Raw genomic sequence first — 144,179 nt, forward strand, 5'->3', positions numbered from 1 at the left:
ATCAATTGGGCCCAGCCTCCTTTAATGAGACATGTCCTCACAGCCCAGCCCTGTGCAGCTTGACTAGCCTACCAGAACAGGCAGGTACCCCACTCCTTCGTGTCTGTCACATCACGTTTTCTTAAAAGCTTTATTTTAGTTACTGCTTTCATTTACTGCTTCTGTTGCTGTAACTTTCATGCTATGACCTGCTAAACCTATTATGTAACTGCATACTTTGGCGCTGTTTTTGACATGCATCTATTATTACATATGTTAAAGGGACATTCTGCCATGAGGCAAACAGATGCACTACTGCTTGTGGTTTCTTTAAACAACACCTGCAGTCTCAGTAAGCTACACTAGCCAGAGTTTGCAGAGTTTGGAAAGCAAACGTGCATGGATCCTAGTAATGCATGCATATCTTGGCTATACATAGAGCACTAAATAATGATGCATCTGTTTGTTAAACAGCTTGAAAACACAAGAGACAAAATATATGTCACAGTTTAAAAGTACAAAACAGAAACATTTATACATACAATAAGTTGAAGTTGAGCTTTCATTAGTGACAAAATGTTCACAATATTCACATGATAAAAACAGATTCAGCAGATATTTTCTTCAATTTCTTCAATAGATTTTCATTAGTTAAAATGCATCTGACTTAATTTCCCACATGCATTAGTATAAAAATTCCTATTTTGAAAATCTGTCACACACATTTTACACTATGTTTATGTTATTTTTAAGCACTGAAATCTGATCATTTTACACATCCTGAGGGATTCTGGGGCGTACGTCAGTGCACTCGCACTCCTCTTTGTGATGTGAGGTCTCCTCGGACTGAGCCTGACCTTTGGTCTGGCACGTGGGGCAGCAAGCGGTGTGGCCGTCCTGTCTGCAGCTTGGACAGGACAGAACCAGCTGGCAGCAGTACTGGGTGGAGCAGAGCTTGTACTGGTCCCACGGATGGCCGCAGTACCTGCAATCTAAACAGAGTCTGTTATCTTATTTAAAAAAATACATGTATATTAAGAGAATATTAGATCTTATGGATGCTTTCTGGTACTTCTAACATGCAGAGAATGGGCTCTGTTTACACACTAACCTGAGATGATGTCACTGTTTGAGGAGATGGCGTAGCGTTCATCAAACACAAAAAGCTTTCCACGATAGAACCCCTCGGGGAAACGCTCCAGGTACTTATGAATTCCACCTTTCAGCTGGTAAACCTCCTTACACACATCCTGGTACCAGATTTAAGAGATAAATATGAACAAGAACTTAAAATATTTGATGCAAACATTTCAGAAATATGCATTTCTCAATACCTAAACTACTAGTAAAAGGCTCCCCCTTGTGGAGAATCAGCAACCTGCAACAAGTGAGCGAGTGAACCCAGCTCCACTAAAAGCTTTCCAGACTGATGACTGAACAGCTTACTTTGGAGCGGAGGTAGGCGGAGCCACGCTCACAGCGGATCCCTCCTGTGCAGTACATCAGAACCTTCTTGTCTCTGAACAGCTCAAGGTTCTGGTCCACGTAGTCTGGGAAGTAGCTGAACTTACGGATATTTGGCGCCAGGCACTGAGTGAACTGCCCCTGAAGGCAAAAAAAAACAGCAATTATTAACTGTTACAGCCTTTGCACATTACTCTCTAATAGCACAACCTCAATACCGCTGCTTCTGGCTAAAATACTGAGGCTTATGAAATTGATCCCAGTCATGCTTTTCTGTTTGGATACAGACTCATTATTTCCAGCTACAAATATCAGTGTTCTGCCCATCCTTACTATTTGCTCATGGTAGCTTGTGTAGATGGTGCACAAAAAACTTAAATTACAACATAAATCTCTGGGCATGTCACAAGTATGCCAAGATCATACATTACCCTGAAACCACCAAAATGATCGGATTACAGTTGAATGAAGTCAACAATCTCCTAAAGAAAACAAATTTACTACTCACAATTTTACTCTCATAATAGTTGCGGCAGTCCAGGAGGACGGTGTCATTGCATGAATCTCCTTTAGTCAGAAGAGCCTCCACTTCTTTATGAAACTCGTCGGGCTCCAGATGAACTCCTGAGAGGCAAAACAGACACATACCTGACATTATATACAAGCACAGCATAGAGTTTGTCATCAGCTGGTACAAGAGCACAGCTATGGCTGCAGAGCAGCAATCAAAGCAGACATTTTGCACCTTATTATGATAATAAAGGCAATGATATTAGTAAATCAGCTACAGGTGTCACTTACATTATTAATAATTTCTGTAGGCTTACAGTGTCAGTACAAATAGTACCTGCCAGCTGGTAAGATATAAGATCTGGGTCCACTCCCATTGGGACAATCTCCTTGTAGACCCCAACCTTCAACTCTGTAAAACACTCTGTGCCACCGTCACTGGTCTGAACAAACCCACAAAAACAGCACCATTAATATTCAAAGATTAACAAAAATAAATTAATAACTGCTTAAAGTCTGATTATGGACAAACCACACCCTGATGGAGCCTATAACAGAGTCCTACGATCCTATGAAGCAATATTAAGAGAGGGAGGAGACACTAGTATATAAAATTTCCCTTTATCTGATTCTGACCTTAAAATCCTCCTCATCCATCTCGAACAGCGGATGTGAACGCATTGCTTCTATGTAAATGTCAGTGGCCAAGTTTGTGCCACCAACTGTTCCGTTGATGCCTTCAGTCGCCACCCTCACCTGAAGAAAAAGATCAACACATATTTTAATGGCACGGTTTCACTGAAATTAAGAGAAAAGCCTTTTTTCTTTGCTCTTTCATAGAAGTGTTCCTCAACCCAAGACTGGATGGGACAATTCATTCACCTTGCCCGTTAAGTGGAGCTTCTCACACAGAGCTTTCTGCCAAGCACAGATGACATGTGGCTCCTCGACGCAACAGTAGTGATAGTAAAGCAGAACCCTGCCTGGACCGCTGATGGAGAACGAGAGAACAAAGAACAAAAATAAAACATCAAATTCAAAAATTAAAACGGGACACATTAATAATCTACATATATAGATTAGAAATATAGAATATAGTGAAATAACTGTATTGAGATTGTCTTTACTTTTTAAGTTGCTCCTCAGAGATGTGGCTAATATCGGGAATCCACACAGAGACGTCCACCGTTTCTCCACTGTGCTCATTCACCTGCGTTGCTTCGGGCTCTTCTTCCAGTTGGCTAAACAAATGCTCATACTCGTCCTGTGCGAGCTGCTGTATTTCAGCATTGTGCACTCTGGCCACGTGTTTGTGAATGGCGGCGTGCTCGATGAACGTCTGGCCGCAGCAGCACCACAAAGGGCTTCCTTCCTCGTGACTACCGTCCTTCTTGGATGCCACAAAGGCAGCAAATGACTGAGGGGATAACATAAAAAACAATTAAAGAGTTAAATCTTTAACATGGTCAAATAGATGTTTAAGATTATAAGACAGTGGCTGTGTGATCGTATGCCACAGTTTGGTGCATATGTTGCCCAATATGCGATAATATTGAAATTTGTCCAGAGTAGTTTAGAAACTGTATCCGTTTCTAAAATAAATGACTCAAAAGTTGGTAAATAATGACCCTTCCTTCTTAACAATATATTACTATTGTATTATTATTATATTATCCAACTTAGAGTGGTTGGGTGAGATGGAGCCTATCCCAGCTGACATTGGAAGGTAGGTGGGGCACACCCCATCTGTCAGTCCATCACAGACTGTAAAACAGGACATGGGAGCATATCAAAGTACAAGGAGGAAACCTATGGGGGGGGGGGGGGGCTTCCTTGGCCTCTAAGTTATACAACAACAACAATAATGATGATAATAATAGGAAAATATAGTTTTTTAAGTAGAAGAACTACTTTTTTCTGCTACACTCCCAGCACACAGCTGAGAAACCACTGATTAAAAATACAAAATTACAGAATGCAAAACAGATCATAACGGGTTTTTTTTTTTAATATTGTTGTTCATAAATATGTAAACTGTCACCAATTGTCTTTTGCAATTTGAAGTTTTTTTTTCATGAGTGTGCTCAAATGTGTATGTATTTTCAGATTTTAAATAGAAAATACAGATTACAGATCAGATTCATTTAGATGCTTAGAGAGGCCAGTGACAATTTAAGGCTTTTATCTTTCTTAGATTTTGAGATATTAATGTTCAAACATTGCCTCAGACTTCAATGTGCGAAAAACAAAATTAAATATCTTGAAATTTCACAATAATCGTTATATATGTCCAACAATTGAACCATAAAACAGGGATTCCAGTCAGTGTGTCCTGATGCTCACCTTTCTCCTGCAGAAGCTGTAGTATCTCCTTTGTGGGGCAGAAAGTTGCTTCTCCTGTTTGAATCCATTACAAATTGAAGAGTCAACCTCCCAGTTTATAAACTCTGAGCAGGGTGTATCATCCGCCGCCATTGTGTTTTTAAAAGAGCTTTTAAAACAGTTGGCGACTAACCCGTCTCACCAGAATTAAAGATAAATTCTAACATATTATTTTAAGGAAACAAACAAACACATCCTCCAAACGTGCACCGGAAAACTCAGCACAAGACTCCGGACACCAAAGACGGGTGCACTTTCCGGGTTAGCCGGATGTGCTTCACTTGAATCAGACCGCTTTTATTTTTCTCTGAGCGGCTGGCTGCTGAATGATCCATAGATAAACTCGTTTAACGGACTCATTGTTTTGTTTCTCGTTCAACACATATTTTGGCTTTGTTACATTCACATCGAAGCGGGGTGAAACATGTCCAGGAGGCGGCACAGCGATGAGAACGACGGTGAGTCGGTGCACGTTAACGGCGTGTTATTCACACCGTTAGGCTAACCAGCGGTGGCTAGCTGGCGTTAGCGAGCTTTTCATGCGTCCCCTACGCACTGTTGGGAGGGTTATTTTACTAGTTTAATGTTTGGGTTTTATCGGCGAGATCCAGAAAGTTCAAAACCAGTGATGACCGCAGTATTCAGTTACATTGTGGCGCACTGAAAGCGAGAAAAGTGCTCAAACAGTCGCATGCAGCCGCAAAATGAACCGGTGCAGCTAGCTGCAGGATTAGCTGGCGTTAATCAGCGTAGTCAGCGACTATGGGGGCGGTAACCAAACACTTCAAAACATGCACGAGATTTAGTGTTAACATCTGATTGAAAGTTTAACTATGGATCTGGATTTATGGGCGGGGAAAATCACCTGAAAATCACCTAAAAATATCAAATATTTTCCCGCAGAGTGCAAGATCCTGAAATTAAATGTGACCTGGTCTGTTTAAAGATTAAATCAGATCTCTTCTCTTAATCTGGGACTATGGTAACTTTGCATATGTACATGGGCAAATCAAGTTTCTTAATATAGCACTTTTCAAATACTACAGTCATTCAAGATGCTTTACAAGATTAAGATTAAAACAGAAAAGAAGGGAAATGCAGAAATAGTAGTAATATTCATAGCAACCACAATAATAGCAATGATGGTAATAAAAAGCAGAGATGTCAAAAGTTATTTTGTGTCTTGGTTCACACACAGCCACACATACAGTTTGAATTATAAAACAGTTTTTGTTAATTCACAGAAAATACCCTGTCTTTTTTTTTTTTTTTTGTCACGTCTCTCTTTTAAAAATTATACATTTGTACAGTAAACGTAAACATATCTGTCATTTAATTGTTCGCCTGTTGCTTAATTACTTTGGCATAGGATCAGTAGCCATGGAGTTCTTTATCTGTATAAAAACCTATAAAAGTTATGAAAATACAATCAAGAAGCCAGAATTAATGCCCTCCTTCACACTTTTGAAAGCTGCCCATGGAGGCCAGACTGGAGTATTTCCTGGGCCGATTGTGGCCCCTGGCCCTTATGTTTGACACCCCTGGTTAACAGCATAGCAGCTAAGTGCTTTATTAGCCTGTTTTGTTTAAGATTCAAGCAGCATTAGGTGACCAGATCTTGCAAACCTTAGGGTTTGTATCTATAAAACAACTCGGACATATATTTAGGGCTGAAGCCCTTTAATGAGTTGTGTAGTGTGATGTGTAGTTTCTTTTCCAGGAAGGTGCACATCAGGTTAAGTCATCAGATTTTGAAGGAGTTTGCTAGTATGAAGTACCTACGCCGTGCACTTAAGACAAGTATAGAACTGCTGTTAGGTGTGGCAGTCTGCATGCGACACCAGGAAAGTAACTTATTAATCCCAGAAAGAGAACGCTGTTGATACAGTGCTGTTTGGTTTGATAAGACATAACGAACAACCACTCGAGACTACATCCTTACTTTTAATATATTAACAGTGTTAATAAACCTTTATATAAATAACAGAAAATAGAGAAAAAATAATGTAAAAATAATTTGGTCCCCTTTAAATGTTCAATTCAATTGCTGGATTCATGTTTTGTTAATGCTCTTATTCTTTAAATGACAGTGTAAGTGTGCTTTTCTGAACTTCACATAGCTTTATTTTATCAGACCATTGTTCAATTCATAGTCCTGTGCTGTCTGAAAACCACTGAACGTGAAATGACGGTGTAACTGATGAACACAGCGGAGAATTTATCATCCTTACTTTGAAAAGACTCATTGAGATTAGAGTGCACTAGCTAAGAGAAACTGACAGATAATTCCTACAGGAGCTGGTTGAGCCTCTTCTGGCTCTGATTATTGTGTTACTCTTTCACCTTTCCAGGAGGTCAAGCCCATAAGAGGAGGAGAACATCGGAGCCGATTGAGATCGAAGACCGTCTGGAGTCACTGATATGTCGTGTTGGGGAAAAGGTAAGGAGACTCTACAGGAAGGACACATTTTTATTTTCAGGATGAGTAGCTTCATTTTCCACTCTAGAGAGATGAGCCACACAAGTTCAGTGCAAAACTTTGCTTCTAAAGTAAATGCCAGAATGTTCTTTTTAAGTCTTCTTTGCTTTGTGTTAAATTGCTTTCTAGTGACAAATTGCTCTTGTGCGAAAATATTTCCTTACAGAGCACATCATCCCTCGAGAGCAACCTGGAGGGCCTCGCTGGCGTCTTAGAGGCAGACCTCCCAAACTACAAAAGCAAAATTCTGCGCATTTTATGTGCTGTGTACGTTCACACCTCTCACCCTTTGATTTCTAATAAATTTTGCAAGTGTGTTTTGTGTGGCGGCAGTCATTATATGTTGTCATTTGTTGACAGTGCCCGCCTCCTGCCCGAGAAGCTGACCGTTTATACGACCTTAGTCGGCCTCCTTAACGCCAGGAACTACAACTTTGGGGGCGAGTTCGTTGAGGCCATGATCAGGCAGTTGAAGGAGACGTTAAAAAACAACTTGTACAGTGAAGCTGTTTACTTGGTATGCTGGCTTTTATAATAATCCTACAGATTGCTTTTAAACTAATTAACATGGCCACTTTGTATTTATTTTACATAATGACATCTCTTTCTTTAGGTGCGTTTTCTGTCTGATTTGGTCAACTGCCACGTGATTGCTGCTCCCTCTATGGTGGCCATGTTTGAAAACTTTGTCAGTGTTACTCAGGAGGAAGATGTGCCACAGGTAGGCAGATGGTTTATGGTGTGAAACAAGCTGCATTGTACCCAAAAGCAATTTAAATAATTTGTAATGTTCACATTTGAGCCAGACCTTACATTAAAATAGTAATTATTTGATTTATCTGTTTCTTTCTTTCTTTTAATTTTGGTGAGTCTTTATCATTATGGAGCACATTTTGATCTTTTTTCACTAGCCCATGGCTGTGTCACAGTCCACACTGTGGTGGATTATGATCCAGTCCTTTAATTGGTCTCTTTTTTGTCAGGTTCGGTCGGACTGGTTTGTGTACGTCGTTCTGTCCTGTCTGCCCTGGGTCGGGAAGGAGCTCTATGAAAAGAAGGACGTGGAGATGGACCGGCTCCTCAGCCAGATTGAAGGCTACCTCAAGTACGTTCCCCGGTTTGGTTAGATTTTAATTAAGCAATCATCGTTTGCTGCCGTTGTTTCGTTTTTATTCTTGGCTACATCCACATTTTTCAGGAGGAGAGTAAAGACCCATGTCCCCATGCTGCAGGTGTGGACTGCAGATAAACCCCATCCACAAGAGGAGGTGAGTCTTGCAGTCGGTTAAACAACAGCAAATATGTGCAATGGTCAAAACAGTAAAAGTGTCTCCTTATGGCCTCATGTTTACTAGAGCTTGCTGTTTGGATACAGCAATGTTTGTTTTCGTCTGAGTAAACGGATCGTATCTTCCTTCCTCCAGTACCTGGACTGCCTTTGGGCTCAGATTCAGAAGCTGAAGAAAGACCGCTGGCAGGAGCGTCACATTCTTCGTCCCTACATCGCCTTTGACAGCGTGCTCTGCGAGGCCCTGCAACACAACCTGCCCCCCTTCACCCCACCGGGCCACATGCCCGACGCCCAGTACCCCATGCCCCGGGTCATCTTCCGCGTGTTTGACTACACCGACGCCCCAGAGGTTCATTACAAATAAAACTCTGTCTGTCAAACTCTTCTTCTGCAACTTTTTACATATTCATCTCTTTCTGTTCAGGGACCTGTTATGCCCGGCAGTCATTCTGTGGAGAGATTTGTTATAGAGGAAAACCTGCACTGCATTATCAAAACTCACTGGAAAGAGAGGAAAACATGGTGAGCAATGAGGGCTTTTTGTTTTTTGTTTACACCTGAATGTGTGAATAAATAGTGACTCGTATTAATTTTTTACTAAAATGCTTAAACTAATTTTTTGTTGTTCTATTCCTAACGCTCAGCGCTGCCCAGCTCCTCAGCTACCCAGGGAAAAATAAGATCCCACTCAACTATCATATCGTCGAGGTATATTTTCTTTCTTGTTTCTGGCATCAAAAAGTAGAAACAGTGCAGAGCTGTTTTAGTCTAATCTGCTGGCTTAATGGCTTTTTTTTTTCTCTTGTAGGTGATCTTTGGGGAACTTTTCCAGCTGCCCTCGCCGCCTCACATCGATGTCATGTACACCACACTGCTGATCGAGCTCTGCAAACTGCAGCCCGGATCGTTGCCCCAAGTCGTATCCTTGATTATTTTATCTTAAAAAATAACCTTTAGCTGCTCCTTTGAAAAATTTGAACACTTGTTTGAATTAAATACACCAAACTGTTGCAAAAGGCAACCGTGGCCATCTTTAATTTAGATTAGTTTTAGAGATTAACAGGGCCTAAGTATTTTAGCAGTCGGTCTTATGTAATCATTGTTCAAACCCCAGGATTCAATACTGAGACGCTGAGAGTTTGGTGAAATAGTTTATCGTGGGTAACCTTGGCTGTGGGGCTAAAAGGTTAGCATTTGAGTCAAATGTGTGACTGGATTCTCCTCTCTGTTGTTCCTGTGACATTTTCTTCATAATAATTTAATACAGGCAGCAAAAATATGCACCAGATAATGCAAAAACACATATTTGCCATGTCGCGATCAAATTGAATAATTCTTCTAGGGCATCCATTCTCATCTGCTTATCCTTGTCAGGGTCACAGGGGGGCTGGAGCCTATCCCAGCTACCATACAGCGAGAGGTGGGGTACGCCTCGGGACAGGTTGCCAGCCTGATTAAGGGCTGGCAACAGAGAGACAGACAACCATTCACACACACACATTCACTCCTATGGGCAGTTCAGTTAACTTGAACTCACTAACTGTAACACAACAAGGAGCTTAATGAGTAGAAGTGTCTGTGAAAGGACACAAATGGAGATCAGATTTGACTTGTCTTAATGAGCACATATGTGGAAAACACACTCTAGTTGGGAAATTGTTAAAGGTTTAACAATTAGAAGTTGTTATTGGAGCCTTAACACCTGCCCGTTAGTTGGCCCAAGCCACAGAGATGCTTTACATGAGACTGGACACCATGAACACCACCTGCATAGACCGGTAATGTTTCTGTGTCTTAACTTTAACAGTACAAAGAGGTTTCCTGACTCTCATTTAACTCTAATGTGATCACACTGCTAATTTTTGCAGACTAATCAACTGGTTTTCTCATCATTTGAGCAACTTCCAGTTCCGATGGAGCTGGGATGACTGGTGAGTGACTGACTGGGAGCATTTAAAGTGGCTGTATTTATGTTTTGCCTTTTTAATATTATAATCTAAATCATGCTCTGTCTTAAAGGTCTGACTGCTTGACCGTGGATCTAGAGAAACCCAAGCCCAAGTTTGTCAAAGAGGTTCTGGAGAAGTGCATGAGGTATTGGGGCACTATTTATGCTTTCTTTGTTTTCCAGTCCTGTAGAGGAGATCAGGACACAAGTCAGGTGTAGTAATATAGTTAGAGAGGGTTTATCTTCTTTATCTTGAGTGTTTGTGACGGTGTATCAGGGCCACTATAGGGAAGAAGTAAGGCTGGGAAGAGAGTACAATAACAAGAAAACATTTAAAAAGCCCTTTGGATTAGAAAATTGTAGCGGAAAGAACGTCTGTGTTTTTGCTCATTTCTCTGCTGTTCTCTGTTGTGCTGCTTTAATTGCAGACTTTCATACCACCAGAGGATAGTGGACATCGTGCCTCCAACCTTTTCGGCCCTCATTCCTGCTGACCCCATCTTTACATATAAATATCCAGACGAGAGCGCCTGTAAGACTGCCAGACATTTTGTTTTCTTGTTACTTAAAAACAAAAAGGAGCAGACTGATAACTAAATACTGGACTCTGCTGCTTCATAGCCTCGTTACCGGGTTACCCCATGTCCATCACCGTCAGTAACGCCATCAAGAACAGAGCATCTAACGAAGAGATCCTCACCGTCCTCAAAGAGGTCCCCAACCCCAATCAGGAAGATGATGATGGTTTGTTTCTTGTTTCGTTTTACTTGCTCCTGCATGAAAAGTTCATTTGTGCAGTGCTGTCTTTCTCCTACACTTCTCCCTTCTTTGATTACATTTCTTTCTCGGTCCCTCCAGACGAGGGCGAGAGCTTCAATCCGCTGAAGATCGACGTGTTCCTGCAGACTCTGCTCAACCTAGCAGCCAAATCCTTCAGCCACTCGTTCAGTGCGCTCGGCAAGTAAGGAACATCTGTTGCCACCAAAATGTTGTATTGTATTCATCTATGATACAGAGAGATGTATCAGATGCTTTTCTGCTGTTATACAAAGTGCCAGAAACTATTATTTTTTAAGAGCTGAAATAAAAGGAAAATTATTTAATTTAGTTGCTTTTTATGCTCTGAATGCACATGCAGTGACTGGAGAGCTGCTGGCCTCACCTGCGTCTGATTGCTTTCAGGTTTCACGAGATCCTGAAGACTCTGGCCAACAGTGACGAGGGAAAGCTGCACCTCCTCAAAGTGTTGTATGAAGTGTGGAGGAACCACCCGCAGGTACAACAAACAGACCCACGAGCATGTAAATGAAGCCAGTTTTTTTTTTTTTGTTTTTTTTTTTTTGTGGTTCATGTAAACTCTGCTGATTGGCAGATGATCGCCGTGTTGGTGGACAAATTGATTCGGACGCAGGTTGTGGACTGTGCTGCAGTCGCCAACTGGCTCTTCTCTCAGGACATGGCCCACGAGTTCACCAGGTGGGACACGCAGATGTTTAGGTTTTAGCTCTCATGACGCAAGCGCAGCGTCTTCTCTGTAAACTGAAAGACTTTGTGCCTCATCTAGACTTTTCATCTGGGAGATCCTGCACTCGACCATCCGAAAGATGAACAAACACGTGCAGAAGATCCAGAAGGAGCTGGAGGAGGCCAAAGACAAACTGGAGAAACAGCAGCACAAGAGGGTAACCCTCCCCCCAATATGCAATCATCATTATTTTAACGTTAAACTTAAAATAATGAACAAATTGTGTAAAATGAATTCAAATTTTTGTTCACTACTAGCGCGACAGCGGGGACGACGAGGATATGGACAAGAACAGTGAAGATGAGGAGGGTCAGCTGGAGGAGCAGATCGAGAGACTCCAGGAGAAGGTGGAGTCTGCTCAGAGCGAGCAGAAAAACCTCTTCCTTGTCATCTTCCAGGTACGGAAGACTACAGTTTATCTTCTTAACTACTTAACCGGTTTCAAGGTTGCAGCGCTGCTGGTGCCAGCTCTCCAACTTCTGCAACTTCTGCAGGTGGAAGTAAACAAGGGATTTAATCTTTTGTAGTGCCCTCTAGTGGCCCTGTGTCAAGTGGCTTGTGTCTGTGTTAAATCTGAGCAGATCCCCACATCACTGCAGCTGATTGCTCCTTAGAAGGTAAACATTGTGTGCTAACAGCACTGTAGAAAGGGTTAGATCTATATCATCACAAGTGAAGACACATGAAACAACTGCTGGGTTTGAATCTGACCCGCCTCCTCCGGCTCAGTCAAATGTCAGTGAAGGAAGAATGAGGGGACGGATTAAATTCTGGGATTAGACCAAAAAAAAAAAAATCTCCGAACAGAATTGATTTTCTACCAGGGTTGTGTTCAAGAAAGTGGAATCAGTAAAAACTGAGGTTTTCAGTTCCCCAACAACGGAAGTTAAACTCTGGTTTAGTTTCTGGTTTTGGCCTCCTCTCGTCACCAAAGCAGCTGACTGCCACTTTATTTCATTTCCTCATTAGAGAGACAAGGTCAAAGCTCATATCGGACCACAGTAACAGACGATGTTTTAAAAGATAAATGCGATCACTTAGAGTGAACACACTCAGAGCTGACTGATCAGTTTTTCTGGAACTGAATACTCCAAGGTTGTTAAACTTCCTGGATTCGTGTAGGCTAAAATGGTTGCCAGCGTCATGACAGTCACCACTGCCGACTCTTCTTTCTCGAGCTGAAGAGATTAAAATGCAAAGATAAAAGCTTGCTCCATAAAAGCATTTTTAAATGAGGCTTTTCCCCATCCTTAGCGTTTCATCATGCTGTTGACGGAGCACCTGGTTCGCTGTGAAACGGGCAGCGTTGACATCAGCACGCCCTGGTACAAAAACGGCATCGAGCGGCTGCAGCAAATCTTCCTCATGGTAAAAGCACAAAACACTCTCACACACATCATTAGATTTCTTTTATTAATGCCCACTTAGTCTGATTTTAGTTTTCTTTGGGTGAGTAAAAATTTTGACTTTCTTTACTCCTCCGGAAAAGGACACGCAATTACTTTCTTTGTAGTTTTAAGACTTTTGAGACAAACACAAATTTCACACACATTATTAGGTTCAATGGGACTTATGGCATCCATAAAGCTACTTGGAAAATCAGAGAAATATAAATGACGAAGTTGTCTGCCACATTTTCATTAAAAAAAAAAAATTTATGTAATTTCAAGCATGCATAGCACACTGCATGCAGGCCAGTAGTGCTTACATGCAAAGTGAGCCACTCTGACTCTAAAAATCTAAAATATCTGAGAGCAGAGAGGCTGGAATCTCATTTATAAAGGCTACTTTGTCTTCTATTATCCAATTTATTTTTCTTATTTAATTAACAACATAGGGGTTCCTTATATTATAAACCAGGGGTGGGCAACTCCAGGCCTCGAGGGCCGGTGTCCTGCAGGTTTTAGATCTCACCCTGGGTCTACACACCTGAATCAAATGATTAGTTCATTACCAGGCCTCTAGAGATCTTCAAGACATGCTGAGGAGGTAATTTAGCCATTTAAATCAGCTGTGTTGGATCAAGGACGCATCTAAAACCTGCAGGACACCGGCCCTTGAGGCCTGGAGTTGCCCACCCCTGCTATAAACTAAAGGCCCTTCATTTTGAGGGACCTAGCAGCACTTGGCAAGTGGGGGAAGGAACAACTCTTTTAACAGGAAGAGATGTCCAGCAGAACCTCAGGCTCAGGTGCAGGCTTTAAGATGCTAGGAGTAGCACTGTAAACATGAGGCAAATACTGCTGTGCTGGACATGAGCCAATATAAACATGCCAGCTTTATGTGATTCACTCAGTTCCAGTTGGCTTTTGGTTCAACAGGAGAACGGGCTGGAACCCTTTACTACCAAAAGAGACATTTTGGGGGGGAAGAAAAATCTTTCCACACACTGCTAAGTTCTGTACCTTTAATGTATCTGAATATGGAAACCAAGGCTAGCTTTACCCTAAACTCACTCTGTGAACTCTATTGTGACGTCTCCCCCTCGTTCTGCAGCACCACGCGACCATCCAGCAGTACATGGGAACCCTGGAGAACCTGCTGTTCACCGCCGAGCTCGACCACCACATCCTGGCCGTGTACCAGCAGTTCTGCGCCCTGCAGCTTTGAGACACACGATCCCGATGAAATGTGTACTTGTGTTCACCCGATGTGATGAAGCGACACATTAGAAAAACCAGCTCTTGCATCAAGAATCTCCTCTTCAGTTTTATTTTTATTTTCCTGTCTGGTGCCATTCATTTCACTCATGTGCAGCCACATCAGAGGATGTCTGAGAAAATCTTTAATTTGTGGTAGCGCTCCTTTTTTTCCTTTTGGATGTATTTCTTTGTTTTCTCTTTTGTTTATTTTTACCTCCTGGCCGTATTGTTATGAATGGATCTTTTTAAAAACTGTATGAAGACGGAGCTACAGAAATAATCTTCATAGGAAGGGAGGTTCCAGGTCGGTTCTGACTGATTCTGAATCTAGAGAGTGCTCTACTTTTTTATATTTGTTTTATGTGGAATTGGGAAGTAATTAAAGCTCTACAGAGTCTTTATCCATCCACTCGTTTGTGTTATTGAGTCTTCATGAAAATACAGAATGGGGGGGTGGAGCATCCAGTTTGAGGTTATCTGAACATACCAATGTAAATAAAAATTGAAATATTGTTATAAATGCCTAAAAAGGACAAGTAAACATTTACACAACATCTAGTGCTTAAGTGCATAAGTACAGCCTTACTGCTTTCATAGAACTAAGAGGTACTGCTAATCTAATCCACTTCATTTATCATCAGCAAGCTTGAGCACCTCTATAAATGCAGAAGCTTTGTCAGTTTGCCGCTCTGGAGCAATTGGGTGTGTATTCAGACATTTCCACAATCCTCACAGGAGCAGAAATTCACCCCAGAGATTGGAGCAAGCAGACCGAGTCAGTAACTCCAGAAAGCTCATGACTCCTCAGACTCTACAGGCCTCTGTTAGCATGTTATTTGATAACAGTAAAATTAGACAAAGACTGATCAAGTATTGCGTGTTAGGAAGAGTTTGAGGACACAGCCTCTTGTCTCTAAAAAGAACATGGCAGTGCAGTTTAGTTTTGCAAAGCTGAATCTGAATAAACAATAAGAAGCTGTTGTAAGACTTTAAGAGAACTGCATGAATTAATGCCATAAAACTTGATGAATCAAATGAATTTTATTGTAGAGATGGGATTCTGCAAGGTACTCAAACATAGTGTGAACTGCACAGTCCTGTCAACCTTTGCACAAAATGAGGCAAAGCATCAGTATCCTGTCCTGTTGCCTCTTAGCTCAAAGAAAGCATCAAATTTGAACTCAGTAACATGAACAAACTCAAGCAGGAAAGATTAACAAATTTAATGGTAAAAAATAAGATTTACATGATTTAGAAAAGTGTTCTTATTTACTGTGTACATGTTTTTTGTCATAAAGTGCCCCACAGCTGAAACACTGTTTTCTTTTATTGCACAAAGCCCACATGTCTCACCTGTGAGGTTTCAACATTATTCAAGGGTTTTAAAACATCTGCAGTCCTTAAGAAGGCCACACATTTACAAAAAGAAAGCATTAAAGTGGTTAAAACACTTTTTAGGAGTTTTTTCTTATTTTATTTTTTACAGCGGTAGAAAGATGTTATGTTTATTTTTAACAACATTCAGGTAGTCATGTTTGAAAAACAGTTTTCAGAAACCTGCAGAAAACCCGTTTAACACGTAAAGGTAAGACATGATATCTGGAGAATATTTGTGATTTTTACAGTGATTTTTCAAAAATGTATGCAAGTTTCCTTCCTACGATCTATAAAGTCAAGTCTCTCACTGTACTAGGATGGCATCAGGAGTTATTTCAAGCAGCACGAGTGCTGACTGACGGCACAAAGTCAGTCCCTGAGAGGCAAAATGAATCTGCACACGAACGAGTGTGCTGAGTCATGTGACTCACAGTTTATGACCTTTACATGTTTGCTGTTCAAAGGAAGACTGTAAGACTAAAGTGGAGTGCACTGAAGGACAGTGGATACATGAATGCTGACACATGTGGTCTACATGTGAAATTTAACTTAATCCATAAAAGCAGGTTTTGTAACAAAGCACCGAACTCCCATTACCATTTACTCTACTGTACCTGGTCAGGTGTGGGTGGGTGTTTTGTACCCGTGTACACAACGAACTTCATTTTGAGGTAACATTTCTTCACCTTTATATTAAATCTGAGTGAGTAAAAGTGCAGTGTCCTGTATTAAAATGGTTTCCTTCTTTTTCTTCTCATAATAATAATAACAATAATAATAACAATAATATTATTATTATTATTATTATTATTATTATTATTATTATTATTATTATTATTATTATTATTATGAGAAGAAAAAGAAGATGGAAATTATTTTAATGTATTGACACAGATTATTTACATGCCAAAGTGGCTGGAAAATAATAATTTAAACTTTTTTTTGAGGATTGGAAATTTGGATTATTTACTTGTTACATCCAACAATGTACCAAAAGTTTGTGACTTAATCAAACTACACACAAACATCTTTATTTAAAAAACAAAACAAAAAAAGATCATCTGTTCGAGTACCTTTCTGCTCTCACTCATAGTGGCATGTTTCCTCTGTATTATCAGCAGCTTTACGCCTCCACGGAGGGTGCTCATTCCTGTATAGATGCTGGCTCTCTCTGGTCCCGTAAGTCGCTTGTTCTTCGGCCTCCAGTCGCCTGTAGCGGGTGTTGAAGAAGACGAGGAAGCAGCAGGTGAACAGAGTGCACAGCCCTGCCATCACCATCATGGGCACTGAGGGTAGGAGACGACAGGAAGGTCGAGTTTTAGTCCAAACGCTCTCCTCAAAGACATTACGCGTCTATTACAAAACATTTCCACTTTCATGGAGGCTTCTTGTGTACAAGCGAATGTCCTCATATGTGGATCTCATTTTTCTCAGAAACCAAAATCAGGTACAAAACAAAAAAACAAAAAAACCCAAAAAAACCCCAAAAACAAAAAAACAAAATCAGGTAATTCTTTGTTTGTACATTCATCAGGTCGCAATCAGCCCAAATAGCAAAGAGAAATTAGAAATGCATGCCATGAAAGAGTTTGGGACCGACTCTATCCAGCACGGACCTCAGATTAAACTAATGCACATCAATAAACTTTAAACCGACCAGCAGCAGACAGAGGTTTGATGTAACATCATGCGACCTACCCTTCCAGCTCAAGGCTGCTTCCCCGCAGGTGGACAGGGGAGAGTCTGCGAGCCGTGTGGTCAGAGCTTGAAGGAGGACGATGTAGACAACCGACTGAACCTGTCTGGAAGAAGAAAACGGTCACATCAGTCTCAGTAATGCAACTTCACATTTTTCTATTTACTATCTAATCTCTGAGGCACATGGTCGACTACAGGCACACCTGATATAACATGATCTGTCAACATCAGCACAAACTTTTTAAATGGGTCATGAAAAGCTGAAAGCCTTTGAGTGCATCTCCAGGTGACGTCAGGCTACATTTTACTGAAACACCCACAACAGTGACCCAAAACATTTTGCAGGTGACAGCACAAATATGAAAGCCATTTGTTATGATGTCAGCTAAGCAGCTGATTTTTTACAGTAAGCAATCTCCTGCAAAATTAAAGCCAAAAAAAAAAAAAAACTAGACAAAGATTTTCTAAGATGACTCTGTGCATCGTTTGAAGATTTAGTGAAAATTTAGTTCCCCCCCCATTCTTTAATAAGACTTTAAGACACAATTAGATGATAAATACATTCCTCATATTGTCTCTGAAGTGGTTTTACGATCTTCAGGATAATTTACAGCAGAATTTTGCAAGAACTCCAGTATTTTTAAAAAATGAGATAAAACCATAAGTATGTGTTGCTCAGACATTAGTACCCCGATACAAAGACGAGTCCAGCTGACGTGGCCTCTCCAACGGGATACGAACACTCCACCGACAGCTCCATGGCAACCGGGTAGATGGAAAAACCGAAAAAGCCGAAGAAAGAGCAGACGGCGGCCACGGCGACTTTCTGCTGCGGCATCAGAGACACCTGAGAGGCCGGGACCAGAAAGAAAGGGGGTCTTTTAGGCTTTGATACAATATAATATATGTTTTTTCCACATATTAAAGTACATCAACAGAGTCACCTGAGTCTTTTTGTTTTAACACTCAGGTGAAGGTTTACTATAATACTGGATGGCCACTCTTGGTCACTCTCGAGCGTTCTTAATATTCTGCCACCCTCGTGTATTTAAACAGGGGTTGTTTAACTGCGTTTACAATCAATAAACTACAGACTTGTTTATTTTGGGGCTCGCTGGCACCCACAGCTTTTTAATTTCTTTCTATTAAGTCAGACACATTAGAAGTGAGAGTCAGTGGGAGACTAATTAAAACCTGTGAGGGGAAAAAGCTTTTTAAAACTTTTCATCACCTCTCACTGACGACACGCAGCCTTCTTGATGACCACTGACCGTTAATGCTTCAGAATAAATACCCAAATAAAGTCCTGAGATTCTCGAAGCTTGTTTTCAAGTGTTTATAGGAGAGCTTTGATTAAATTCAGTCATTGATTCATACCAGTCGCTCGTCTTCTAGTGCCTAAATTTTAATGCATATCCAACTCTGTACATTTAGATGTATTTACATACAGGCTGTATTTATTATTATTTTTAAATATTTATATTTAATTTATAAGCTACACATTTCGTTGTTCCCTTCCTCACACCTGCAAATGTGTGAGAGTATATGCCAGAGTCATTTTACTGATGAACCAAAGTGGCTCCTCAGTGGATTTTTCTAATGTTAGTTCAGTTTCCTGTGATGAAAACATGCCTTTCCATAAAATTTAAAATGTGAGCTCCAAGGAGGGCAAAAAAACAAAAACAAACCACTATATTCATAACATAATATTTTCCTGACTTTCAAGTTTATTTTTTCCAATTTATGTAACACACATTAGTTGGTGTGAGACTTTCACCTTCACATCACTGTTTTTTGTCTTTTATATCAGTTAATGATCATTTTAAAAGTTCATTATTTTGTCCATAATACTGGAGAAGAAGGGTTTTGAGCATTTAAGAAAGTATATGGAGTAAATTATTTGTGTTTATTTGAGTTACTGTCTGCTGCATATAAATCCCGCGTCTGAAGACAGTTTTCTTTATGTAGTGGATGTCCTCTCAATAACCTGATATAGAATTTTAATTTATGCTGTATTTTACTGAAACACTGCATTAACATAACAGAGCTGTCAGCATAACCTGATAAAAAGACCAAACAAGCCTTCTCTTCAAAGTGTTTGCACATCAAACACTGACTCTTTCCATTTCCTTTAAGCGCCCTCAACTTCTGTCTGACATACACTTCACGCAAATATAAACGTCTGCCTGGAAAAAACTGTACGTTAGTCTGCGAGAGGCGTTTACCAGTTTTAATATAGACAAAAAATTAACTTCAAGAATCTGCCGCACATTTCTGACAGCATGGTTTGTGTGTCAGCACACAAAAAATACTTTAGATTAAGAAATAATCATTACAATCTGTCGTGAAATGAATACAATCCTGCTGAAAAGAGTTCAGCATTAATGTTCATATTAAATATCAAAATCAGAGGAGAAAAAGAAAATATCCATAATTTCCTAGATTTCCATTGCAGCAGTCTCTAAAACTCGGAACAACAGCAGAAGACTGGCGACTGACTCACCTTTGGAGCCAGCTTCAGTGGCGAATGGCCGTTTTGAGATCTATCAATCAGTCCAATGGTTTTTATGCCATAGATTATTCCTGCTCACTATGCGCCCGTCTTTATGGTCACAGTTTACACTCCATATCATAACGAAAGGCTTAATAGTTTCATAAACTTGACAGTCGCTTGATTTGATCCAGGACCAAGACTTTTTTAGGATAAACAGTACCTAGTATTACGTCATTCTCACATTAGCCGATCTGTAGCATCCAAAGTCTAGTTTATATGCTGTGCCTGGGAACAGTTGTGTGAACTGGAAGAGGACTCTTAATCAATGACAGCTGTATCCATGAAAATCACTGTAAGTAATTAACAAATCTATACAGCATGTGAGAGGACAGCATGTCACCGCTTCACAAATAAAGCCACAAAATGCTTAAAAACCAAGAACATTGTGCTCTGCAAGAGTGCTTTGTGCATGAAAGAGAAAATGAAGGAGGCTGAGGTGGAGCTGGAATGCTGAGATGGACTGAAGCATACTTAAGCCAAGATCATCAGAGGTAGTATTAGCAGTGGTCAATGGGAAAGCAGACAGGAGGGATGATCATGAAACACTGGCTAGTGTGAATACACTTGATAATTTATCAAAACACGTTTTTATATATATATATATATATATATATATATATATATATATATATATATATATATATATATATATATATATATATATATATATATATATATATATATATATATATATATATATATATATATATATATATATATATATATATATCTCTATCTCTCTCTCTCTCTCTATCTCCACGTTATATAAAAATTCAAATGAAGACATCACATCACAGCTTTAAATCTGCAGTTTATCAAACACCACTGAGCAGTCCTTGCCTTTAAATCTAACCTCTCGTCTTCCTCTCCTGTCCTCCTACATCTTTTTCCATCTCTAAGTTACCTCACTCTCGTTTCTCTCCGTGTGAAGTGCAGATACCTGAAAATTCTATTTAAGTAAAGTAACTAAGTATTTGTACTTCGTTACTTTCTACCTTTGCCCCTCAGTGAACGTAACAATCAAAAGTCTTAATGCAGAGCCTTCTTCTTGGCCTGACGAACAGTCAGGGACCAGCTACGTTTCTTTGTGTAATAAATGAATGTTCTCACCACTGAGAAGGCGATGCACGCCACAGCACAGAAGCTCATGTTGATCTTTGTGGCTTCCATGAACTTCTTGGTTTTGTCGACATAGAGACCCAGAATACCGGCGCCGATGATGCCAAACACAATGAAGAGGGCGCCGCACAACCCAGCAAAGTCCTGCAGTGGTCAGATTTGATAGGTTCAGTAGGTAAATAACTGTTGTAAGTCATGTTTTCTACAGCAAATAGCATCTATGCAAGACTGGGAAAAGCTTTCTTTCACTTCGTTCAATAAGATGTTAGATTACTGTGCAAAGAAATTACACATTCATCAACCTTTTTCTTAATTTATTCAGTTTGAGAGCTGTAACATCACCACCATCTAGTCTCAAATATACCGTCTGGGTTGCTTTTTTTTTTCCATTTATCCTTCGATGACATTGATTTGGAGTCTTTCTCCTGGCATATACTTACGTTGGTGTATCCTTTTACACACAGGATCTGATCCAGCAGCGTGGAGAAGCAGGTGAAAACGGCGATCCCTGAGCCGAAGCAAAGCAGCAGAACGAGGTAGGCTCTGTTCGTCAGTAACTACAGAAGAAACAGACCGGACGATTTGTAAGAGAAGCCTCAGGGGAAAACAAGCGCACTGCGGCAACATCAACAAGGGAAACATGTGCAAAGAAAATGAAATGAAGCGGTGAAACAACAGCGTGCTGGCTGCTGTTTACTCTGTCTGCGACTCCACGCTCACCTGGCACAGGTAATGCAAACACATTTGTGCAGAGCCTGCAGACATAGCGCACAAACTGTGTTGTTGGGAAATAAGATGCTAAAATCAGCACTGTGCAACTCGCATTAATAACAAAAGCTGCGTACTGTATAGAGAGATAATCACAGCAGGTGCAGGGAAAGTATGAGCGGCACGTTTGGGGGGGAAATGTCACGGATGCAGAGAGAACATCCTCACTTCAGAGACACTCATCGCCGCCTCTGTTAGAGACGTCACTGCTGCCGATGGAAATGTCAGTCGCTGCAGGAAGAAACGGCATCAGTGCAGCCAGACGAGCGCTCGCAAATGTCACTGTCAGCGAAATCACTGCTGCTGCTGGAAATGTCAGTGGGGTTTGAAATTGATCGTTATTTTCATTATCATTTATTATTTATGTCAATGTCAGATGCCGCAAGTGTTGGTCATTAACTTTTGTCTTCCCTCCTGCAGTTTGTATTTTGTTGAGTTTGTTGTTCGTGGTCTCTCCATGCTCCTCTTAGATGCAGATGCCAACCCCCTCCCCAAGCCTGGTTTCTGCTGAAGGTCTCTTCCTGTTAAAATGGGGCTCTTCCTCTCCGCTATCGCTAAGCTCCTAGGTGTTTGCTCATGTGGAATAGTCTGATTGTTGGCTACTGTTATTAGTGCTACATAAATTAAGAAAATAAACTAAATTATGAGTTTTTCTATGAATTTATTTTGTGTTATCACCTCCAACCAGTCACGGCAGATGGCCCCACCCCTCCCTGAGCCTGGTTCTGCTGCAGGTTTCTTCCTGTTAAAAGGGAGTTTGTCCTTCCCACTGTTGCCAAGAGCTCACCCAAAGGAGGGTGTTTGATTGTTTGGGTTTTCTTGCTGTTATTGAAGGTTCTTTACTTTATGACATACTACTCCTTGAGGTGAGTGCTGTTGTGTTTGGTGTTATATAAATCAAATTAAATAGAAATTTTTAAAAAAGGTATCAAAAAAGCAAAATTTGCTTTATCCGAGTTTATCATTACATTTGCTGAAGTGTACCAGTAATGACAGAGGTAGATACCTCAGGTTTTGTTGTCACGTCATTTAGGAGCTTGTTTGATTGGTTTCGACATTTTAGATTAAAGAATAATATAACTCCAGTTTGCCGTCACTCTGTACAAAAATGACAATTAAGGGGAGTAATTACACTGCAGGAGCATGCAGGTGGATGCTGGAGTGGTGGTGGGGTTAAACCATCAGACGGAGATGCAGAACAGGCTAATGATCACTTATAATCGCTGTCTATTCTAAACATGTGTATGGAAAGAATATTATATAGTTATGTAATTAAATATTTTAGACATTTGAGTTTTTAAAATTCATAATCGCTTACAGCAAAAAAAGAAAAGAAAATCTCACATGAAGAGTGCTAAGCTACATTTTCACCAGAAATAAATCAGCCGAGCAGCTGAAGTTATAACATTTACCTGGATTGTGTTTTTTTAATATCTTTAATTCAACTCTTAACCTTTTCACGTTGTTTTTATCTGCTTAAATACTGACTAACTGTAACAGTAAGATAATTACAGGCAGGACTAGCTTAACAGTTGTAGGATATGTCTAAAAACATCTTAAACACCCCTCCATGGTTAGGCTCACAGGAAGCAGAGGTCTTTAGTTTGTTATTCATGATACTAGGCCAGTTTTGACCACACTAATAACAGATCCAAAGTGTGAAACAACAGTAAAGTTGAGGGCCAGAACTGAACAGAACTGTGAACTGAAATTCACTCTAAAGCCAAATGAATCTTCAGTTTCAGAGATTAGAATAACTGAAATATCAGTTAACCAGGAAATCAGTAAATATGGCTCGATGACACACCTCAGGCTCTGTTTGCACTCAAATGTTTAGAAGTGTTTTTCTGCTTTGTGTTTTCTTACCAGCTTGATCCCTTGTACAAACGGCTCTGAGTTGGAGGTCTCTGCGCTGGCTGAGGGCGGCGTCGGGGGGGCACTGCTGCGTATCCCCACTGTTGCTAGGACACAGATGATGCATGTCGGTATTGCATAGGCTAGAAGCTGGAAGAGGAGAGAAACACACATAACGTAAAGAATAATGGGTGATTGCACCTTATCTGACACAATTTATCATCATTAGAAGGTGAGGAGATCAGAGGCAGAGTGCAGGGTGAGAAGGTGCAGTCACACAGTTCTCTGTAGCAATCACCTAAATCCAAAACAAGAGCTTTTTAAAGGTTTTAATAATTTCGCCCATACCAGACAGTTACCAGTCAAGAAGGGTTAGCGAAAGAAAAGGAAAAACAAATATTGTGATGATAAATGGGTGACTGCAGCTTAAATCAAACACCATTTATCATCGTTAGCAGCCGAGGTGACCAGAGCCATATTTCAGTTTTATGTACACTGACAAGCCACAACATTAAAAGCAGTGACAGGTGAAATGAATAACATTAATCATTTTCTATTAATACAATTTTATGCTTGGGACACAAACTGTATATAAATGATGGACATTTCGCATTTTTGATGACTCGAGCTGAGCGTTTTAGCCGTTGCCATCCAAGTTTTGATCTGAGAAACTGAAGAGTGGTTTACGCTTCTATGGTAACGATTCATGAATCACAACAATAAAGCTACCCCGTTTAATGCCTGCTTTGACTTAAATTTACAGAAGGAGCAGCCGTGTGTAACTACAAACTATAATAACCTATAAAATAACCTGGCTAGACTAGAGGACATGCCCCCTGCTGGCTATAGTGCATAATCCACGCTCTGGTTGCCTAATGTAACTGCCACCTGCTTTTTTTTATATATATATATATATATATATATATATATATATATATATATATATATATATATATATATATATATATATATATATATATATATATATATATATATATATATATATATATATATATATATCTCAGTAGTCACTTCAATTTGCTCGCCTCAAAGCTGAGAAAAATGTAAATCAGGACCCGCCCACTCGCCGGCAGTTATGTTAATCATCGTCATTTGAAGTTGCCATCATTGACTTTCTGTTGTCTGAGTGGATGTTAGGAGCTTCCATCATCTTTAATATACAGTGTAGATCTGGGTAAAAAAATAAATAAATAAATAAAAAAAAATAGCACTCCCCGAGGACAGGAGTCTCTCTGTGTAATGCACATAACACAGCATTGTCTTGTCCTGTAGGATCTGGGCCTGATGCACAAACATTATGGCAGGCGAAACAGTGTGCTGTTGGTTTGAATGTTGTGGCTAATCAGTGTATTGGAGCACTTGTCCTGTAATATTCTGGGGATCTGTCACAACCACCAATGTCCTTCACACTCACAAATCTTTTTATGAACCAGCCAAACCCGGTTGTCCGATTACTGGTGTTCTCATTTATTATAAGCATCACAGACTACTCTGCTTTCTGAACACCAAAGGTTTCTTTGTTAAACTCACCAGCTTTGGGATCTGTGCAGATGTTTCAGCCATCACAGGAGAGATGATGTTAGCGAGAAGGATTCCCAGGGGATTAGCTGAGGACAAAAAAAAGAGAAGTGGAGTTTTACTGCTGTCCTATATCACTTTCTGTTCCCCGTTTCATTCACAACACAACATCTGAGCAACATATCTGACCTTTAATCACCCTTTAACATCAGCTTCCCATTTTAATGTCTTTAACAGGCATACATATCAATAGACCTTGTTAGCAGTCATTTTAATAATGTAACAGCTGCGTCCACACAGGAGTTTGCTGACATGCTAAAATGAAAGCGCTTTGTAAGCAAACCTTCAGGGAGCATAAGCATAACGCAAAAAATAAGAATGACCATGATGATCAAACCAGCCTTTATTTAACTACAGTAGTTTTACCCATTAAAACTCCAAAAGGATTAAGAAACATGACAAGTTTTGGTTAAAGCCACAGCTCTCAAGTCTCCCTGTCCTTAATTGTGCATTTTCTATTTATCGCATGTTAAATTTTAAAAATAAATAAATAAATAAAAATAAAAAATGGTGGTGGTGGTGGCTAGAATGTTACGTAGCCTTGTTCTCAAGTTCATGCATTCACAAGAGTTATGTTGAGTTATCGCAGTTACAAACTTGGGTGTCCTGCCCGCATCACAACATTACCCCATCGGCCGTTTACAGGTGAGGGGTAAAAGCCCACCATCAGCAGCCCTCACATTTCTAAAACTGCCCAGTTAGCAGGTGGCCAACAAAGAAAAAATTTGCTCTGTTGTTCCTGCTGTCAAGAAATTCCATGAAAGCTGGAAAAAATATTCCCTCAGGAATAAATCATGTGAAAAGTAAAAGTGTTAATGATGAAAAATTATCACCCAACAAGTTTGAACAGGTCCTAGAACTTTCTATGAGGAAATCTAGACTTTTTTCTGTCTATATGCTGTGCTGTAACATAAAGCAATCCATTTAAATGCTGTATGAAGGTTTCATTTATATGTATTTACCACTAGAGCAAATGCATTTATCTCATTGCAGAAAACACACGAGGGTTGAGGTTGTTTAGTTTTGCTTTGTGAACATTAGAGCCCAGACTGAGATGTCCACAGCCCGGTTCTGGCCCTCGGGCCATAGTTTGCCCAAATGTTACACAAGAACACTAGAACCACCACAATCAGGAGCCACAACTCAGTGCCCACAGACTCCAGTGTTAAAGATCTGACCTTCATAGATAACTTCCAGCTTCATAACAGCTGTAGCCAGGGTTTGGTTCAAAAAGGCTCAAAGTTTGGTGTTTGGCTGCTTTGATTGATGTTTTTTTGGTAGTTATTTTAAGCATCCAAGAAGATTAGATTAGATTGTTACTCAGCATTTTTAACAGGTATTTATCAGTTTGATGCAGTCATTCAATTTATGCCGATCCATCATCAAAACTGGTCATTTTTATTCCAGAAAACCAACATGGAGAGAAACATAAAAATAAAGTGGTTTCTAATTAAACCTCCATCTTTGTACAGACTATTATCCTTTATATTTCTATACCTTATATCTCTGTCTGTTTCCTTTTCACTGGCTTTATTTACACTCTAGAATTTCAAACTAACTTTGGAAAAAAGTCTACATTTATTTATCAAATTCAAAAATATTTGAATTTTTTTTTTTTTTTGTGAATTTGCCTGAAAGTATAAACTTAAAAATGCTTCAAAAGCCAAATTCTGTGAACTCCTTAATTAAAACTGCCATAACAGATTTTTTTTTTTGGCATAAAAATAAAATAAAAAGAGTATTGCTCCTTTGTTGTTTGACATGCACATGACTAACACACAGCAGAACATCTGCACAGGTTTGTAGATGCTGTACTGAAGGTGTGAAAGGTAAAATCGCTCACCCATCGAGGCGATCATGTTAGCTGTGGCCCGCTGATGGTCGGGGAACCACAGGGCTGCCAGCTTGGTGGGAGCGAAAACGATGAGGGGCTGAGCCAAGGCGCCGAGGGTCTGTCCCAACATCACTATCGGGTACTGGATTTTAAAACTCTCACCCGGAAGCGTGCCGAGGAACCGCAGCACGGCTCCGAGCATGTTCAGCCAGGCACCCAGGATCAGCTGTGACAGTCAGAGGACAGAAGGGTGAAAGTTTACGAGAAAATCCCTTCATATCTGGGAGTGAAATAACTGTCAGACAGTTTCAGAAGGTCTTCTCAAAGATCAGTCCAAGACAGTGGGAGGTCTTCATCTTTAAAAAGGTGCAATTAATCTCAGATTCACGAAGTAAAACTAGCTTGCATGGTGTGGTCAGAAGCAGGTGGGACAGGATGTCATGTGGGTGAAGTGACAAATATAAATGGTAGGGGTTTGCATGCCTTCTGGGCTAAAAACAGCAGTCCACAACATTTTCAATTACTCATAGTTTTATTAATCATGCCACTATAACTAACCGGTGTCAGAGTCATTGCACTCACTGGTGCTCAGTCGCAGGTCACCTACTCTGTATTATGTGTCACTAGATTCAGAGAAAAAGAATAAATTCCTTCATGAACACCTCATCTCCAAAGTTTCCTGCAGTTTCTGCATAATCTCGTTATCAGACATGCTAACAAACATTACCGCTGCCAATGGCCTGCGTGCTTATTGGAGGTAGCGATCCATTTTTCCTGACTCAGAGGTCATCCGCCTCCTCTCCCTCTCCTATGGCTGGTTGAACTGGTTATTGGGAAGCTGAATCCGGTCTGACTGCTGCGTTTATCAGTTCACTTCATCTTCTGTTTACTTTAAACAAATCAAATTTGCAGGACAATTTCCTGTACAGCATTTTTCCTGGGAGATGACTCCAGGATGAAAGGAGCATATAATGGCCATATCTCAGGCTTCATTCATTTTTAACTTGTACCCATTTCCATCAAGCCTATGTTTATATGCACGCATACAGCACTAGCTCTAAACCATTAAAATCCTCCCCTGGAAGGTTTCTTCTCTCTTCTAAAATCATTCACTACTCACTTAAAACTTTGTGTTCTAGAGTTTAGAATAAACCTCACACTGTGCTCTGAGGTTTACCATCTCATACTAAAACATATAATATTAACAAAAAAAACCAAGCAGTTGGTACCGTTATCCTCAGTCCAAGAGTATCCAGCATCCAAGTGGTTGCAAAGCTGAGCGGTATGGCCACCACCATGTAGACCAGTGATAGCCAGTTGATCTCGTCCAGAGTAACTTTCAGGTACTGGGCAGACTGGTTCGCCACTGGTGCAAAGGTAAGCCATATCTGAGGAGACACCAAGATTTTTTTTTTTTTTTTTTTAAGTATGGAAAGCTACACACACACACACACACACACACACACACACACACACACACACACACACATATACATATGTAAAGTGAGAGTGCGGGAGGTCCAATGCATTCAGATTTTGTACAAAATATTAAAAGGACAAAAAAAATGCACAATAATGGCTTACGTTTATACAAAGTGTACAAACTAAATGTGGCAGGGCAACATTTCAGGGAAATCAAATAATAATTTTATTTTTTTATATGAGGACAGCAATACAAAATCACTTAAATAAAAGAAGTGTTTAAAAATACATATATACTTAAAGAAATTAAGGAGTAAATATAACTGATAATACATTAGACCTGATAGATCTGGCTGTATTCCTGATATAAATATGATCAGTGCATTTCTATATATTGATATATGATAAGTATGGCATATGAGACCAGGCTGCGTGTTTAGATCCACCGTAGAAAAACCACAGCAGACGGGGCAAAGCCTGAACAACCTTTTGTAAATCTGCATTGTGTAAAGGTTTGCAGTGACTCTAGCCAGCAATTTAAAATGTCAGCTCTGTCAAAAAAGGTAAAACCGAAGGTTTACTTCAGCAGCGTGCCAACATGGATATTTCAGAAGCTGCTTTCCATTCAGTGCTGTCAGCTTAGTTTTGTGCAGGTGGAGAATAATTACACTAAAGTGCTTTATCACAGTGCCAGTCAGGTACAAATCATTTAGGTGGATATTTAACAACCACTCTGTTAGACATCATCGATTACATGACATATACAAAGCATCCCTATTTCAGTACATCATCTTAGTGGTCACTCCTCCTAAAGCAGGTGCACTTTAGTGATCAGATTCCTGGAGCCTGTTTTAGTCTTGTGATCTGGACACAACTTTAGAAAAAGAAAGGAAGTGACAAGACATGCTCATCTCACATGAGAAGGAGATGATTTCTGTTGCTTATGTTCCTAGTGTCATGTGTCTGCCCTCACATGACACCACTTAGCATGCATGAGACAGGAAATAATAGGACACTTTCATCATACTCTACAAGCTGGACAAAGCTACAATGCTGTGCTGAGCTGGTGAAAAGACATGTTCAACAAAAAGACTTCAGCCTTTAGAAAATTCTCTCATATTTCACCTTGATTGTGGATGAATAAGAGTGAGTTTATCAATAGAGGCCTACAACATTTATTCAAGAACAATGTTGAAGCACTTACATTTGTGGTGAGAAGGTTATATATGCACCCATCATGGGCATGCATGTCATGTTCATTTTGGGCTGTCAGTGATTTCTCTGAACTGTTCTTTTTCCAGGATGAAATGATTCTACAGCATATTTGATGGCTTTAAAAAATTATGAACTTGGTGCACAAGTTTGAATTTATTTTGGATTTTCTCTAATCTACACAGGCTCACATATACACTTATACTCACTCAAATCTTTTAATAAGTGGTGCTGAAGGTTTTACAATTTCGTTTAACTTGAACTTAACAATTGACTTCAACTGGTAGTTTCTATTTTCTCTACTTTTTTGACAACACTTATGGGATTGACCAACACTCAGAACAATGGGAAAGTCCAAGGAACTGAGTGAAGACCTGAGGTTTGTAACTTCTAGTTGAATGCAAAGTAGGTAAATTATATTAGTCTTTGCAGTTTTGCTGTCGATCAAAAGCAGAGACATGAGTGGGAAAATCCTCATGGATGAAAAATACTTCCAAAAAAAAAAAAAAAAAAAAAAAAAAAAAAAAAAAAAAGAGCTGCGGTTGTGTAAGCCGGTTATAAGCTACGACTAAAACCACATGCTGTGCTGACAAAAAGGAAACAACAGCTGCTCTCCTGCTAGATAGTAAACCAATGTAATAAATGTAATAAATAAACTCATTGTAAATGTAGGAGCTTTATGTATTCACATAATAATGACATCTTTGATTATTTAAAATTGCTGCTGCGATTGCATTTCTCTGCTAATAAACTCCTCCAGACTTTTTTTTAAAGTAGGGCTTTACTGTGAAAAGTCTTGAATGTGAATTTATCTGCAGAAGAAGAAGAAGCTGAAACTTTAATGTGCACACGTACTAAGCAGTAGGAGCTACCCACACTCCCGCTGAGATTTTGCCAGACTTGTGCGTCAGACTACACTGTGTTACATGACAAGAATTGTACCTGATAAACATCACCATGTTGTCACTGTAACTGATGATTTTCGTGTAGAGCAACTAAAAAGTGCACTAAAAATAGCTGAAATATCTCGAATCTAACCTGAATTTGTATAAAGAAGTCCTATTTTCATGACAAACATATAAAATACTTAATAATTGTAGCTTCTCAGGACAAACCAGGACATGTTTATACTTCTATTGCTTAAAAGGTTTAAATTATCCGTGTGTGTAACACCTTTTCAGACAGAATCCAATGTCACGCTTATTTAAACATGTTTAAAAAGGAACGTATCCATGATTTTTTTTTTTTACTACACATATAACCTATAATTCACCTGGAAACAGGCAGCACATGTGTATGTGTGTATTTTTGGCCTGATGCACAAACAAACTGAATGAATTTGACCTGTAAACTCTACACCGAGACCACAAAGGCAGTACCAGTCCTGTCCTCTATTGTGTGGACGGTGAACAAATCCTAATTCATGCCGAGCTGGCGGGAGCTGGTCAGCTGATTTGAACACACAATGCTAGTCTTGTCCCCAGCAGGGAGGAATGCTTCTAGAAACGGTTTTCACACATGCCCCTGTTTTGTTATTTCACAGGTCGTATCAGATCAGAGTATCGCTTCCTCTCAATCCCACACGCGTCCATGTTTCAAACTGTGCTAAAATTAGATTTCATGCAGACTCAGACACCTAAAAAGCATCAAGGCGTGCACAATAACTGTAGGCAACATTAGGGGTGGGGGAAAAAAATCGATACTGTGTAGTATCGTGATATTTTGTTTGCTAATAATGTATCGATACAGGGACAGGAGAAATCGATATTTTGTTACAAAAAAGTTTTTGTGCTCTGACTTCAGAGCATGTTGATCCTTTTTCTCAGCAAGAATCCTGACATTCCTTCACTGTCCAAATGTGTTTAACTTTTTTTTGGCAGCAATAAACATGACAGTTTACTTATTTTAATTTAAGACATGTTTTATTTTAATTAAGTTTAAAACTTTTTTTATTTTATGTAAAATTATATTTTGTTTTCATTGACTTTCAAATTCTTCAGTTGCTGAAGGGGCTGCATAGTTTTCATAAATTGCATAGTTCAGAATAGCTATAATTGTACCAGATGGTTGCATTCAGTTAAGTTGGACTAGACTGTAATACAAACCGTTCAGTTTGTCAACAATAAAACTGACTGAAATGAGAGAAAGACTCAGTGCAGACTTTGATATTAGATAAAATGAATATTGATAACGTTTACCTTTATGTACAGAATCTGAATATCGCAAAATATTTTTAAAAAAATTGCAATAATATCGTATCGTGGGATGTATGGTGATTCCTACCTCTAGGCAACATGCGATGCTAACACGCTAAAAATGAAAAATCCTAAATTATCTGCAGAGATTACAGTTAATGCAATCTTGTCACAAGTGAAACTTTAATTTCAATATTTAAAATGTTTTAATTTAAATATGTTAACAAATTTTTTATCTGCAATTTGTAAAAACTGTTAGATGATAAAATAAAATTGCTTAGATTTGTGATTATTCATGACTTGGGATTATGTTTTTCCATGTTTGTAGCACCTTTTAAGGTCTGTTAGAATAAACTAACAAACAGAAATAAACTGCATTAGAAGAACTGGTTTATGACCTTCTGTTTTCTAAGTATTATTATTAATATAATTTGAACTTTAACTTAAGAGGGACTTACTTTGCAGGCCCAGCACGTTGATATTTGATCATTCTAGTAAGCTCTTAAGCAACAAACTCTATTCTTTGTCATGACACCGTGGGCAGAAATGTTCACCTGTTAACTCTGTAAAGACTCCAACAGCAGCTCCGTCAGGCTTACAGATCACTTCTCTTTCAGTACCTGCTTTAGAGAAGCCACAGCTTATGTGCACACTTTATGAATGACTGCAGGAAGACAACAACCGCTAACTGCTTTCACTTTTCTGTCACTGTGGAAACTTCGCTGACACGCTGAGTAAAAACTCACTTCCCACAATAAACCCACTAAGGTAGTCTGAGTCACAGCTGTTGTTATGTCGTGGAATAAAACACCAGACAAGGTTGTAAAATTAATTCTTAATGCAATTACAGATTTTCCATCTTCCCTACTTTAAAAACAAACTGTGATATCGCACCCTGCACCTTGACTCACAGGCTCCTTCTCTAGTTTGTTGCTGTTCTTTTCTTTATTATTTGTCTTATTAGGGACAATAATTAATTAATAAAGTTAAGAAAATGAAATAAATAATGTTAGGGAGTATTAGGATTCCTAGTTTCATTTTATCAGATTTTCTATAGATACCACAACATATCATCAATTCTCATCTCCACTGTCATCATATAGGGAAAACATGATATAATGAAAATAGAAACATGGGAGCAAACATTTTTCTAACACATATAAATGCACTGGTCAGGGTCTGTAACATAAGTTTCAGGTGTACACTCTGCACAGATATGTGGATGCTTAAATTAAAGGAAAAAGGGCGTTATGCAACATTTAATTACTGAAAACATGATTAACATTTTCAAACTCCCCTTTAATTACCATGCAAGACTAAATGAAGCCGTTGAAGTGTTTTGAGCATCTGATTAGTCCTTTATCCATGGTTGCATTGACGTGTGGTTGGGGTGGGGGTACAAAAGGATGTAAGCGCCACCCCATGTGTCCCTTTTAGCTCCGCCTCTGGCACACTGTACTTGTCAGCCCTGTTGCACAGATTTACATCTTGTTTGCTTATCAGCCTTATTTATCAGCCACGGAATGACTCTCTATGGCCTGAGGGCCTTAAACGGGAAGTGGGGACACCTGTTCCTCGGAACAATAGCTCCCATAGGGAAGAGGAGTCCCGTGGAAGCAGGAAGTAGGAGAACGATTGCGGGAGGAGCTCAGCACACCCTGCTTAACACTAACATCACCACCGGGGAGTTATACCAAGTCAAACAAACATATAGGGGGAACACCACATGTCCCGTGTCTACCTGTATTCACAAACACACCTGGTTTCACCTTTCACAGACTCACCGTTGCGTTGGAGCAGTTTAGGAGACACAACACCAGCAGCACAAACCACCTCCTCTTGTAAAGTTTGAAAAGCTGTCCATTCTTCAGGTCAGAGTTTGGTTCTCTGGAAACAGCAGCGTAAACAGTCCGAATGTCGTTGGAGACTTCGCCGCTATTATCCATTATTATTATTATTACTACTAGTATTATGACAAGTTAACCGGTTAAGCCAAACAGCTGCTTAGCTCCCAGAAGTTGAACAAGCACCGAAGTTTCGGTCGCTTTTGGTCAAAAAATCCCAGAAACCTGAGAAATGGTGTATGTCTACTAAAGTAAACAAGATATAAATCCATCCTGCTGTCTCCCGACAGACTGTAAGGACATTTTGTGTCTCACACAGAAGCCGGTAACTCAGTTTGAAGCCTGGAAAAAGTCAGCAATCCTCTGAACATTAATCAGGGAGCTACAAAGATCTTCGACTGAGAGGATGAGCCACTCCGCCCTGAAGAAAAGCGCTGTCAGCATGCAGAACTTAAAAAAGGGTTCTTCAAACTGAATGAGTCTTGCCTTCATAAACGATAAATAAATAATAAATCACTTCTAATAATTTCCGAAACACTGATCTGTGTGTTTTTTTCTCAATACATTTCAAGTCTAGAAAAAATCTAAAAGATTCAATTAAGCAAAACTTTGGACTGCGTTTATCATTTCATAAAGGATAAACACAGATAAATTAAACGTTAATGTGTACTGGTGTAATAGACTAAACCAAGGGTGTCAAAGGCCAAGATCGGCCTGCCAAAGCGGCCAACCCAGCTCACCAGGTGGCTTTGCAAAATTTCCAAATTGCAGAGAAGTCATTAATAACTCTGAAGGAAACTGTTTCCAGGGCCTACTCCGTGGATCGGCTTCCTCCGAGGCGTGGACGTCTATCAGCAGAGAATGTACCTTCACCTATCAGCAGAGAACGTCCCTTAGTCTGTAACACAGTCAAATATATTCTCAAGTAATATTCAAGCATGCCATTCAGCGTGTTAGTACGAGCAGCTCGGGAGCAGCTTGGGAGAACAAGAAAACAGAGACTGCTTTAGATTGTCTTCCCAAAGTGACTCAACTTTATTCACAAGTACAACAGTTTATATAGAGGGTAAAATTCATGAGACAGCAGATTTATCAGTTTAAACCAGTACAGACCAAGATAAGGCAGCGTCTTCCTGCCCTTGGGTGAAGAAGCATCCTTTGTGTAGTGTATCAGTTCAGCTACAATTGTGATTATCTCAGCGACATATTTTCAAGGCACAAAACGAAGAGTTCTTTCATTAGTGAAATCTGAAACAAACCATTTGGCCTTCAACAGGCGTCTAAAAGATTAAGAAACTAATGTAGCTGAGGGAGTGATCTCTGTGGTATTTCAACCTTGTACCAGCCTGTGATTCTCACACATCAATTCTTGGGTCAAAGAGAAAAACACTGAAACAAAGGGGCCTTATTGAATGACAGAGTTTTCCTGCATAATGTCACTATAAAACAATATCCAGTAAATGCTACCATGGTACTAAAATACCTAACAAACTCAATGCAGTGTTACTTTTGCTGTGGGGTGTACAAGCATTCCACATCCATCCATCCACCCACCCTTCTTAAATACTTGTGCAGTTAGGGGTTGCAGGAGGAGCCTGTTCTAGATGACATAGGGCAAAAGGTGGGGTGCACCTTGGGCAGGTAAGCAGTTCATCACAGGGCTAATACAGAGAGACAGATAATTATACACTCTCAAAAACCCAACTAGAGACAGTTAATCTGCATGCATGTTTGGACAGTATAAGGAAACTGTAGAAAACGCGTGCAGCCACAAGGAGAGCATGCAAACTAACTCCGAAAGGCCCCAAATGGCCAGGTGGTTTAAACCAGGAAGTTGTTTTTGCTGTGATGAAACAGTGCTAAACTGCACCCTGCATCGGTGTTAAAATATATGTAAATTTAAGATATTTCCAGATCTAAGGTTGAATCATAAGGAAGTAATGATGTTGTTCGTTACTGTTGAGGGTTTTGAGGGATTTTCTCCATCCTCTGTAATCCATACATTTTAGCATACATGTGCATGCAATGGTTTTGCTGGTCTCACCCATGGACTTGATCAGCTTGGCAGATGTGACCAGTCTACATGAACCACACTAAGTTTGTAGCCGGGGGGGACTATTAAGTGGTGACAGTTAAATTTGTGTCAACAAGATTAAAAAATGAGCATGCACACAACGATTCCACATATTGCACCACAGCATAAACTGGCAAAGGTCACTTCTTCAGGCTTCAAGTGTCGTTCACATTGCACCTGCGAAATGTGTAACACTTGCCATCAAAAAGCAGCGCTGACATGCAGATTATGTTATTTTATTATTTTATTTATGAGTAATCAGAAATATGACTAACATGACAGAAAGGAATGAATGCAGAACTAAAATGTAGTACCCCAATTTGTTATTCAAAGTGACAAAGACTGTCTTTTTTAGCTATTTATTCTAAAAAAAAACTGATGTAAAAATCAAACAACACACAGTGAAAAGACTTCCATTCACTGAAAACATGTTTTTAAATCATAGCACTGAAATTATAATGTATTTAACTCAGTCTTGAGATACAAGTTATTGTCTTTTGTATGTTGATGAAGCGAATTAGACTAATCAAACTAATCAAAAGTGTTGTAAAATGTATGGTTGTCTTGGAGACTTTGCCATTTACGTGTCTAAATGAAGGTGTAAAGCAGTTTTATATGAAGGTAAATTTGTAATTTCGGGGTTTTTTTTGCATGCACAAAATAAATGTGCTGTGCTGTAACAAGTTTGTGTGCCCAGGAATGTCTTTGCGTCAGCGAATCAGTCGACGTGACTCACCATTGCACTACTGCAAACTTTTTTTCTTTTAGCAGGAGCAGAGTGAGAACTCTTCACTCTTTTGTCCTTATTGACGGCACATGACCACAGCTCCGCCCTCTCTTTAACCCTCTGTGACTCAGTGTGGCAGTTCTGCAGCTCTGATTCACAGGAAAGTCGCGTGGAAAGAAAGTGAGAAATCAGATCAGTTCTGCTTTCATTTATTTCACCTGGTGTAAATTGCAGACGTGTTATGTTATCCATTAACCTGAAGACATTTGTAAGTTCAGGGACAGTTTTGATCAGCTGTTATCATGACTAAAATGAAATGCAGTTAAAAATGTTGGTGAACCAATAATATGTGTTTTTTTATAAATAATAAACAGCCATTTATGATCTTGTACAGATCATCGTTGAAGTCTGCTGTTGTAAATCTCAAGCGATTTGACAAACAGATTTTGATCCAGATTTCTGGTAGGTGTTTAAGAGAGCACTGCAGGTGGTCTCACTTATGAATTTAAAAACAAAAGGGCTGTAAAGAAGAAGGATTTTCCACAATTTGGCATCCCCAAAACTTATTCTTATTACTGGCTTATTTCCATGGCTGGATTAGCCTCTTTTTAGAGAAATGTGCAGGGTCCCTTTTGGCTTCCAGCTTCATCATTTCTGTGCAAGAAGAAGACGACCCTACATTAATCAACAGACAGAAAAAAAATTAAAACCACACAATATTTTAAAGAATTGTCTAATAAATTATAATATGATGGAGGTTTATTTGTTTACATAGAGAAATTAAAGCACAATTTTACAACCCCAACAGATTTTCTACTGAGAACTGATTAGACTATTTTATATAGAACCCAAAATAAAGGAAGCTTCAAAAGTAATTTGACCAAGAACAATTGGAAAAGTTGATGGTTTGCTGCCCTGGAACCAGTTTTGGATCCTGGACAACACAGGATAAGGGCCACTGCCTGATCCACATAGCACCTAGCCTTCTGTGGGAAGAGGGCCCCCATAAAGATGGGCTCCTGTGCTTCACTTAAGGCCATGTGAAGTCCTGGTGGAGTTTCCCTTAGGAGAGCCTACCAGAGACAAATTGCTTTTGACAACACAGCTCATGGGAGCTGTCAAGTATCACAAACCCCTCTGATGCAATAAGGTGACAATCTACGCCCCAAAAGGAACCATTTTTCAGTTTGCTGATGATGCCTACATGGTGAGCTGATTTGGGCATATCCTAGCAGGAGGAGGCCCCCAAGCAGAACCAGGATACGCTGGAGAGAATATGTCTTTCAGCTGGTTTAGTTAATGTCCTGGTGTCCTTCCAAAAGAGCTGGAGGCAAACAAAATCTTCAAATTCCACTTAATGATTTATTGGTCAAAAACCTCTTATAACTTATAAACTATGAGTCTTAGAAGCACAATGTGCATCAACAATACATAGAAATACATATAAAAAGATTTAAAATATCACATGACTTCTGACCTCTCCTTAAAGGTCAAGAATTCACCTGATGGTCAAAGTGATAATAATGATAATAATGCTACATGGAGCTATTTATCTTTCTCACTGACCTTGTTTGTGCTGACAACAGAAAATGCTATATGAGGATGATAACGATTATGTTATTTTATTAGAATTTGTTATTTACATTACAGTAACAGGTTATAATTGTTTAAATACATAACATTTTTAATACACGCATAATTTTCCTGAATGAGTGGAAAGTTTTAGAAAATACCCAAAACTGTGACCTAAAGACTTTTGTCACTTGATAGTCATTACAAAATAATTAAATGAAAGCGATGTATGTGCTACAACATAAACGATTTAAAGTATATTAAATGGTAAATGGTAAATGGCCTGCATTTGTATAGTGCTTTTCTAGTCCCTAAGGACCCCAAAGCGCTTCACACTACAGTCAGTCATTCACCCATTCACACACACATTCACACACTGGATTTCAGCACGTCAGATAACAAAAGCTTGGACTTTGCACTTGTTTTTACTGCACTGCTGACTTCTTAAATAAAAATAACATTAAAAAGAATAAATAAAACAAAGTGAACATATACAAAATTCAAAACTAATTCCACTTTTATCTTTTATCACTTTTATTATTTTTTAAGCGAAATGGACTGAAACTCTGCGTTCTGTCAATGTAAAGACATTAAACTATACATTTAATCCCCGTGATTTCTTATGATAAGAAAAAAAGAAGTGTTTCAACAGCAGGTCTCAGTTTTTCTACATGATAAATGTGTCAGTTACAGAAAACGTTCTGGTAGCTCATTGACCAGACTATCTTGTATTTATAAACCATGAAGTTAGGTAATTCAAAGGAAATGTTCCTGTTTTTTAAACCGAAATTTCTAAAGCAGGTAGTGTAAAACATAATAATAAATGCCATAAAACTTATGAAAATACACTTAGAAGTCCAAAATCCATGCACTCCTTTACATTTTCAAAAGCCTTCCACTGACCCGCTTGTAGTCTTTCACGGACCGATTCTGGCCCCTGGTCCTTATGTTTGACACCTATGAAGTGCAACCTGGTGTTGCTATAAATTTTTATTGATTAATATGAAAGAATTCAAATAAATAAAGTATTTACAGCTTATAAACCCATAATAAAGAAAATGGTGCCAACTCGATAATCAATAACAGAATCAGCGGATCGATTTTCCGAAATTTGCCGCCCTCGTTCAACTCGCGCCCCTCTTCCCCCCCTCCCCCGACTCTACCGCCTCCGGCTCGGTCGCTTGGCCGCTCTGCGCATGCGTTCTGCCGCTTCGAGAGAACAGTTTCGGCCTGTTCCGCGACCGCTCGGTCATTTTCGCCTCTTTGTTTTACTGATAGTGGATTTAACTCGGATTCAACCTAACATCCAACGGACCGTGCTGCTCCCAAACAGGTTAGTTCGTCTACCTGCACTTCTCCTCCTCATATGTCCGTGCTCGGCGGGTGTGTGGCCGGTTTACGGTCCCGGTTTGCACCCCCTCCTCTACATTTTTTGCTTGTCTCTTTCCGCTTGGTGCTACGGGGCACGCTATACGTGTTGTGTTATGTGCCTGTGTGTGCGTGTGTGTGTGGTAGTGGTGTATGACCGGGCCCTGCAGTTGTAGACCGGGGATGGGGGTTATTTTTGAGGAGGTAAAGTCTGCCGTAAAGGTGGCTTTAATGCTATCCGGGATGCACACGGTTAGCCGTCCCGGAGAGGAGGCTCTGGCAGCAGCCTGTCTGCCTGTCTCGTCATGTTTAAATGCTGTTGTTCTTCTAAACCAAACACCAGTTTTTGCTTCCCAGTGAACTGGAATGTTCTTGAAGGAAACAGCTCATGGTCCACCATTAGGCTCACCACCTCCAACACCTCCTCCCTCTCCTTCTCCTCCTGCTGTTGTTGCTGTCCAAAGTTCAGAGGAGGATCTGTGTGTGAGGTTCGGATTAAATGGAGACACAAAGTTGATGCCTTTTCTTTTCCCTCTGGGTGGATGTCGCCCCTCACAACCCTGCTCCTCCTGCTCCTGCTGCAGCAAACCCTGGGTGACATTGTGAGGGGGAAGGCGTGCAGCCAACAAGTCTGTGCAGCGCTTTTATTTGTACGTACATATGTGTATGTGTGTGTAGGGGGAGATGCGGATAAGGATCAGCTTTACACAAGCCTTTTAGTATGGTGGAGTCAGTTGGACTGAATCCAGGTTTAGATGCGAGGGTTTCCCTTAACTTTACACCACGAGGAGAATCTGCAGCCTGGGAAGCATGCTGTGGGTGATTGCAGGTTGTGTCTAGGTGAGAAGTGGGTCCAGTTTTCTTAGGAATTAATATGCACGGTCACAGACAAAGTTTTTGTGTCAAAACCTGTCAAATCAAGCCGTTTTTAAGTGTAACCAACCATCTTATTGTCAGAAAATGTGCTCTTAAATTGGATGCTAGCAGTGAGATTTATGTGCACATGCCTGTTGTCAGAATTTGGTTGAAAAATCAAAAAGCCTGATCACGTTTTCTTACATACATATGCCATATTTAGTTACAGTTAAAAGTTTGGTTAGTATTTAAAAAGAATGGTAAATGGCCTGTATTTGTATAGCGCCTTACTAGTCCCTAAGGACCCCAAAGCGCTTTACACATCCAGTCATCCACCCATTCACACACACATTCACACACTGGTGATGGCAAGCTACATTGTAGCCACAGCCACGCTGGGGCGCACTGACAGGCAAATTCATTTTGAGAAATCTGCTCATGGTTCGGATGTTTGAGCAGAAATGCACGTGCACATTCCAGTATTCACAGTTTAGATAAGGGTAAAAAAAAGGTTCAAAAGTCTGTGAAATCATGCCTTCGTTTTGTCTGCATTGGAGCCACCCTACTGTCAAAAAACCCACTCCTCACTTGCTGTTCGCACTAAGAGCTTTATGTGCACAAGCCTGTTGCCGTCTTCATCTGCTGGAGGGGAAACTTTGTCCTTTCTTACTTTAAATCTGAATTGAAAAGCAGGATTTTGCCTCTTTAAGAACAGATGAAGGCTGTCTTGGTCCAATATGCATCCTATGGCTAAGTGTAATGTAGTGTATAAAGTCTAGAATGGGAGAAATTGTTTATATTAAATTCTGAGAAGGTCATTTAACTTCTTTTTAAAACAGAAGTTATGAAAGACTGAATATTTGTTCATTTCTGTAAATGGTGTAAACAATCCTGTACAGCAGTCAGACGGAGAGTTTTGTAGTTTAACGTTTAAGTGTGACGTTGCTGTCTCACAGTGGAATAAGGTCATCACAGAAACCACTGTTACACACAGCGGCACATTTTTAAAATCGCTAAACAAACAAAAGCCAAAAAAACAAATTCAGCCTCCCTCTTGCATCGACGTCTAGACATCTTTTGATCTGCAGGTTACCAAATCAATGCTCATGCTGACTATAAACCACAGGCCGTCAGACTGAGCAGACTTTTGTTGCACGGAAACCAGGGTGCTCATCATGCCAGTGATGAATTCAAGCTGCACCTTACAGCAACAGAAAGTTGACCTCCATAACCTCACTGATGCCATTTGATTCAAAAGGTTGCCTGATGTTGGATGGGTGAATAATTTCGCTGCTTTTCGGAGTCTTGATAGCTTTGATTCGCCTGAGATGTCTCTTCTAACCTGCAGCCAGTGTGCTTGTGTTTAAACAGCTGAGCTGCTTTCTGATGCTTTACATCATCACAGAGGGAAGAGATGCAGCATTTGGCAAGGCCTGGTTCTCCTTGATGGGGCTTTCACTCACTCTTTTTGTTTTTTTCTGCACTTCAGTTTAAAGTGAGTTGCTGCTATTGTCTGTCACAGCTCCAGCTTTTAATTTAGGTTGTAAAACACTTTGATTCACTTTAAATTAACTTCACTGAGCCTCTCAAACTGTGCTTGCATTTACCACATGGTATAGTTGCTTCATAGCACTCCACATATCCTCTTAGTGTCTACTTTCATATCGGGTTTCTGCTGACTTTGCAGGGGAACCCTAAATTACCTGCAGCTTTTCTTTAGCGCCGACCTCTGACCTGGATTCAATGACACCTAACGAGGTTTTCTAACGTTACAGTGAAATTTCTGCATTTTCATCAGTGGTTAATGGATATAAATGGCCAAAAGAACACGAAGCTTGACCTCTTTACCCCGAAACATGCATCTCTGCACTGTTTTAACAATGTTAATGGTCCCACTGGGCAGTCTGATAAAACTGTCCGCCCTGCAGGACAGGCGAGCAGTATACGACCTCTTAAAGCATAGCGCTTCTTGATAATGAGAAAACTCAATAGTAAGTGAAGCTCCGGTAGATATAGCATTTGTCTCTTTCCTTGGACAGGAAATGATCTCGGGCAGCTCTAAATGAGCTGCTGAACGACCGTGGAGAATCCCTCGCCTGCAAATCATGCTGCAGCTCAGCGAGGCTGATCTCACCCGCTTCAGCGCTACTTTCGCTTTTTCCTCCTTCACACGGTTTCTTTGAACATTCAGTAATGGGAAATGGACACAGTATCACCCCTTTGGTTCAGTCCTTGCCCATCTTTACAGGTCATATACCGGCAGCAGTCCTAATAGTGTGTGTGTGTGTGTGCAAGGTTCTACAGATACTGATAAGATGATGTGATACTGTTGGAATTTCAGGAAAAATTAAATTAGAGGTATCAGATGGGTGCAAAGCAGGATTGTGTGATTAGTTGGTGATTTTTGAAGTAGCAGAAGTTGAGGGAGGCTTACATTCTTTACAGGACAGCACCTCCTTTTTAGCTGCAGCTGTGTGCTTCATGGATGCCTCTGTGTCAAGGAAGAGGTGTCATTGAAATTAATGATCGCTGGGAGGGAGGCTGTCTTTTTATAATGCAGCAGTTGTCAGTCTGATGTGGCCTGAAGGCGCGGTCATGTCACCATTTAAACCTGCAAAATAACTTCCTAATTTTTAAGTTGAGAGAACGCTGATATAGTCCATGAAATCCTTATGAATTTGTCACATTCTGCTGTGGTTAAATGCACATTGGAGCCACACTGAAGTCTTCTTGATTGTAGTACCAACTGGCGATTTTGCTCTTTAGGGAAAGGTGCAGAACGAGCTGGTTGACCTGTTGGCTCAGGATGTTTCTGGCAGCTCATTAATGTGGCACTGTCATTTTCCGGTGCAGCTGTCTAACTGGTGTTGTACATTAATGAAACAAGAATCAATTATTTAACTGACTGGTATTTTTGGTGCCTACTAGCAAGGGCAGCCAAATGTAAACTTGAGGTTGTTATTATGGCCTATAATTATTTTTTTAAAGTAGTGCTGCCTCCTTGTAGTAGAGTGGAATTTGGGACGGGTCTAACCTGAGCAGTTTTCACTCATCAGCTTTGGGCTTTTTTCCAGGAATCAGGTTGGGATGCTTTTCCCAGTATCACATGTAGTACGCAGCAGGAAATAATCCACTTCAGCCATGCTCCATGTGGTTTAGGTGAGGGGAGGAGCCTGGATGGAGCATGCAGGCGACTGCTTACTTTTCACCCACTTGCTAGTGGTGAATGTGCCGGTCTATTAGCTGTGCTTTTTGTACACTGACTCATCCCAATATGGACTATGTAGAAGGATGCTGGCAGGTGAGATACCAGCTAATGTCCAACCCGACTGCACCGAACATCTGCGCTTTCACAACCACTCCAGTCATTAATTCCTGGAAAGACTCAGGGCTGCAGCGCATGTGTGCAAATGGCTCCAGAAAATTTAGTTTTCTAGTTTCTGTTTAATATTGAAAAACAGTACATTTAGCTTTAAACCACGATTTCTTTGACCACAAGTCAAAACCAGTGTCTAGACACAAAAAATGAAACCAAATGAGATCGAAACTCAAGATGAAAGTTGAGGGTGTGTTTGTGCTTCAACTGCTTTATATTCTTCAACTAAGGGTTTTATTTTTCTCTTCTTTTATTGCTTTTTAAAAAGTCTTGCATAGGTCGTTTCACACAACAGGAGCTGTTGTTGTTACTTAATCACTAACAGCATCTTTTTCTAGTGTGATCAGATCTTAGAGTGATTACAAGCTGCTTTCACACATGAAGAGGAGGCACACACATCACACACATCAACAATCTCCTGCCAGGAATCTGCTGATATTTGTCAGTACTTATATTAATGCTATGATTTTTTTTTTTTTTTTTACTCCTTATACTGAGGCGATCATTGTTATTCTTTCGCTAATAAACTAAAAAGCTGAGACAAAAATGTAACGCGAAATCAACACGAGGAATTGATGGTGCTGAACAGGCCAATCATAATTGCTGTGGGCTTCTTGGGAGGTGCACATCAGGGTACGATGCACAGTTCCTGCTGAAAATTGGACATGATGAGGAATGAGAATAGTAGTTTTGAATCCACATGTCTTGTCTCCTGGATACTCTACCCAGCAGAAGCCTCAAGTAAACCTAATGAGCTTTATAGTAGTGAGAAAGTCAGCTGTGACCAATAACCTGGCTATGTTCTCCTGACCTTGTCCAGATTTCAAGTCTGAAAGCAGTTTTATTGTAGCAACAGAATGGGATGCAGCGTCTGACATTCCCATGTTATTCTCCATAGATAACGTTAGCTAATGCAAACAGCAGCCAGATTCTTTGAAGAAAATTTAACATTTCCAACAAACCCAGGGTGGAACCAGGTGGAATTATCTATTTTGCAACACAATTTAGAAAGTAGTTTGTTTTCCTGTGTTGTTATTTACATAAGGGCACATAAAAAATCTCAGACTTTCTGGCAGACTTTTTCATTTATTGCATAAACACAGTGGGTTATCTGAAGCAGCCATAAGGCCAGAGGACAGAAGGAGACACTTAAAATCGGTACAGACTTGCAGTGAATGTTTTTGAAGCAGCTCGGTCTGCGCTGGCTCTGCTGATAAGATTCATGGCTGTGCTCAGGCTTTCGCAGATCCTATCTGTTCTATGTCAACATCTCAAATAGCTGGTTGTCAACAGGTGGTGTGAATTTAAATGGTTTGCTTTGCCTTTGTGTTGACATTAAAAACATTCCCTGACATGCTAAGTGCTGCATTCAGGTGGATGAAACGGCAAACAAAAGACGGGGCGCCTGTGTTTCACGTCCTCATTCTCCTTTTTGTCTTTAGTTATCTGCTTAAATGTAGATGACACGACCGCAAGTTTGTTTGTGTTAGAATAATTGGTTAAGTCGTTTGTAGTATTTCAGGATGCATGTAGCATAGTGACAGGGTAATAAACAAGCACAGCGCGGCTTCCAGACTCACTTGTTAGTTCAGCCAGTTTAATGAAGACAGGAAGACGGTGTACGTTAACAGCTCGGATGCACAGAGCTGCTCTGGAAAGGTTTCTCTTTCTGTGCTTTCAGTTGATGTCACCTTCCCTCTGGCAGCCATACTGCAGCTCTCCAGCTGCAGCTGACTGATTTGCAGAATATTTGGTAAATCTGCTGCACTTGTTTTCACTTGTAAATGATATTTTAGCACTCTGAGAGTGCAGACTTTGTATTGAGATCGAGTTCCTTTTGGATACGGGCTTGTGGCTCAAAGTTAGGAGTAACTAGCAAGTGGTTTGCAAGGTTAGGCAGCCAAAAAAATGCTAAACATTATATCCAACCAAGATCAATATTTGAGATGCTTGCTACACACTGAACAGGACTTTATTGTTAAAATATAAAGATGGCGATTAGGGCTGCCACGAATAGTCGACTAGTCACGATTATGTCGACTATTAAAATCGTCGACGACTAATTTAATAGTCGACGCATCGTTTGAAGCTTTGTAAGATCACAAAGGACGCAGGAATGAGTAGTAGGATTTAAGAGTGTAATAACGGACTGAAACAGAAGATGGCAGCACTGCATGTACAAGGATGCCAGCTGCCGTTAAACCCCGAAGAAGAAGAAGCTGTGTCCCAGAATTCATAGCGCAGCCCAGCGCAGTTGTCAACAATGGCGGCAGCTAGTTAGTTTTAATATTACTCTTATTATTCTTTCTGGGTCACAAAATAAACGTTTAACATATTTTCAGGCGAGAATGTAGCTGTGTAAACCTCAAATATCTGCTCAGTTTATCAGGACACCACATATTTTCAAAAGCGCTCCGACGTTTTCGGAGACGTCTGTTACCCACTAGCTCGTTAGCTAGCCGGGGGCAAGGCTAACTAGAGCCGTGAGAACACCGGACTCACGGCAAATCGTTTTCAAACCCACCGCCGTCTTTTGCGACTCAGGTTAAACATATATATATATAAGTCACTTAGATAACTTAAAAATGTTATTGTTTGGCTTTCTTTAGTATTTTATTTGTTCCTGAGTAAATCGGTTTGGCTGAGATTAAAGTTATAGTTTTTACACAGCTAAAACTGTCAAGCAGACAGCTGATTATCAGAAGTGTGAGACGCTGGAGAATATACTCCGGTGTCCTGTTATATTTTAGAAAGCAAGGAGTTTATTAAACTTCACCGAAACAATCTGCAAATTTCATTAAAAATTAATAAACTACCATCTTGTCTTTATTTTTAGTTAGCACAAACACTTCAAGCTGTAAGCTAATGATAGTTATATAAGACCAGATGCTGCTGGTGCAATAAGCTGTACGTCCAATGGATGATGATCTGATTAGTCGACTAATCGCAAAAATAATCGGTGACTAGTCGACTATCAAAATAATCGTTTGTGGCAGCCCTAATGGCGATGCAGCTTTCTGGTTCACAAACCCAACTTTTATCTAAAGGTGCAGCTGTAAATCATTATGGTCATTATCCTCTGGAGTCCAGAGGCTCATTATTTAAACTCCTCGTAGCTGTATGCCATAAAGTTATGATCGGGAAAAATGCAATCAGTGGTTTTGCCAAGTAACCTTGAACACAGATATTTCTTAATATACACCAAAATATTCAGAGCAGCGATATCTGTATAGATAAAATACAGGTTCTCAAAGTATGCCCTGGGGGCCAGTGGTGGGACTTGGTAACGTTTTGTGTGGTCGGCAAGCTTGATGAGACTTTCTAACACTAACGTTACAGATGTTATCAAGCGATGCTAAAATAAAGGTACAAGGATGACAGTTAACTGCAAAAACCACAGCTTCTTTAACAGACACATTGGAAACACTGACTACATGCACTCAAAAGTTTCCCCATCCTCAAAGGTGAAGCTATATAATGTAAATAACCCAAATCGTTATTTCTCTATGGCGTAAACGGTCGACTGGGCTTTCAGTTTCTGCCAGTCTCTCCTTTCACCTTCTGTACCTTCTCTTTTCTTTTGCTGGGTCAAGGTTTTACATTTATTGTGGCTGTTTCACCGTCCAGTTTTTCAGCTACACAGAGCGTTTGATGGTGACCCTCGTCCTGTTGTGGTTATGAGGCTTCACTGGCAGACGGATGTGCAAAGTTACACAGAGGCTTACAGGAAATCAGCTGTAATCATGTCACTGTTGATTTAGTATTTACTACATAAATGCAGTTTTAACATACAGATGCACTCCACTTCTTTGGGCCTAACTCAACCAAAACTGGCAGTTTGTTGGAGATAATTTGGAGCAGTTGGATCTGTGACGGTTTGATTTGCAGCTCGTAACAGCAGTCGGTTTAGTTTAGACCCGAAAAGATCAAATTTTTTTTTTTTTTAGTCAATGATGAGAAAACCTGTATGAAGCTCAATGTCTCATTATTTGGCGTATAAAATGCAAGTTTTTTATTTATGACAGCAAATTAAATATTGATGGTTCTAGGCTTTCTTAAGAAATAATCAAAAGGTAAATTGATAATAAAAATAACCCTTGGTTGTAGCTCTATTTCACTTTATTCCATCTCAGTAGTCTTATTGAACGGTTGCAGTTTCTCAGTATGATGGGGGCCGTTACATTCAATTTCTACTGCTGTAAAACGGCAGATTAAGAAGGCCCCCATCTTCCTTACTACCGGAAGAAATGCATTCGTAATTTGAAGAGCATAAAACTCAGCAAGCAGAGGAAATGGCTTAAAGTGCTCAGGGTTATCGATTCAAGCTGTAAGACGCGTTTATAATTCCTGGTGTAAGAATGGAAGCGGAGACATGGACAAGCAGTGCTGCTGTTAATGTGGCCTTAAGCAAAGTAGGCCACTCCCAGTCACACCACTGGTGCTGTTAAGTTGCAAATTGCAGGTGACTGTGGCTTAACTGGGTGTAACTGAAAATATGAAGCAAAATTATGAAGAAAGAAAATACATGTTCAGCAAACCCTCCCTGGGTAAATAAAGGTTTAAAATGCAGTATATCACTGAGGCATTGTCAGGATAAGTGGTAGGTGGAGGACTCCTGCACTGTGTCGGCTTGTTAGAGCAGTGGCATTTCTGATGGGGGCCTGAAGACGGACGGAGTGAGTTAAGTGAATTTTGACACTTGAGTCCTTTAGAAAAGAGACTGGTGTAAGGTAATTACAACACTTAAGAGCTAATTGTTTTATTTTATCCAAAGACAAATAAGCTGGCTAACTGGGAGAATATATATATTACAGGTTTAATTCTCACAGCATTAAACTTGGAGATATATCATGTCTGTATATCAATTATCTTTTGATGGCCAGTACCAGTTATTAGCAGAGATGGGTGATTACTATTGCAAAAAAAGGGAATTAGATTACCGTTACTTTCCCGTAAGCACGCTGCGTTACTGCGTTACTAAAACCGTGATTCTTTTGTGACAGTGACGTAAGCGAGTGCGACGTTCATGGCAACAGCTGTGTGCAGATCAAGAATGGATAATATATCGAGTGCGGGAGAGAGTATGAGCGTACAGCGTTTAAAGCATGGAAGTACTGACCTCACTTTGAGTTTGATTCTGTAAAAAGTGACAAAAACATTTGCGTCCGCTGTCCACTGCATGGGAAGAAAACGTCTTTTTACAGCGAAAAAAATCCCTTAACTTCCGAGGAAGCACCGAGTGCGCTACCAGGGAATGGGCAATTCACAGACAAACTGGCGGATTCTTCCACTGAGCGCTGCGGCACACCTGCACCAGGGCAAACATCTGCCTGCCCCACTCGTGCTATACAGTTGAAAATAGAGCAACAGGACCGCTAGTCTTTGATTTTATTTATTTTCTGCTGTGTTTTACTTGCATCTATTTGAAAGACTGAGTGTAAACACAAAAAACATTTTATTTTATATGCCGGAATATGCAGAAAATAGGTTTAAATGTTAAACAAATGTCTTCCAGTCAGACAATGTTGCATATAATTTAATTTTTGCTAGATGCATAAAGTTAAAAGATTAAAACTAATAAAACACATTTTAAAGAGACTTTTCTATTTGATTACACTTTATATGATGGATTAGGCAGAAAGTAGAATTGGGCTGAAAGATCTATCGCTTTGTCACCTATTCAGGTTGTAAATCATGTTTTTAAAAAGTAATTAAGTAGCTAATTACTTTTGAAAATAAGTAATCAGTAAAGTAACGGGATTACTTTTTTGGGAAAGTAATCAGTAATTAGTTACTGATTACTTTTTTCAAGTAACTTGACCAACAGTGGTTATTAGTAATGAAGGAGACGCATAACTGATACTTGGAACTGATTTCCAGCAAAAGAATAAAACGTTGAAGTCAAAATTTTGACTAAAACACCAAGTTATGGGAAGAAAGCTCTGCTTCAAATGATGTTACTCAATTCCTAAAATGTATTTTTTTATAATGTGTTCATACTGTCGTAATCTGGATTATTTGTCCATGTAAATGTGCTTTTGGGTGCTTTCTTTACTGTTTTTAGATGCATGCATTGTTGTGGTATTCTGTTTTTCTGTGGTTATCAGTTTTTTCCTCTTTTTTTACATAAACCCTTACTGTGTCAGGGATTGTAGATGAAACTATTGTAGGTTCTTTAACTTGTAATATAAAGCACCTTGAGGCAACTGTTGTTTGTGATTTTGCACTATACACTGTATTTTCCGCATTATAAGGTATCTTTAAAATCCTTTAATTTGATCAAAAATCAACAGTACGCCTTATGTATGAATTCTGGTTGTGCTTACAGACCTCGAACCAAATTTTATGTGGTACATGGCGCTCAAAAATCTGTAATCTGGGTCCAAAACTCCATCTGCTTCAGGTCCCAAAGTCAAACGAACACTGCAGCATCACTAAGAGTTAAAAACTGACTAAATTCTTTCATCTTTAACAAAATGATCAGCGTTGCTGCTTTACCAGGTGTAACAATTAAGTTTAACATCGAGACATCCATGAAAATAGAATTTATTAAATTAAACAGAGTTGGACGTTAGCAGGAAGTTAGCTCGCTAGTTTTTACCTAAACATGAAACCATGTTCTGACTGAGAGATTATTGAAAAAGTTAAAATGTACAGCTCTGTCATTAATCGTTAGTCATTACTATACTGGAACAACATGGGAATAGAGCAGCTGCAAGAGAATTCAGCATTAATGAATCAATGGTACGGAAGTGGAGGAAGCAAGAAGAATGAATGACTTGAGTAAAGTTTGACTTATCTGACTGTTTTGTTTCGCTTAATGCAGCTTATAATCCGGTGCGCCTCATGTATGAAAACAGACCTGTTCATTAACCTGTTCATTAATAATTTTATTGTATTTTTAATTTTGTTAGTTGTTTTGATCTATGTTGTTCAGCACTTTGGTCTGCCTGGTGTGTTTTTAAAGTGCTATACAAATAAATGATGATGATGATGATTAGAGCAGGGCCATATGACCAAAAATATTTAGCACGATATACATTTGAAAATATGCGATAACGGCACTAGACAAAAATACTTTACAACTCCACAACTTTATTAGTGCAAAAACCCCCAAAAATATTGATGTATTTTCACTTTAACAAGCAGTTGTTTTTTTATGTGATTTAAAGTTATATAAAAATTTTACAGTGCAAATGCAAATTCCTTGCTGACAGTTTAACCAAAAGACATTTCCAGTGGAAATTGGCCGACACATCCTCAGCATAACCATGTATAATATCCACAAAACTTAAAACGAGGTTCTACACACGCAGTACGGTAATATTATGTTGAAGCACAGTACGTATCACTCCGCGAGGCTCCTGCCTACAGTAGCCGTAATGCTCCGACAATCCATCAAGCGGTGCAGGTTCGTAGCTTAGCAAAGTTGTACTAAAACATTTGACAGATTTTCGAGCGCTGTGTACCACATAAAATCGTTTTGAGGTCAGTAACCACAACCAGAATTCATACATAAGGCCCACGGTATTATAAGGGGCACTGTCGATTTTCAGAAAAATCAAATGATTGATATTAAGTGTGCTGTATTTTCCAAAAACACGGTAATAACGATGGCCCGCTAGCATGCGCTACCAAAATAGGGCTTTGTTGTGTATCTGACGTACGAAAGCTAAACCAGTTCCACACCACTGAAGTTGCAGCATTTTTACAAACCAATTCTGGTTCATCCGTTTCATTCAAAGATCCGCTTTCGCCCTTCTCATTCTCCGCCGCCGCCATGCTTTTTCCGCCATGTGCGTATGAAAACAAAGGCACTGCGCATGCGCGGTTTACCCATATTCTATCGCGACATTTCATTTCCTTATCGTTGCCCAAAATTATACCGGTATTACTGTGAATGATATGATATGGCCCAGCCCTAATGATGATGACGATGATGTCTGTGTAACAAAGCACATTATTCGGCACTGGAACTATGCTAGCTAATAACTTAAGCGAAAAGGTTGATGATGTTTATTTCAGCCACAGTGATATCGGATGCCTTACTTTTGGGTAATTGAGTATTTGAGTAGTGTGTAAATGTGCCTGTCTGTTCTTGCTGATTGGTTACTCATCAGGAGTAAAAGTTCATCAGCAATCGGGTAGTTCTTCTGGAAGGTCATGGCTCTAGACCACAGAGTAGAGAGGGCAGAAAGAGCTAAATCAGCTGATTTAAATATATTTATTTAAGAGGGAAAAAAGATTGACAGTCCCTGCTGTGAGTAAATTCAGCTGCAGTTTAGTGCTGACCATGCACTTGCTGCTATTAATAAATTACATCTGCTGTCTTTTTGGTGCTACAAAAAGAATCACACTCACTTCTGTGGTGTAATAGCGTTATGATATTATTCAGTCTTAAGTGAAACGTGTGTGGCTTTTGCTCTTTGTTGAAACTGCATCTGAACTCAGTTTTATGCGATGAAAGCTAATCCTTTGATCTTATCTACCAGACGAATGCCTGTTTCGGTCCTAATTGTGCTTTCATACAGATTATTTTGAGCAGGGCAGAGGGCGGTGGGTGCTCAGAGCCAAGGACTCTCACAGAACGAGGGTGCCATGTAAAACTCAAACTTGTGGCAGGCAGTTAATTTAAGTGAGCATGTTTATGTAGCAGTAAATGTTTACCCAGCAACCGGCAGTCTGAAGGCACCCTGCTAATACAGTCTGGGTTAATAGTGTTTTGGTATTTTTGCAGCCATTATCATAAACAAAATCTTTATTTAATGTGATGCCATGTTGATCCTGTACTGTAATCTGCCAACTTCTTCTTCTGCCTCTCAGGAGCAGCTGGTGATAATCAAACTAAGCAACTGGGTTGTTTATCTCTACTTTTTCTAACAGCACAACTGTTCTATGACATTGTTCTGATTAATAACTTTATTTTCTGCTGTGCTACCTCGGAAAGATCCTGATTTTTGTCTCATTAAAAAACCCCTCACTCAGTAGTTGAAATGCTAAGCCTATTTGGTCTTAGTTATAATATGTCACACAAATCACTAAAGATAAATGTAATTGTCCACTCGTGTTAGTATAGACCTCGTAAACATTCCAAAAGTTCAGGCTGAACAGAGTAAAAATAAGCAGCGTAAAGAATGTAAATAATGTTAATAACTTAATAACCTAAATGGGGCAAATTGTGCGTAGTTCCTTGTCTGTATTTGTGTTCAAGATTTACAGTTTGAAAACTCCTTATCAAAGGTCAACATCTCTAATACAGCCGGATTATTTTAGAGTGGAAAATTACACCACACTATACAAAAGCCGTGGAATCGATGCAGACTTGTGAGCATGCAAATGTAATTTCATTGGGGTTAGAAGAGGTAGCAGCTAATTAAGGTTTTAGAGCTTAAAGAAGACCTTTTATGTTATTTATTCATATACAGTCTTACAGTGGATGCTCATTATGTGGCTGTGGTCCAAGCGGTAAAGCAGTTTCGATTCCTGGCTTCTCCAGACTCTGTGGCAAAAAGTATCGTGGGCAAGATGTTGAATGCTGAGTTGCTCCCGGTGGATTCATTAGAGTGTGAATGTTGGCTAGAAAGCACTTTAATGTAGACAAAAAAGTGCTTGTATGTTTTTGTGAATGAGACACGTTAATTAAAATGGTTTGAGTGCTCAAGTAGAGTAGAAAAGTACCACATAAGAACCAGCCCATGTACCTTTTATCTACAAGTAATCCATATGAGCCAAAAGCTCAGACTTTGCCTGCCCTAAATGTTTTGTTTTGGACAGTTTTTCTTCTAGTATTGCCTCTGTACAATGTCAAAAAGAGAGGATGTAACTAATACGGGCATATCAGACACACAGCTGTGATCATGTGGACCTGGTATTTAAACCTTTTGGTTTTAGGGGAAGACAATCAGAAAAAAGTTAAAGACAGTGGATGTATTGAGCCACAGTATAAGATAAGACAAAGCAGCTCTATTTAGACCTAGAATGGAAAATGGGGAGCTTGAAATTAGGTAGTGGGTCCCTGTTAACCCATGTAAGGTCTTTAATATGATAACTGTGATGGATAGGTTGTTGTCAGGGTTTAAGACCTCCGTATTTCATAAAGGGACTTTCGCATATTTCCTAAGCAGCAAAAGGAAGCAGAAGTTAACTGACAAATGGGAAATGTGCAGTCAGAACTGACTGGTGTGTGATATCACTTCTTTCCTTCTCCCAGCTTCTTGTCATGCATTGAAAATGATCATCTCCTGCCTCAAACTTGTCTGTAAGAGGCTCCAGCTATAAGTGCTTCCTCTCTTTGTCTGCATGGCTCGAGTCGGAGCTGCTGCAATTAGCAGAACCTACTCCTTTTCGTACATTAGAGGCAGTCTAAGCCACCCAGCGTTAAGTGTGCAATTTGCATCTTAATGTGGACGTAATTTTCTTGCGTACGATAACCATACGTAACTTATAATTATATATTATTTACAGTTAAAAAGCTGTGAGAATTGGCACTTCCAATTCTGAGGTCATAGCTGTCAGCTAGAAAAGGCTGAATTGCCTGCTCTGGGTTTGGGATGAGTTTTTGGGTCAAGTAGAAAAGTTCAAGCACCGCTTCATTTTTCATGAGTCAAGGAAGATTGACAGGTGGAACAGTGCAGAAGGTGAAAAAGAAAATTGTGGATACAAGCAATGGAAACGAGCTTCCTGTGAAGGGTGTCTGTGCCCAGCCATCCAGGAATGACTCAGAGTAGAGCTGCTGTTCTCCTGCAACAGAATGACCTACTGAGGTGGTTCAGGCATTTGAATAGGATGCCTCTTTTGTGAGTTGATTAGGGCATGTTTAGCCCTTCAGGGGCCCCGGGTCACACTAGAAAGATTATATATCTCAGCTACTTTGGAAACCTCTCTCTCTATCCCAACAAAGAATTTGCAAGGGAGGTTTGAGTGTGCCAGATGCAGAACATGGATGGATATAAGTTATTTTTATTCAGAAAAGTCAAGCGAAGACAGGCAAACAGAATCGTTTTGTACATTTTATCGAAACATAAAATTCAGAGATGTTCATCTTAAATGCAAGAGAGCTGAATCCTTGCAGCTGTATATTTGGTCATATTTTTTTTGCCAACCCCCCACAAACCCCAAAATGTTTAGTTGGCTGCTGGCAGTCCTCAGGATGAGTATCTGAGAGAGAGACGAGCTACTTCACAGCATGTAGCTAAGGTCGCACTGTTATACCAGTGTGTATTTCTCATGCACACTCATTCTCCTCATAACCTTTCTAATTAATCCACTCCTCACAATTGGCTGTCAAGAGGACAATTATGGATTTTTGTCTTAAAGTCATTGATGTTTTCCGGCTTTTTGGAAGATATTGCTGCATATCGGATTTTCATATTTTTGCTACAATTCATCACAAGACAAGTACAATGTTATCTGACATCTGAGTTCATTAAGCCTGTTATGCTCTTGTACTTGAGGAAAATTGAGCTGCACTGAGCGCTTTTTATTGAATACTTTATATGAATAGAAAATATTTATGTACTTTTTTTTTTAAACAGCTGCTCTAGCTGCTGTCCTTTGATTTACCTCATTAGTTGTATTTATGACTTTGTTGATCTTCAGGATTTCTTGGAGTAAAAGTTTCTCACAGCCAGAAACTTAGACCTCTGTCTTCAGTCTCAAACCACAGTGCAGAAGTTCAGCAGAGGTTATCAGTGTTTGCAGCCAAGAATGGTTTCAGCCAAAAGGTGTGGTTGATGCAGAGCTCTGCTGTTATCTAGGGCTTAACAGTGTGGTGAAGTCTAATGAGCAACAGTTTGCTATTGTGAACCACTGGAGAAAGTCTTAATTATCTTACATGTGCACATGAAAAGAAATGCATATTTTTATTGATATAGCCTCGAGGCACGCCTGACTTTTAATGAATTAGATTATTAAGCTAGAAAAAAACAGTCATTTATAGTCATGTTTCTGACCATCTGATGAATGTAACTGCAATGCTTTTGATCTGCTTTGGTCTGTGTCAACAGTGCGCACAAACTATTTGCCAATATTGTAGCTGTGCATGTTAAGGAACCTCAGTCATGTGATATTTCTTTATTCGGTGTGTAAAGTGTGCATTGCATCTAAAATCAGTGGTCTCCAGAGATTTGGTTATATTAAAGGTACAAATAATTGTCAGCTAGTCCCTATCAGTTCTTGCTGCTTTGGTTCTGTGATGTTTATACAGTGGCTTGCAAAAGTATTCGGCCCTCTTGAACTTTCCCACATTTTGTCACATTACAGCCACAAAGAGTGTGGCAGTCAGTTACCCATAGAGTGCTAATGACTAAATAGCATGCACCTGTGTGTAATCTAATGTCAGTACAAATACAGCTGCTCTGTGACGGCCTCAGAGGTTGTCTAAGGGAATATTGGGAGCAACAACACCATGAAGTCCAAAGAACACACCAGACAGGTCAGGGATAAAGTTATTGAGACATTTAAAGCAGGCTTAGGCTACAAAAAGATTTCCCAAGCCTTGAACATCCCACATAGCACTGCTCAAGCGATCATTCAGAAATGGAGGGAGTATGGCACAACTGTAAACCTACCAAGACAAGGCCGTCCACCTAAACTCACAGGCCGAACAAGGAGAGCGCTGATCAGAAATGCAGCCAAGAGGCCCACGGTGACTCTGGACGAGCTGCAGAGATCTACAGCTCAGGTGGGGGTGTCACGGTCCGCTGTGACAGACCGTGTGGAGAGTGCGTGGAGGACTCAGGTGCAGACACGAGTGACACGGGAGTAAACTTTAAACAAAAGCGAGCCTTTTATTGTGGCTGGTAACGCAAGAGAAACAAACAAGAATAAGGGCAGCTCAAAAGCAATAACTAAACAGAAACCTAAACTGGGAATGAACTAAGGTAAGGCTATGAATACAACAGACCGGGCATGGAAACATGGAGGGTGGGAACACAGACGACGCGACGCAGACTACATGAAACACAGAGACTAAATACACATGAGGAATGATCAGGGGAAGTGGCCACACATGGGAACGCAGCTGACACACATGAACTTAACGACAGGACAGGAGGAGTGAAACTGAATACACTGACAGTGAATGCAGGCCTTCAAAGTAAAACAGGAAACATGAGACATGAACCGGGGAGACGTAGTACAGGGGGAGGTGACATAACTGACAGCATGAACTTGACAGTACAAGACACACAGACATAAACACACGAAGGGCAAGGGAGACGTAATGCAAGGGTGGTATATACAGATGGCTGGACTAACTTAATGAACCTAAACAATCAATAAACATCAAAATAGACTAAACACAAAACACTGGGTCGCACGACCCAGGACCATGACAGGGGGAATCTGTCCATAGGACAACTATTAGTCGTGCACTGCACAAAGTTGGCCTTTATGGAAGAGTGGCAAGAAGAAAGCAATTGTTAACAGAAAACCATAAGAAGTCCCATTTACAGTTTGCCATAAGCCATGTGGGGGACACAGCAAACATGTGGAAGAAGGTGCTCTGGTCAGATGAGACCAAAATGGAACTTTTTGGCCAAAATGCAAAACGCTATGTGTGGTGGAAAACTAACACTGCACATCACTCTGAACACACCATCCCCACTGTCAAATAAGGTGGTGGCAGCATCATGCTCTGGGGGTGCTTCTCTTCAGCAGGGACAGGGAAGCTGGTCAGAGTTGATGGGAAGATGGATGGAGCCAAATACAGGGCAATCTTGGAAGAAAACCTCTTGGAGTCTGCAAAAGACTTGAGACTGGGGCAGAGGTTCACCTTCCAGCAGGACAACGACCCTAAACATAAAGCCAGGGCAACAATGGAACGGTTTAAAACAAAACATATCCATGTGTTAGACTGGCCCAGTCAAAGTCCAGATCTAAATCCAATCGAGAATCTGTGGCAAGATCTGAAAACTGCTGTTCACAAACGCTGTCCATCTAATCTGACTGAGCTGGAGCTGTTTTGCAAAGAATGGGCAAGAATTTCAGTCTCTAGATGTGCAAAGCTGGTAGAGACAGACCCTAAAAGACTGGCAGCTGTAATTGCAGCAAAAGGTGGTTCTACAAAGTATTGACTCAGGGGGCTGAATAATTACACACACTCCACTTTGCTGTTATTTATTTGTAAAAAATGTTTGGAATCATGTCTGATTTTCGTTCCACTTCTCATGTGTACACCACTTTGTGTTGGTTTTTCACGTGGAATTCCAATAAGATCTTGCAAAGAAAAATCTTTGCAAGCCACTGTAACACCAGACCAGCAGCTAGCTGCTGAAAGACGATGGCTGCCCCTGACAGGAAGATTCAAACAAGGAAGGAGACAGCCGTGCAAATAAGCAACCCATCCGTTCCACCTCTGGAGTAATGTAGCAACACATCTCGTCGACACATACCACAACAACTCGAATGACGTGGAAGGTTGCAGTGTAGGGATGAATTTCCAGTTACTATGCCAGTTAGGATCTAGATTTCCAGCAGAAGTCTACATCGAGTTTTATGGTGTTTTTATGCTCACCATGCGCAGAGTTGGATATCATATCCTACAGTGTGTACCACTGTGTTTTTGATGCATAAGCAAAATCACACCAACGCACGATCGTGTGCACGACAATTTTCGACAATTTTAATGATATTTCATGATAATCCAGTACAGAAACTCAGAGAGATAAAGAGAGCAACAGTTTGCAAACTTAAGACTTTTTGGGGAAAAAGCATAAATACATGCGAGTGCATGATGATTCTGAGAGAGTGCACTGGCAGATCACTGCTGTGGATCTGAACCTGCTGCTAGGACTGCTAATATTAGTCGCTGTGCGCATTATGTCGGCAAATATGCGTGGCTGCACATTTTGGCGTAATTTAAAATATGATTTTAAAGAATGCGCTTAAAGGTCAGGTGCTAGGTTTGCACAGTGTTTAACGTCGTCCTTATAGACTAAATTCTGTTTCATTTTGACTTTTAGATTACTTGATAATCACATCGCCCCCCCACCTCTTTAAACGCATAGTAAATTATGTGCCAGGAACATCCATAATTAAAGTCAGCATCTTAAATAACCCAACTGAACAGGTAATTCTCTTGACATTAGCTGATGTAAGATGATGTAAACACAAGAACTATATTTTTTTTCTAAGCAAATGGGACAGAGAGAAGCAGGGAGTGGAAAGGATGATTTCTAAAGCCTCACTTGAAGCTTATCTGTTTTGTCTCGGTGCCGCCGGGGTGGGCTGTGTGTCCTCAGCCTCTGGATATTAAGACTGTTTACTCTTTGAAATAGTCTCCTTATGTAGGCCAGTGTCTGTGTCTCTGTCTGCACAGCGGGATCACTGCATGCTCCTCAGTAGCGCGTGTGTTTGATTACTTCAAGAAGCTAGATAATGAACCCATTTGGCAAAGTTAAATCGTTTAAACATTCTTCAGAAGCTCCCTGCAGGGGCATTAGTATACTTTGGTTTGTGCAAACCCTTAGTCATTGGTCTTTCTTCTTCCAATGGAGCTAGAGTCATAAAAAAACCCAACCACCAGTCCAGTTAATGCTGCTACTGTAATCTACTTATTTCTCATTCTAGGATCCCAATTATAACTGTTGCATGCCATTAAAATACTGTGAGTCCACACAAGAAATAGTTGTTTATCTCCACACATGAAACTACTCCATCTAAATCTTTTCCAAAGCATGCCCTGACACAGATTTTTGGGTGGTTTGTCTCTCCCTGATATTGAATTTTGCAGAAACCATGTGAGGTCCTTCGTGTAAGTACAGAGGAGCTCTATGTTTGGCTTACCGATTGTTTCGCTTGCCCTCTCAGCTGAAAGCATCAGGTCCTACGATCAATAGCTGTATCACTCTGACCTTCTCAGACAGTTCCTCAAGCAAAGGAGGTTTTTGTTTTGTTTTGTTTTTTAAGAAAAAAACAAGAAAAGGATGTTTTGCATCATTGCAGAAACCTAACAAGAACAAGAATAGGGGTGTACAAATTCATAGGCTGCATCCTCCTGAAGACCCGGCCTTCGCGGTCTACGTGGGCCAGGTCCTCCAAAGGTCGGGTAGGCTGGAAGTGAGCGGCTGTGAAATTGGACAGTCTAGCCTTCAGTTTTGCATCACCGCTGTCTCAGTGGAGTTTAATAAACTCAGCTGTCTGCTCCTTTCTATCTAAAATATAACAGGACATAAATTCCCGATCATCTCACACTTCTGTTTAATCAGTTCTCTATTTGGCGTTTATTCGGCTGTGTGAAAACTATAACTTTAATCTCAGCCAAACAGATTTACTCACGAACAAGTAAAACACTGAAAAAAGCCAAACAATAACATTAAATTATCTAAGTGACTTATATATCATGTTTAACCTGAGTAGCGAAAGACCACGGGGGTTGGGGTGGGGTGAAAACGATGTGCGGGGAGTTTGCTGCTATCGCCTCGGCTAGCTATTGTCTCGGTTAGCTATCGATTGAAGATCACAATTTTTTATTTTTTTATTTTTAAAAGAACATGGTTTATTCAGTAAGACTAACGACAAACTAGGACAAACTCACCAGTATTTACAGAGGCCACAGAAAACGGAGCTGATTTTCCCACATACTTCAATCCTGTCAGACCTATTTTTGCTTCCCGAGTAGTTACCCCCTGCTGGTCAATAAAGAGCATGCAAATTTAACATACTTTTAAATTGGTTTTGTTTTTCAGACCTGGAAAGTCCATCGTTTATATACAGTTCATTGGTTTCCCAGACAGACACCCCAACTTTGGTTAAAAACTGGTTTCTAAAGTCAAAGATGGCCCAGAAAAAAAGATCAGATTGAAATGTTTATTTTGAAGATGGCTTCATGTAGAACCCCACACAATTTGTAAACCATACGACAAAAGGGCTTTTTTTTTAGCACAAGTTATGAATTTTGTTTCCCAAAAACAATTAATTTAGTAATTAGTCTCGTTTTAATGTTTTCATTAAATTAATCTCGGTAAAAGGTTGCCAGATTTCACAAAATGCTGACTTGTTTTCAGTTGAGCAGAACTGATCTGCATGTGAAAGGCTAACAGAGCTGTTTTAGTTATGGTAGTTAATAATTTCTACAGCTGCAACTAGGAGATCTGGATCAGTAGGGCTGCGTAATAATTTGCAGCTCTTTTAATAATGTGAATTGTTTATGTCATTTATAAAGGAGATTCTTTTGAAGTTACTCCACTATTAGCTTTTCCAGTGTTAAAAAGGAAAGTAGAAATGTGTAATGTTGCAGTAAAACCCATACTAAGTATCTTTCTGTTAGTTTTTTGTTTTTGTTTTTGTTTTTTTTACTCATGAGATAATCGCCAGTTTGATCAATATTCATTAGATATAAGTTAATTCAAGTTGGTGTGTAGGTAGTGTCCAGGAACATTTTAGAAAGCAAGGTGAGAAATATTCTCTCCATGGCAAAGTGAATGATTGTGCCAGACCTGCTTAAAAGAAGTGGGATGCTGTAACCGCGATCAGACATGTGAATATCGGTTTCTTTTCCACGTTGCCTCTGGGAAAGACTTAGTGTACTCAGCCCCCCACATCTCACTCCTCGCTCTTTCCAGTCTGAAGTAAAAAGGAAGGATCTTCTCTGTGCTTAGGAAATTCAGAACAACCGCATCTTTAAAAGCATAAACGTAAAATTTCTAAAACTTTCAGTAACTGTTTTGGATTACTCGAGCTCCAGCTATTTCTGTTCTTAGGATCTGTTCTGTTTTGTGTCTGACCTGTGGGGCAAATTGCATATTAGCTTCAATAACTCCACCGCTGGCCCTCACAACCTCAACTCAGAGCTCAATTATTCAAGTGTTGCTGCTTCCTGGCAGCCCATACAGCCTCCTGGCCTGCTGCAGTCTGCTTCTCTTTGGATCCCGTCTATTGTCTGACTGATTTCCCCAGGCACTGAGTACTGGCTGGAGGATTGAGGGCCATCAAACAGAATTAAGAGGAGACAATAAGTGTGTGTGTGACGGTGGATGTGTGTGCAAGTGTGTGAATACTCAGGCAAGAGTGCTTTTCCATTTTTGTGTAGTTTGTGTGGATTTTAGTCTCTGTGTATGTGTTTGTGTCTATGTGTGTGTATTGAAATGAGGCCCGAGCTTCCACAACAAGCAGAGGCCTCTCCTCCTGGCTCCGTCCACTGATGCAGGCCTTCAGTGTCCGTCGCTCCAGCTGGCGGCCAATTTATACCGAGGCCAAACACTCCAATACCCACAGGCAGGCCAACAGGGGCTCTTTGTGATCCCAGAGTGTGTGTGAGAGAGTGTGTGTGTCTCTCTGTGTACTTATCAGCTACTGAGCCAGTTGTTCGGCTCATGATTGACTGCAAACGTTGTTAATCTTAAGTCTTGGCTGCATTGCTGAGTGTGAATTGCATTATAATAGTGGCTCAAAATCAATGAGTGCGCTGGAAGCTGTAAAGCTGCTGTGGGGAGGAAGAAATGTCTTGTTGCAATTTAAAACAACGACAACAAAAAAAAATCCGTGTGTGTAGATAAGAAAACAATGATTTATCCCAAAGAGGGGATAAAATTACATTTTTTACTAGTGACTTTGTTAAGGAAAGCCATTAAAGTCAAATAGATTCATCAAGTTTGCAGCGATGATTATTAATTACCTTATTGAAGCAACTAGTTTATCCCATCTGTCCAGAGCAACTGGTTTTAAAACTGCATCCACTAATACTCATCAGCTGGGCTGGGTGATTAATCAGATTTTATTTTCAGTTATGATTTTTTGCTTCCAGTAATCTTGAAAACAAAATAATCGGGATGAAATGATTATCCTTTTAACTTTTTATTACTACTCGGATCAAGTGCACCCCTTTCCCTAGAAGACCTCCCTGAAGCTCAAACTAACTTGCTGCTTAGTTCAGTTGAATCCAGGATGACATAAAAAGAGCTTTTGTTGGACAAGAAATATCTGGAGGAAGTAAAATCATGAGATTTTTCGTAGATTTTACTGCATGCCCGCTGCATGATCTCTCTGAGTCTTTTGGGTTTTTCACTTGGGGACTGTTGGTTGTTGGGCTTTCTGTGGCTTTCTGTAACTTGTCCAATAGTTGCCATGCAGACAGCCCCACACTTCACTGGTGCCTAGATCTCTCTTTTTTCTTTCTCTCTTTCTTTCTTTTTCTTTCTCTTTTTTATTTAGATGAGCTTTGTTTTGTTTGTTTTGTTTCTTTACTTGCCTTAGAAAACCTAGCTTATCTTCCCCCCCCCGACCATTTGCTGTAGTGTTTGGGAATTGTCTTTGTCCCACTCAGAAAATTCATCGAAGTATTTAGAGTCATGGTTTGCATTCTGAAAGAAAATTGTTCCCCTTATTACCTGGTTCCACATGAGCAGTTGGTGTGTTGTTTCTGAAACCCTCTGCAGATATTACACTAAGCTTTTGGAAACAGCGATGCAGCAGTAGACTGAGGATCACCCATTGTCATTGTGGTCACAACCAACGCCACTCGAATTTGAAATGCTGTGTCATAACACAGCTTTTCTCTGTGGTCTAGAGGTTGTTCAAAAGTAGCAGGAAAAATATTTCTCAACCTTTGACTCTTTTAATTTGATGGTCAGATCTGATTTGTTACTTTTACTGAGTAAGAATTGAAGATTTGCTGGTAGTAAACACATTTTAATGTCCAAAATAATGCTGTCAAAGGAAAGAAATACCCCTTTCTTTGCTAAAAGTTCTATTTTCACTGCTAATCCCCTCTTCACATTATTTTCATGCAGCCACTGAAATCATCAAGGCCTTAATGGGCCTAGCAACCAGTTGACCGACCTATCTGTCCTGTTGTTCTGGTGTGTTTGGAGTGGTTCGCTTAATTCCTGGCTTTTGGGTAGTTTTTGGCCAGATGTTGGCTGTATCGCTATGCAGGTTTCCACAAAGATGTGGTTTAAGTGCCTTGTTACTTATTTATTAATTTTACTTATTATTTTATTGAATAGTCTCCCAGTAGGTCACACTATGAGTTTTAAAACCATTTCTTATGATCTGTATGTCGACGACATTCTGCTGTACCGTTCTGTAAACCCAAACTGGATAATGGTTAGTTAATGGTTAGATAGTAAATAGCAGTGTGCCTGATTATCATTGATGCTCACATTAAATCTGACCTGCTCTCATTTTTTACAATTTAAAAAAAATAAATAAATAAAAATTGCAATTGCAAAATTGCAGACAGTTGTCTCAAAGAGTGAACTGGCGATGCCCATCATGTCTTCATCTCTTCCCACTTAAGTTATTGTAATGCACTATTTTCTTGTCTGTCTAGAGCATCAAGTAATCGCCTTCAATTTGTCCAAAATGGAAGATTTTTAACTCTCAAACTTTCTCTTATCACCCCCCCCCCCCTTTAAGCGTCTGCAGTGGTTTCTGCTCAGGTTTAGATGTAAGGTTAAAATCTTGGAACTTGCTTTTATTACCTTAGGAATTGACTAGTGGGTGTTTTTGACTGCAAAACCCGTCTCACAAGGGCACAAGTCCACTGCGAGATGTCTCATGGTGCAACCCGAGCGACATGAGTGCTTCTCCACAGGGAGAAGGATGGAGAGCTGAAGCCAAACAAAAGCTAAAGCAGGCAGGTGATCTAGAAACAAAAGCTCCAGGCAACCTTTAAGAGCCTGACTTAATCTACTTGCATCTTTTTGAATAGTGTGAGTGAGTCTGGGTTTTTAGGAAAGAGTTGCACATGATTTATAATGCCTGGCAACAGTAATATCACTAAAGTGAATGAATGCAAACAAGAAAATCGTTCCATATATCTGTGTATATTTTTGAAATCGTTCTAAAAACATGTTTAGTTTGGATCATTTATGATGGTCGTCTTCCTCCTGACTCTGCTCAAATTATTCATTCACCACATGACATAAAGGTGGCACTTGGCAGACTGTAACAAGTAACCTGCTGCAGTGAAATGTCATTTGGTCGGCTCAGTTTGTTTCTCTCAAGGGTCAAGAGGGTCAAAAAAAAAAACCTCTGACCTTCACCGAAAGTTGGCACACTGAAATTTCACCTGCATTGCTATTTCTGCCCCTTTGAGGCAGCTGGCTTTGCTTACAAGTTGTTACACAACAGCTCCAAAGATATGAAATGACTCCCTGAAATGTTTTGAATTGACTGTATTTTGCCTAGAGGAACAAATTTAAATTTAAGGAGCTTTAAAAAATATGTTTTGACATGAATTATAGGCGATGAAACTATATTTTGACAGTAATGTCTCTGTGGTGAGCTAAACATGCTTTTCAGACAGGCTCAAAGTCTTTCACCTCATTTTTCTCCTTTGTCTCATAACGCTCTCCTTGCCTCCCCTTCAGCTTCGCTGTCCCTCAGGGTAGGTTTACCTTGCAGTGTAAAGACCTCTGGGAGTGTGGTCTTTCTTTGAATAAATCTTTGTTTGTGGCGCCTCCTCACAGGAGATGTTCTTACATGTTTGAGATTTATCATCAGAGATCATTTAAAATTGATCTCTGATAAAGACTGGAAGTGAACATACGAAGATGCCTTCATCGCAACAATACCTTTTTATTTAAGCTATAGATGAATATCGCCAGCACAAATTAAAACTGTTGCCTTGACGTCTGTTTTCAAGGGGGAGAAACAGTGCTGTGATCAGCCTGATGTGGTCGTTTCTGTGGCTAATGAAAAACCAGAGCGACTGGTTTCAGGAGAGCGCCGTTGGCGTGAATGTGAGTTTCTTGTGGCAAAAAGTTTCTGTTGGACAGGTTTGAGTGGGAGGCTGTGATGATGTTGATGGTCTCACCGTGAATCACTCCAAAAAGAAAATAAGAGTGGGAACGGAGCCACATAATTTGCTACTTTTACTTTCATCTCACGTTCTTACTCAGTATCAGAGTTTCTTTAAGTAACAGAAGTGATTTCTACATAAAGAAAGATTTAGACTAACTATCATCTGTCATTTTAGTTGTTTCAGTCATTTTTTTGTTTTTTAAAGATGAACTTTCTCAGATGTGCTTGATGTTTCTTTGATTGATGTTTTTTAACTGTTTCTAAAATAAATTAGACAAACAGGCCTTTTCCACGAGTACTTTTAGTTTTAGGGTTTTCCATTAGGTGGTAGCACCTGGTACCGGGTACTTTTTAATACCTACTCAGACGGGGTTCCAAGCAATCTGAGGTGATCTGAAAAAGTGACACCAGCAGATTGCATGCCACCAATTGATGAGTCATAAGGGCGACTCCTTCATGAAAAATCAATACTGTCATATTTGAATTTGGCCAGTTCCACAAAAACCAACATTATGGTCGCCGAGTCTGACAAAAAGCCGTGCACCGAGCAGCAGCTATACCACCTCCATTGTTGTGTTTTGTTTGTGTCCCATACAAATGACGTCATGGGGCGTGCATCACGTGGTACTGAATTCTAATGGATCTATTCTATTCAGTTTTATTTATACAGCGCCAAATCACAAAAACAGTTGCCTCAAGGTTCTTTATATTGTAAGGTAGACCCTACAATAATACATAGAGAGGAAAAACCCAACAATTATATGACCCCTATGAGCAAGCACTTTAGTAATAGCGGGAAGGAAAAATTCCCTTTTGAGAGGAAGAAACCTCAGGCAGAACCAGATTGGGCGATTGGTGTAAGAGATTTCATTTTTAGTATTCTGAGATGCTGTATGAGCCAATACATTTATAAAATAGACAACTTTTTGAGCCCTGATGTGTTAAATTTAAAGTGCCAAAACATTTGAAGTCTTAAACGGTGTACCTAGTCTTGTCTGGTGAAGCACTTTTTGTTGCTGGGCTGAGACATCTGTGCACCGCAGCCTCTTGCAAATTGCATGTGGGGTCGTTTGACTGACAGCAGGAGAAAATAAAAGTGGGTAAGAGCAAAAAGTGCAATATTGGAAGTTATTTTCACATCTCTTTGTGAAAAGGCAGCAGGAACTTTGATGTGGCAAATCACAAGAACAATTACAGACTTCAGGAAATGAAGTTTGTAGATAAAATGCTGCCAAAGGAACAATTTCCCCCTGGTTAGCCTCTGTTGCTGTATTGTTTTACCTAAAAGTGGGATATCGTATGGCTCTTTGTGATTCTAGCAAATATAATGTGCACATAAGCCTTTCAATATGACGGACAGAAAAAGTTATTTACTTTTCTCCTGGCAAAAAGGAAGCTGTTATTATTTGTGTTTATATCTACTGTGAATGTGTTGAAGCAGACTTTCTACACTATGAACAGATTACCGCTCTGAATCACTACTTCATGACTTCAGAATAATGAGGGTGAAGAAAAACTAAGTGAAGTTTGTTCTTTTTCAATACAGGTTAAGGGTTGAATGTCAAGCCCGTCAGGAAAAGCTTTCAGAGCATCATTTAGGGATACACCGCAGATATTTGGCTCATATCCGCCTGTTTATGCCTAAATAAAGCTAAAAGGAGTATAGTGATGAAGGAAGCCAACAGCAAAGAGTTGGCAATTAGGAGGCATTTCACACCTCTGATACCAACAGCTTTTCTTGGTATGTTTGCAGTATATTTATTTATTCATTAAATTTAAACACAAACTGTGGTCATAGTGAGTCTTTCTGTGTTGGTGTTTCTTGCTCTCACTTTAGGGTTGTTGTAAAACAGGGCCTATAGTTTGTTGTGGACTCAGACCAGTTATTCCTGCTATACTTCTTTGAGGACTGCCATGGTTGGTACGCTGTAGCGGTCAGTAAAACCTGGCAGGCATGCACAGAATCCTACTTTCACTACCTGATGACAACATTTTTGTCACTAAGACCTAGGGCTGAACGATTATGGAAAATAATCTAATTGCGATTTTTTTGCCCCAATATTGCGATTGCGATGCGATATGCGATTATTTTTTAAGGTCTTTGTCTTCTGTATTATTAAACAAAGACAAGCAATACATCATATAGTATGGCCAATACTATATTACATTAATTTTAAACTGTTCTTTCCTGGAAGACAGACCTCTGTTATGATGACATGAGGTGATGCATGAATTGATGACTGACATTTTTATTTAACTTCTTCAATCACAACAGTATATATTTGAACATACACAATAGTTTATTTTTAGCTTACAAACATCTGAGCATAAAGTGCTGACAAGGAACCCTGGTGTAAACATTAAAATGAAAGTCAGTACAATGTGCAGATTGCAGAAATATACATAAAAAAAATCAGTGGCTTTACCACACTCAGTTTTTCGACATCTGTGAACTACTAGACAGTCATTCAATTAAAAAATAATATTAAATAAATAAAACTAATAAATAAAAAATACACACATCTTACTGATCTCTGCAGTCAGTAACATTACACATAAAGTGCAAACATAATAGCAATTGTATAAACACACACACAAACACGCCTTTAAAGTTTAAAGGCGTGAAATTGGACGGTCTAGCCTTCTGATTAGCGTCACCGCTGTCTCGGTGGAGTTTAATAAACTCGGCCGTCTGCTTCTTGCTATCTAAAATATAACCAGACACTGGTGTAAATTCTCGACTGTCTCATACTTCTGTTTAATAAGTTTTCTGTTTGACGTTTAGTCAGCTGTGTGAAAACCAAGGAGGAACCCACCCGGGGGATTAATAAAGTTTTATTTTATCTAATCTAATAACTTTAATCTCAGCCAAACCGATTTACTCACGAACAAACAAAACACTGAAAAAAGCCCAACAATAACATTTTTAGGTTGTCTAAGTGACTTATATATTACGTTTAACCCGAGCAGCGAAACTCCGCGGTGATCTGAAAATGATGTGCCGGGAGTTGTGCCGTTCTCGGCCGCATCAGTAACCCTCGAGCTCCCGGCTAGCTGTCGAGCTGGTGGGTAGCAGACGCCTCTGAAAACGTCGAAGCACTTTTGCAAATATGGGATATCTTGATAAACCGAGCAGATATTTGATGTTTACACAACTACTTTCTCGCCTGAAAATATGTTAAAAGTTTATTTTGTGACCCAGAAAGATTAGTATGAGTAATTTTAAAACTTAGTAGCGGCCGCCATTGCTGGAAACTGGAGTTTGGCTGGGCCGCGCTATGAATTCTGGGATATGGTAGTAATTTGGACAGCCTTATAATCGCAGTATAATCGCAGCCTTTGCGGTTAGAAAATTGCACTTGATCATGTCGCGATATTATCGCAAATGCGATATATCGTTCAGCCCTACTAAGACCCCGTGGAGCCCAGCAGATTTGCTCATAACCCTTGTCGGGAAGCATTGCAAGCACAATGCTGTATTGTGCTTGCAGTAATCTTAATGTGGTAATGTCAGCTTGATTTTTTTGATTATTTCACTTCACCAGTCAGATTCACTCCACGTGAGATTTATGTGTGAGGACACATTGGAGTGAAACTGAGATGCAGGAAAGCTGAAATGAAACTATATTGCAAATAATTTAGGAGAATCACATTATACCTGCTGGCTGGGTAGAACCTTTCTATTTCTTTGCATATTCTCCTTGTGCCTGTGTGGGTTCTCTCCAGGTACTCTGGCCTCCTCCCAAGTCCAAGACATTAGCCTAACTGGTGACTTTAAATTGGCTTCAGGGGTGAGCAGTTGTTGCTCTGAGTACTAAATGGACTGGCGACCTGTCCAGGGTGTAACATATGTGTATCGCCCAATGTGACCTACAGCTCACCAAATTACCCCTGGTATCAGATTGTTACTGTGTTGCCAGATGCCTGTAGTGTGGCACTAATTAATAAAGCTGATGCTTCGTTCAAACCGAACACCACTGGTGCACACACTGAAACAATGACGCGGTGAATAAATGCATAATTCAGCGGGCAATGTGAAATGATGGTATCAGATTGTAAGTCACTGTGATTCCCACCTCTGCTGCTGACAGGTGAGACGGGCAGGAAATGAGCTGAGACACAGAGGAGACTGAAATGCATCAGAGACCTTTCATGAATTTGATAATGGTAGTTGCAATTAAAAGCTGTGTGTCTTACCCACTTGTCCTCCAGGATGCTGCTTTTATCTGATAGTCGACAATGGTGGAAGTGTCTCTAATATAATGGTAGAAGCGCCGTGCCTTTTGTGCTGCTTTCTGCAGCTTTTAAATAGCTGGTATCCTTAAATGACCCTGAATGCAGCGGCCTCAAGTTGGCACTGAACTGAGCTGAGCTCAGTTGTGGTTTGTTTTGTGGTACGCTTTATATATACTGTATATTTCATCTCTATTCCATCCCACAGACAGACATAGATGGTCAAATATGATTTCAAAGCAAAGCTCTGACAGCCTGAAGGTATTTTTTCCCCTATGCTGTCCAAATAAAGACGTGATCTCAGAACAGCGTGTTCATAAAGAATACAGATGCGTGTTCTTCCAATACGATGTGGAAGACTGACTTTGCTACAGGTTTGTAATTGTTTTGTTTAGAGGTTGCAAACTAATCTCACATGCACGCTGCAGTGCCAGAAGTTTGTGGACACTTCCTCTTCTGTTTTTAATCAGTTATGTCTTGATGCTTCAGCATACTAGAGCTGCTATGGGCCAATAATTGTTAAGTTTTAAATACCTAATTAGTCACTTAAGGTAAAGCAAGAAATGACAAATTTTAGAAAGTGTCGGCAGTGCGCATTCGGCTACAAAGAAGCAGTTTTTATCGGGCTTGTGTGGAAGAAATGACCAACACTACATCCAACACCTCTGGGAACATGATGGTTCAAAACTGGCAGGAAGCCTGTAATGTTATATAACATTACATTAAAGTGAGAGTCTCTTATGTTGAAATGTAAAGTTCAGGTGTACAAATGTGTATTTCAAAGCAGTTGACATGCCTCAAGGAGAGTTTTATTCCTATGTGTTTATTATTGGACTCAAAATGGGACAAATGAGCCTCATTTATCTGATAACGTTGCATGATGGAGACACTCAGTCAGTCTTTCTGCTGAACAATTTGTTTTAGCTCCCTACTGCATCCCTTTAAATCAGCGTTGGGCAATTAATTTTCCCAGAGGCTGCATGAGAAACTAGGACTAGGGCTCCACCAATAATCTGAACTCAATTCTGCTTAATATATATCTCTTCATAAATTGGTGCCGGCAAGGCCAGGATTATAATTTCCGTATCCACGGAGCAGTAGGGACTGTGGGATGCAAATTTCATCGTCAGATGTTTGCATGCCTGTCTCTATAGGCATGTATAGTATTACAGGAAGGACTACTAGGCCCTCGGGTCTGCAACAGAGTATAGTTGAGTCCCAATATAACTATAACCCACACCTGCCTTTAAGCCATCATTCTCCTAATTGGCTGCCCTTGAACTTGAAGCTGCAGCAATTTTTCTGAGAAAACCATATAAAGGATATCTTCACTCTGACGTAATAGACGAACAAAGAAGAAGAACAAAATGTCATGAACATGGTGTTTACAGCAGTCTTAAGTTTAAGCTTTTGGCTCACAGAGTTTATCGGTACCTCTACTGACCTAACTATTAAGTCTGAGCATCCACCACAGGAGTAGATACACAAGGCGCTGGTGGATTTTTACATTTAAAAGTCATCCACATATTGTGCCAAATGATGAGGCTAGGGTAAAATGATGTTTCATGCTGGTTCCTTTTTAAGCTCATTTCTATTTTTATTTGTATTTTTTATTTTTTAAAGCTATTTTTATGTGTGTTCCCGGTGGGGGTCATCTCAGGCTTTGGAAACTCTGAACTCAACCCAACGTCTGAAGAAATATCAAAGATTACATCACAGAAAGGTTGCTGGATGTCATGTGACTGTAACATGTGTGTGAATCTCATCGACGTGCTGCCGATCTGTAACAGGCCGCCATACAGTGTGTGTGTGTGTGTCCTCAGCAACCGTCGCCGCATGTCATCTCTGTCGACTAACTGGGCTAATTTCATGGTCTGATGAGCAGACAGAGGAAGGCTGGCAGACTCACCGTTGAAGGCAGTTTCTTTTGAAGCTGTGAGTGTGTATGTGTGTGTTTGAAGGAGCGTTAGGGGTGGTGTGTGTTCGCCCATCGTGACTGGTGTGGTTGGACTCCTACAATTAGGTGATGAATCACACAGCGGCGGCAGAGCCAGTCACTGCAGCATGGCCGCTTTCCCTGTGTGGAGGACGACGGTGACGTTCACGAACGCTGTGCAATGTTAAACTAAAGCGGGGTTTCAGTCAATCCTGCTTTTTGTGTGTGTGTGTGTGTGTGTGTGTGTGTGTGTGTGTGTGTGTGTGTGTGTGTGTTCCCTCTGGCCGAGCAGTCGTTGTGGCGTGTGGGTGGTACTGAGATGTGTAGTTTTCCAGAGTGTTTTTTGACTGTGGGTGGCTTTCTTTCTTTGGTTTTTCAGTAAAACACAACCAAATATAAAGCTGTTATTTTAATAATTAAAAATCTAAATAATTATTAGGTTAAATATCTGGTACTCTGGCTCTATGATTATGCAGAGCAGCTCAAGTTAACAGAAGGACGGATGCTTAAAATCTGACAGCAGATTTAGAGACCTGTAGGAACCACAGCCGTGCTGGTAGATGGTTGATATTTTATTCACAGTTTTTTCATATATAAGACACTGATGATCTTTTAAACCATCAAAATCAGGTGAATTGATTCACAGATATTAAAGCAAGGCCCTGTTGCTATAATTACTTATTATTTACAATATTAAATCTGCTTCTTTCTGTGTTTGTAGGCTTTGATAAGAGGCTCTTCAGGATGAGCAGCTAACACTGACTGCCGCACAACCACAGGAAGAGACGTGGCTGCTGCACCACCCACAGTTGACGCATGGCGGTATTAGGGGTAAGAATCGCTCTGTGAGGTTTATCGGTGCTTGAAGAAGTTAGAATGTTTTCACAATAACAGGAAGCATCTTTTCCTTTCATCTTTTCAGTTTCTGTTTATGTATAACCTGTGATATTAACTGTCCTCTAAAAACGTTCTGTTTTGGTGTTATGATTCATAACAATGGTGAAATAATCGTTGAGCATTTGAGTGGTTTTCAAACATTTTATGTCCAAGGGAGACCAAAGAATGAGCCAAAATTTCAAGGGACGCTTATTGACATGTTTACAGAAAATAGCCTTCATTTGATTAAAATATCATAATTTCTTCTTTGAGCTATATACAGCAGTATGGTTTAAAAAAATGTACAGCTTTACTGCTAATAGGCAAGCAGCAGACACATAAGTTTGATTAACTCATCGTCAGCGAGTGTGACCTCTAACCCCAGGTTGCTCTCCGATGCATCCATCAGAGTGTGAATGTGTGTATGAATGTTAGTTAGACAGCACTAAAAACGCAGAAAAGTGCTTGTGTGAATGGGAATGAACGAGTTGTGTAAAGCGCTTTGAGCGTTCAGATAGAGAGCTATATAAGAACCAGTCCATTTACCATTTACTTTAACAAAAGCACATGTTAAATTAACTCGCAAAATTCTTCCCATGAGCGGATGTCCCAGCAAATTTCCCCCCACGGTCTGACTGAGATGTAGCTCTCCATTTTTTTCCTAGTTTCTCTGAGCAATGCACAGACTGTACAGGCCTTGGTATCCTCCTAAAGGTTGAAGCAGATGACGGTACGATTGGAAAAAGTCTGAACAAGTATTGAAGGTCTGAAAGGAAAGCCTCTTCTCTCTAAAAAGAAAATGACAGTACGGCTTAGGTTTGCAAAGCTGAATTTGAACAAACTACAAGACTTCTGGACCAAAGTGGAGACGTTTGTCCATGATGCACAAAACCAAAGACAGCATATCAGCACAAAGACACACCAGTCGTCTGCACGATGAGAGGGCTGAGGATTTGGGCACCTTGCAGTTATTGAGTCAACTTTGAACTCCTGTGTGTACCAAAGTATTCTAGAGTCAAATGTGAGCTCATCTTCCATTTGCTTGAAGGCTAAGGCTTAGCCCAAAATGGGTCGTATAACAGAACAATGATCCCAAGCACAGCAGCAGATCTACAACAGAATAGACCTCAGCCTGACTGAGCTGCTGTAGTTGGACATTCAGAGAGCTGCGCATGAATGCAAACCTCACTGAAATGAAGCAACATTGGAAAAACGATTGAGCCAAAATTCCTCCACAGTGATGTGTTAAACTGATAAAATCATAAAGAAAATGATTAATTCAATGTATTGCTGCTAAAAGTGGTTCAACAAGCTCCTGAATCAGGTGTTTATTTAGTAGATTTACAGTTAGCTCTAGAAATGTGCCTTCATCTGACTATCCAGTCCTGTGAAAAACTGTAGTTCAAACTACTGCACAACATTTGGAAACCTCCGGCCTAATAAGAAACTGAAAAGGTTTCACTCCGGTGGTGTTTTTTCAGTGCTTTACTTGAAAAGTTCACATTTTGGGAGGCAGCTAAAGAGTTGAATGGATAAATTAGCATCATATTTATTATTTAGTAATGAACTTAAACATTTGATTCTGCATCAAACTGCTTTTCTGCCTGAAAAATTGGTTTATTACTTATTTATTTTTTTCCCCCCAGAAGTAATTATAAATAACAGATGTTCAGTTTAATATTGTGCTAGCTAAAATATAAAGTTTCAAATTTAGAAAAATTTTATTCAGTATTTACCTTTGATCAAAAATATTTTATTTATTATCTTACCACAAACTTCTTCTATCATTAGTAAGTGCTGTTCATTACGAACTCTTTAAATGTCTCTAAACTTGTGTGAAAACCTGATGTTTTGAGGAACATTTTTGATTGTTTTCCATCCTGGTGTGGAGACTCTTGAATCGGTCTGACACTCAGGAAGGATTTCTGAGCAGCTTTGAGCCTCTAAATAATGAATGTTGGCTGTCTCACTGTCTCCTTCACTGAGTGCAGCTGGCCATTATCTGAGGTATCCTTACTGGTTGTTGCACATCTGATCATTTGGCCTCAGCAGTCAGTCTGCTGTTGTCAACCTTTATGTCTCTGATTTATCTGTCAGGAAGGAAATATTGCAACTTTTGCATATTAATTACATTTGATCCTTATGGTAAATTTACTAAACCATAAAAACATGTATAGAGTGTTGGGTCTCCTCAGGGTGACTCTTCAAGGCTGAAGGGCTAGATCCAGTCACATAAAAGAGAAAGATGCCACTCAGACATCCTCTTCTAAAAACGATCTGTGACAGTGGAGATCAGAGCAAGTTTTAAAAAACAAAAATAAAGCTTTTCAGGTAGTTTTCCAGGTAGTTTTCCCCACTGTAATTCAGTTGTAACTAAGTCAGTACATCCGTCTCGATCTGAATGAGACTGACTAAAGCAGGGCGTGGAGGAAGGCCACACAGTGTCGGAACCACCAGAATATAAAAATGGATTTTGAATATGCCTTTTGCTCATTGTTTGCACGTGGAGGCAGCAAAACCAAGACAGAGCTAAATGAAATTCAAGGTCAACTTAATGATTTATTTATCAGAAATTCACAAAAAGCCTTATAACTATGAAAGTGACCTATACAAGTGTGGTGTTTTGTCAACATATAGATAGTACCATATAAAGACTTAAAATCTCAAAATGAATATTTAGAAAAGATTCGAGCTCTCTGAGTGCTTCTTTTTTTGTAGTTTAAGGCTTTTTGTCTTTTTTTTTCTTTTTTTTTCTTATAAATAAATGATTAAGTTGACATTAAGGACCACAATGGACGTAAGCCAAATTTTATTGACCCCATTCGACACACCTACACCTACCTAAGTGTAATCAGAATTCATTCTAAACCTTTCAAGCTATACTATTTACAGACAGACACACAAATGCTACATAAAAGATTATCAGGTGGAGTTGATCAGATGGGGTCACCAGTGTTGCTTGATGTAATCAAAATAGGCTGAAGTTAAGTTTAAAAAAAAAAAATTTAATCAGAAGGAAAGATAAAAGCCATTTTTGCCTGTCGCCTTATCTTTGATTGAGCCTCAGTTCTGTTTATCAAGGCGACACTCTGTCAACTGTAAACTTAAGGTTTCCACCCAAAGCAAACGTGTGTGTGTGTGTGTGTGTGTGTGTGTGTGTGTGTGTGTGTGTGTGTGTGTGTGTGTGTGTGTGTGTGTGTGTGTGTGTGTGTGAGTGAGCGAGCGAGCGGGGGCAGTGTGCATGTAGCACACAGCTGTTTGAGGCTTTATGCATGTGACGACTGTAGGAGCTCTGAACTGTAGGAGATTACAGTAGTTTAACAGAGGACACACATTTAAACTGGAGTAGGAACAGTTGAGATTTTCTAGCCTAATTTTAAGCATTTATTAAAAAAAGATGAAACTCTAGTTATTTAGTACATAATTTTCAACTTTCCAGTAAGATCTGTCTTGTTTGTAATTTTATTTGTACTAATCTAAACAGATCTAAAAGGATTTAAAGTCACATTTTTAGCAGCCACTAAGTGAAGTTTCTGGTCTGACAGGTGAGTTGACCGTTAACACCCGAGCAGAGTTTCTGTGAGAACGGTCGACTCCCTAAAGATGCCCCTCGCAGAGTGAAACCACAGTTAGTCATGCTGTTACTCAACGCAAACTCAGCTCCTGTTTAGCAAATCACTGCTTTCAACATAGCTCCCGTGCAGCTCTGTTAAAGCATGAATCACCAGATGAGCAGCTCCCCCCGCAGCCTGTTCTGCCAGCCTGTCTGAGAGCGCCGCTATGCTCAGCTAAAGGCTCGGCCGATTTCGTCGTTAGTTCGAAGTCATTACTGCCAGCATTTGGTGATTCACCTGGATTGTCTCAGGTAGGAGGTAAATTGAAGGGAACAGCAGGGCTTAAATAGCTGCAGTAGGCTATAAAACTTTTTCTTCAAAGGCATCAAAAGATTAAAAACCCTGTTCTGACGAAAGCGTGAAAGATGGCTAACTGCTAAATTTGTCTCCTCCTCCAGAACCCCGACATGCTGACGAGGAAGATAAAGCTGTGTCACATCAACGCCCACATCACATGTCGTCTGTGTGAGGGCTACCTGATTGACGCCACCACCGTCACAGAGTGCTTACACACCTGTAGGTCCTCCCCACCCCTCACTCTGTGATTTCAAGTACTCTCGCTTCTTCTTTCTCATCTGCTCGCTTCTGTTTTTAAGTTTTCTGTTGTGTGTCACACACACACACACACACACACACACACACACACACACACACACACACACACACACACACACACACACACACAGGCTGTTTTTGTCTCCCAGGATTTTTCTTGGCTCTTTGCCGTTCGGGGAAAAAAATCCTGGAGGCTGAGCGATGCTTCTGATATCTGTGCAGCGCCGCTTGTTGCTGTTTCTGTTGGTCAGGTTGACTGTTGCTTCTTCCTTTACTGTTTCTGCAGAGCATAATCTCAAAACAATCTTTATTTGTGCTGGTGTTTTCCAACAAATGGCTTTGAATATGAAGTAGATGCGCGTACAAAGACTCACAAGAGGGCAGACCAGATATTCTGCACATTTATTAGTCTCATAAAAATATCAAACTAAGTCACCTCTTATGCATCAGCTGGGTGTTTTCAATAAAGCGCCGTGATAACACCTGGTTCATGCTGCAGGTAGAGGTCTTATCTTGTCTGATCCAATGCCTTAACCCAGACACAAAGACTCATCTGGATCCATGAGCATCTTTAGAGTTCTCTTACAAATTCTATGAAAATAAGTAGTTTTTTTTAGGACGTAACCTTAAAAACAGAGTTTAGTCAGCGTCTTCAGTAAAAATGATGAAAAACCCTCTCTTAATCAAAGCTGTGTCCACACTGGACGCGACCAGAAGTGACCATAGTGATAACCGCTGGTGACAGGAAGTGGGCGGGGCCCGAGAGAAACTTTTCTCAGTTTCCAGGCGAGCAACTGAAGAGACCAATAAGAGTGAAGAACACTATTAGTCGACATGTGGCCTGGTGGTATATACATTAGAGGATCGCCTAATTAGCTGGAGCCTGAAATGTTGCAAGCGATCGGCCACCAGCTTCAAAGCGATGCGTGAGCAGCCCACTGCTTCCAGTCTGGATGCAGCAATGGGACGCAGGTTTAAGCTCAACTCATACAGTGTAATTAAAGGCGTTTACATGTTTGTGAAGGCAGGCTGTGCGAAGTCAGTGCAGCTGTCACTGATGTTAACTCAGCCAAAGAGGTTTTGTAAAAAGTTCAGTTTTGAAACAATGAAAATTGTGCCAGAGGTGATGATTGGGTCGACGTTTGATCTGGATCTGCATTCAGGATTTTTTTTTTTCATCACTGTGAGGACTGTGGATATTTCCCATCCTATCTGAAACTGAAAATTAGTCAAGTGGTTTTATTGTCATTCCAACCATGTGCAGCGGTACAGTGCAAAATGAAATGAGACAGTATTCCTCCAAGACCATGGTGCTAAATATGACGTACAACAAACAATATAACAGACAATCAACACAGGACTACATAAAGTGCAATATACAAAAAATACAAAAAATAGCAAACCAAAAAAACAAAGACTGCAACACCAGACACAAACACAATAGTGCAATAGAAATGTGCAAAAAGTCACTTTTAGGTTCTTTATCCATGCATTGGTCTTGTTTTCCACAAACACAAAACTTTAATCCCTCTTTTCCCCCCAAACACACACATTCTGATCCTGCCTTTAACTCCTAAAGTTTCCTGGACTTAAAAAGACTCTTTAACCAGTGTCTGAAGGACTGATTATAAAGGCGTTAAGTTTGACTGCTCACATTTTGTTTGTCTCATGAAGAGGCTCCTCGTGGCTACACTTTCTTACCTTTTTATTTTTATTTTTTAATATTAGCAAGTCTTAACCTTAATTAATGTTAATTTTGTTTTTTTTTTTGTTTTTAACATGAGCTCCAGATATAAGGGCCACACTTACACCACCTGCTGGTTAGTACAGTTTTGGTGATAATAGGATTGGTTTTAGACAGTCTGTTGCTGAAATACAGAGTGACCACTTCATTAGTGCACAAAAAAAATCAATCAGGTAACAGAGTTCACCTGTGATGATGACTGTAAGGTTTTTGTTATTGGGTAAATACATCAAATCTTAAGATACTTGGGGTCTTAGTCATGACATTGCATAACATAAAGAGCCATTTCTTAAAAGAAGGAACCAAAAAGAGAAGTCTTTGCAGAGGACTGGTTCATATTGGAGAACATGTGTATGCAAGGTACGTGTCGGAAAAATGCAACTGAAAATGGTTTTGGTTAAATCAGATTCAAAAACTGATATCAAAAACTTTTTTAAAAATTTCTTGGAACTTCTAAACCTTTTCAAGTCGTCTGTTTAGACACGGAAAACTGAGTTGCATAAAGGTAGAGCCTATTTTAATGTATTTTGCTGGTGTATTTAATAAAATGGCATGATCGGCATGTAAAAACAGAAGCAACGTCTGGCAGAGCTGCTTTAGAGGAAAAGAGTCAGATACGTTGCACTGGTTGTTGTTGGTTTGTGCTTTCTAGTGCGTGAAACCAGACGGCGCTCATGCAGAAAGTCTGATTCTGTGTGTTCACCGGCGTCTGATCGTAACGGCTGCAGAGTTCATAATAACTACTGCGTATGAGCTGATTGTGCTTTTGAAAAGTAAACAAACAAAGTAATCCAGGACTCCTCAAAGGCCAAGAGAAGCTAAAGTGCAGCTTCAGTTGCAGCGCTTCCGAAATTAAAATGTTTTCTGGTCTTACAAGATGAAACTGAATGGCTTTCATTTGGAGCATTTGAGGTAATTTACAGATTAAAGGCCTTTTTAATGGAGTTTGAAAGTTTGGTCAGCAGCCAATTTGATTGCGGATTTGATTAGTGGGCGAGTAACTGAGAGTTGCTCCGTGTATTGGCAGCAATAAGTAAGAAGTTGATGTTTTTAATGTAGAAGGAGCTTTGCAGAAGAAATGAAAACGACAAAAAACCAAGAACAAAGAGGAAATAAAAGGCTTGACGACATCAGGCGCTGAAACCTCAAACGCGAAGGAAATGTTGTTTTTGTTTTTTATGTGTTTTTTATAACTTTACAAGAAATCATGTTTACTCTGCTGCTGAATTTCTTTGATTTTTTTTTTTTTTTTTTTTTTTTGCTGATTTGTCACAGATCTGATCACACAAAGTTTAATATTAGTCAAAGATAACTCGAGCATACAAAATGCAAACCAGACATGTAAAGCCAGGTGGCTGCGTCTTTACAGGGTTAAAACCTGCATCGCTGCCATTATGTCAGTTTTTCCGCAATCAAAGCTGAAAGAGAATGAAACCGTGCAGACTTCATATTTTCAGCAAATGAGATGGTTGAGTTTGAATAACTAGGCAGCCGATGGGGTATTTTGTTTTATTTTTATTTTTTTAAAATAAAGTTCTCAGTAGGTTTTAAACCTCTTGAGGGCGTCTGGCTTCACCTCCTCCAACATGTCACCAAACACTTCCTGAATACTGAGTGAGGCCTGGTTTATCCTGCAGTCTCACTTTTAAATCAAGTCATCACGTGCTGAATGGCTGCACATTGTTTAGCATTTTATTGCTTTTTTTCCCCTCAACCTTGAACTTGACATTTCGTAATCCCCGCAGGGGTCTCCGAGTTGTCGAGGCCTTGGCCTGTCTCCCCCCCACAACCTTAAGTGCCCTCTAATGCTCACATGAGAGTCTTTAGATTGCCTAGCTAACCACACCAAGCTGCTCATGTTGGCAGATTAAGATGGCTGTTTTTGTGAAATCACAATTTTCTGATGCAGGATAATAAAAAGTGTCCAAGCATTCTGAGCTGGGGGGCGCTCTCACCCCCTGTGGAGCAGCTTAATTGAACTTGACACATTTATTTCAGGAACAACACACTCAGCATTTGGGGAGATTAAAAAATGATTTGATAAATTGGACACTGATTAGAGCAGAACAGTGAAAATAAACATAACCCTGTATCAGACATGTGCTGGAATATATGTTAAGATAACCACAGACATTTTAGTACCTCTCTTGCCCACCAGAGGGAGCTCTTCACTCACAGATGGAAGCCCCTCTGCCCACTTAAGGCGTCTGAGTCCAGACGTGACGCTTTGACTCTCCCTCTCACTTGGAGAAAGGCTCCACCATTGGAGAGTGGAGACAAAGAGATTCACATCACGTCACCACTGCAGCTGTTCTGACAGATCGAGCTCTATTGTCACAGAAACGGGAGGGGAAAAAAAGTGTGGCTGAGATGGGTAAAGTGGTGAACCACGTGCTGCAAATTACAGTGCTGGGTTGTACACAACATGTGCTGTACACATGAAGGGATCCATAGGTGAGGGGTCAGTTGCTTTAAGCACAGGCATTGTTGGCAGTATGAGATTCATTAGACGCAGTTTGTGATCCAGTATGTCTTTTTTTTTTTTTTTTTTTAATTAGTGCATCCTTGGATTACTTGATTATCTCACTGTCTCGTGTATTAAATGGTAAGTGGCCTGTATTTATTTACAGCTATACACACAGTCGGTGATGTTTGCTTTTTTTTTGGAGCTAAGACTCTTTCACATGCACTTGTGATTAGTGAGATGACCCGCTGTGCCACCTGAGCCACCTTTTACTCAAATCAACCGTTTTAATGAGCAGAAATATTTCAATGTTTCCTTGGGTGATGCTTTTATTTACAACCATTTAATAAGAACTCAATGTGAATGAGCCGGGTCAGGAAATAAGGGCGCAGCCTGTCTGGCTGGGAAAAGGAGACGAGATTATTAATGGAAACATTTGCAGGTTGTTGTTTGAGCGAATGCTCTTATCGTTCAACAGTGAGTGCAGCTAGGGAATCGGCTTCTATAATGACTTTAAAGTTGTTGTTATTATTTTTTAAATTGAGAAGATCCATAAAAACCCGTAAGATTTGAGGAGATTTTACAGTGGGGAAAAATAAATGTATGCTATATTTGAGATTAAAGAGAGAGGCTGTCTTTAATGCCTATGTAGTCTAGCAGAGAGCACTGATGCTTATCATTTCTGAACTACATCATCTTGTCACCGAACGCCTGCTTACATAAGCTGATGTCACTTTGACCATTAAATATCAGCTGGAGATGGTAAAATTCACCTTAGTTAAGTTTGCCAGCTTGCCCCTGAACTTTGCAGACAGACTGACTTTAATCACCTTCAAAAAATAAAACTAAAGCTGTTAGCAATCAGTACTACCTTTGAAATCTTGCTATATTGTGTTTAAGAGTTCTCAACTGGAGTTGAACTGGGGTCAGGCTGGTGAACCAGTACAGTGTAACCATTAAGGACACATTCTCCTTTATTTGCTTTATTCTCCTTTATGGCCTGGAAAAGCAAAGCCTGTTGAAGAAATGGGGATCGGACTAAAAAGACATTAAAAAGTTTAAGAATACTAACACACATCCAAAAACACCCGTTGGTAAAAACTCTGCCTCCTGGTGGTGAGAGTTTTAGTTGCATTTTAAAGAATCCAACTGATGCGGGGTGTAATGGTTGACCAAAAGATCAGATTGGCCAAGTGTGTTTGAACTTTAAGGTCATTCGTAGATTTACATGAAGAAAGAAAGAAAATAAAGCTACACAGCAAGTACAACAGCGCTGCACAGAGATCAACGAATGCAAACTCGAGTGTTAAAAAGCCGAGGAAAACGGTTTGCTTTTCATGTATTAAGCAGGGAAATCTAAAAATGTGTGGCAGATTCTTTTCTCTACAAATAAAGACCTTGAATGAAAGATGCGTGTGTGTGTGCCCACGATGAAGAGTAACCGTACATTTCTGCTGTGCGTCTCCAGTCTGCAGAAGCTGCCTTGTGAAGTATCTGGAGGAAAACAACACGTGCCCCACGTGTAGGATTGTTATTCATCAGAGCCATCCACTGCAGTATATCGGGTGAGTGAGGAACCACCGCAAAGTGCACACACACAAACGCACACACACACTCACTCATTCACACTTTGAGTGCCATCAGCTGTGCTCTGCCAGTAAACAAACTGCCGAGGACCAAAGAGCCGGCGGTCCTTTTCCATTTGATTTCTGCTCTTCTGCAGGAAACAAAAACCCTCTCGGGGTGGTCCGGCTGCTTTCTTTTGTAGATTTGCACCTCGCACAAAAACACTTAAAGCCCACACCCATTCACAGCTCTGTTTTCTGCACAAGAGTCTAGAAAATACATGCTCATTGTACAGTTAGTACAATCAATGTATTATTAAACTTTGACCATTTAAACATGGAGGGCTGAGCGTGAGCAGCTTCTCACATTAATCACACAAGTCGGTGTGATTTCATTGATTAGGTTTGCCTGTAATCTGTGGCTGGAACGATAACAGCTCTCCCCGTCTGCCTTACACGATAACATCGGTGCAGAAGGTTGTTACTGTTAGTGATGCAATTATTACTATGATTTTTACAATAATTTATTTATTTTTGCCTGCATTGCTCACCTGAAATGTTATCAGACCAGGAAGGACGGCGGTTACATTTTTATTTCCCATGTTTTTCTCCTTTTTTGGATGTGCAGTAATACTTTCGAACACCCGTTAAAAAAAAACCCCCAACTTTGGGATCTGTGGAGTTTCCCTCTACTCTTATTAAAGACTAGTAAAATACACGAGCTAAATTATATTTTTCTCTTTAACCAAAGCAAAGAGATCCCTTTATCCACATTGCACATTTAAAATGTAAAAAAACAGCTGTAGCCCACTGAGATCCAAAGATGCTCATTGTCTTATTTTTATGTTTTATTTGCTTATGCTCAAAAATCTTCAAAAGAACAAACATGTCTGTGTGCATTATAAAGCGCGGCTCAGTTGCTATAAAGTAGATATACAGTAGATGATCCTGCAGCTATGATCATAAACCGCTGCTGGGATTTTGCATCAAAGTGGCATCGCAGCTCGGCGTTCCCCACTGTTTCTTGATAACTAAATATGAAAAAGGAAAGTTGTACTTCAAGTCTGTTAATTGAGTAGCGATAAGTGCGTTGACTTTTGTAAATATCTTATTGCTTTTGGAAGCCGTCTCCGGCTGGTTAAATCCTGCTCTGCGAAGCATCGTGTGGTGTCTGCCCCTCTGAGCGCTCACGCATTAACGTCTGATAAATGTGGCACACAAACCTAATGTGCACCAGCAATTTAGTCATTACTGTGTAAACTGCGCTTTCTGCAGACTCATTGTTTTGCAGGAAATGCTCCATTTCAAACGCATTAGCTCTCTGCGCAGCTGTTTGGGGTTTTTTTCTTCCTCCCTTCATTGTTTGCAGGAAATTGGAGCTGATGGAAAACATCACAAGTGATTTGAAGGCAAAACGCCCAGCAGATGACAAGCAAAACCCCATCTGCTCATTGGGAAGATTGATCAAAGTTGATGTTTGAGATTTAGGCTTAAAAATCACAGTCAGATGTCTCTTCAGAGAATCAGCTGGGCAGAACAAATCCTGCCGTTCCGCCCGCCAAATGTGGCTTTCTTTGATTGTTTTAATCCATTTTGTTTTCACATACTTTAAATTGTTGCGGTTACATGCGTGCAAACAGCTTGGGAATCAGTAGCTCTGGGAAGGAAATGTGCACATATTGTTGCCACTTGGTCTCATTTAGTTACTTCAAAACATGGTGTTGATTCATGCCACTACTTTTTTTTAAAATGATATATTTGTTACATTTACATTTTGGTTTCTATGTGTGTTAACATTTAGAGACAGTTCAGGGCTGCTGGATCATTTTATTTAGAGTTAATGTGCACGTCACTCTAATGTTTTCATAGGCTTTTAAAACCGAGTCCATAGAAGGAGGAGAACAATGCCTGTAACTCAGTGTCCATGTGGAGTTGGCCACTGGTAGCCAAGGCTTATCTCTTCTTCAGGAAGGAGCTCATGTGATAAGGACATGGTGGCATGGGGGAGGGAAAGACATGCAGTGGCTCATAAGACCCAATCAGAGCAGCAGATGTGGGTGTGTGAGACTGCAGTCGTTTTAGTTGGCACAATCACATTTTAATTGTTGGGTTCTTTATGCTCTTATTTGCTTCTTTATCAGTGATAACTCAGGTGATTTGCACAGGGCTGGATGATGAACACACTCATTGTCCTTTTTTTTTTTTTTTTTTTTTTTTAATGGGATATTTATTTGACCTTTTAAAGTCTCATGATTCAGAAACTTCCAGGCGGGATCAGGAAATAAAAACACAGAAACACACAAAGTATTTGTGATTTTTGTCTACATTTCTCACAACGTGGACATTTTTAACGCCAGTAACAGATCTCAGGGCTATAATCAGTTTTGTCCAGCAGGGGTCAGTGTTTCCCTGCTTTTTTGCAGGGGATCAATCCTCAGCATTAGGTGGCTAATTTCGGTCCCTGATATAACTCCTCCTCAGTGGACAGCAGGGGAGACAAACATGTCACATTTTTATTTATTCATTTTTCTCCTCCATAACCTTGCAACAAACAGCACACTTTGTCTGTTAGCTGGCTGTCAGCACTGGGTGTCAAAACACACCATCACACATAACGCGTACCCACTGTGCACCATGTCACCAGCACGGGGGAAGCGGCCATTTAACCATTTAACACTCTGACAGAGCGCATGCTGAACATCAGCCTTTGAGGGTGTCAGTTGGGGCTTTGTGAGATTATTTTCTTGCACGTCACCTTGAGATTTTCAGTCATTTAACAGGATAGTGTTTTACAGTGCAGGGTGGCAAGAACTTATAGTTTTACCTCGGGGCATTTGCAGCATGTCATAACAGGATGCGCAAAATCTACAGGTTCTCAATAGTTCAACCAAATGTTATTCCACCCTCTCAGACTGCTGCGTGCAGAGGCTGGACTGATTATGCAGCATTACATACAAGAAAAGGAAAAAAATCAAGGGGAATTTTGATAAGAAAAGAAACAGCAGAATATTGTTTCCCACGTTCTCTCCTATCATGTTGATGATCTCATGACTTCAGACTGAGTTTTTTTGGGGTTTTTTTGTGGATTCCAGTCCAGACTTGAAGGTAGGGATCCACTGCTGTGAGTTACAAAAACATGCAAATGTGTTATGAAATTGTACAAGTGCATCTTTACCTTGTTCGCTGTGAGTTTTTGAATCTCTGGGTTTGAAACTCAGTTGCTTTTCCCTTTTTATAATGTTAATTTTCACTGCGTGTTAAAGTAACTAATTATTTTCTTGTCCCTTATAGCCATGACAGAACAATGCAAGACATTGTCTATAAGTTGGTACCGGGACTACAAGAGGGTAAGTATTGTGTATTTATTTCCTGGGATGCAACCTACAAGAGATCCTTCCTTAAAACGTAACTTTTTAGCTTTCCCTTGCATGCATGCTTTGATAAACTGACTGAAAAATGGATCATTTTAATATTGTTTTTCCTCGCTGTTGTACGTGAACCTCAGAACTCCTAAGGAACAAGCTCCCTGTAGTGCACACATGCTTCTCTAAATGTTAAAAAGATGACAGCATCAGCCTTGGCAAAAAGGACTTCTGTTTTTAACTCTTTTTTTTCTTCCTTTGGCTCTTGTGCAGCGGAGATAAAGAAACAAAGGGAATTCTATCAGAAGTTGGGGATGGAGGTGCCCGGAGACATTAAAGGAGAACTTTGCAACATGAAGACTCATCTAGATCAACGCAACGGTACGTTAGCCTCGCAGACTCGCGCTGTTTTCAGAACCACAGAAAATCTTTCTTATTGCTTCATCTAGTTTGGAGCTGGCTCTGCATTAAACCAACACTTAACATGCACCTGTGACGGGTCTCTTATTTGTTTGACGTGAAGGATTTGACCTTTAGTCAACACAGCCTTAACGGTGGCACATAACAGTCTCAGTGAATGCAGCATACGAGAGGATGTTGTTTGGCTTTGTCACGTGATGCTGCTGTGAGTTGAAGGTCCTCCAAATAGCACCAGGGCTCAACCTGGCTGAAAAAAGTACTGCAGGCATGAAAACAAATATTTCCTGCAGCCTCTTTGAAAAATGGTGTAAATAATGTTGTATTGATTGTCCGGGCGGATTTTACCTGTTGGCAACCTAAACAATCTAAGACACATGCACAATATGCATTCACATATTATACTTAAATTATGCATGGTAACGTGCAGATATTGTATTTACATACTTGCACTCAGTATGTTAGTAGAATTCAATTTTCAATTCAAGTCAGTTATGTTTTTTTCATATCTTCTCATACCATCTCAAAACTATTTATATTGTTAGACAAATATCCTACAGTAATGCAGAGAAAACCCCAACAATTAGACGAACCCCTATTAGCACGAACTCAGCAACAGTAGGAAGGAAAAACTGAATTTTAACAGGAAGAAACCTCTGCAAGAATCAGGCTCAGGGAGGGGCAAACATCTGCTGTAGACCGGTTAGAAGTGACTGGATGGAGACGGGACAAAAGACGAGCTGTGATGGATGTAGATGGGTTTGTTTGTTTGTTCCCAAGTCTTTAAGAGTGTGGCATTTTGATTGTTTTGCTTTTTTTAAATGAATGTGACAAGTGAAGGGTAGAAACCTTACTGAGAAACCTGCCGGTCACAGATCCCTAAAGAACAGCCTGCTTATCATGTTTCATTCTAAACTATTCTATGCTAACGTCATGTTGTTATAAATGAGACTTCACCTCTGCAGTGTGGATGTCGTGCTGATAATGTGTAAAGAATGAAGTCTCTGGCCAGTAATGAGAAACATTAGAAGCACAACCAAGAGTAAGAGCAGAAGCCATTAAACAGTACAGATAAAGACAATTTAGCCAATCATAACGAGCCTCTGGCCTGCTCTTTGTGCACAATGGCTTTTCCAAACCTGCTCGCTTCCAAGGGTTGGTGTAGATGTGTACCCAGAGGGCTGTCATGCTGGCAGGCCTAATCGCTAGCTTAATCCCCCTCTCTGATTTTGGTAATTAAGGTTCAAATGGAAGTGGAACTGCTCTCTGGATTCTCGAGCTTTGTCGCTGGAAGTCAGGTTTAGCTATAGAATATATACACACACACACACACCTCTAAATGTTCATACCCAAACACATTTTAAGGACCATTTGCACAGACGCCAACAGAAAAAGAAACAAAGCAACTCCTGGGCTCCATTTCACCATTGAACAAACAAATGTGTCTCTAGCTTTGAGCAGTGATAAAAAATAATCTTGACTTGAGGAAACTATAGAAAACCAAATGCATGTTATGGAAATAGAAATTCACTCTCTTTCGTGCGTTTCTGAAGATTTTAAAGCTACCAGCCTTTTAAGGAATTGAAAGCTTCCTTTTAACTCCAGTGAATTTCAGATAATTGGTTTACCGTCTGGTCTCCCTCAAAGCTCGTCTCTATATACAATCACTGAAAACACAACAAAGAAAATGTCACACTGCACAACAAAATTTCTCTTTTCATTTCATCCATCTGGTTCAACAATGTAAGAAAAAGATCTTAGACTATTGAGCTGTTATAACTTTATAGTATTTAATCCATTCGTGCATGTGTGTTGAGCCAAATGGAAGTCTGAATAGAAAAAGGCATCGTGCATAACATCCATGTGTCAGGTAGCCGGCTAATGGCACACCATCTTGTGTGCAGTTCTCCGTAATGCATCCACGGTGAGTGGTCTTTTCAAATAGCCACTCTTGAAAAGACTCACCATGGTTGTACAACACCATTAGTGTTAGATAGTTTTGCAAGTGCCACAAATTGAGCTAAAAATACAGCCACAGTTCCCCAGTCATGGTTTAGATTGCATAAAAAAGTTTCGACAACGCCAGCAAATGTTTGAGAGAGACAAGAAAGCCGAGGAGTGTCACAATATTACACATAGGTTAGATTGATCACAAAGTGGTGCTTAAGGGGTGGTTTAGCAGCAAAAATCCTACTAGGCTGAGTATGTAATATTACCATCATCTGTCTATACATACAAGCTAATGCAGTATGAGGCACTGTAAATAAAAACGCACATTGCTCAGAAGCGATAAAGTGCATCCTGGGTATGTGTTAGTCATCTGGTTGTGGTTGACTTGTTTTACAGGTTGTAAATTATCTGCATCCATCTTTAATCTGGACTCAGCGATTTGACATTGCATCCAGATTCTTTGAAGACCTGTCAGGACTTTCATTAAAGTTACAGAGATTCTGTTTGCATTGACTTGAATACATGTGGTATAAAAGCTTTAAAGTAGTAGGCAGTGATTTTATGTAGGCAGGCGGTGTTCGGTTGCAGCGATGGCTCATCTGAGTCATGCCCCACGTCCCACTCCAGGACACGGGGGTCAATGCCAACAATTCTTCGCCCCAACTGGAAAAATAATAATAATGAGGTTTTCTGGTTTTAAACTACTCAACAAAAAACTACTTTGTACTCTATTTTAAAATAGACAATACAAATCTAGTTTTAAATTGTGCAGCTGCTGGCCTCTAGAAGCTCTACTGTATTTCTATTTTCTTCTGTTTTGTAGCTCTTAAAGCTGGGTAGATTTCCCAAAACGGTGAAAAATATTAAGTCATAGTCAGAATTTGTTTATCCAGCATCACCGCGAGCAGGCTGGTTTGTTTACTTGAAATCTTTCTCTCCCACCTGAGAAAATGGACGCTCCTCATTAGGTTCCTATCTAAGAATAGCAAACCAAAGTTAACAGATGGTATCGCAGAGATCACACTGCACTAACAACAGGTGACAGTGGGCGCTCTGTAAATGTTTCTCCTGCCAGAGCTGAGCAGTTTTACACTTAATTAAAGGCTCATTTACCCAGAATCTCAAAATTAGGAACTTTTTTTTAGGTCCTTCTAATCAGCTGAATAAAGTTAACCTCTTCCGCTTTATAGAAGACACTTTCTAATCCATGAGCACAGAAGTCACAACCAGAGGTTGTAATATTTGGAAGAAAGAGTGTGTTTTCAGGAAATAAATGACGCAATGTCTGTTAATTAAACAGAGCACATGTAGTACAGACCTGCATGTGGATCTGAATCAGGGACATTGTGAGTCATGTTGGGACCTTAATCCAAATGCTCCCTCAGTGCATTAATACCCTAAAGAGATGAACAATTACAGAACAAAAATCACATTTTATTGATTACAGGGGACCAGTGGCAGTTCATAATTTGCCCATTTTCTTCCTTAAGTGTTGGCTCTAAGTATGACATATTTGCAGCTTGTTCCTTGACAGTGCATAATCCAGCTCTCTTATCAATATGTTCCAAACACTTTCCAAGGCGGCTTAACAGAGTACCTCCAAGCTCTGCATTCAGTCTCACAGTCTCTCACAGAAACTGCAATATAGAGTTATCTGTCAGTAATATGCTGATTGATTGGAATATACTAATCATGCAAAGCAATATTAGAGATGTTTCTGTGGACTTTCTTGTGTGTGTTTTATTCCCAACTGAAGGTTTACTTACATTAAGACAAACGTGGCATGTGCAACAGGCCCAATATTTTAACCACTGATAACACTGCCATTAAGCTATAATACTGCACGATTTAAGCCTTTGCACAGTAGATCTAAGCCGTGTTAGCTGTGCTTTTAAGTGCATAAGCTGAGTTTTTTTTTCCAAACACTGTTAAAAATCTGGCCTCCTCTAGTATACAGCAAACTCATTTCTCTAAATGACCTTCTTTTCTGAGCACTTTACACAAGAAAATAGGGAGACATGGGGCGATGATGAGTCTGTCGAGTGCCCTTTTCTACTTCATGACAATATAAACGCCCACTCACTAACACACAGTTTACTCCATCTCACTGCCATTACACAGCAGAATCACTCGAAAACGTTGTAGTACATGCCTTTGGGATTCGACTGTTTATAAGAGTTCCCACAAATCATAAACCTGTCAGAGTAGATGATTTTTCTGAAACAAAAAGAAATTTTGGAAGAGACAGACTGCTCAGTCTTTCTAATCCCCAGACCCAAGCAATCAACCCATTACACGATGCCATCACCTCGAACAAAAGCCAGGACTTCATGTTTGAGTCACTCAGATGCTCAGGAGTTGTTTGAAGGTGAGGCACAACAATAAGAGCAAGACCCTGGTGATAAGCAATCAGTGAGGCACACTCTGGAGACAATCACCACAGAGACACCAGAGCAGCTCAATAATACTTGGTGGAATTGGTGACAGTTAGCCCAGACAGAAAATGGTCACAGAGGGGTGCTCCCAATAGCATCTACTGTCTGAGTAGGACTAAACTGTCCACACACACACACACACACACACACACACACACACACACACACACACACACACACACACACACACACACACACACACACACACACACACACACACACACACACACACACACACACACACGTTATTACATCCACTGAATCCAGGAAGAACAGACCGAATTTCTTTGTTTTTTAAAGGTTACAGAAAAGCAATACTTGCCCATGTGGCAATTTTGTCACTGCAATGCAATTTTGACTTTGATAACCAAGTTTCATATCTAAAAATTCAATACTACTACAATATCACAGCCAACAAGAAAATCCCTAGAGAAATATATAAACCTCAGCTGTCCCGGACAACTGTGGAGCATCTGTTTCACAGTGTGAGGTTTGAAATTATCGGGAAGTGTGTTAGATTTAGATATATATCTAAAAGTCTCTACAGTGAGACAGCATGTCATTTTGGAAAATCAAATACTTCGAATGAGACTTCATTTTTAGATGTACCTAAAGTCAAATGAACATCATAATTCTGCCTCACACCTGTAAATGTTTAACCTTTTAACATCCACCAGGTCACTGGCGATTCACTTAGGTTTAGGGTCAGGAGCGGGGTTCGGGTTTTGGACTCCACCGAGGCTGTCCTTTGTTAGCGCTTCTTTTCTTAATTTTCATGGACAGAATTTCTAAAGGAGTCAAAGGATGAATGGCGTCAGATTCCGAGATCTCAGGATCCTATCTCTGCTTTAGGCAGATGATATGGTTCCCTTGGCTTCGACAGGCAATGTTTGGTGACTACAAAAATAGGCTTCCTTCCAAAAATAGGGTGTCTAGACTGTCCATTAGAGAGCGGTGGAGAAGCGGAGTCATTTGGATGGGGGTCAGAGTAGAGCCATTACTCCTTCACACCATAAGGAACAGCTGAGGTGGTTTGGGCATCTTTCTACGATGCCTTCTGGTCTTGTCCTAGGGGAGGTGCTCTGAGCACTGGTGTAACCTTCCTGTATGTTTCTGGTTCAGCACACTGCTGTCTTCACTATTTGTCTTGACCACTTTAGTTTTCTGGGCTCGTGTGGATTCTCGCAACCACTGTGTGTGTTGGTGTTCAGGCTCTGGAGATTCTGGTGGCCCTGATGGGAGTTTGGGTGTTGTCACAGTGTGAACCATCACACCGTCTGTTGTTGTTTCTGCTTGTTTCTCTGTTCCTGCTTGAGTGTTTGGTTTTTGGGTTTCATTGCTGTGTATTTTGCACTCTTTGAAGGGAGGTGATTGTTGAGGGTGAGGGTGAGGGTGATGCACACATGTTCACAAGTAAAGGTTAGGTGTTCTAGGCAAGTCCTACCAGGAGGAGGGTCAAGGGCAAATCCAGGATGTGCTGGAGATATTATATCACCATTTCCTTGGTATTCCCTTAGATAAGTTGCGGGAAGTAACCCAGGGGAGGGACGTCTGGGCTTAAAACTGCTGCCCAGCAGCACATGATTGATGGATGTTAGAATAGCAAAGCTCTGACATCATGAGCGCAGTGGGCTGCTGGATTGATGACAATCCATGTGTTAATGCAGATGTGTTCAGAGTTATTTGTTTGTCTTAATAAATTTCAGTTAATATACTAGTGAATGGAGGTAGTTAACTTTAACAGAATGAAAATGGGTGCAGATCAGTGCATCACGCATACATTTTATGTTATCCAGATGTAAAAGCAAAATTGCCACACTGGAATAAGATGACAAACCTGCCGTTTACATGACTTGTGATGCAGACCTGTGTTTTCAGAAAAGCTGCAGAAATGGTGCATCATAGCATAAGCATCCCTTGAGTTTAGCGTGTATTCTTTCAAAGCAGTTCGCCAACATTATCTCAGGACAGACGTTGGCAATCAGTTCAGGATGTTGTCTGAAATTGCCCCTTGTCATGTGTAGAACACAGCAGGAGCCAGCCTGGGTCAAATGCATTCTCACCTTCAGAAATATGGTTTGCTTTAGGCGAGGGTGCTGTCTCCATAGAACACGGGGGAGGCAGGAAATGAGGCATTTACTTGCTCGCTGTGAACACTATGCGTTCAATCGGGCATCATGCAGAGTTTACACTAGGAAGCTGGCAGGTTGAAGACAACTTGATGTCCAATTTGGCTACATTTGAAATTTGCTGTAGCTTGTCTGGCTTATTTGGTTTTAGAAATTTGCAGTAATTGTTAGATCTCTTCCTGCCTACTTCTGGTAACGAACTGTATGTAAAGCAAGTGAAATTCGTATATTGATGCAGGTAACCTTGTTTTCTACTAGAATTAAGTTACAAAAAAAAAAATCTCACCTGTAGCGCGTGCGTGCGTGCGTGTGTGTGTGAACTCCAAATATAGTTGACCCAGGGTCTTCAGACTTCTCCCAGAGCCAGACCAAAAGCTCTGTGTGATGCATTATTAAACAGTACCTTACCTGCCTTGTAACACTCTGAACACATTATCCTTCAGCAGTGCAGCCTGTGAGAAATGCCTTTTTCTTCCTATTTTACCTTAATGTTCACTAGACTGTGCTGCTCTCTCTGAAAACCAGCATATCCGAGAAAAGGAACAAAGGGCAAACTCAGACAGGGTTAAGTTCAGAGCTGAAGTCACTCCTCATGCAGACCAGAATAAGCGAACGCTTTTTATTGATTAGAAGTTCACCTGTGCTAGAGACGTGCCTGCACAGACGATAAGTCATACAAAGGATGCTTTAACACCCTCAAAGATGTAGTTGGTTTATAAATGGGCTTCTGCAGGAGGTGTTTTCACGCTCCAACAGGCACAGTCTGTTTTAAATACTGCAGGGAGACAAACCTGCCTGTTTCCCTGACAAATCTGTTTTTAACACAGCCACAGTGGACATCAGTAACCCTCAAATCTCTTAACTTGCTAAACATAAAGAGAGAATCTGGATTGAGTCCTACAAACAGCATCTTTTTTTTTTTTCTAACTCTTTGCTTGTTTGTTTGTTTGTCTTTTAAACAGGTGATGCCAAATCAGAAGACACGGCCAATAAGGAGGCAGGAGAGGAGAAACCAGAGGAGGACAACGACTATCACCGTAGTGACGAGCAGGTAAGCCTGACGGATGACAACATTTGCTCCTTGTTTCCTGCCTCCGGGGCCTTCTCAAGTGGCAGCCTCTCTTCTACTTTGTTGCATTTCAGAAAGGCACATCCCCCCCCCCTTGCTTTGAGATATCGGCCTCTGTTCTGGCACAGTCTTAATCCTCGGACCTCGCTGTCAACTGTTTTTTAATTCCAGATACTTTTTGCTGAAGAGAAAGTCTTTGTGAAAACTGTTGACAGCAAAGTCTGAGGATAATTCAAGCCATCGGGGACATTATGGTGTCCACGGCACCGGGAAAAACAGAAAACCCAAACATAATCCTATCCTTTGCTTTATTAGTACAGAAACGGATCTAAGGAGATATCTGCTTTGTTAGATACCACAGCACTTGAGTTGTTTTCAGTCTAATTATGTTTTATATTTTGCACAAAAGTCCACAAGGCATGGAAGTATATATTTTTTTCCTTTGAGCAGATACTGGAAGTGAATCGGGTAAAATAATTATGGGTTACAAAGCATTGTGTCAGGAACAAAAGCACCAAGGAATAAAAATACTGTTTGTGATAATTGTTTGTACAATTGCCTTAAAAGCCTGAACATCAATTATTGCCTTTATAAAAGTGGCCCCCTTGTGGTTTACCAGGCTGTTTCACAATTACTGGGTTCTTTTGTCTTTCGGCTGTTTGATTTGCACGGAGCCACACAGACACCACAGACACACCACTGCTACCCACTGAACATATTTAAAATGAAAATGGGCCTTTTCTTGATTCCATTTGTATTCCGGCGTGTTCTTAAGCCCTGAAAAATGTCATTAATAATGCAGGAGTTTCTATTGTTGCCGGACAGACGCCATGTGGAAATAATGGCTCGCCGTTTGTTGTACAGGCTGAAAAATTAATCTTGTTCACGTTTTAGCTGTTGCTTTTCTAAAGAATTGGATTTATATTTTAAAAAACAAAACAACCACTTCTTTGCTGCCATGTGGGGAAAACAGGCCGCCCTGATGAGGGTGAAGATCTTGCCCTTTGGATACGCGGCAGCAGTGCAGAATGCACTCGGAATAGCTAATACAGTGGGCTGCGTGAGCTGAATGCAGTGATGTCAGATGTAACTCAGCCTCAGAAGGGTGGGAAGGGAAAATAAGATGAGAGATGGAAAAGAGACAAAGTGTAGGAGAGAGAGGTGATGTCAGGTCACCATGCAGGGGGTGAGGTGATCATAAATACGATTCTCTGGGTTTTATGTCGGAGGGAAGTCTAATGTGAGATGATGGAAAAGTGAGCCTCATCAGAACATGCAGAAAGGAAATGGCTGAAATAAGAGGATGATGATGGTGCACACTCTTAAAAGTAGGGAGCTTTTAGACCACCAGGGAGTGAAAAGAAGAAAAGGGGGGGGAAAAGCCCTTTCACACAAAAATACAACCTTGATTTCAGGAAGGCTGCTGCATTGATGAGAACGGCCGCTGACACAGATGTGATGTGGCAGGAAATCATAATACAGAGTGTCATCCTGCATACATTGACCAGTCGGATAAATGCAAGCACACGCTGCTGGCATATCACATTATCACTGGAGTGGTGTTTTTCTGAAGTCACCTTTACAGTCATTTATACTTTGTGTGAAAAAGGGCTACTCCTGCTGTCAAATACTGCAGTTTGCTACTTATTCTATATATAGAGGTGATGTTTGTGGAGGTGCCTGCTGTATCCAGGACTTCATATTTAGGCTGCCTTCGTGTAATATCATGTACTTTGATTGACAAACCAAGTTCCAAAAATGCTGAGATGATGTATAAGATGTAAATCAGTGCAGTACCGTATTTGCAAACAATTTTACCTTTTGTTTGGATTTTCTGGACAGCACGGAGAGAGTAAAACTCAAATATGCAGAGCTAGCTGTTGTGGTTGAGACCCTCGGGATAAAGGAGCAGCTAAAAGAAGCTTTATTGGGGTTTTTGGTCATATATATACATATTATTCTCGTTGAAGTAATTTGATGGCATGGCTCTGCAAAACGGGATGTTGCATCTCTGAGCAGATGGAAGTGAAAACAGCAGTTTCAGTTGGGGGAATGAAGATGAAGAGCAATTTTCTCCCAGAAATTGATCGCCCCTTCATCACTGAGATGTAACAACCAGCAGGCGTTGTGAGCATGCATGGAAGACTTCCAGAACGCTCCCCCGCTGTCTTCTGGACGACCTTTTAGAGTATAACCTTGGGGTGTTGCTAGGCGAGAAAGAAACTTGCAACAAGCTCATCTAAAAAGGGAGAAACTAAATTCCTGATAAAAGCTGCAATTAATCAGAGCAGCCTACTTTTGCAGCAAAGCATGAAGCTCGTTTCTGAGGTTAATGTTTCTAGACGAGGTATAAAGTCTCCAGATGGAGTCACCTTCAGGCTCATATCAAATTTTAATAGAGTCAGAACAGATTGTGTAAATTTAATAAACTACAGCTATTTTGGGTTTAAAGAGTCTACTTTGGAGACATTTGCAAGAGCAGCTTCGCTCTGAATTATTTATTGATGTCTCCAAATGTAATTTATCAGAGATCCAAATTCAAAACCCACACAGACAAACTTTTACTCCACACAGAAGAAGGTGCAGATAGAAATGTTGCATCAGCGCTCTGCAAGCATTCGGGACTCGGCAACATGGTGTAAAGCTTTCGCTTCATGACTCCTGAAGGCTCGTGCGATATTTTCTTGATACGCCTCTCCCTTGCATCATCACGTCTGTGTGTTTAGCTGAAGCGGGAGTCCTCGGCTCTGTGAGCACGTCACTAATCTATTTTAATGTAATGAAACTGCCTTGCGGCCTGCTATCAAGCTGCCGTGGAGTCCAGATCACTGCTAAGGGTTTTATTTCACATTATGAGCCTCCCTCATTGCCAACACCACTGGAAAGCAGATATATTATGAATCTGGGTTTTGCTTATTGAAGGGCAGGCTGCTCACTGAAGCGCTGCCAGTGTTTACTTGAGAGCAGAGATGATTTCCAAGTTTAAACAGAAACCAGGGTAATGTTAGCTCTCTGTCTCAAAAGAGAAAGATGAAAAGAGGAAGAGGAACACCCACAAATGAATAAATCCAACGCTTCTGCCTTTGTCTCTTGATATGTGCCGCTGGAGCCCAGTAGCAGTAATGCATTCTGACTCCCGCTACCATCCACTGCCAAAAACCACCTACCATGTTACCTCGGGGGGGTGGGGAGACAAATGAATGGGCCAATGGCATTAAGTGTCGGTCGCGTGAAAGAAGCCAATAAACAAAAAACCCCAAAAAACAGCAGCAGAGGTTCAGTGAGATGTTGTGAGGAAGCAGAGGAGGAAATCAACACCAGCGTCAGGTTGAGTTTTTATGAGGTGGGTGAAACGAGCTACAAATCCACACATACCATGTGAGCTGAATCGATCCCTGCGGCCGGGCTTCTTGGTTTCATGTCTTTGCAAAAGAGATGCTGTAGAAAGGTGGAAATATGTTTGTCGATGTGGGCAGGCTACAGTTCTGGTTACACAGCCAAAACTAAATTGTTGAATGGATTATAAATGGAAGGCAAACCAAATATTGTGGTTGTTCACAGCCTCAGCGACAACAAAAACTGACAAATGGGGCTTAAAGGCTGTTTAGTTATCCAGACTGAAAGCATTTCTGTCATTCTTTAAAAGCAGCATTGAAGATTGAAGCAGTTTTCACAATGTTGGTATAAATCAGGTTTGGCGATTGTCAGCCATCTCTGTCTTCACTGGACGGTTACCTGCCTTATATGTTTATAAGCACAATCAACGAAACCTCAGCTTTGTATCAAGCTTTTTAATGTCTACTTCAGCTGAGTTGGATAATTTTCTCACATTCAGCTCTGCTGGGTGAAAAGTTCACAGCTGCAGGACTTGTGAATTCTGCCATGAGGTTTTTGACCTTTGCGGAGGTGGGAATTTTGACCTTTAGGTGCTGCCAGGTGAAACTTTCTGGGCTTCTCAAAGTAAGAAGGTGGTTCTTATGAAGACTGCAGACGTCTAAGTTGTTCTGAACTTTCCTAAACCAAAGTGTTTATATATTTATTTATATTTAACTTTACACACATGACTACAGTTTGACTGTGAAACAGCAGCATTTGAAACAGCTTGAGGCAGAGTTATAGGCTCTGTCAATCATGTAACACTAGATTTACGTTGACATTCAGAACAGGGCTCTGCAGTGGACACACTCCACATTGTCACTGATGCTAGCTCTAGCACTGCCCTACTACTTGCTCTTTAAAAGGAACCTTGCGATCCCTCGTGGCTTATATTTAAAAAAAAATGTAGCACTTTAACATGAAACTGTTCTTAATGGCCTTATAAAATGATAAGATCATGTACCCACACTTCAGTGGACGCAGGATTTAAATCCTCATCTTCTGTCTCCTAACAGGTCAGCATCTGCTTGGAGTGCAACAGCAGCAAGCTTCGCGGTCTGAAGCGCAAGTGGATCCGCTGTTCAGCACAAGCCACGGTCCTCCACCTCAAGAAGTTCATTGCCAAAAAGCTTAACCTGACATCATTTAATGAGGTACAGATAATATCACGCTCCACCAGCCCGGGAAACAATGATGACAGGGAAATGAGTCTGTCACGAACTAAATGTAGTTTTAGTGTAAAATTAAAGCTGTAAAGGAAGCAGTTTAAGAGGAAACACTTCCCCCCTCAGCGCTTGTTATCTCCATGTTGATAACCTTGAGAGTCTGCATCACTCTGATCCTTTTATTGCTCAAAGCTAGACTTAACCTGTACATTTGAAGCTTTCTACTAGCCTTAATTACAAAGGAACAGAAATGGCTTCATATGTTTGTTCTTGGAGTTTAAATTAATCCTCATTTTATCTGATGCTGAGCCTCAGTGAGACCCTTAAGGCCATTCTCGGTCTGAAAGGAGCTGTTTTTGCTACTCCCCTCCCTTTAAACCAACTATATTGTCATTAGCTGCCCCTTGTAAACAGAAAGTTTGAACAGCAAGTGGGTGGGGCTTCTGTGCCCAGTCATATTAGGAATATCTTTGACATTGTTCAGAATCAGTAGTGGGTTAAAGCTAAAAAGCTGCTAGAAGCTGAGAATCACAAGCAGCCTGACCAGCAGCTAGAGGCGTGACCCGCACCCTGACACCATCATTTCAAACATTATAAATCCAAACCTGAAAAACTCCACAAAACCTCACGACCATGACACTTACAGGCTTTCCCTCCAGGAAGTTTTACAATAATTCCTATAGTAGTTTGTGATTAAACATTGAGATTGCAGATTACTGCTTTTAGTCATTTTAATTCCTGTTCTTACAAAAACATTGTTTCTTTTTCCAGAAATGGATTTGTAGCAAATTGGAACAAATCTCTTAATTCTTGGCGCTTGTTTTAAGTTTTCGGAGCACCAGCTGTCCCGTGTGGGCCCCGCGTATCAGAAAGTTTTAGTTAATTGCAAGAAATTGCATAAAAGGTCACTTTATTGTAATTCTTCTGTACTGACTCATACAATGCCTTTTGTGTTTGTTATATTTAGCAGGAAACAAGCCCATATGAGATCTAATTTTTCTATTAATTATCGTTACCACCCTGTTATAAGCAGCGGGGGATGGGAGGGTGGAGGGGAGTAGGCGATAATTTGACAGATGGATTTTTCGATTGAATCATCAGTCGCCTCCTTGTCGTCTATTTTTCTGTTTTCTCCGTGTCCTTTTTTTTTTTTTTTTTTTTTTTTAAACTGGCTGTCACAGAGATGAGTGGGAAGGCTCCATCATATCGTCGGCCTCCATAACACAGCTTTGGCGAGGCGGATGCTCTCCCAGCCAGCCATTGTTGTCCTATCTACTGACTATCAAAAGATGTTGTTTGAAACGATTTCTGCTTTCAATGCAGAGCCGAGCGCAGAGCATTGTCGGGGAGCAGTACACCAGTTACTCATTGATCATGTTTGTAAACCCATCGTTGTGGCCACGTCAGCCATCTGAATGTCTCTGCAGGAAGTGTTTCCGTCAGATGAAACTAGGATAAAAGGAATGCCCAAAATGGAGGAAAATCAGGGATCGATTCCTGGACTCAAATAGATTTTCTTAGGTCTTCTTTGATGACCATATAAAGACAATAAAGATGTTGTTCTTATTATTAAACATTGTAAATGTGCTACAAGAATAAGCACATTTTTGGCATTTAAAAGACTATCTTGGAAAAAGCTAATCTTCCAATCTCAAAGTTTCACATATAGGAGATGCATGTTTAAAAAATCCATTAATTCTTTTTTTTTTTTTTTTTTTTTACACACTCAGTTCTATAGCTGTGGAAACTAGTTCACAACAGCAGTCGCCTCAAAATGCTTTGAACTGTAAATTTAATAACAGAAAATGAACCAAGCACTTGGCAGCTGTGGAGACGAAGAACTCCCTTTAAACAGGAAGAGACGTCCAGCCAGGCTTAGGCCCAGGCAGCAATCAATCACTGATCCATGCTGTAACTATAAGCTTTGTGAAAAGCCAAACTTAATTTTAAAAGTCCCAAATCCAACGTGGGAAACTGGTTCCACAGGAACATGGGAGCCTGAAAGATGAAGGCTCTGCCTCCCGCTCTACTTTAAGGAGCTCCGGGAAACACAAGCCAGGGGCTCTGAGAGGGATGAGTGCTCTATTGGGTGTCTTTAAGTTATGATGGGACTGATTATTCAAGAATTTTAAATTAAATTGTGGTTTTAACAGGAAGGCAATGAAGAGAAACTAATATGGACGGGATGACTCTCTTACTCGTTCCTGTTAATACTCTGTGACATTTCAGGGAAACCTCGCTTGTCAGGAAGCTTTTAGAGCAACCTCATAAGGAATTACAACAATTCAGCCCTTTAAGTAGCAAATGAATGGACAAGTTTCCCAGCATCACTACAAATGATTCATTTAGTTTAAAATCTCATAGAACAAAATTCAGAAGATCACAGTTATGCTTTGATTGGTTTTGGTGTGCCAGATTCTGGTTTCCTTCTTAGATTGCTTTTATTTATTTTTTTCATTCAGCATCTCATTTTTCTGATTTTCATTGTGAGCATCTCTGTTTAGATAATGATGATTTAATAAGTTTCTTCAGGGTTTAAGGGTAAAAAGCATCTCAGCTGTACAATTCAATTTTAGATTTATGGTTTTGTTTTGTCGGACAGAAAACCTGATTGGAGAATGAAATTCTGCCCCTGAATTGCATCCTCCAATCAGACCTGGATAGTTTCAACTCCTCCCAGCCTTAAAATGTGCTCTCTCTGAGAGCCAGCAGGTGGCGCTGTGGCAGTGTCCCTCCCCGGCCTTCACTTTCTCTCCCTCCCTGCGTGCCTCTCAGTATTGATTGGCAGATGCAGATGCGAGGAGCTGCTCAGAAGAATATCAATGCCGGCTTCACGGGGGAGCGGTAGATTTGGCGAGCCGGCATCGTGTTCAGTATCGAACTTTTGGATTCTCTGTGCGGGTGCCAGGGGCCACTCGATGTCAAAATGAGCCCCCCACTCACCCATCCACCCACCCAGCTACATCTCTAGGAAACACTGATGTTAGAATAGAAAGAAAGAGGGGAAAATAGTAGAGTTTCACTTTGTCCTCGCACTAACCAGCAGAGACCTCCAGCATACGCCGCTCATATTAACGTCATGTTGTTAACTACTCTTGCACAAATCGGGTCAGATATCGTTCAGTAATTTGTTTCTGTGCTTCTTTTCTCAGCTGGACATTTTATGCAACGAGGAAATCTTGGGGAAGGACCACACTTTGAAATTTGTTGTTGTTACAAGATGGAGATTTAAGGTAAAAGACAAATGAGTTGTGAGTTTGAGACTGGTATTACCAGTAATATCCAGTTGAATTGATTTCACTGAAATGTTTTTGCTATGTGGACACTTATCAACTGAAAACTAATCAGCTGACTACAGACTGTTCATGTATTGATATAATCAGTTAATATTGGCGACTTTTCCCCAGAAGTAAACTCCAATAGTCTGATGCATTTCCAGGTTATATTTTTACTGAACAGCCATCAGGCAAGCATGCTTTCACCACATGCCATAGCTCCATTTGGTTAACTAGCACAAGCGACATGAGTAACAGTTAGCATCTCATTAGATAAAGCTAGTTATCAAAGCTGCTGTTATTCCTTCTGCATATCATATTTAATTAAATTCAGTTTTACTTATATAGCACCAAACTACAACAGCAGTCACCTCAAGGCGCTTTATACTGTAAGGTAGACCCTACAATAATAGCATTTACACAGATGGTGCTTAGATTTGTAAGAAAAACTGAATTTGAACACAGAGTTTGGCCAACATATCTACAGTGTTTGCTGCAGCAGTGAAGCAGTCCTTTGGTTTCTCTGGCTGATGTAATCTTCTCGTCTAGAGTCTATACCATATACCTGCCTTCATGAGTACCCAGTGAAATTTCAGTTGTGCAGCGTAGGTCACAAAAAACTTCCTAGAAGGACGTCTTCCCAAATGCTTTTCAAGCTTCTTTGGAAGTTATAGAGTATGTAAGTTTATTAGATCACCTATTATAAAAACAAAAACACACAGACTGTAAAAATCTGTCAAAAACTGGTTTAAAATTTAAAATAATGAAGTAATAAGTTCACCTTTTTGTACTCAAGACTTCTTTTAATTAATCGAGTGTAACATCTGGCTTCTTGAAAATGAGGACAAATTATGTTCTTAAAGCGATTTCCCCAAATTCAAGGACTTGTGTTCCAGTTAACAGTGGCGTAAACACAGGCATGTGTTGATACATCACGTCTCCACCTGTAACAGTTAATGTACAACTAGGTCTCTGCTGTAGGTGGAAACCCATTTAGTCTGTCATAAATCTGTTATTTCTCATAGAAGAACCTAAACTATAGCACTTAAACATTAGCATCATATTTTCTAAGCCAATCCATGCTTCAGTGCAGTTAATAAGCTAATTGTGAATGGTTTAAGGCCTTTTGCTCGAGCTTGTGTTTTGCTTGTTCCTTACAGAAATCCCCCCTCCTGCTCCATTACAGACCCAAGATGGATCTGCTGTAGCTACAACGGACACAGTGGTTGTTTTTTATTTTTCTTTCTGGCCCAGTGGCCGCGGACTGTGCCGAAACCTTTTTAATTTATGCAAAGACGATCAACCAACACCAAGCAAACGCCCGACGGTAAAAGTCAACACAAGCCAGCAAACGTCCATCTAACGGGGAGGGAAAGTGGGACAAACTGACACAAACTGGCCGCCTCTCCAGCACAGACACTGCAACACTGGCGTGTGTTTTTAGAAACTAAAACAACCATTTTTTTCCCTGGTCTGCTACATCCTACATATGTGAACGAAAAAATAAAAAATATGGAGAAAAAGCATATATTTATACTTTTGTACAGAAGAGACACACGGAACCAAGACACTACTGGTGCTCTGTTTACACGCAAACAAGATGTCGGGAATCGTGTGACCGTCTTTTCCAGCTCCATGCAGACTTCATCCTCCTGAGATGATGACTGAGCGGAGGACAGGATTATTTTTTTTTAATATAAAAAGGTGTTTTGTTCTTTTCACACCGCACTCGACACGTCTTGGGAGCACAGAAAGTATATGGAAAAATTTATATAACAGGCATCAAATTTAAGCTGTTTATCAAGTCTCTGATTTCCCTGATTTTTTTTTTTTTTTTTTTTTTTTTTGGTTTAAATTTCATTCTGTTGGCTTTGTCTAATTTGCTATTGGGTTCTCAATTGTCAATTGTGAATAGGTTAATTTTTTGTGTAGTTATTTATGTTCTATATACCAATATTGTACATAAAATGTCATTACAGAGAGAGAAAGAGATTGAAGAGAGACTTTAGACTGTTAAAAGAGAGTGGATCCCAGAAGTGCTATCTATATGTTGGGCAATAAATGTCCAGAGGTGATAAATTAGGATTTTTAAAGACAGACTCACTATCAGTATCAAATTATATAAATGCATTTTTATGTTGTCTGAGAAAGACACAAAACAGCTATATCAAATCCTCTGCCATTTATGTGTATGTGGGGTCTAAATGTGTTCCTTTGCCCCGATAGATGAACTTTTAGGGGGCCGATGAGGAGAAAGCTTCACCCCAACCTCATCCTTCCCATCTCACCTTCCTTCAGTAGAACACATTTATTGTTAATTTTAGTTATATTAACACATTTTAACATTACACAAAACACTCATGTCCGTAGATGCCCGGAAGATGTTTCATTTTTTAAACATTGTTTTCGGTACCCACCGTGCAGTCTTTTAATATCCGTCCCTGTGTTTCTGCAGTCTTTCAGTGGCAGCAGCACCAGGCAGGTGTATGCCCATACCACCCACATGTTTACAGCTTTTGGTTTGAGCTGCTAGCTGTAGATGTTTTTTGGCACCCTCCATCCTTCCAGACATTTCCTTCAGCTCCATTTTTACTGCAGAGCTACCGAAGCTGCAAGGTAGAAATGTAGAGATACAGACAACTCCCTCATCTTAACAGCCTCAGAGAGGGTCTTATCCTAGTTTCTTTTTTATGGTGAACATGGAAGGGAAGTGACATTTATTATAAACTTCAAGCTCGTCTCTTCAGATGGATTCAAACGTCACAGATGTGCCAGTTCTGCAAACATGAGTGCAGGTTAGCGATATCGCTATTTTCCATTTCTGGGTTATACTTTGGTTAGTTCTCACTGCCAGCTGGAGAGCAAAGGTGCAAAGTCTTTAAACGCATCAATACGACAGCATTTCTGAAAGATAAGTGAATATTTTTAGGCTTGTAATCACACACAAAACAAAAGAAAATCAGTATAAAACTTGGATTTTCCTTTTTTTTTTTTCTTCCTTTTTTGCAGAGTAGCCAGTGTTCAATATTGTTGACTTAACAAGACGATTTTATGAGTCTTTTTGAAAGAAATATCGTGCAAATTCAGGTTTCTCAGCGAGGAGGCTGAGGTTTTTTTTGAACATTTTGATAATGAAATGACTGCTGTTTGGTCATTTGGTGCTTATAGATGTGTGTTTCTGACCTTGAGGAGGATTGTTCCTCATGCGGGAGCATGCCGTTCTCAACTTTGTGACGCAGAAAACTGATGTTATGTCAAAAGCAAAATGTCTTAACCCTAAAAATCCTGAACCGAACTGTCTTTGACCACAACTGGATCCCTGAGCAGCGTGTCAGACCTCAAGTAGTCTTACCTCACTGACTTCTCTTATCAGTAATTAAAAACGGCAGTTCAGCTTTTGCGTTGTATCGCCCCACAACAAGCAGTCTGTCTGTACGCTCATGTGCGGGGTTCCTATGCATCTTCAGATCTCACAAGTCTGGCGGAGTGATTTGAAATTGGCCGACAAAGCAATGTGTAGGGACTCGTTAGGACCTATGACGTGTGTATTAAATGCATTATAGCCTACAGGTCTGTACAAAACCAGCTCTACCAAAACTCCTTCTGCATGCTTCATTCATGTGCTGACCTTTATGTTTCAAAGGACCTTAATTCAGCTACCTTTTGTAGGGTGCTCATTGTTTATGGTTTTTATGTAAATTAGTATTTTATTTTATTATTATTATTTTTAAAAAGGTGAAATTTGAATTGGCCTGTCCAGAAATACCTCTCCGGGTATTACTTCTCCTCCTCTTTGTTCTTCTTAATTTTTTTTTTTACTTGGTCCGACTCTTGCTACAATAAATTTTCATGCATAGAAAGTGATTAAAAACCAAAAACAATGAGCCTGGCCATGTTCTCAGCTCGTGGAAGAGTGTTGTGTATGTACTAATCCCTGCAAACGTAATGTAATATCTGTGTGATATTATGTCTTTGTAAGTGCAGACTTGGTGTTTTAAAGGCTTATACTGATTATTTCGTAGTACTCGGACGAGTGTCGAGTACGCTTCCCGGAGCTATCACTGACACTGAGATCTGTGTTTTAAGTCCTCTGGTTTGCAGTCCTAGATCGTAATCGTGTTTTCTGCCGTTCGGCTGTCACAACTCGTTTGGAGTTCTCGTCGTGTTTGGTTGTCACTGATTAAATCTCTTTACTGTAATTCAGCGATTGAGCTGTAAAACACTTGACAAGGTGCTACTGTACTCACGACTACAAACGGAAAAGATATAATGCAGGACACTGCTCCGGAAACGCCCTTGTGTTTCACATCCGCCTTCAAACGTTCACTTTTTCCCTGCTTTGATCGTTAGTGCTCTCATCCTGGTCATCGTTCGGCACGATCAAGTCTTTCCAAATGTTTCACTCTGAATCCTCTCTAAAGGCTTGAGTAGTTTACCTTCTGGATCTGTTGCATTTGTGTGTCGATGAAAACTAAAAATAAAATTTAATGAGCCCAAATAGAACAACTCCAAGGCGTTTTCTGTCACACAGAGCAAAATTGGTGCGCAGCTTTTAAGTCAAAATTAGAATTGTTTACCCTCTCGTGCTTGTTTTCTCCTAAAAGCCCTGTGACCTGATGGAAAGGTGGAAAGGGCGAGGTCTTCGCCGCAGTGACGGTCAGGCTGCGTCTCTGCTGCTGGTGCTCTCTATGGTGCTAACAACTACTCGCTTCAAACTTCAGAGACAAAAAGGATCTGTGTCGCGAAGCTCTCGCTCTCCTGCCGCCGTACGTGCTCCAGTCCTTGGGCGTCTGATAAAGAAGACGCTCGATCCCCTCCCTACTTTCAGATTGGGTTTCCCTACTTGTCTAGGCTCGCTTTGGAAAGGAAACAGAGGGAATTTTAAATAAGTCATAGACTGTGACGGGGCTGATGCTGTGACAAATAAAAGTGGTGAGAAATTGGGTGCACCTGCTGCAATTTCGTGCCTCAAAGAGAAACTCGCACTTATTACAGGCTTCACTGGTGAGATGTTTGCGCCTGCGAGTTCGATTGAGTCTCACTCCAATTTCTAACAGATAATTGGCTCTGAAAGACTAGAACATCCATGAATTTAAAATCGTGTACAGCTGGTTGTGTTTTCGTCTACACGTTTCTCTCAGGAGGTTCGACCTTCTCGCCACCCGTGTGTAGATGATGCTGGCCGCATCTTGCGCCAGAACAGATCAGTGTTCGCCTTTTTATTAGGACTAACATCGAGACATCAGTGCTGCTATGCTGACAGGCAGGATGAGAGGCTTCCAGGAGGCCTGCAGATGGTGTTGCTATCTGCTCTGAAATGTCTCTGGCTCATCTCTGCTTTGACCCTGATCTCCTGTCAGCCTGTTTGTTAGCTCCTGCTGGGATCTCGGTGAAGCCCGGCCAAAGTTTAGCCACTTCATGTGGACCGTCGAGTCTGAGCAGAGCAAGTTTGCTCCACCGCCATGACGGCAAGACGAGTAAACAGTTTATTCAGGCCACTTTGAACAGTTTTCTGAGCTCGGAAACTTTCCTCCTCAGCGGCAGCCGCATTCATTTCAGCTTTCATTTCAGGCTTGTTGGCAGCAGAATTGTTTCTGGCAACTTCAAATGGCTCTCCTGTGTTTACTCTGCTGTAATAAGCGTCCACTCTGGGAGTCTGGTAGCTTTCTTTGTTACCCAGCTCTCTTTCTCCCTTGTTTGAGTTCTCTGCCAGGCGCAGCAATCTCACAGGCTGGCTTTGTGTGCAGCAGAGACTGAGACCTCACTCGTATGAACCACATGAGCCACGTGAACTGAAACGGTCGAAAAAATATAGATTCGTTTGGCTGGGGTGTCTCTTCAGAGCATTTGAGCCAGCAGCCCTCGAGCACACAGGTGGTTCAGCTTGAAGAGCAAATGTCTGCTTAAATTATGGATTGTTTTGCTGCTTCGGGTGATTTTTCACTGCCGATCAGGGCAACAAAGTCTCATTTGCAAAGGCGCAGCAGTTGCGAACGACTCCAAACTATTGGCTTTAGCAATTCAGAACGAATCAGTCGTCATCTACTAAATCTCACAATGACATTCCCCTGATGTTATCGCCTGATCTGTCCAGTTTTGTATAAATATTTATTTATGCTCAAAAAGTGACCTCTGCAGTAGCTTTTAAGTGTTTGACATTTATGCTCTTGCTCATTATTTTGCAGTTTTTTTTACCCTTTTCTGTGTGAAACTGAGCAGACTCGTACAGGAAAAATGGCTTAAATGACTCATTCCCCCTCTTTCGTATTAAATAAAGTGTCGTCTTCGCAGTGTGTGACAAAACACATGGGTCATATTCATTAGGTCAAGTTTATTTAAAAAAAAGAAAAGAAAAAAAAGGTATGAATGTGGCAATGTGGTTATTGTACTGGCAAGGAAAAGGTGCAATATACAGTTCCCAGATGGTTCCAGCCTTTTTTTTTTTTTTTTTTTTAAATTTTGAAATGATTTTTCTTTTTCCAGTCAGGTCCTCAGGTCACTAAATGCCTTCTGGTCCTGAGGGTGACCAGGGAATCTCAGAACATACACTAATGCACCGAAAATTCAAACGACTGGATTTTACTTTAGTCTCTTCTTGTCACAAATACCCCAGACTGTTTTTTTCTTTTTGGGTTTTGGTTTGCTTTCAGATCAACACAGACTCTTATTCTGGTGTCCTTTTCCTTGCCTCCTTTTGTATTATTGTTATTTATTGCACATGTAATGAGTTGATCTCCACTGTCATTTAATTCAAGGAGTTTTGGGGCTGGAATTTCTTTCATACAAAACTACAGAAGCTTTTGTCAAAACCTAAGTGTGTATTTCATCAATAAATGCCTTTAAAAGTGCTTCTGATGCCGTGTTGATTGGATTTCTTTGGATTTGGAAAGCTGCCATCGATTTTGTTTATTTAATGTAGACAAATTTTAAATGCACATTAGAATACACAGGCCATTAGATCAATCTGTACTCACCTGCCACTTTGTAAGGTACTCCTCTTCAGCTGCCTGCAAACACATCTAATCAGCCAGTCACTTGGCAAGAGCGCTATGCATTTAGGCTTGTAGATATTTTAAGTGGTTTTGTAAACCTTAGGGATGCTTCTGCAGTAAAATCGCAGCAGACCAGCCTGTCTGCTATATCCAGAGGCCTGAAAAAGAAAATATCAGACCTTGTTGATGTTAGAGGTCAGAGGAGGATGTTTCAAGCTGAAGGGAAGGATTAGTTCAAAGATATAGTTAAATGTAACCAAGGCATCTGTGAACATGCAGCAGCAGAAGACGCCGCATATTTGTACTATTGTTATGTTACCAGGAAGTCCATTGAGATGACTTTTACAAGCGAGACCTGATCAAAACAGCAGCGACCCAAAACATCTCAAATGTTACAAATATAACAAAATGTAACAATATTAAAATGACTTTTCAAAGTGAACATCCAGATATCTCCTTCACTGAATTCCTAATTTATGCTTTCGAACTCACCAGTAAATGGAGGCAGTTTAATGTTCGGGCTTTCTGTAAATTCTTCAAGATTACACAGCAGAAGATTCAAAAAATGCCGCCGGGTTTGACGAGTCTCGAGTTTTACTGCAATATTCAGGAAGTAGAGTCAAAATGTAAACAACCATCCTGCTTTGTATCAACAGTTCAGGCTGTCATGGTGTGGGGATATTTTCTTAGCACACTTTGGGCCCCTTAAGGCCATCGAGTTTACTGCACTCAAATGGATGGATGTGGTGGAACGGGTAACTGTGTAACGCTACATTATATGGCCAAAAGCATTTACTCACTCCTCTAAATCACTGAAATCAGGTCACTTCCAGAATTGGTTATTCTCTAGAGCGCAGTGAATTCCAGCGTGGTACCGTGATAGGATGCCACAATGTTAAATGAAGGTGAACATTGCTCAGTGTTCGTGGCTGCATGTTATTTAGTCCTTCTGCCAACTAGAGATTAAAAAAAATATAGAGAGACCTCTCTCAGGGAGAGTAGAAGACCATCCCCAACTTCTTATTCAAAATAAGAGCAAGAACTTTTGTCTTTGTACTTTAGTTCAGGATTTTCACATCCATGCTTGGAGCGTCCGTTTTTATATGATTCTTCAGGTTTCCTTCAAAAGCTGCCGCAGAGTTTTTTGTTTCACATTATTACTTTGAGGAGATATTTCACAGCAGCTAGAAAGCAACTGGTTTAACCAGGGGACGCTATAGTGAAGTAGACACAACTTTAACCTCTTTCCTGACAGCCGTGGGGAGAAAAAAGCAGCCTGCGAGCACTCTTTAGGTAAGATTTCCTGTTTTGTTACACCATATCGCTTTGTGTTGTGCCAGTACCACCAAAAATAAACAATTTCTGTTTCATCCAGTGGTGGAACATACAAAAATCAAATATTACCAAAAAACACCCACAAAACTATCAATGAAAAGGCCAGTCGTTGCCAACAGCTGCCTTACAGCAAGGTGGCAGATGTTAAATGTCAGACACTCTGTGGAAGAGTCTCAGGTTTCCGTCTGCTCACGCCGCAGCTGCAGAGTCATTCAGCCGGTGGCCACGATGGCTGCAGATGCATCACGTTTGACTTGGAGGTGGCTGTGTTTGCATTGGCCATCTGCAAAATACAACAAATAGGGAAGAATCTCACATTAATACACAACTTTTTATCTGCCCTTGTTGAAATAACACGACAGAAACTATCAAAAGATAAAACTGTGAGAATATTCTGTCTAATTAGCTACTGAACCAAATGGTAAATATGTTTATTTGTGGAGTGGCAAAAAACATCTTCAAATAATTAGTTTTACACCCACTCAAAGTGTCACAATCTAAAGCGGATACCAGGCTCATCTTCACAATGATTTGATGCACAAGATGCCCTTTGGGGCTGCGGTTCAACACACATAACAGTCCTGTCAGCATGAGGAGCTTGACAGAGGAGAGTTGATTGAGTCACAGGTTTCTCAGTCAGAAGACCACAGTTTGACTCCGGTTTGAATCTTGGTGCTTTGGTTTATTTGCAGATTAATTTAGTGTTTGCTCACTTTTTGTTTTGTTGTTTTTGCTTTTGCTCGTTTTTGGGCACTTGAAAATAGTAATGTTTAGAAAAGATTGTGCTGGATTAAAACATGACCCTTCAGATGGAGAGCCCGGTGTGCTTAAATGCAGATACACTTAGAGCTCCACAGCAGGTCTTCGACTAGCTTTCCTCCCCTCACCCCAACCAGTCACAGCAGATGGCCGCTCCGCCCTGATCCTGGTTCTGATCGACGTTTCTCTGTTAAATGGGAATTTTTTCCTTTCCACTGTCACCAAAGTGCTTGTTCAAAGGGAGGCGGAGGGAGGGTTCATGCACCATATAAATAAAACTGAAATAAGTTACCTTGTTTGTAAATCTGGCACAGCGATGGCTTTGAGAAAACTCCACTATTTGACATCCTGGGAATAAATATGGGCCAGAAAGTCAGAGGATCATCGTTACCCCGATGGGAGAATAAATGTCTGCATCAAATTTTATGACAATCCATTTAGTAATTGTGGAGAAATTTCACTCATAATAAGTTTTTAAATTTCAGGCTTTGTCTCCAATCCTGGGCCACTGATTCTCCATTTGAAATGATGAATGTGACTTCATTTGGTGCAAATAGAGAGGCATGATGTTAGTCGCTGTACGCAGTTTGAAGAGAAATTGCTCTCCGAAGACGAGAGGATGCGCTGTTTTGTTTGTTTTCTCGGGACCATTAGATGGCAGCTATTTCAGTCGGTATGTGTGGGCGGAGTGCTCAGATGTGTGAAATGAGAAGAGGAAAACCACATTATTGACTCATTAACCAATTCCGTGGTGTGGAGACTGTGGGTCTGCCTTTTGTTTTCCACTGCTGGTTGTTGTTTTACCACAGAGAGTCAAAGGAGTCAAAATCACAGCCGTTAATCAGAACGAAACACCGGAAAGGTGTCTGAAATCACCGCATTACATCATCCTGACTCTTTAAGGTTATGACTTCATAGATTAAACACTTTTAGCTGCGCATATTTGAATTTGCATATAAGTTTACTTTACAAACACAAATGCAGTGCGATGCATAACTAAACAAGGGAAGCCAGTTTGTTTTAAATACATAACCATATGCACTTCGAAGTATTTGGGGTTATCAGAGATGTTATTTTGATGCTTGCAGTCTCCACAGACTAAACCATCTAACGTTTCCAAATATCTTATATAGTCTGCAATGTCATGCTTCAGCACTTTTTGAATCTGTGAGATCAATATTTAATTATATTTTTAAGCTTCAACTTATGGATGTGTCACTTTGTGTAAAAGATTGCACACCACTTTGGGATTTTCACTCGAATATTGTGCACAGTCATGTTAAAAACAAGGTTTTCAGAGGACTCTCTGCAGCCCTATGAAAAACTGAGTACACCATCAATGTGTATAAAAAAAAAAAAAAAGGATTTAACCCTATCACCAACGTACGTCTTTAGAAAAAAAAAAGAAAAAGGGTGGGGTGGGTGGGAGGTCATTTTCTACTGCTAACCCCCTCTCAGTTCCCCCATCTGCAATTGGTTACTGGACTTCCTGACCAACCGCCCCCAACATGTCCGGCTGGATAACCACTGCTCATCTACCATCACAATGAACACCGGTGTACCACAAGGCTGTGTGATGAGCCCTTTCCTCTACTCCCTCTTCACCCACGACTGCAGACCTGCTGATGGTTCCAACACCATCATTAAGTTTGCAGATGACACCACGGTGATTGGCCTACAGGGAGGAGGTGGATCGTCTGGCTGAGTGGTGCGACACAAACAACCTGCTGCTTAACACGAGAAGACCAAGGAGCTCATCGTGGACTACAGGAGGAATGCTGACCCACATCCACCCATCCACATTAAGGGGACGGCTGTGGAGCGTGTGAGCAGCTTCAAGTTCCTGGGAGTCCACATCTCCGAGGATCTCACCTGGACGACCAACTGCTCCAAGCTGGTCAAGAAGGCTCACCAGCGCCTCTTCTTCTTGAGGACTCTGAGGAAGAACCACCTGTCCTCAGACATCCTGGTGAACTTCTACCGCTGCACCATCGAGAGCATCCTGACCAACTGTATAACAGTCTGGTACGGGAACTGCTCTGCCTCGGACCGGAAGGCGTTGCAGAGGGTCGTAAAAACTGCCCAGCGCATCGCCGGAGCACCACTTCCTGCCATAAAAGACATCTACAGGAAGCGGTGTCTGAAAAGGGCTGGGAAAATCATCAGAGACCCCAGTCACCCATCACATGGACTCTTCACCCTCCTGCCCTCTGGGAGGTGCCACAGGAGCCTCTGGACTAAGACCACCAGGTACCGGAACAGCTTCTTCCCCACAGCTGTCAGACTCCTGAACTCTGCCTCCTGACATCTGACCCACGTTAAAACATGGACTGAACATACACACACCCACAATGGACAACTGTACCCTCAAACACACAATAATAACATGGACTGAACCACCACTCACAACCACTAGCACTTTATATAGCCTCTGTGGAAATTATCCACGTATCTCACTTATCTTATCTTAACTGCTCTACTGTATAGCTCTGTAATAATCATTCTGTACATACGATAATTTTTAACCCTACAACTGTTTACAACTTGCACAGTTCCCATTTCTGTATAGCTGTATATCTCAGATTCTGTAAAGTTATTTATTTCATATTCTGTATAGTTTTTCATATTTATATCCTGTTCATAGCCTGTACATAGCTTGTACTCACTACAGCCTGTACATACTTATAGTTATAGAATATTCACAACATACTTCATACCATGTACATTATAACATTCCATAATAGACCCATTTCTGTAATATATTTACATATCTATATTTATTGTAATATATCTATATCACTAAAGCACTTCTGGATGGATGCAAACTGCATTTCGTTGCCCTGTACCTGTGCAATGACAATAAAGTTGAATTCTATTCTATTCTATTCTCTCCAGAGGTTCAATATGATCTTCTTATGCTAAATTCCTGCAGGAACCATATGTGTAAACATAGGAACCCCCTGCCAAAGATGCAAAGGCAGTACTGGGGTCTACTGCATCCTTAAGTACATATTTGAAACCAAAGTACAAGTGAGTGGAATAATGAAAGTGAAAGACTTCTTATAAAGCTGCAGACGTGCATGTTCGCGGTTTAAGGGTGATCCTTGTTGGTATGATCCGTAAATGACCATTTTCTTGTGAACATGCTGAAAGTTGTGGGGTTTGCAACAAATCAGGGAAACGGAGCAACTCAGAGGATCTAGTTTGATGCTAGCAGGAGGCAAGTGAGGGAATCGATGACCGGCACAGCTGTTTAAGCTCCAGTGAGCCAGTTCTCTTTATGTGTCCAGGCAGTCATGGTTGGAATGACAGCATAAGCAACCCCTCAGTTTTGACAGCAGCCCTCCCATCCCTCTGGCCTCGATGAAAAAGTCACAGCCTGCTGTTAGCAGCAGCACCTACCGTGAATCTGTTTAATGTTCAACTTTCCCAGTGTGCGAGTTCTTCTTTGAAAGAATGCACACACAAGGTTTGGTCATTGCAATTACAAAAACCATGTTGAAAATTTCATCCGGCTGCTGTCAGATTTCTCGCTGTAATCTTCACTCACAAAACTGAGCCTTTGGGGTTATATGATGATTGCACCTCAAAGATGAAAAACGTCTCAGGCTTATAGGAGTTTTATCTTTCCATCTTTTATAAATTCATTTTCTATTATTTATTTCTTTTCATTTTCTTCCAATTCTGCCCCTTTATGGGTTTGGCAATATTGTTCCTTCGGGTTATTACTGCTCTGTGACGAAACGGCCAGAGACACCGGTGGAGAAGGCAAAGGTCAATAATTCATCAACCAATACGCAACATTGACACCGCAGAAATAATCTGAACTCGAGGAGGAAGAGATGTTTGAATGTTGCACTGATGTTGTATTTTGCAGAGATATTTCTCATAAATAGAAAATCTAAGCAACACTAATATTTATTTAGTTTGACTCAGTGCTTGCTTTAATGTGCTCAAAATGTGAGCAGTTACTGCCCAGAAATAACCTTCATTTTTCTGCTGTGGCCAGCCTGTTAATTAACCTCCATAATAACTCAGTGAAATGTTGAAGACCTTTCCTCTGGGGGGCGATTCTTAAAACAAAATCCTGTAAAAGTGCACATCCCAGCAGGAAAATTAGCATAATCATCTGCTGATGATCGATGTGGAAGGAGCTTTGCAGGGTCTTACTGCTGTATCACTGCTTTACTGGGTAACTCAGAAGAAACAAACTGTGGTTTATTGTCCTACCAAAGCTGTCTACAATAAGTGTTTTATTGTGGAGGTATGTAAAGACGACAGGAGAGGTCTCAGTGTCTCACTCCAACTTTATTAACAGATTCACCAGAACTCCACATACAGAAAGCGCCAAAATCTCCACCCCAACACTTCCCTTAAACTTGGGTGTGAGTGGAGCCACCTGGTGGTCCGCCACATTATTGTTATTAATATGTAATTCTCTTTATCTATTAGAGGACTGGAAATAATCCCGATTTCTGTGGGTTTTTTAAAGTAGGTGCTCTCAGATGGCCAACAGTAAGTTCTTTCACAGTTGGCAGTGTTTAGATGTGTTTGTACCACTGCTGCCACATCTGCTTCATAATCTTCAACGAGGAGTCAGCAGATTGAATCACAATCAGGATTTCCAAGAATCAAGCATGTTAGGACACAGTTTTATCCCCCCAGTCGATCCATTTTAGTAGCTAGAAGTCACTTAACTTCAAATGCTAACAATCTGCTACTTAATAATCTAAGAAAAGAGAATCAATCAAGGGGCAACTTATGGAAGTGCCAAAAACCAACACAAAGAGCCATCTCCAAAAGGGAGCCGTTCACCTGTTAAAATGGCCAGATACAATAAAAGAAGGAGAATTGTAGATTTACAAAGTTGGGAAAGTCTCTTGGAGCAATTTCTCTTCATCAGTTGTTGTGGGATTTCTCTTTAATGTATTGTCCTTTAATGTATTGTCTTGATGAAATGCTTTCATGTTACTTAGTTTAGTACGTCTGGTTCACACCTCATTCACGCCGGAAAACAGACGGTGAGAAACTGGTGAATGTCTCCCAGGAGACGGAAGCCAGGACACAGAAGCTCACACAGGAAGACTTGACCCCAGAGTGGGGGAGATTCACACAGGTGATACAGAGTCTTCCTGTTTAGAGCCAAGGTGTGAACTGCAACTGTAAAAGCCTTTTGTTCTGCGACTGTGTTTAAAAAGGACTTAAATTGTTCATTGTCAGAGACAACTTTCAGTGCGCCCTGACTGACGTCCCTCCTTATGCATGAGATAGCTGAAATAAAGGTGTTGTTACAACTCATCGTGTCTGCAGGCTTTGGTAATTAAAATTTCCACAACACAGTTCAAACAATTGTACATAAGTACATGTTTTTCAGATTGTCATCCCTTTGCCAAAGTCTAGAAGGAGGCTTAAACTGTCACCCTCAGATGAGAGGAAATTTCTAAGAAACCACCAAGGGTCAAGTCTGCCTTTACCATAGACTGTGACAGTGCGATCAAGAAAGAAGGCCCTGATCCAAAATCAACACCGTCAAACTTGACTGAGATCTGCAGCTGACCACATGGACGAGCCAAATGTCTTCTGGTTTCATGGTCAGATGAGACAAAGACTGAGCTTTTTGGCCACAATAGGTGTAAATAGGACAGAAGGTATGTTTGGAGGAGTAAAAGGTGAAGATTTCAAACCTAAGAAAATCATACTAACTTTCAAGTGTGGTGGTGGTAACATTATGCTCTGGGGTTGTTTTGCTGGTACTGATATGTCTCACAGGGGTAGGTGGAATAATGGTGGATGGCCTCAAAGTTGTCCAACTTCATTTAAAATCAACATCTAGACAGTTAAAAGAATGTTAAACAATGGATAAAGCAGCTTAACCATAAACTTTTGGAATAGCCTTTCCAAAACCCCGACCTTAACCTTACTGAAAATTTGTGGACTGCCTAAAAGCCGGTCTTTGCCAGGAAACCAACTAATTAAAATGAACTCCAGTAATTCTGTGAAAATTATGCCAGAAACTAGTCAAAATCCAAAATAAATAAAAATAAATCCCAAATAAATACATACATTTGTGCATCCAATCCTTGTTTTTTTGTTGAAAGTGAAAATATGTGCTGTACAATTATTCTGCTGCAAATTTCTGAACAGTCATTCAATTCACATTTAATACAAATCCATAAAGTCTTTTATTTTGAAGTAAATAATCAAAGCCTTCCATAATGAGGACGCTGGTACCTATTAGATAAGTTTGTTTCATGCAGTCTGGAAATGGGTGCAGCTTTGAACTTATTTCATTTGAAGGAATGCAAATTCATTCCACTCAAACCTGCAGTAACTTTCAGGACTGTTCAAGCCTCTTTATTTTTATAATAAAAGCCACTTGTTCTGGAACAAAACTTTCAAAATATAATCTGCAATCAACCAAAGTAAACCTCACCTTAAGCATTCTTTAATGCCTACATGAGAAAAAGCCTATTTCAGTGATTAGCGGAACAACATATGGCTCCTGTCTCAGGAAATCAGCTATTCTTGTTTCAGAGAAGCAAAAAAGAAAAAGAAACAGCTTTGTGTGTGCTGATGATTTAGGGATTACAGACCCAAAATGTGCACACTGATCCGTGTAGGCTGGATATAAGACTACAGATGGTGTCAGCACAATGAACTGGGAGTAATGATACTCAGGAGCATCTCCCAAAGCCCTGTCCCCATGACAACAGCTGTCAACCTCCACCCCAAATATAGACTTATTTTTACACACAAATCCAGTGCCATTCAAGGCTGTTATTTCAGGCATGCACACACGTGAAGCAGGAAGGACGCATTCATCTCTGTGCCAATTAGCAGCATCGCAGAGTTGTTCACAGGAGCTAAGCTGTGGTGTAAACATTACAAACTCCCCCCAGACTGATGTAGACGGTGCTTACTTATGGGCACCATGACTGCAGAGCTGTTTGCTCATCTTAAAGCCAACATGTGGCAGCAATCACTGCAAGGAGAGAGTGACCGAAACACAGCATGAATTTGCTGCACCTGCAGATACTAGCTTACACTGCAGCATGGTGAGAACTTTATATTAGGAAAGAGTTGTTATGCTTTTATACTTTTAAATGAGTTTAAATGTTTTTGTTCTCAAACTACTTCCAGAGTCAGTCATAGAATAAAGCACTCTTAGTGGTACCCAGACTGCAAGCAATATTTACAGCACTTTATTCCGTGCACGTTTAACTACTTCTACTCACAAACATTTTACAGCATTTGCTTTCAAAGTAAAAGCTGTGCCTCACAGCTGGTACCACATGTGCAAAGAGTACAGCTTACTCTGAAGGTGAAAAGCCTGTTTTTGGTTTGCGTCACAGTTTTTCCAAGTCATTGCACCTCAAGTAATTTGCAACAGTGTGCAGACAAATTTGCACCTTCCATGCAAACTACAGGTAACGACAACAATTTGATAACGATTGAAGCAACCGCAGGTTTTTGGAGCAGCACTTTGACCAACGACTACCCACAACCAATCGTCAACTGATCGAGGAATACACTGCTGCACCACTGCACACCAACCTCAAAAATATCAACTAAATATTCTGAGGTTTATTCTTTGTTTTCATTGGTTTGAAAATTGAGATTTTGAGCTGTAAAAATGAAGAGAAATTAATAACTGTGAAAAATCCCAGACTAAATTCCCTTTTCACTTTTCCCAGACTGCCTTTTTTGTTGATTTATTTGGGCTTTTGTCCCAGCTTCATTTGTCTTTAATGACTCTGAAAGACTCACTTTAACACAGACTTAAAAACACTTCCTTGCCAATTCGATACTAAATCTATGAGCAACCCAAAACTTCTAGAAGTTAGAGCGTCTCATTCTCTAAAGTAATTTCTTCTAAGGCTTTTATAGTCTTACCCACAGCATGTGTTTTTCTAAGTACTGATACTGGCATGCAGCTTGCCACACAGTGTATTCCTGCTAGTCTTGAACATGTGGCTCTACCCAGCTGCCCAGCAGAATATAATCAAACCTGGCATTAGTTCTGGCTCTGCTTAAACTGAACCTCCATGGTGAGCAGAGAGTTTTTGAAGCGAGGCCATTTCTCATTCCAATTCTTCTGGGATTTCACTCTTTAACCTTCGTAACTGCCGTGTGTCTCGAAGTAACCTCCAGTCTATCGATGCCCCTGGAGGCAGACAGGAGGAAAAACTAAATGGCGTACACACTTGCAGTGCAGCGTTCCTGTGTGCTCCTCAAGTCCACATGCTGCAGCTTTCTCTGCCGTCAGCCTCCTGAGATTTGAATAAACTTTTTCTTTAGTACGAATGGGCTCATTAACTCTGCTCACCACAATGCAGTGAGACTGAGTGTGCTGTACCTGTGCAGAACACAGTGACAATGTAGTATATTACAATAATATGTAATCACAGTTTTAAAACAATCACTTTTGTTAAGCCAGTGAAAACAGCATGTGTACACTGCAGGTTATTAGTGGCTTAAACCTTCCTGTTTTGCAGCCAGTCATGGGAGCTGCTCTGATCCCATCTACATTAGCCTCAGTCTCACTCACAGCGTGTCAAATGCTGTTTTTTTTGTTAAGAGCCTTTTAGTGGTAACCTTATCTAGTACAGCATGCTGTAAGAGAGTATCGAGAGAGGCACTGATTCATAGGACTCGATTAAGAGGATAAAAACCATATTCTTAAAAAAGTCCTTTATGTAGAAATTAAACAACAACTTATTCTAGACTGGGGTGTCCAACTCCAAGCCGGTGTCCTGGATGTTTTAGATGCGTCCTTGATCCAACACAGCTGATTTAAATGGCTAAATTACCTCCTCAACATGTCTTGAAGTTTCTGGTCTGGAAATGAACTAATCATTTGATTCAGGTGTGTTGACCCAAAACCTGCAGGACACCAGCCTTTGAGGCCGGGAGATGGAGATCCCTGTTCTGTTTAAAAAGCCAAAAATAACCCCCAAAGTCTCATTTTTTCAAGGTCAAAGGCTATAGAAAAAATTTAAATAAATAAAAGTGTTTAATATTTCTATACAGAGAACCTGTAGAAATAAATCCCATCTCGAAAGAACAAAGGGTAACAGATCCGCCCACCAACAATTATAACAAAAACATAGTCTATGAGATTTAATACTTGACACTTTTTATAGCAGAACATTAAACTTTTTGTGTTGTGTATGGTGAGAACTGGCTCAGATGGTAAACATGGGTAGTGGGCACTTGTGCGGGATCCTGGCCAATACTGCACAAACATCCGGAGGCAAAACAGCTGGGAATTTTTCCATCTGCAGATATGGTCCAAGTTGATGAGCAAACTGCCTTCAGATGTATAAAGAATACAGGATCAGTCATGTTGATTTCATTTTCATTTGTCTTAAATTCATAATTTGGGCTTTTATCCATACTGTTGTCCTGCAGAACACATCGATTTACAATAAGCACATGTCATGGGTCTAATCATCCAAGAGCTGATTGATATTTATAGCTGAAAGATGCAACCCCCCTCTGTAATAAAGGAGGCCCTTATGTACCAAACATACACTTCTGATGTGGGCACGAGTTATTGTTGTGGAGTGTTAACTTTTGTTTAGCTTCAAATTAAAAAGACAAAATGTGGTTTGTCCTTAAGTGCCCGGCTTAAAAAGGTAGCAGAGCTGCTATATTGCAGGGTAATGGGAAATTAGCAGTGGTAGTGGATTAGCATAGGAGCTCATATGCATTGATTGAAAACCCCTTTCTGCAGACAAACAGACACAATCGTGGTAGCATTTAAAGAACAAAAACTGGCCTTTTAAGTATAATAGAAAGTCCAGTTGTCACAGACAGCATGGAGAGGCAATTCTGTCAGATCTGCTGCATAGGTAAAAAGAAACAAAAACCAGAAAACCCCGAGACCCCTAACCCTCTCTGCCCATGCCTAAATCCAAATATAAAGTAGACATCTGGTGCCTACATGTTGCATGGCTCGGACTGGACTAGCATAATATACAGGCTGCATACCCAAATACAGATTTAGGCAAAAGTAAATACATAAAAAAGGAAAACTAATAACCTTTTCTGATGTGAAAGCCAGTAATCCAAAAGGCAGCTAATAAACCTCCAAACAGGAAATCAAAATTGTGGTAAATAGATCTACAGAGCACACACAAGAAAATCCAGAATGATGTATTTAAAAAAAAAAAAAAAAAAAAAAAAAAAAAAAAAAGGCTAACTGATGCTTTTAATAAACAAAGTAATCAGCAAGATGAGAAACACCAGCGTAATGGGACCAGCTGAAACTAATTAAAACAGAAAATAAAACTAATGGCAAAGCACAAGAGACAAGACTAACAGGACTAAACAAAAGGAGACTCAACTAAAATGGGACGTGCGCAACAGAGATGAAGACTCGACAAGATGCAAGAACACACAAAATCTGTAATCTCTCTCACACACACCTGTTTAATATAAACTGACTTCAATCAAGCTTCAGAAGTTTGTGGAAGAATACTGATCGCTCACTTTGCTTCCTGTAATCATTGCTACTCTGTGGCACTCCTGTTTATTTAGAACCTTTTGGCTGAATATCAAATGACTCACATCACGTTTACTAAATCAGGAGAGGCTCTGACAAAATTGCAGCTCATATAAACACAGATAGTCATGGCAAATTTAAAAATAATTAAAAAACGCCAATAAATGACATAATGAAGTCAACAGCAAGCTTAGTTCACAGAAAAAAGAGAAGGGATGAAGATTTGCATTATTATACGCATTATGGTTACATGACAATTATTTTATCTACATAAAATGCATTGAAGTGGGCAATTTATCATAATGAGTTAAAGGTTTAACCCTAAAAAAGACAGATGATAATAAAAACAAAACAAACACCTTTGTTGCCCTTAGAGTTTTGGGTACATTTTCTTGGGAGTCGACAGACTTCTTATTTCCCATCAAAGAACACAACCACCACCTTTCAGCTCCATAATCCCCTCCAAGGCTGCTTCTTCAGGTTGTTCACATGAAGTCAAAGACATCAATACAAAGAATCAGGCTCTGCTTTATTGACTGTGTAATCTTAACATCTTTATCGACCTACCTCTCAGTGACTTCAACTGATTGGCTCTTACACACTTCTGCGTTAAACCAATTAAAGCACACCGCCTCCATGAACTTGAAAGTTTTTAGCTCAGGAGCAGTTTTGACAGCACTACTTTCTGTCCACACTCCATACCAGTGGTGGCGGTAATGCACTATGCAGTTGTTTGCCAACCGCCAATAATACGTAGAAGAAGAAGAAGAAGAAGAAGAAGAAGGCGGCAGCACTACTTCTTTAATCTTTTTTACAAGTAGATAACTAAATTAAGCTTTTTTCCCCCCCACATACAAGAATTCTGTTAATGTCTCATAATTTATTTACTGCTGTGAATTCAGTTGGAGCAAGGTAAATCCAAGGAAACTGCACGGACTTCATCCAAACAAGAGCTCAGGAAGTCTGAGTCAACTTGTTGGCCTTAATGCCAAATCTAATTCTGAAACAAAGCTTGAGTTCAGCACCTTTATTCCCAAAATCCAGCTTAAAATGTTGTCACACAGGATTCATTTACTTCAATGCTCTGCTGCCTTTGGAGCGCTTTAGCCAGAGTATAAATGCATTATGCTTTGTACCTTAAACGTGAATGAATCTTTGTTCCTTCTCCTAACACGTCATTTGTCTTAAAACTGTATACACTCTTCTCCTTTGAGTAATTCAGGCAGCAGGAGGGGGCTGGCTGTATGAAGTGTCTAAAGAGTGATTGCTCTCAGCATGCCAAATGGCAAAATTTCACAAAAAAAATAAATAAATCACCTAATCCTTGTGGATTCATGCATCTAGCTGCTTCTGCAGGTCGATTATTCTCCCTGCTATGGCCTTTTTGGCATGTCGAGTCAAGATTTTGATGAAATGCTTTCCTTGGAAAGCAGCTGAAGTAATTTTCTCCACACTACAATTTGAGAGAGACAGAGATGCACAAACAATCTGAAGTGGAGAGGAAAAACAAAGAAATCTCGCTCTTGCTGTGATTTTGAGCTGGGAAATGTTCCCCCTGCTTAAACGAGTGGAGCACGAGTCTGCTACAGCCAAACGCTGCATCAGTGTCACATGAGGCTCCATTAAGTGGCAGTTTAATCACACAGGTGCAGAGTGAAGTCAAGCAGCTGCCTGTTGGGATCTCCAGAAAAAAACAAAAACGTCAGGGCGCCTCAGAGAGCTGAGAGTGTGGTCCTGTGGCGTGTGGTAATATGCAGCGCAAGGAACTCCAAACTCTCATTACACATATTAGACATAAACAGTGCTTTGGTTTCATTATGCACTGTCCACTTTGGATGGCTTTACCTGAGTATTTAGTATTTTGACCTTCACGACCTCAGTCCCTTGCAAGGTCATCTCTTCTCTCCCGTCCTTAGCGCCACCCCTCCAGACTCTCTACTCTCACCACAGATCTTAAAGTCATCTGCAAACAGTATAATCTATGGACCTCATCTGTCATCCTGTCCATAACCACTATAAACATGGAGGACCCCGAAGCTGATCTCTGATGTTATCCCACCCCCAGATGTGAACCTTTTCCCATATAGTGTCTGTTAGTGACATGTGCTCGAGATCTAATCCAAATAAATCAATATAGTCACAAACATCAGAGATGCACTATAAAATGAAGAAACCGGTTCATCCAGTTAACGTCAGGAGTAAATTGTTTCCACCACATCTCTAGTTTGCTGTATTATCAATCATTTCTCTTTGACAATACTGAAACATCTCTATGAAACTAAGTCACTCAGTCTGAACTTTCTGTCTTTCCTTTCAGTACTATTAGAAACATCAATAATGCTCTCACCAGACAAACATCATGACTGTTTTTCTGTCCTGCTGGCTGCAAGCAATTTGTAAATGTATTTCTTTCTTCTATAAGCTACTGCATAGTGATATTATCCTAAACAGAGCACTAAAGCCTTTATGGATAACTGTTTGCCTTATGTAAGATTTGCAGATTCTTGTATTCACAGGTTTGACTCGTGTTTTGCGATCAGGAATTTCTCTCAACTCCACTTATATCAGATGCACGTATGGCAATGTTAAAGAATTTGATGCAACTGGACTTGCAAGCAAATATTTAGGGTAAATTTCATGAGATTACTCTGGAAATTGGGACACAGATGTGAAAAAGTTTGACAGAACAATATAAAAGTAAAACCCAGAGAGAGCCCAGATGCCGCTGGACACAGAAGCAGATGCTGTTTCACAGATTTATTCTCACATGGAGGCATGTTTTATTTTTTTCAACACAACAAAGCTCTGGAGACTAACTTTAAACCGTCACTGTGGTGTGTCAGAGATGCATGGCTGAAGAGTCTGACTGCAGAGCTTTGACAGGCAGGGCCCAGGTGCAGTCTATGAGACTAATGATCACAGGTGAAAGGCAAGGTAAGTTTATTTATATAGCACAATTCAACAGCAAGGTGATTCAAAGTGCTTTACAGAGACATTAAAAAACAAACAATTAAAAAGCAATATTTAAAATGAAAAAGAAAAAAAGGAGAACAGTAGATAAAATCAGTAGTTAAAATGTAAGTTTTGAAATGTAAGCTTAAAAGTGTGGATTTGGTGTTTTATTCAAATGCAGCTGAGAACAGGCGAGTCTTCAACCTGGATTCAAAGAAACTGAGTGTTTCAGCTGATCTGAGGCTTTCTGGGAGTTTGTTCAAGATATATGGAGTATAAAAGCTGAATGCAACTTTTCCGTGTCTGGTTTTGACTCTGGGAACTGATAAAAGACCGGATCCAGATGACCTGAGGGATCTGGAAGGTTCATACTGGGTCAGGAGGTCACTGATGTATTTTGGTCCTAAACCTTTCAGAGCTTTATAGACCAGCATCAGAACTTTAAAGTCTATCCTCTGACGGACAGGCAGCCAGTGTAAAGACCTCAGAGCTGGGCTGATGTGGTCCACTTTTTTTGGTCTCAGTGAGGACTCGAGCAGCAGAGTTCTGAATGAGCTGTAGTTGTCTGACTGATTTTTTAGGTAGACCTGTAAAGATGCTGTTACAGTAATCAAGCCTACTAAAAATGAATGCATGGACTAGTTTTTCCAGGTCCTGCTGAGACATCAGATCTTTTATCCTTGAAATATTCTTGAGGTGAAAGTAAGCTGATTTTGTTATTGTCTTAATGTGTTTTTCTAAGTTTAGGTCTGCGTCCATCACTACACCCAAATTTCTCGCCTGGTTTGTGGTTTTTAGATGTATAGATTGAAGTTCTCTGGTGACCTGTAATCGTTTTTCTTTGGCGCCAAAGACTATTACCTCAGTTTTGTTTTTGTTTAGCTGGAGAAAATTGTGGCACAACCAGTCATTAATTTCCTCAATGCATTTACTAAGAGCCTGTACAGGGCCTCGGTCTCCTGGTGACATTGTGATATATACTTGTGTGTCATCTGCATAGCTGTGGTAGTTTATTTTGTTGTTCTTTATAATCTGTGCCAGTGGGAGCATGTAAATGTTAAACAGAAGGGGTCCCAAGATGGAACCTTGGGGAACTCCACATGTGATACTTGTCTGCTCGGATGTGAAGTTACCTATTGATACAAAGTATTTCCTGTTTTCTAAGTATGTTTTGAACCAGTTTAGTACAGTTCCTGAAAGACCTGCCCAGTTCTCTAGTCGTTTGAGTAATATGTTGTGGTCAACTGTATCAAATGCTGCACTGAGATCCAGTAAAAACTAAGACTGACATTAGTGAACTGTTGCTAGGAAGTGGAAACACTGTCTGTATTCACACATATGTCATTGAACACTTTGGTCAGAGCAGTTTCAGTGCTGTGGTTCTGTCTAAAACCTGACTGGAAGGCATCATAGCAGTTATTCTGTGTTAAGAAGTAATTGAGCTGTTGAGAAACTGCTTTTTCAATGATCTTACTTAAAAATGGGAGATTTGAGATCGGCCTGTAGTTGTTCATTTGTGTCTTGTCAAGATTGTCCTTCTTCAGTATAGGTTTAATTACAGCAGTTTTCAGTGGTTCTGGAAACACACCTGACATTAAAGAAAAGTTGACGATGTTTTCAAAGCACTGATTAATGAGAGTCAAACCAGAAACCACCACACCAATCTTCTGACTTGCTGAGAATTTGCTCAGACACAAAGCATATTCTCTCATATGTGACACTTTTATGAATGTCAGTGGACTCTTGAAGTGACAAAACAAACATCTTCTCAATAAATGTGTAAAACGTGTCTGTGCTTGACATTTAAGCTTGAGTTTTTTCTCCAAACTTTCTGACTTTTGCTCAATTCTTTTGTATGAGATAAACACTCTGAATGTGACTCACGCACAGCTAATCTTTGCCTCAGTTTGTTCCGTCATACTGTCAGTCAGTGAAATATACTTATATACTTTTCATATTTGCATGGCTCTGTCTAAGTCACAATATCCATTATCGGTTCATTAAACCTAAATATGTTAAAGAAGTTTCTACACCTTTTTGGCGGTATACTGAAGACCTGCTTTTGATTGTAAAAAATATAATTGTGTTGAATCCTAAGGGTTCTTTATAAACTGTAAGGAATGCACTACTAGATTTATTCTGGTGGAAAATCAGTGTTTTTTTTTTATTTTATTCCTAGCAACAGTTCACATACCTGTCTCATAAACCTGCTCAGGTTTAGGGCCAGTGGAGGGAAATACAAACCTACAGAACGTCTGGGCTTTTGGGCAGTTTGTGAACCCCTTTGCACAAATGCAGTCCACCTGGTTCCAGGTAATTGCACTAAAAACACACCTGGTTCCAGTTCCAAACAGCTGGCGCCTGCACCCCTCATCACTTCACCACAGCATTGCTGAGCCCAGAGTTGGAACCAGTGATCTGAGTGTTTCTAGTAGGGATATCACAAGTATTTCACCAGCGACTGATGTAACAGATGTAGCCCAATGAGTCATTTCTGATTTTCTTCTCATTAAAATAATTCAATCTTCTGTTAACACGACTGAATAACTGGTTCTCAAACTGTCAAAATGAGGGGTGGTTCTTAATATGCCCCCTAAGGCGCAGGACAAGCCCCACGCTGGCTTTTATTGGATCAATCTGTAATAATACAAAAAGTTGTGTCAGTGTTTGACGACCTAAGAAATGTTTTAAGTGGCACCTACCAGAATCACCTCATAGTCAAGCACTGGGTTTTGGTATAAACCCCTATACTTCTAGGAAATCAGCCAAAAACACCTATCCTGATGTTGCATGTGTATATGTGAGAGTCTTTAATATGAAAGAGCTTTATGTTAATTAAAAGCCAAAGCTGTGCATTTATTTCAATATATTCCTCCAAATCATCAGACATGAAATTCAACCACCCAAACAGCAATCTTTCTGCAATATTCACTTTTTAAATATTCTTTTACGTGTACGCACATTTTGAATTTACGAATGATATCATGCACTCCTTTATGGAAAGTAATTTTCAGATATGACAATAATATAGGCTACTTCAGATTGGAGCATCTATTATTTAAGAATTTCCTGTCAGCTACACCTAAACGCTTCTTTCTCTAATAAATCTGGTTCTTCCATGCAGATCCCTTTATCTCATAATCTGTCTACAGCTTGTTGCTGTTTTCCAAAGCCTTCAAAGAGGTTAAGTGTTCAATAACTTGCTGACTTTTAGTGTACAAAGCTGTAAGGGATATCTGTGCTTTAAAGACAATTGACCTTTAACTGGTTAGTTAAAAGTCTGAAGTGTTCAGTCACAGTTTCTTGAAGGATGATGGATGATCAGTATGCAGATTTCTCTGGCACAGCTACTGTATTTGTAGTTTACATGGACATGCTATCACAGCCATCACACAGTTTCCCTCACTTAGCTCCTTTTTCACAGTGAGTGCCATCATTGTCTCATCACCCAGCAGTGCTTATCTCCTGGAAAGCCTTTTCTCTTTTAAAAAATGTTATTTACATGCAGACCTGCAGCTTTTCTTTCCACATATAGATGTGAGATAAATGCAGGAAGCTACAGCTGACAGAGTGCAGAGTACTAACGCAGGGGCAGGAAATAGCTTGCAGTTGGCAGATACTCTTACTCTGAGGCAGCAGAGAGAAGTGGAGTCCTGTTGCTGGCAACCAAGAGTCATTCATAGCCAATAAAACGTAAAATTAAAATGCTTTCATTTAGGGGAATTATCAGTGAGTTTCCATACACAACTGATCATTAGTGCAGTGCCATTTGTGATGTCAAATGCACGTTAGCACCAGCAAAGGTGGCTGTCACACTCAGTGGAGTTATATTTATGAACTTTTTCAGTGCAATTCAGGTCTGTAAGGTAAAGATAGTATTTATAAAATATTCTGGTGGAAAACCCCAACAATCAAAGGAACACCTATGTGCATGATCCAGAAACCTCTGGCAGAAGGGCTGAGAAATGCTTTTGTTTCCAGAAATCACTGAAAAAAAAGAAAAAGAAGTAACAATTATTATATTTTTGGGCACATGCACAACAACAAAGATCTGGATCTGAACCTTCAGGTAGCTGGGGTCCTGTGAGTTTGCATTTTCTAAGTTTGGTATTCTGGTTTCATTCCATAATCCAAAGAATCACACATCCATTTGTCCCAAAATGTCTCACCAAAGAGGCATCCAGTAGTCACCCTAGTCAATCTGGAGAAGTAAATCCTTTCCAAATGGCCAAGCAAATCACCCAACCTGTAAGGGAGAGCCCAGCCAGCCCCCAAAGCAAGCTAATTTCTGCAATTTCATTATTTTGTTCACTACCTACAACTTGTATTTGTGTGTGTATCCCAACAAACAAACACAGAAACACAAAATGACTGTAAATTTGAACATCCAAAACATTCCTTCATGGTTCTGCAGTGCTCCCAAAATAAATGTGCTGGCATCTGAGACAAAACCTGGATGTTCATGGTTGTTTTAGTGAGAAGAAGTAACAAAGACCACAGCAGCACACAGGAAATCTCTAATCTCAGCTAAAGATCATCAAGAGTTGATCAGTCATCCGAGTGATCAGTGCTGGAAAGGAACAGGCAAAAGACAATGTCCAGACTAGGAGGACTAAGAGGAGTGCATGCCAAATTTCACAGTAAACCACAAAGTGAGTAAGCATAAGCTCAAAAAACATGTATATAATTTATTCCTCTTACTGTCAACTCCAACTTTGACACTAGCAGTCATCTTTAAACGAAGTGTCCTCCATTCCTCACAGTGATCACTAATGTAAAGAAAGCTTCAGAGCACATCCAACAACCTCTCTGCTGTTTCATCAAAACAACACAGACAGGAAATAGGTGGTGAATAGTGGTGCTTCAAAGGAATTAGCTGCCTGATGTTATTAATGGAATGCATTCAGCAGCACCTGCTACTGCTGTATATATTACAACACCTGCAATGTGTCACTGGTTTTCATTTGTCACACCCACACACATACTGTTGGTAGAGCTTTGTAGATTTTTATTTTTGTGGATTTTTTTAATGTTGCCTAAAGGCAGCCAGGTGGTGGCTTATGCATCAACTTGTCACTTGGATTAAAAGAAAAGTTAAAAGATGGATGAGATTCAAAGGGGAAATTCCATTAAAATGTCCAATTTGATTTATATGAGTGGCAGAAAGACGGCTCCTGCACGGGTTTTAATGTAATTATATGCAGATAAGTTTTCGGATATGTGAAGTGCTGATGTGAATGTCATCTTTCATTGTGTGAATATCCTTCTAAAACTGTGCTGCTTCAAATTCTACCTTGATGTGAGCAGTGGTTATGAATTCATGAGTTTTGAATGGAATTAGTTTAGTGGATGTCTTTTTTTTGAGGGGGGATGTGGGTGTTAAATTTGACTCCAAAAGCGTCATCACATTGTGACAGACTCAGAGCCTTTAGCTGAGAACTGATTCTCCTGACATCATGAGATGTTTACTGTAGACTACCAAAGCAAATAAGTGGAGATCACACAGCATTTGATGTATTGAATGAGGCTTTCATCGGCTTTTTGGCTCCACATGCCATTTCAGAGTTATCATCGCAAAGACAGACTAAAGCCTGTTTACTTTATAGGTCTTCAGGCACCAATCGTGTCGTTGCATAGCAACCACTTGAAATCAAATGGAAAACAAGTTGACCCGTGCATCGTGAGCCTACAATCAGCCATCACGACTCCCACAATTCCGCTGGTTATACACGGAAAGCTTTTAGTCTACGTTATGTAACGAGTTCGGAGCGCTAAGATGGAAGGAAGTAAAAAGTAGGACCACAAACTGGACACTTAAAGGCTGGAAAGCAGAAGTAACATTAGAAATCGACATGATAGTGCAACCACGCTGCTGAGAATTTCCAGTATGTGATCAACTGACTGAATCAACCTTGGACATACTAATTTACCATCTTTTTAAACATTTCAAAACTCATCCCGTCCCTTGTTTTGTCTCTGAAAGATATCCCCTTAACTCACATTTTACAACCCGCTGTCTCTGACCTGCACACAAAAACACACTAAAATACTTTAAAATGACATGCAGTGTATATAAAAGCAGATGTTTGTATGAAATTTAAATTTAACATTCTTTAACAAGCGTACTATGGAAAAGAGATGTACAGGATATGATGTAATGTTTGAGGGTCTGGAAAAGGGTTTAGTTTTCTTCACTGGACTTGAATTACTGGGACTCATTCAAATGTTTTGTGTGGCTTTCTTCAAAGTCTCTTAAAGTTGTCTCCACCACCTCAGCATGCTTAAATGCGGTGACTTGCTGCCATGTGATATTTCTGTTAGCCTCAGAAAGCTAACATATCAGCTAGCTTAAAAAGCTTGTAACTAAATCACAAACTCTACTGGGAATTCTCCCAGAGATGTAAATTACTGATTCTTTGAGCGCTGTTTGTCTTTTATGAAGAGGGAGAGACCAGTGTTGCTGTGTGTGTGTGTGTGTGTGTGTGTGTGTGTGTGTGTGTGTGTGTGTGTGTGTGTGTGTATATATGACTACAAACAGGGCAATCGTAACAAGATGCAAAATGCATCTTGCCCTCAATCACAACTTGATGACATAAACTGCTATAATATGCAGAGACATGTTAATGTGAACTTGTCCCCCCTCAAAAGTAGGCTACGGTTTATCCTGGCACATCGTCACCAAACCTCGTGCATTCAGATTGAATGAGTCTGAGCTCCTGAGGCAGCGAAGTAGACATAAACACACTAAGGATTTTCCACTTGACCAATTTTGTATAATGTATAACTGTAATTATCTCATCCATGTCTCCTCAGAATGGGTCACTGCTCGGATTTATCTAATGTGACACTTAGAGCCAACTCCGAATGTGATATACAGCAACACAACATGGACAACAAGCATTCAAACTGTTAGCAGGACCACAAAAAGAGTTCAGCTTTCAGTTTTCTCTCACCTGTGTTCTAATTTCATTTCTGCTTTTTGGTGCATGTCTTAGATTTTGGAGGCTTGACCACAGACTGTATGTTAAAGATGGATGTGATTACCATCTGTCGTGAGGTCACTTGCATAGTGCATAGAACACATGCGAACCATTCGGCTGTTTGGCTCTTCATGTTTCTCCCCCATCTGTTGTCACTCTGTCTTTGAACTCTACTCTTATCATGCCGCTAAAACATTAGTTGGCAGAAAAATAAATAATCAGATCAGAATACTTTATTGATCCCTGGGGGAAATTATTTATAAATATTATATTATATTATAAATACAAGAGGGATGTGTAAAATGAAGGCTGTCAAAACATAATAACACAGATTCCTTTTTGAGGTAAATAGAACGCTGTATCTGAGTTACCAGAAAAATGGAGCCCAACGTCAAATCCATCCTATTTACCCAAAGGAGACAGAGCACTATTTCACCATGATGAGCAAATGACAAAACCCTTTGGGAGCAATGATTTCACGTGTTCTAAAAAAGTCGATAACAATATATAGAACAGCTTCAATAAGTCATTATCATTGCATCGCCTCCCACGTGTGCCCAACGCCTGCATGAAAACCATCTTTGAGTGTTAATCTTTGATCAAAGCAGCTACCTAGATTTCAAATAAACCAGGTCTCTCCTCACTTTATCTGTAATGTTGGTTGATTTTTATAAAACATTTTTTGCCTCCTATAAACCTGTCTGCACCTTCCACACTTCTACATGACTCGGCTCACATCTTCTCCTATACATTCTTTGATTTTCCGTGCAGCTCTTGTGCTGGAAGTGTAAAACCCCGCATGATGATTAGCATAAGATGGAGGATTGGCACATGGATGTCTTTGATGTTCCGCCTGTCTCCTCCCACAGTAAGTCTCTGCTTTCATAATAATTTTGCATGCGTGCTTGCATGTTATGATGCACCATTGCTTTGAAAAATTAAATATTTTAAAATATTTAAATTGGCTAAGAATACATAAAATATTTGTTTTCATGGCTCATGCCAATGCTGTTGAACTGTTGGGAATAAAATGATTTATACTGATCGATGCTTCACTTCATGAGTTTGAGCTGTGGCAGTGAAGGTGAAAATTAAGCCTTGACGCTTGCACTGATATTTAAAGCTGCACTATCAAGTACCTGTCGAAACGGTAACGCGTTCAGGCCATTTTCCCACATGAACTCTGGACAACATTGTGATCGGGACTGTGATCTGCAGGTATTCTTACACTGGAACAAATCGGAATGACACCACCTTTGTACCGAAGCGCTTCCAGGTTACACATTCTTATTAAGAACATCCAGCCTTAGTTCACGAGCAGATCGCCAGGCAATGCAGACATTTATTTTTTCAGCTCATTATTACTTTTCCAAACCTACCGTGAGTGCCTGAACTTGGACGTAGTCCAGATTGAAATGTATAAGATGCCATTTTTCAGTCATAATCTTTCCACGTTTCTTTACGTTATCAGCCAAAATGAGCTGGCAGGAAATAAACAGTCATTCAAAAAGTCAAAAATGGCTGCTGGATGGTTACTGTCCAACTCTTCTGCTTCTGACACCTTGTGCATTACTCTAATTTAATATTAGATATACAGTTAGAAACAGATGCCATTGCAATCAAATACATTGTTTTTTTTTTTTAGTATTTGTAGTGTGATAACATTTGTCAAAAGCTGCATTTTCATTTGTCTACCACAGCAGTAAAATTACGAGGCCCCTTTCCAAAGTCTCTGAATCCCAGTTCCCCCCGAGGAGAACAAATTTAGTGTTGGTTTAAGCACTGTTTAAAAGTAAGATGGATTCAAGCATAAGTCTGATGCTGGAACAAGAGTGAAAGTAGCTCAGTGCCTTGAGGGTCTCTCAGGATGGTAGGAAGCCACGCACTGAGATGATTTGTCAGCTCAGCAGGATCGAGGCAAATTATGTCTTTGAAGATTCAGATGCAAGAAATGAAGAATACAGAGTGGGGTTTGTTCTGCAGTGGAAAACTTGAGATTCCACTTGTTGTCGAATCTCAAATATATAATTCTGATAAACTCTTCACTTTTTCTGTTTATGGAAATTCCTGGCTGACCTTGGTGTAGTTTAAATTCCACGCAGATATAGACAACCTTATTGTTTTCCGTAGCTTTAAAAGAAGTAAATACAAATTTAGTGGACAGCAGGTATTGTGTGTCTCATAAAAGGACGCTCGGTCAGCGGATGTCTCTTTGATTGAGTGGCAGAGGATGTGCCTTCATCACCTGTCAGGCTGGTGCTTTGGGGGCAGGGATTCGGACTATATTTAGAAAAAAGGTGACAGCGCAGAATGAATGAGCCATCACTGTCACGGCAAGCTGACAGGTTTTAAATTTAAAATGGTAATGGGACTAAGCAATAAAGTGTAGTGGTTTACACTAGAGCAGGACGATATGACCAAAAATATTTATCACGATATACATTTGAAAATTTGCGATAACGATATAACTGGCGATATAATTGACACTAGGCAAAATACTTTATAACTCCACAACTTTATTAGTGCAAAAAAAAAAAAATCAATGTATTTTCACTTAAACAAGCAGCTGTTTTTATTTTTATTTTTATATGCATTAGTTATATAACAATGTAACAGTGCAAATGCAAATTCCTTGCTGACAGTTTAACCAAAAGACATTTCCACTGGAAACTGGCCAACACATCCTCAGCATAACCATGTATAATATCCACAAAACTTAAAAAGAGGTTATACCCACACACAATACGGTAATATTATGTTGAAGCACAGTACGTATCACTCCGCGAGGCGCCTGCCTACGATAGCTGTAATGCTCTGACAATCCATCAAGCGGTGCGGCTTCGTAGCTTAGCAAAGTCGTGTGATTTTATGTACAACATAAAATCATTTTGAGGTCAGTAACCACAACCAGAATTCATACATAAGGCACACGGGATTATAAGGGGCACTGTCGAGTTTCAGAAAAATCAAAGGATTGATTTTAAGTGTGCCGTATTTTCCAAAAAACACAGTAATAACGACGGCCTGCTATCATGCGCTACCAAAAAATGTGCTTTGTTGTGTATCTGACGGACGAAAGCTAAACCAGTTCCACACCACTGAAGTTGCAACATTTTAACAAACCAATTTTGGTTCATCTGTTTCATTCAACGATCCGCTTTCGCCCTTCTTATTCTCCGTCGCCGCCATGCTTTTTCCACCATGTGTGTATGAAAACAAAGGCACTGCGTATGCGTGTTTTACCCATATTCTATCACCATATTTCATTTTCTTATCATTGCCCAACATTATACCGGTATTACCGTGAATGGTATGATATGGCCCAGCCCTAGTTTACACTTCACCTAACAGGCAAAAACTTACTGTTTTGATCACAGGAGGAGATAAAAATCCTTTGGGGGTCAAATCAGGAACAGCATCTGGCACAAAAATCTGCCAAATCAAACATCTACTGCGAACCAAAGAATATCAGAGGAGATTATATGAAACCAACTTCCACTGTCTTTCACATTATATCATGTCCACTGAGACGGACTCAGTAAGTGTGTGAATGGTGGAGAATTTTTGCATTATTGTATTGTTTTGGTAACTTCACCGAACAGAAACCAGCTCTAATTCGAGCTCATCAGCTAATGGCTTGTAAATGGTTTTGCGTTGGCCCCACCCAGAACCCAATTTGTTGTAGCTATTTCCAGAGGTGGGACCAAGTCATTGTTTTGCAAGTCTCAAGTAAGTCTCAAGTCTTTATCCTCAAGTCTCAAGTCAAGTCTCAAGTAATGTCAGGCAAGTCAGAGTCGAGTCTCAAGTCACTGGTGTAAAAGTCCGAGTCAAGTCACAAGTCTGAAATTTTGAATTTCAAGTCCTTTCGAGTCATTAAAAAAAACGAAAAAAAGCATGTTGCAGTTATGCTAAATGTAAATATTAGACCATGTAATTTTTAAATCTGTGTTTTTCTCAACACATGACAAAATAGTGAACTTAGAAAATATACACAAATTGTGAAATTGCACCTCTTTAGAATGCAGCTCAATTAAACCTAGCTCCAAGAATAATTTTCACCGACAGTTCTGAGATAAGCTGCATGTTATTCTTGGATGCGGTTGTAGGACCGGCTTTAAAATCGCATGACAAAAATATCATACACATTAAAAAAAACTGTATCACCAACGTAGCCTGGACAACATTTGCTAGTTAGATGAAGTCAGCTATCTTATCGTAGCATATTTATATGCATATTTATAAGCATACGGTTCTTGGAGTGAGTGCATACACTCATGAAGTTTAGTAACTTCCGGTCACTGCAACAAGCCCAGGTACAGTTTACCGCCGGATGGGTACAGGACCTTGAAACGCACCGTGTAGAAAGTAAAGACCATCGTACGTATCATAAGTTTACCAGTCTCACAAATCGTCTTCATAAATATACATTCCTTAACCGTTTATTAATAGGACCTTTGAGCTCAATGGTAATTAATTAGTAGTGGAAATAATTTCTGGTACGCATCACAGAAATGTAGCAGTGACAATAATATTGTATGCTGTAATCGTACTGGGCAATTAGTGATACAAAAAACCTGTTTTATCCTGTGAATAAAAGTATATGTTTTTGTCAATGTACCATAATAACAGAGGCGAAACGCAATATTGTGTCAGGACAATTCACTATTTATGCACAATAAACAAAGGAGCATAGCGCGACAATTTCTGTTCAGCGCCAGACTTGCTTGTAACCTATATCACCAATTATGTTATGAAAATGACGCATTAACTACAACAGAAGACTGACCTTTGTGGAAATGCTTGGAGCAGACTAACCTGTGAGCTGGAGTGTTCTGGGACGTTATATTTGATCTTTGAATGGCTGCAATCCAGGCCATCCGTCGCCTGTTTGTCACTTCGGAAACATGGCTGAACAATTTCTCTTAAACGTCGTAATCCGATAACAACCGATCTCTTTACCCGTCGGCTTCCCGTGGCTGTCATGCGACCGGCTATTGCAGTTAATAATACAACAGCTTCTTGACATTTTTGTGTTTCTTTTTATCGCTGTATAACTGATTTTAATTGAAAGCCTGCGTGCGCTAGTACTTCTTGCCACGAGTTCCCAGAATCCTTTGCGGTTCTACCCGTGAATGACGTCACATTTTCAATCTCTATATAATATGCATGTTAAATTTTATATTTGGGGTAAAATATCAAGTCTTTTCAAGTAAACCGGTTCAAGTCCAATTCAAGTCCCAAGTCATTGGTGTAAAAGTCCAAGTCAAGTCACAAGTCTTAGAACATTTTTTCAAGTCAAGTCTAAAGTCATAAAATTAATGACTCGAGTCTGACTCGAGTCCAAGTCATGTGACTCGAGTCCACACCTCTGGCTATTTCCTGCCACCAGGGGGCAGGGCCACAAATGGTGTGTAGACTGCTCTTTCTCTGTTGTTGGTCCGTTAGTCAACCCCAAAGAAGAGCAATGCTACAAAGAGCTGAATGAAACTTTCCGATTACAAGACGAACTGCCAACTCTTGAGCCACAATCGCCCCAATACATGAAATACATGAAAATTATATTTATATTTTTCATTTTTCATTGTATTTAATACATGAAAACACGAGTATTAAATATAACCATTAGTATCAACTTTATAAATGAGTATACATTGTGTATAATGTGCATGGCTGTGTGCTTTTATGCAACAATTTTTAAAAAAGAGAAGAAAAAGATATAGATTAAAACAGATATCTACCACAATAGCAACTACACACAGTAATGGTAGTAAAGGGAGGTACTGGGGAAAGGAATGGAAAGATAAGCACCAGAGTGCTTATCTCTGGATCATCAGCAGTCCCATGGCAACTTAATAAGCCAAAGTCAACCGGATCACCAATACATAATAAACTGAGTTTTTTTCTCAGCTAAATGCTTGGGGTAGTTGCTAACTGTAACTATCTGCTATTTGTACAGACCTCATTTGCTGAAAACAGCTCCCGGCAGCTGGAAACAATGCTGATGAGAGTGAACTCAAACACTGAAAAGCTTTGGGCCCTAAAAACTAAAACCACTGAGCTGAAAGACCCAGAAATGCTGGTAATAGATGAGGGACTGGCAAAGCTGGGCAATAATTTTGTTAGTGCACGTCTCCCATCCAGGTTAAACTGTAATTTGGTATCTGCATTTTTAAAAAAGAGGAATAGAAGCATTATATTTAATGCGGATGTCATTCGACCTTGTTTTTCAATGTCTGTGATGCTCACTTCACCTGTCCAGCTTTAAGGGGAGAATGAGACAAATTCCAATCAAATAAATCAGTGCACTTCTGGTATGTATGCATGCTCCTCCCACAGTGTCCTTGAAACAAACAAAAGCTTTCACACCGAAGAGACAACCAAATGAGAGTAAAGAGGAAAATTTCCACATTTATTGATGGTGGCATTCAATTGATCTAGAATCAGGCTGGGTAATTGCACTTTCCTTTTATGTTGGGCTTGTTTGGATTGTGAGACCAGAGAGGATTACTCCGCCTCCAGCAGACACCCACACTTGGAAGGCTCACATGCAGCATTTAAAAGGAGAAAATAACTCTATAATAACACTGCTGTTCCTTGGACTACACTTGCTCAGGGAAACAAGCAATGCCATTAAAGGTGGGAGGATCTATCAGAGCTGAATTTCTTTGTAAAGTTTCTACTTTCTTCTCGACCGAAGTTCATTCACAAAGATGTTCTGCCACTTCCATTTACATGGCAAACATACAGAGTTTATTCCAGAGTCCCTTCTGTATCATTGTGGCACAAGCATTTTAAGTTATATATGTTATATATGTTGTTCACGTTACAGAGATCCAGCTGGGCTCAAACATCCACAGTCTGCCAAAATTTCCTTGTGATGCATTATTTAAACTAGCTATAAATAATAAATAAATGAAACTAAAGTCATTTCAACATTTTCTTTCTCAAAAGTAATTGTGTTTATACCCCTAGTACCCCAGTACTTATCATATAACAGTATCAACATTCATAATAGATAAACAGCATATCTAGAAACCTGATTAACTGTTCTAATTAAGGGTCTTAAAGTCATTAGTTTTTTCAGTTGTGACACTGCCCCAATTAGTGAAGAAGTTTAAGATGACTTGTTTCTGGCCTTAATTTTAATAAAAGCAGTGTTTAGAACTGTCCCATCAGTAGCCATCAATCATCTCAGCCATGATTGATGTGGTTGTTTCAGTGTATCAAAATTATGAATCTGGCAATGGTGCTAGGCTGTACGGGACACGCTAATGTATCAAACTGAACGAGTGAAAACAAAAGCAACAAAAATCCTAAACATGTAACAAAATCAGAAACCCTGTATTAATCCACTATGTTTGTTTAAATACCAGATGGAGATGGATTGAAGATGGTTTTGTTACGTCCAGGAATAAAGAAATTTCAGCTCCATATCTGACTTTCAGTGGGAAGGAGGAAAGGCTCATTAACTAACACAGCATTTCATAAAAAGAACATCATTCCAACAACCACAGTGGTGTGATGTTCTGGGGCTTGTTTGCTGGATAACTTGCCGTATTTGATTAAAGCATGAATTCTGCTCCCTACCAAAAAAATCCTGCAGGAGAATATTAGTCTGTTCCCTGATGTTCCAGCATGTTTGGTTTATGGAGCAGGAAGCACACCTGCAAGTCCACCTCTGAATGCCTCAAGAAAGAAAGAAATAATGAAGCTTTTGGAGTGACCTTTTCAATGTCTGGACTCAGATTGTAATGCTTTGGTGTGACCTTAAACAGGCCGTTCATGCTCAAAAACCCTCCAATGTGGCTGAGTTAAAACAATTCTGCAAAGAAGAGCGGGCCAAAATCCTCCACAGCGATGTGATAGACTCACTGCCAGTTATCACAAATGCTTGATTGCAGTTCTTGTTGCCATGGGTGGCACAACCAAATATTAGGCTTGGAGGGTAATTACTTTCTCACACAGGGCGAGGTAGACTCGGATAGCTTTTTTCCCGTAAGAAATTAATCATCATTTAAAAACTGCATGTTGTGTTTACTCAGGTTATCTTTGTCTAACATTGAAATGTGTTTGATTATTGAAACATTTAAGTGTGGCAAATGTGGGAAAAACTAAGACTACACAAGGAATGCGCACTAATGTGCTGTCTTACAGTCAGCTGCACAGTTTTCTTACAACCATAAAATAAAAGAGGAGGACTACGTTTCCTTTTGGAAAATATAACATGTTCCTTTTCAGATAATGTGAAACACAATGACCTAAACAAAACTCAGAGAAAGGATCTAGGAGGGTAAAACAGCAGCAGGTGTCGTGAGGTTTCGCTTTATAAATCAATCCCCATCAAAGTGCAGCTCTATCAACCACAGTGTGAACTTCTTCACAATAACCCTGAACTCTTAAAATGAGATTGACCTGCTGAAAGTCTGCACCTCACTCTACCTCAGGAAAATCCAAACAACTAATATATGACTAATATCGCCACTGAAATAGGAGATTGGCTGAAAAGCTATGATATCATCTTGGCCAGAAATCCTCAGTCCAAGGATTACACAACCACATTCATATATTCCAAACTTCAGAATGTCCCACGTCTGCAATTAACCTTTGGCTTTTTGGTATAGTTACACAAATGACCCCCATAATTGAAATCTTTAGCTTAGATTTCAATTGGACTGACTCTTTAAAAGACCGATTCCCTGTGGGAGAAATGACAAGATAGCAAACTACAAATTGGAAATTTGTTAAATGTTTCTTAAAGAGCAGTTTTCTACCTCTGCCTATTTTTTTAAACTTGTATTAATTAGTTAATTAACTTATTCCTGACAAAGTGTAAGAAGAAAGAAGTGCAAAAACTACCCCAAAACAAGATTAAAGGGCCAACTTCCCACTGATTGGATTGCTGCAGCAGCACAAGCGACTATAATTGATGCTTTATGCAACAAAATGCTTCTTGGGGGAGAGCAATTTAATTTAATTCGGCGCCACGAAAGGCTGGCACAGCATTTAACACAGACATGCTATGCTAAGGTCGATTTGCAATCCACAAAATAAAATAAAGAAACGCACTTAAAAAAAGTAAAAAAAATAAACTAAAGCAGACGAACGGGAAAATGAAGCCAACTGAGCAGCATTGGCAGCAATTATCTTCAATAGTAGAGTAATCATCTTGTTATATGTAATTTTCATGTTGCCACAAGAATACTTAAAGCAACATTACTGTATAACATGGACTGTGCAGCAGCTCAGATTGCCACAGCAGGCTCTCAACGTGGATCTCTGATGCTGGACCAGAAAAGCTGCATGTATGCCCATTAAAACCACCTGTCACACCATAACCACAGAGGGAAAGCAGCATGCAGAAGGACACAGCCACTGCTTTACTGCTCACATGAATTAGGAATAAGGACGTGAAGGGTACTGCAAGCCATCTAGTCCAGGAGGGACATTTCACTCAAGGCTACATTTAGCACAAAGAAAGAGAATATCAAGTAAAAAAGGCTGTCATTTAAGATGATCCTTTTTTTGTATTGTAATGGCTCTTGGCCTCATGTTAGTGTTTTTTTTGGCTTGGTTCAGTATTTGTTTTCTTCTTTTGCAGGCCTAATCTATAGCTTCTCATACTTTATAAAAGGAAGTCTTTCAGACAGTTTTCCAGACTGAAAGGAAAATTCAGACTGAAAAGATTAAATATCCTATTTATAATGACTACTGAATAATGAATGGGTCTCTCTGTGTGAATTCAAATTCAAATTTTATTTGTCACACACACACACACACAACCATACATAGTATGACATGGGGGTGAAATGCTGTACAATGCCCGACCATTAAATGACAGAAAAAAAGTTTTACAGTATTTGCAATTTACAGGTTACTACAAAATTTACAAATTAACTTAGGAATTTACAGTAAAAAATGTGCAAATAGCAGAAAGAGATGATAAAGATTATAAATTATAGGATTATAGGAAATGTGTGATGGTGCGTGTGGTGATGTGATGTGTGTGAGAGTCCAGTCTTATAGTGATGTGTGTGGGAGAGTCCAGTCCTACACCTGGTTCAGGGCCCGAATAGCCTGGGGGAAGAAGAATTAGAATTAGCCAAAGCCAGACTTTTTGGAGGATTCAACCACTGACCAGTCTTCTTTTCAGACTAGCAATTGTTGCAACTTGATGAAACAGAATTACAAGTTTTGCGATACATAAATTTAATCCATCCATCCATCCATCCATTCGCTTCCGCTTATCCTTTTCAGGGTCGCGGGGGGCGCTGGAGCCTATCCCAGCTGTCATAGGGCGAGAGGCAGGGTACACCCTGGACAGGTCGCCAGTCTGTCGCAGGGCTAACACATAGGGACAGACAACCATTCGCACTCACATTCACTCGCACATTCACACCTAGTGGCAATTTGGATTATCCAATTAACCTATCCCCACAAGTTTTAATTAAAGAAATTTAAATTCTTAGCAGTATCCAAAACACATCTTATAACACATCTTATAATTTTGATCTTCAGCTGGATTAATCTTTGAAAACACATTAAAAGTATCCATGTCTGAGAAGCATCTCTGGTTATGCAGCAGTTTCCCATCTCGCTTGCAGATCAGTAGAGTCTCTTTCTAAGGAGCTCAAACCTGCTGAAGAAGGCCAGATGGTGCAATCAGCTGGCCTCCTCAGAGCTCGGCATGCATGTGGCTTGTCCTCATTCAGATCCCTTTGTCGTCTAATGCCTACTTGGATCCAAGTCAACCTGTGCCAGGCTGGCGGGATCAAAGAGAATATTTATATGGTGCTCTTGTGTGGGTTCGCCTTCGAGGAGAATCAGTGGATTTCTGCCTCTTCTGCACCTCTTTTTTCATCAGCAGGAGGGCTGGAGGCTAACCTTGCACTGCTCAGGTAATCTTCAGAATGGAAGAGGATGTAACAGAGCTGCTGATATGCGGAGCTTTGATCTTGGCATTGTTTCTTTCTTTGCTTTGGCATGGGTGATTAGCAGCTTGTGAGTTGTCACTCCACATCGAGGTCCCTTGTGAGAGCTGATCGTGAGGATTTTTTTTTCTACAATGCCTTTGCTTTTCATAAATGGGTTACTCAGCTCCTTTTATTGTAAACTGTATATGGGACTGTGCTGGTTTTTATCAGTGTATGAAAGGATGAGGATTAAAATTTGGAGAGCCTCCACAGAGGGTCTCAGTATTTTTTGGTAATATAAATCATGACACATCTGTGAGAAAGAACTCCTCCTCATCTCAGTCTCTGCTGCAGCATTTAGACAGCAGAATTTGGTGTAAACATAAAAAGTATCAGGATCCATCTTGCCTTGTATCAATGGTTCAGGCTGCTGCTGGTGCTGTAATGGTGTGGGGAATATTTTTGGGTACAATTTGGAGCCTTTGGTACCAACTCAGCATCATTTAAACACCCCAGCCTACCTGGGTATTGTTACCAACCATCCTCATCCCTTTGTGACCACAGTGGACCCATCCTTTGATGGCTGCACCATTTCAAAAAAGCTCAGATTATGTCAAACTGGTTTCTTGAACATGACGCTGAGTTCACTGTACTCAAACGGCCTCCACAGTCACCAGATCTCAATCTGCACCTTTGGGATGTGGTGCACAAGGAGATTCAGATCATGGATGTGAAGCACACAAATCAGTGGCAACTGTGTGATGATATCATGCCAATATGGAACAAAATCTTTAAGGAATGTCTCCAGCACCTCCAACCCCAAATGACTACTAAGGTCAACTGAAGCTCAGTGAGAACACATAAACAATGTATGGACGACATTTCATTGTGAAGCGATGGCTTACTTTAAATTTTCGGAATAACAAAAGCAAAAGCTGGATCTTCCTCACCAACCAAACCTGACCAGTTGTTCTGAGGACAATACAGTTGAGTTGAAGTTGAGTTTTGAATTATTTATCAAAAAACAAAAGAATAAGAAACACAAAACACAAAGTCAAAGACCTGAAGAACAAAACAAAAATCAAAATCAGGAGCATGAGAAGTCTGAGTAGCAGAAACATGGAGTGGTACAATACTGTGGATGAGACACAGGTGGGAACAAACAGGTGAAATTAGTAAGAGTGGGACAGACAATTACGAAAAGTAGATGTTTTAAACTTTGACATTAAAAAGTAATGGAAGCCACAGGAAGCGTTACAGCTGGTTTCCTGTTAGATGGTGTCGTATTTCGTTAATCAGTGGGAAATAAATGTGTTTTAGCCAGCTTAGTGTAAATAATACTGGTCCTGAGACTGGTGCTCAAAGTTTTCATCAAATGTGTCCAACAGGTTTTTTAAGAAAACCTTTAAGACCAGTGTTTTCACTGTTGTATACCTGTATGTATATCTATTTACTATCTAACTAAGTATTTGGGAACCCAGTGTCATTCTTAGATTTGTAAATGGTAACAGTTATAATGACTTGCAGCTTAGAAACAAGTTGTTTCACAGAGTGAATTTAAACAACGTGAACAAGAATCACACTGATGGTCTTTTTTTAGGAGTAAAACTTTGACCAAATGCATTTCCCCTCCAGTGTTTTTTTCTTACCTAACGGGCCTGCTTATTCACTTATCCAGATGGAAGTAGGTGACATATGCTCAACATACTTGAGACCGATTCACTTTAAATTTAACCTTTACCCAGACATTCTGTTTTTACCTTGCCCACCGAAAATTGAAGATGTAGGGTCACAGCCTGTTTCCCTTATAAATACTTTCCTTTTTTCCAGTATGCCCTCTCAAATATGGAACTTGCTGTTAAAGGAGCTAATTCTTCTTTATTAGCAAAGAACTGAGACCTGTTGTGTAAAAGAGAGTAGAGATGTGTGCATATGCGCTTTTTCATTTTCCCATGAGGTACATGGGTGAGGCAGCACTGCCAACATGATTTATTAACACCAGTGATTAGAATTTGAGACTAAATCTACAAAGATGTGTACAGATGCACTTCTAACCTGCTGGCTGAGGGTTTGACTCTGACTTCTTCTCCTCCTCCATTTAAAAATAAAAAGGAAAGCTTAAAAGTGGCTACAAAAATGGGAGTACATTTCTATACTGCTTACC

The 144,179-nt window shown here is 40.2% G+C and overlaps 4 protein-coding genes across 6 annotated transcripts; 2 read left to right on the forward strand and 2 right to left on the reverse strand.

The window, feature by feature from the left end:
• Positions 1 to 475: 475 nt before the first annotated feature.
• tstd2 (thiosulfate sulfurtransferase like domain containing 2) lies at positions 476 to 4,566 on the reverse strand. The gene is made up of 9 exons (XM_004571138.6): positions 4,297 to 4,566; positions 3,081 to 3,370; positions 2,836 to 2,944; positions 2,590 to 2,709; positions 2,291 to 2,396; positions 1,952 to 2,067; positions 1,426 to 1,584; positions 1,091 to 1,229; positions 476 to 971 (listed from the first exon to the last, which is right to left on the reverse strand). Exons 1-9 carry the CDS (start codon positions 4,426 to 4,428, stop codon positions 751 to 753), a joined length of 1,392 nt encoding a protein of 463 aa, XP_004571195.2. The 5' UTR covers positions 4,429 to 4,566; the 3' UTR covers positions 476 to 750.
• A 45-nt stretch (positions 4,567 to 4,611) lies between these two features.
• On the forward strand, positions 4,612 to 14,629 carry ncbp1 (nuclear cap binding protein subunit 1). Its single transcript, XM_024804105.2, has 23 exons — positions 4,612 to 4,793; positions 6,687 to 6,775; positions 6,981 to 7,081; positions 7,175 to 7,331; positions 7,428 to 7,535; positions 7,798 to 7,919; positions 8,013 to 8,082; positions 8,239 to 8,454; positions 8,530 to 8,627; positions 8,750 to 8,813; positions 8,914 to 9,024; positions 9,819 to 9,883; positions 9,974 to 10,036; positions 10,125 to 10,199; positions 10,482 to 10,585; positions 10,675 to 10,797; positions 10,912 to 11,014; positions 11,236 to 11,329; positions 11,426 to 11,529; positions 11,618 to 11,735; positions 11,836 to 11,976; positions 12,833 to 12,946; positions 14,075 to 14,629. Exons 1-23 carry the CDS (start codon positions 4,760 to 4,762, stop codon positions 14,186 to 14,188), a joined length of 2,388 nt encoding a protein of 795 aa, XP_024659873.1. The 5' UTR covers positions 4,612 to 4,759; the 3' UTR covers positions 14,189 to 14,629.
• Positions 14,630 to 15,428: 799 nt separating this feature from the next.
• Positions 15,429 to 35,178, reverse strand: slc49a3 (solute carrier family 49 member 3). The gene is made up of 10 exons (XM_004571139.5): positions 33,637 to 35,178; positions 28,253 to 28,411; positions 27,033 to 27,249; positions 25,142 to 25,218; positions 23,603 to 23,740; positions 21,409 to 21,525; positions 20,960 to 21,112; positions 17,985 to 18,142; positions 17,296 to 17,399; positions 15,429 to 16,883 (listed from the first exon to the last, which is right to left on the reverse strand). Exons 1-10 carry the CDS (start codon positions 33,796 to 33,798, stop codon positions 16,681 to 16,683), a joined length of 1,488 nt encoding a protein of 495 aa, XP_004571196.3. The 5' UTR covers positions 33,799 to 35,178; the 3' UTR covers positions 15,429 to 16,680.
• A 4,096-nt stretch (positions 35,179 to 39,274) lies between these two features.
• Positions 39,275 to 108,428, forward strand: pcgf3 (polycomb group ring finger 3). 3 transcript variants are annotated; one of them, XM_004571140.4, is made up of 10 exons: positions 39,275 to 39,402; positions 72,306 to 72,415; positions 76,473 to 76,590; positions 82,306 to 82,402; positions 85,694 to 85,749; positions 86,038 to 86,145; positions 93,658 to 93,746; positions 98,156 to 98,293; positions 101,458 to 101,538; positions 102,741 to 108,428. In XM_004571140.4, exons 2-10 carry the CDS (start codon positions 72,401 to 72,403, stop codon positions 102,786 to 102,788), a joined length of 750 nt encoding a protein of 249 aa, XP_004571197.1. In that variant the 5' UTR covers positions 39,275 to 39,402; positions 72,306 to 72,400; the 3' UTR covers positions 102,789 to 108,428. The 3 variants fall into 3 exon arrangements, with proteins under 3 accessions (XP_004571197.1, XP_076745992.1, XP_076746000.1); XM_076889877.1 differs by lacking the exon at positions 39,275 to 39,402 and adding an exon at positions 39,890 to 40,087; XM_076889885.1 differs by lacking the exons at positions 39,275 to 39,402; positions 72,306 to 72,415 and adding an exon at positions 76,218 to 76,325.
• Positions 108,429 to 144,179: the final 35,751 nt, after the last annotated feature.

This window comes from Maylandia zebra, linkage group LG2 (assembly GCF_041146795.1).
Source record: "Maylandia zebra isolate NMK-2024a linkage group LG2, Mzebra_GT3a, whole genome shotgun sequence".
Classification (NCBI taxonomy): Eukaryota; Metazoa; Chordata; class Actinopteri; order Cichliformes; family Cichlidae; genus Maylandia; species Maylandia zebra.

Bases quoted from the DNA above. Each gene is read 5' to 3' on its own strand.
- ncbp1 (XM_024804105.2), top strand. From the start codon at position 4,760: ATGTCCAGGAGGCGGCACAGCGATGAGAACGACG. The intron at 6,776-6,980 runs GTAAGGAGACTC...ATTTCCTTACAG, and splicing joins TATGTCGTGTTGGGGAAAAG to AGCACATCATCCCTCGAGAG. The intron at 9,025-9,818 runs GTATCCTTGATT...CCTGCCCGTTAG, and splicing joins CCGGATCGTTGCCCCAAGTC to TTGGCCCAAGCCACAGAGAT.
- tstd2 (XM_004571138.6), bottom strand. From the start codon at position 4,428: ATGGCGGCGGATGATACACCCTGCTCAGAGTTTATAAACTGGGAGGTT. The intron at 2,945-3,080 runs GTAAAGACAATC...GTTCTCCATCAG, and splicing joins TCTGAGGAGCAACTTAAAAA to CGGTCCAGGCAGGGTTCTGC. The intron at 1,585-1,951 runs GTGAGTAGTAAA...TTTTGCCTTCAG, and splicing joins ACTATTATGAGAGTAAAATT to GGGCAGTTCACTCAGTGCCT.
- pcgf3 (XM_004571140.4), top strand. The intron at 85,750-86,037 runs GTAAGTATTGTG...GCTCTTGTGCAG, and splicing joins GGTACCGGGACTACAAGAGG to CGGAGATAAAGAAACAAAGG. The intron at 98,294-101,457 runs GTACAGATAATA...TTCTTTTCTCAG, and splicing joins ACCTGACATCATTTAATGAG to CTGGACATTTTATGCAACGA.
- slc49a3 (XM_004571139.5), bottom strand. From the start codon at position 33,798: ATGGATAATAGCGGCGAAGTCTCCAACGACATTCGGACTGTTTACGCT. The intron at 21,113-21,408 runs GTAAGTATATGC...TGACCACTGCAG, and splicing joins GTGTAAAAGGATACACCAAC to GACTTTGCTGGGTTGTGCGG. The intron at 17,400-17,984 runs GTACTAATGTCT...TTCTTCTTCCAG, and splicing joins GGACTCGTCTTTGTATCGGG to ACAGGTTCAGTCGGTTGTCT.